General features: G+C 37.6%; 6 protein-coding genes across 17 annotated transcripts; 3 read left to right on the forward strand and 3 right to left on the reverse strand.

Moving 5' to 3' along the window:
- The first annotated feature begins 7047 nt into the window (after window positions 1-7047).
- On the forward strand, window positions 7048-49598 carry LOC107806373 (callose synthase 9). 4 transcript variants are annotated; one of them, XM_075222243.1, is made up of 52 exons: window positions 7048-7221; window positions 7815-8010; window positions 8626-8723; window positions 9130-9293; window positions 11984-12107; window positions 14279-14386; window positions 14460-14585; window positions 16312-16401; window positions 17311-17408; window positions 17587-17704; window positions 18047-18172; window positions 18998-19074; window positions 19148-19223; window positions 19978-20100; window positions 20690-20792; window positions 20885-21008; window positions 21149-21338; window positions 21441-21493; window positions 22475-22535; window positions 22617-22698; window positions 22884-22933; window positions 24263-24349; window positions 24497-24582; window positions 24686-24710; window positions 29038-29132; window positions 29243-29324; window positions 29449-29621; window positions 29738-29858; window positions 30505-30602; window positions 30681-30771; window positions 30881-31041; window positions 31119-31228; window positions 33958-34092; window positions 36479-36547; window positions 36632-36809; window positions 36915-37029; window positions 39387-39506; window positions 41597-41712; window positions 41792-41875; window positions 41952-42064; window positions 44297-44349; window positions 44418-44594; window positions 44758-44805; window positions 45199-45357; window positions 46207-46320; window positions 46400-46488; window positions 46650-46805; window positions 46884-46986; window positions 47763-47882; window positions 48440-48490; window positions 48578-48760; window positions 49108-49598. In XM_075222243.1, the coding sequence occupies exons 2-52, from the start codon at window positions 7818-7820 to the stop codon at window positions 49342-49344; spliced, it is 5733 nt and encodes a 1910-aa protein (XP_075078344.1). In that variant the 5' UTR covers window positions 7048-7221; window positions 7815-7817; the 3' UTR covers window positions 49345-49598. The 4 variants fall into 4 exon arrangements, 3 of the variants coding, with proteins under 3 accessions (XP_075078344.1, XP_075078343.1, XP_075078345.1); XR_012695089.1 differs by having other exon boundaries at window positions 36479-36809; window positions 44758-44908; XM_075222242.1 differs by having other exon boundaries at window positions 36479-36809.
- Window positions 49599-50297: 699 nt separating this feature from the next.
- LOC107788660 (uncharacterized) lies at window positions 50298-52941 on the forward strand. Of its 2 annotated transcripts, none has more exons than XM_016610358.2 (3): window positions 50298-50531; window positions 50633-50748; window positions 51134-52941. In XM_016610358.2, exons 2-3 carry the CDS (start codon window positions 50653-50655, stop codon window positions 52535-52537), a joined length of 1500 nt encoding a protein of 499 aa, XP_016465844.1. In that variant the 5' UTR covers window positions 50298-50531; window positions 50633-50652; the 3' UTR covers window positions 52538-52941. The 2 variants fall into 2 exon arrangements, with proteins under 2 accessions (XP_016465844.1, XP_016465843.1); XM_016610357.2 differs by having other exon boundaries at window positions 50303-50531; window positions 51122-52941.
- Window positions 52942-56255: 3314 nt separating this feature from the next.
- On the forward strand, window positions 56256-56591 carry LOC107788659 (flowering-promoting factor 1-like). The gene has a single exon (XM_016610356.2). It carries the CDS (start codon window positions 56256-56258, stop codon window positions 56589-56591), a length of 336 nt encoding a protein of 111 aa, XP_016465842.1.
- A 28910-nt stretch (window positions 56592-85501) lies between these two features.
- Window positions 85502-89315, reverse strand: LOC107788661 (DEAD-box ATP-dependent RNA helicase 41-like). 8 transcript variants are annotated; one of them, XR_012695093.1, is made up of 3 exons: window positions 89020-89259; window positions 86919-88608; window positions 85502-86834 (listed from the first exon to the last, which is right to left on the reverse strand). XR_012695093.1 is itself a non-coding variant. In XM_075222248.1 (3 exons), exons 2-3 carry the CDS (start codon window positions 89060-89062, stop codon window positions 87068-87070), a joined length of 1584 nt encoding a protein of 527 aa, XP_075078349.1. In that variant the 5' UTR covers window positions 89063-89105; window positions 89223-89315; the 3' UTR covers window positions 85502-87067. The 8 variants fall into 8 exon arrangements, 4 of the variants coding, with proteins under 4 accessions (XP_075078349.1, XP_075078348.1, XP_075078350.1 ...); XR_012695090.1 differs by having other exon boundaries at window positions 85502-86340; window positions 86602-88608; XR_012695092.1 differs by having other exon boundaries at window positions 85502-86450; window positions 86602-88608.
- Window positions 89316-90767: 1452 nt separating this feature from the next.
- On the reverse strand, window positions 90768-95568 carry LOC107788662 (putative plastid-lipid-associated protein 12, chloroplastic). The gene is made up of 11 exons (XM_016610360.2): window positions 95242-95568; window positions 94346-94399; window positions 94035-94109; window positions 93419-93538; window positions 92950-93141; window positions 92705-92788; window positions 92517-92609; window positions 91815-91868; window positions 91641-91720; window positions 91309-91416; window positions 90768-91053 (listed from the first exon to the last, which is right to left on the reverse strand). The coding sequence occupies exons 1-11, from the start codon at window positions 95491-95493 to the stop codon at window positions 90966-90968; spliced, it is 1200 nt and encodes a 399-aa protein (XP_016465846.1). The 5' UTR covers window positions 95494-95568; the 3' UTR covers window positions 90768-90965.
- An 8156-nt stretch (window positions 95569-103724) lies between these two features.
- LOC107821822 (protein NDR1-like) lies at window positions 103725-104753 on the reverse strand. Its single transcript, XM_016648283.2, has one exon. The coding sequence runs from the start codon at window positions 104518-104520 to the stop codon at window positions 103924-103926; it is 597 nt and encodes a 198-aa protein (XP_016503769.1). The 5' UTR covers window positions 104521-104753; the 3' UTR covers window positions 103725-103923.
- Between the last annotated feature and the right edge of the window lie 39426 nt (window positions 104754-144179).

Genomic DNA, 144179 nt, shown 5'->3' on the forward strand with positions numbered 1-144179 from the left:
ACCAAATATACCAACAAGTCCCGAAATATGATACGGACTTACTCGTGGTTTCAAATTACGTCAAACATAATCAAAATCACAATTTACACCTCGATCCGAACTTTTGAGTTTTACACTTTTCAGTTTACAAAGCTCGTGCCGAAATATGTTAAATGAATCCGGAATGACTTCAAATTTGGCACATAAGTCATAAATGATATAACGGGGTTATTTCAATTTTCGAAGTCTCAATCTGAGTCTGATATCCGTAAAGTCAACCCCGTTGTCAAATTTTAGAAACCTTTAGCCTTTATATTTATAGTTTCCATTAAATGGTGATAATTTGAGCTAGGGACCTCCGAATTCTATTTCGGGCATACACCCAAGTCCCAAATCATGATACGGACCTACTAGAACTGTTAAAACTATGATCCAGATTCGTTTACTAAAAGATTTGACCGAAGTCAACTTAATTTCGTTTTTAAGCTCCATTTCATTTTTTAATCCATATTTCACGTAAAAACTTTCCAAAAAATTATACGGACTGCGCACGCAAGTTGAGGAATGCTAAGTAGTGTTTTTCGAGGTCTTAGAATATAAAATTAATTATTAAATTAAAAGATGACCTTTTGGGTCATCACAAGTTCCAAAGTCACAAAAACAAAGACTATAAAAGCTAGCTTGCCAAAGTTATAGTTCTTGCCTCAAATAAAAAAGTCTCAACTAACAAGAAATATAAAGAAAGAACAGATTCATTATTCGGTGTCTTCTTGTTTCGTGTCGGAAACGAAGAAGAGCATCCAATAAAAGAAGATTTGGTTCTTCCTAATAAGAGAAATATTTCTATCATTAGATTAAAACGCAATTTGTGCAAATCGCATGATAGAATTAAAAAGATATCTTAGGTAGCAAAAATGAATATGTTGATCAACTAAATAAAAGGTTGATTGCCAAGTTTTATACTAAAAACAAAATATTTACCAGTTTTTGACTCGTCAGAAAATGATACCAATGATTACTACCAAGAGGAATACTTAAATACTTTAATACCAAATGGTCTTATGCCATACATGTTTGTTGTCAAGTTTATTATTTTCTTACGTATGTTAGTGTCACCGTATATATAATACACTAAGTTAAAATTAATCTTTCATTGTATATAGGTTGATTTTGAAGGAAAATATGACCGTCGTGCTACTGAAAAACTTATATACGTCGAATAGTTTATGCAATAGCACATAGATGGTATATAGAAGTTTTGACAATAATGTCATACATGCAAAAATTATGATATTGGTCAATGTGCTTCTAAGTATATTTTTATCCCTAAATTCAACTTATGTCTTTTGAAACTAAGGAATATCTGATTTAATTTGTATGAAAATAATTTTTAGTATGTTTATGTTTTGCAAATATAATAAATAAAGCACAAGGACAAACACCCTAAATATTGGACTATATTTATCACAATATATTTTCTTGCACGAACAACTATATGTTGTACTTTCAAGAGAGATATCAAGATTGACAACAAGAGTTATGATTAAGGCAGAGAAACCAAAGCATTATGAGAAAATATACACAACAAAATATTGTCCACAAGTAAGTGTTCGTTAAGATACCATCACATTAAATACTTTTAAACTATAATACATAATTATCTAACTAACATGATAAATTTGATCATTTGTGTAAGTTTTGATGATGTCCTTTTATTTTAAATTCATGTATTATGCTAATATAATAATGTTTTTCACAATTTATTGATTGTTATATTATTATACATAAAATTTCTCTCATTAATTAAATTTTATTGTTCTTTTGTATAAATAAATGTTTAAATCATCACATGCCATTATTAACGTGCAACGCACATTCATAGATACTAGCATTTAGCTAATCTCTTCATATGAAAACAAAATGGACATAATGCCCTAACTAAAACGCATAACAACTATCGTCGTTGGAGCTTGAAGATTTTTACACGTGAAACCTCAATATAATAAGCTGGAGTTTAAACCCCAACAATGATTTATGGGATTAAAATCTTTATAAGTTAAAACCTTAACAGTGATTCTTGGGGTGCAATGATTGGTATCAATCAGCTTTCCTCTGGTTCGTTCACCTTCGTTACTACCATGGGTGGCTCCATGGTAAGACCATTAAGGTTTGTGTTTTAGGCTTCAAGAGACAAAGGCCCCCCAAAATTTTTTCTATTAGTTATAATTATTTATATTAGTAAGATTTAAGTTAACAAAATATTAATATTTTGTTTCATTACACTACATTGGTTCTAGTTATCAAATATTTTATTAGTAGATATGAACATTTGAATAATTTAACTCAAATTTTTTGAATATTAGACAATGTTATATTGTGGATGTCACAATCCAAAATCCCACCACAGGCGTCGTGATGACACCTAGTCTCTAAGACTAGATAAACCGATTTCAATTACCTTTTGAAGTCATTTTTTTTAAAACTAACAGAATCAGTGAAAATAATTACAATATACAACCTCTCAAGACTGTTAGTATTGAATCACAAATTCTAACTGAATACATGGAATGATCACGAGTACCGAATATACAATACTGTTTGATTACAAATTAATAATACAATGAAATGAAATGACTCCAAGGGACTACGACGACAAAGCAGCTCTACCTTGAATCCTTACGATCTCGCTTTAACTCTGCTCAAGTCTGATATCTCCAATACCTGGCTCTGCACAAAAATACGCAAAAGTATAGTATGAGTACACCATGGTCGGTAACCTCAGTGGAGTTGAGACGAGGTACAGTCAAGACACTCACTAGTCTAATAACCTATGCAATATAATATACAGAATAATAGGAAATAAATAACAATAAGGGTAGGATAAAACAACCAGTGATATGCACAACAGACAACAAGAATACCATTAATATCACTCAATAATTAATAAATACAATTACACCTAATTAAATCAAGCCCTTCAAATAAATGTCTTTCACATATAATTCCTCTAGATAACTCTCCTTCAAATATAATTTCCTGAAACAATTACTTTTCAAATATAATTCTTTCAATAAATCTTTTCAAATATAATTTTCTCAAATAAATATCTTTCAAATACAATTATTTCATATAATTCTTGTTTGAATAAGAATCCTTCCAAATAAATAATTTGAATATAATTATTTCAATTAAAAAGTCACTATGCGACACCTCGTCTTATAATCATAAAAATGTGGGTCTCAACCTATTTTTATATTTTTCATAAACACGGGTCTCAACCCATTTTTATATTTTCACGGCACTTCGTGTCCATAATTAATCATCATATTTTCCTGGCACCTCATGCCCTTATTTCATATCACAATCTGCACGGACAATTCACGTGCCAATTATCATTAATCACAGCACCTCGTGCCCACATTTCATATCATAGCTGCATAGACGATTCACGTGCCAATATCCCTATTATTTATTCACGGCACCTCGTACCCGCATTTTATTTTATAATATGTTTGTCAATAGCCACATGCTCTCAATTTCAACATAAATCAGATTGTTATCAATTTACCAACAACAATACAAATTGCACAAGGTATAAAACTAAACACAAGAAAATCACAATATCACATAAAAATTACCAACACCACAACCCCACATCATCACATATCGTCCCTAACAATATCCACTCTTATCGCTCCTATTGCCACCATTATCACTCCTATATCCACCCTTATCACTCCGCCCAGACATTATCAATAGCCACCCTTATCGCTCCTATTGCCACCCTTATCACTCCTATAACCACCCTTATCGCTCCGCCCATACAATATTCCAACAAACACAACAACAATGGAATGCCACCCTTATACCCACATAATATCAACGGTGAAATGCCACCCTTATCTTTCCAAAATAATAACTCACACAACACAACAATTTACACGGAAAATTAATACTATAACATAATAAAATCAATTCATATCACAATTTGCCCAATGGCCACAACCAAATTCCAAAAATATAACAAACATCAATAAATTTTACAACAAATAACCGAGGGCTCCACACAATGTATATAACACCCAAAAATAATCAATAGAGATATAAATTACTCAGCATAAAGCAAAGCCTTCATCAATGCAAATTTAGTTATATTAACACTTCTTCTTAAGCTCGCTTAAATTAATTATTTGCATAAGAAAATTCATATTGGAATTAATTTCCAAGAAATATTAAACTAACAATACTCACGAAATTTCATAAATATTTCAAGTAACAATCACATCAAATTATCATATAAAAACCAATTCAACAATAAGGATTTAGGCATGGCAAACGGATGATTTAAAAAATTTCTACAATTTCCCAATTTACTACACAATAATGCCTAAGACTTTAATTTAATGAATTTTGCACGTATAAGCCCGAGTACGTACTCATCACCTCGCGTACACGGCTTTTCACATTTCACCTATGACACATAAGACTCAATGACTAAGGGGTAATTCCCCCACTCGAGGTTAAGCAAAACACTTACCTTTTTGAAGTTAGGCCGATATTCTAAAATAGCCTTCTTGCTTGAATTGACCTCAGAATAGCTCAAATATATCCAAATTAATTGTATAACTTCATTAAAATTCATCAGAAACAATTCTCGATAATAATACGTCGACTTAAAATTTTATTGCAAAAAGTCAACAAAAGTCAACGCGGGGCTTGCCCGTCGGAACCCGACATAATTTTCATTAAATCCGAACACCCATTCCGATACGAGTTCAACCATACCAATCTTATCAAATTCCAATAAGAACTCGACCTCCAAATCTTGAATTTTTATTTTTTGGAAGATTTTGTAAAAATCTTGATTTATTCCATTTAAATCCGAATTAAATAATAAATATAATCATAGATTCATGAAATATAATTACTTTAGGATATAGAACACTTACCCAACCAAGCTTGTGAAGAATCCCTCCAGAATCGCCCAAATTCGAGCTCCAAAAATTCCAAAACTAAATGCCAAAAAATGGCCAAGTTTCATCTTTATGTTTCTGCCCAGTTTCACACCTGCAGAATAATTTTCGCACCTGCGTGCTCGCTTTTGTGAGCGAATGCACGCTTCTGCGAGGTCACTGCCCAGCCACAAAGTTCGCACATGCAAAGCCATTTCCGCTTCTGCGGTGATCGCAGGTGCGCAACCATTTCCGCTTTTGCGTTGCCTCGCCGCTTCTGCGTAGAAAATATCGCACCTGCGATTGCGTAGGTGCGGGAGGCTGTCCGCATCTGCGACCTTCCTCCAGCTCTGCCCAGCTCGCTTTTGCGACGAAATCCTCGCTTCTGCCAGAGCCGAGAATTCCGCAGGTGCGATTCCAACAGCTGCTGCCATTTTCCAGCAGCTTCTTCCAAGTCCGAATTGCTCCGTTAACCTTTCGAAATCCACCCGAGGCTCCCGTGACCTCAACCAATTGTACCAACATGTCCCAAAATACAATACGAACTTAGTCAAGGCATCAAACAACGCCGAAATTACGTATCGCGCATTGAATCGAATTATAAGTTTTTAAAATCTTCCAACTTCTATATTTTTGCGCCGAAGCGTATCAAATCAATCCGGAATGACTTTAAATTTTGCACGCAAGTCATAATTGATGAAATGGAGCTATTCCAATTTCCGGAATCGAAATCCGACTTCCTTATCAAAAATTCATCCTTCGGTAGAATTTTCCAAAATCTTTTATTTTCCAACTTTCGCCAAAATGAGTCGAATTGTCCTACGGACTTCCAAATCCAGATCCGTACATACGCCTAAGTCCGAAATCATACGAAGCTATTGCCATCATCGAAATTCCATTCCGGGGTCGTTTGCTCAAAAGTCAACTCTCCGGTCAACTCTTTATATTTAAGTTTCAAATTAAGGATTGTTCTTTTAATTTAATTCCGAATCTTTAGTAAATCAAACTCGACCACACCCGCGGGTCATAATACCTATTACAAAGCTGCTGGAGACCTTAAGTCACTAAACGAAACGTAAATTCTTAAAACGACAAGTCGCGTCGTTACAGTGGAATACTTAAAAGAAAACTTAAAACCTTGAAAGAAAATTTGTTAAGACCATATAATTTTTTCCCGATTATCTAAATTAATCGTGTCTATTTGTCCAACTGTTATCACATGACTAATACGATTTTCTCACATCTTCTTAAGTTTTGGCTTTAGGCCTTCAATTTAATTGAGCCGTTCATGATTACCACATGTATTTTTTACGGCAAAATTCAACATAGTATGCTGGAGTGAGTGGCACATCTACATGGACCATTATGGGTGCTAAAGCACCCAATGCCTTTAACCAAATTTAGTAAATTTACTATGGCATTTATCAAAAAATCTAAATAAGTATTAAGCGAGCGCTCACAACTAAGTTCCTTTTCCCTCTTCTTTTGGAGTTTTTTCGACGAGCACATAATTTCAAAATCTTGGATCCGCTACTGGTTGAAGTTTATACTTGTAAAAACTTAAATTCCATTACACTATATTGCGGTTTCATATACAGAGAGTTTTGAACTCTAGTAAACATACAAGAAATTTTTGTAGGGGAATTTTCACTCCAATATAATATGCTTGAGTTTTGCTTATAAAAGTTTCAAGTTCCTGAATCGATTGTTCAAGTTATTTCATATTTTAAGTGAGAGTATTTTTGTTCATATTTTATCATCGCATTAAAAAATAATTACTCTACCAAATTCAATCTAAAAGTTAGCTAAACTCTAATATAGTATCGAACTAATTTTTACGGATTTACCATATTTTGGAACAAAGGTGAAAGGTTTATGGCAAAAGAGAAATGGAAAAAGATAGAAAAGCAGATCCTTAATCACGAAGGTCCCGAAAAAAATCCCAAAATTACTAGTACTACGTTATTTCTTCTCCGCGTTATTATACTAATCAAAACTTTCCAATTCAAAATAAGCAAAGATAGGGAGACTCAGTAAAACCTACTGGCTATAGCCGGTAAACCGGTCAACCACCTTTCTTTTTCATCCCCAGGTCAATAACCTTTCCACTCTCCTCCTATATTCCCTGTGATTTCCTCTCTCAAAATTTTCATTTCAAAAAAAAAAAAAAACCCACAGATTTTCTCTCTCGTTACACAAAAGCCCTTTCAATATTCCTCAATTATCTTCTTCAGCTCAAATCTTTTTAGGGTTTTATCTCCGGTGATTTCCCGGCGAGATCTCCTACCAGGTCAGCCTCCATGGATAATTCTGATTTCACATTCGTCAATTTTCCTTAAAACATGAGTTTTTACGTGTTTTTATTTATTTTTTAATTAGTGCACAGTATTTGCAATTTTTTCGAAAAATGTTATATTGCTGTTAGAAAAACTTATACTTCGCCCAGTTAATTTTTTGAATTTAATTGCATTTTAATGAACTATTTAGCTATTTGTGTTCTAGTTCGTTTAGTAAACGAATTACTTCTTCCAGTTTTGGCAATGCCTAAACGTTTTTATATTTGAAATTCTCCAGCTTTTGTTCTTCTGCTTCTGTACAGTCTCTGTGACTGTAATTTTTAGTATATCTCAATTTATTTTCGGTTACCTTTGCTAGTGTTAAATTGATGATTTTTTTTTTTTTTGTGTGTGTGTGTGTGTGTGTTAGATTGCTAATGGATTCAAATTTGAAATTTTAGATGTTGGAGTTTTACTTAATTCCCTTTGCCTTTTGCATTCTGGATTATATGCTAGATATGCTGGAATTTCTTCTTTGTATTTTCTTCTCCGTGATTTCCACTGGTACCAATGGTCTTATTCTTGTATACCTTTTGAGCTTTTGTAGGAGATGTCTCGAGTGGAAGATTTGTGGGAACGGTTGGTGCGAGCAGCACTACGTGGACATAGGGCTGCCGCTGGGAGACCGGCGGGAGGCATTTCTGCGAATGTCCCATCTTCCCTCGCGAATAACAGGGACATAGATGACATTCTAAGAGCTGCGGATGAGATTCAAGACGAGGACCCAAATGTGTCAAGAGTATGTAAGTGATCTCCCCGTGAGCCTTATTGACTTTTAGTGCTTGACATACAAATTATGTAATGAGCTCATTTCTTTAGTTGCTCTGTTGAAGTAAAATAGAAAATATCCACAACTTGGTGATAGATGACTGGTTAATATATAACACCTAAGTTTAGGGGGAAAATATGATCAAGATTCTCTCATTTGCAATGGCATCGAATTATGACAGCTTAAACCTTCTTTCTTTTGTAGTATTTGTAATTTATATAGCTATAGTTTCGGGAGTATCTTTTTAGATTGTCCTAGTTTTACTTCTTTAGATACTTTCTAATTATGTGTTTTCTCGAAAAGCTATATGCAAACTCAGTCTATGTGAGCTTCGCAAAGCATAGGCGGGTCCCAAGCACGGATAAAGGAGGGTTGTAGTTGGTTCGTAACCAACGTAAGAATATGACGAATTCTTTGATTATTAAATATTGAAACATGAATAGGGTGGAACGGATACAAAGAGTTAATATAGTTGACCTCATCTAAATTTGGATTGGGATATAGTTGGTTGATTGATATAGAAAGCTGATATGCAGTCTGTCAATGCTTGGACTAATCAACATGCCTCTCTGTTGGCAATTTTCTGCAGTATGTGAGCATGCCTATTCCTTGGCTCAAAGTTTGGATCCTAATAGTGAGGGGAGGGGTGTCTTGCAGTTCAAGACTGGTTTGATGTCTGTAATCAAGGTATGTCTGTGATTTCTTTCCTTTGTGTACTCATGATATGTATCACTTTGTTAGAGGAAAAGGAAAAATGGATTTTCACGAAGTATTCAAATATTTCTTCTGTTGAATACATAAAATATTTGGTCCTTTTGAGTGCCAGTATCTCTATTTGAAGAGATTCACTGATTTTGGTTACTATCGGGTAACTTTGGAGTTCTGGACAATTCTCTATTGCTTCCATTTTTTTATATTGTACCATGTCTGGTGTCAGGACTTCTAATCTTAGAGATGTGCAGGAACTCCACATAACTGATGCATTATAAATTAGTTCTGACAGTTGAATTTTGCATGTTTTAGGGTGTGTTTACAGTTATTTAGATATTGGTTAAGTTCTGACTTCCTTCCCATCTCCTGCCTAATCGTATAGCAAAAGCTAGCGAAGCGGGAGGGTGGCACCATTGATAGAAGCCAGGATATTACTCTCTTACAAGAATTCTACAAACGGTACAGAGAAAGGCATAATGTGGATAAGTTACGAGAGGAGGAACTGAAATTGAGGGAATCTGGTGTCTTCAGTGGTAATCTGGGAGAGTAAGTGAAGTTACTCGCAGCTTTCTCTTATATAGTTACCCTCTAGAAGACCTCCATGCTTGTATTTTACCCCACTTGCATAGCTGTCAGAATTACATTTTTAAATTTATTGTTTGCTATGATATCTTTCTGCTTAGAATTGCATTTCTTCTTGCCTTGCAAATGAAATTTCTGTTTCCCATAAATACTCTCGATGCTTCTGAATTGAAAAGCAATGGAACATTTTTGAGCTTGCAAGACGTGATAGGTCCCTGTAGTCTGTTCATACTCAACGGAGAATAAAGAAGGCGTAATAGAATATCTCTCTTTTTTTTTTTTAAAAAAAAATTTATGAAGTATCTTTTTAGCTATAAAAAAAGAAGTACAAGGATTTCTCTTTCTCCTGTCTGATCAAGCTGAAAGGATCCCTGTTTCTCCTTCCCCACTATGTTATAATTTCCCTCTTAGGTGGCCCATCATCTAATGCTTATAATGTGCCAATTTTTGTTATGTCAGAGTGAAACTTACTTTTTCTGTTTTTTTGGGCTGAGGGTGGGTGTCTTTTGTTTACCCCTTTTCTAATGCTTAAAAGTTACTAGAACTTTTTGTTATGTCAAAGTCAGAATTTATTTTTCTAGGGTTCTGTATTTTAATCCACCATTAATGCATTTGCAAGTGTGAAGTAGTGTTAACAGCATATAGCATGACCAAATCAATTGTCGGAGCCTTTTTGTGTATATCATTATTGTGTATCTCCCACTTGGTTACTTTGTCAATGACCTGGATTATTAAAAGATAGTACTTGATCTTTACTCCGCCACTATAAAGGGATGGGATCCTCATGCAAGTCTAGAACTACAGGAGATAGTCATAATGCATACATGCTGGAACTGTATACAAGCCTGATTAGTCCAGGTACCATGCCAAAAAGCCTGAATGGTCTACTAGGTAGTATGTTTTTTGAGATACAGATTTTTCTGATCTCCGTTTTATTTTTGAGTCACAATAGGGAGCTACTTGTCTCTGTGATATTTTTGATTGCCGATCTCTTAGTTACTGTTTTTTCTGTGGACTTGCTTGAAAAGTTCTCCGAGAATACGCATCATTCTTATTAGTTCTCTAATCGTAAGCTATTATTCTTCATATTCTCTGAAAAGAAATCTCATAGTGCACACATCCAATCTTTTATCATGTTCCATTTGGGAGAATACTGAGCGTGGATTGTGTTAAGAAAATGAACCTTGAGTTTAACTCAATCTCAAAAGCTAGCTCATGAGGTAAGTACTTCCCCAAATCATAAAAGGAGACAACGATCCATTCCCTCAACTAATGTGAGACACTTAACATACCTTTGCACGTCCATGGCTAAGAATTTAGAGCGTGGATGACATAACATACCTGGCATTGGGTTAACCAAGATTATGGATGGGTTTGGCTACCATGTTAAAAAATATGGATGTTGGAACTACCTCGCCCCGATAAGACCCTATACAAGTGCTAAAGTATAGATGTTCGTGGGCTTTGGCCATTTTGGTGCAACATTCAGGATGTAAATGATGAAGATAGTATGCTAGAGTTTATCAACTCTCTATAGGAATAGAGCATGTTTTTGTATAGATCGGATCCCTTCTTTTTGTTTTTGTATAAAGGGATCCCTGATTTTGCAACTCACAAGCATTGTCTTTGTGCTTGAGTGTTGACATTTATATAATCATTTCTTACCACCAACAACAACAACAACAACATACCCAGTATTATCCCACATTGTGGGATCTGGGGAGGGTAGTGTGTACGCAAACGTTACCCCTACCTTGTGAGGATAGAGATGCTATTTCCCATAGACCCTCGGCTCAGGAAAGCATAAGCACCACATTAATGAAAATATAGACAAGAATGGACAGTACCAAAAAACCATATAAAAGCAGAATAAAAACAACAAAATAGTAAGGTGATCAACAATGAAAGAAAACAACGGTTAGTCATAAAAACCTACTACCAACAGAAAGCGAGAGTGCGTGCCAGTACTAGTGTATGAACACTCTAGACTACCTACTCTACTACCCTAATACTCGACCTCCATACCTTTCTATCAAGGGTCATGTACTCGGTCAGCTGAAGCTGCGTTATGTCTTGCCTAATCACCTCTCCCCACCTCTTATTTGGCCTATCTCTACCTCTCCGTAGGCCCTCCAATGTCAACCTCTCACACCTTCTCACCGGGGCGTCTGTGCTCCTCTTCCTTACATGATCAAACCACCTAAGCCGTGCTTCCCGCATCTTGTCCTCAATAGGGGCCACATCCACCTTGTCGCGAATAACCTCATTTCTGATCCTATTTAACCTGGTGTGCCCGCACATCCCCCAACATACTCATCTCTGCTACCTTCATCTTCTGGACATGAGCGATCTTGAAATCATTTTTTACCAGTTTAAAAAAAAAATGACAAGAAAAAGGACGGATTCAAACTTAGCTTAGGTATGGGGTTGGGGGACTGGAGCCAAGAGTGCAATTTACCTGTGTTTGGATCCAGTTGATAAGTTTTCTTTAGTAGATCTTAAATATATTTTGTCCTTTTTTTACTGCTGGTATACGGGATATTTTCCCATTATTAATAAAATTACTTACCTTATCAAAAATATTAATTTGTCCTTTTGTTGAGATGTTATTTTTGTTGGTTGACATGTTATGTTTCTACTGCCTCTTGAAATAGATTGGAGCGTAAGACTGTCAAAAGGAAAAAGGTTTTAGCGACTCTTAAGGTTTTGGGAAATGTCCTCGAACAGTTGACTAAGGAGGTTTCCCCCGAAGAAGCAGATCGCTTAATACCCAAGGAGGTTTGGTCTCTTTGTACTTGTACTTCTTATTTAAGTGTGCACATGCTTGCCTTTGATGTTCACCTTCTTTTATATCCCTAAATAGCTGGTCAAGTCCTCTTTGTTGGCTTGTTGATTTCTCATTATGATCCTTTTCATTGAAAAGGTCTTCCAACCTTAGAGTTTTGTGTGGGGAACGTTCCTTGAAATAGAAGTCACATTTTGCAGCATGCAATTGCTTAGAATAGCCTTATCAATAAAATACTCTATCGATGGAGGTATTTCTGTTATGTTACCAAGAAACATTTGGATGACGTGACATTGCTGGTGCATCTGTAACTTATGTGTTCTGTTACAAACGGATTAAGGACACTTGGTGATAATCCCACGATTCTCTTTGATAACTACAGTCCACCTTTCTTAATATGTTTTGGTGACAATATTACCCTAGAATTTGTGGCCAAACCTGAAAGATAAGCTGAGTCTTATTGTGAAAGATGGAAGGAAAACATTGTTTTGGGAGGACAATTGGTTGGGAATTGGAAGTCTAAAACAACTATATCCTGACATCTATACTTTGAATCAACAACATGGGGTTACTATGAAGGAACTATGGTCTACACAGGGTTGGAATCTGACCTTCAGAAGCTTCCTACATGATTGGGAGGTGCCTAGAATGATTGAATTTTATAGAACACTAGAACAATGTAGTGGACTATAGGAGGGTGAAGATACTCAGATGGCAAAAACATAGTAATGGGATGTATTCAGTCAGCTCAACATACAAAGATTTGAACCGGGAGGGATCTCAACTCAGTTTATGGCCTTGGAAACACATATGGAAAGTAAAAGTGCCTTATAAAGTGGTATGTTTTACCTGGTTGGCAATTAGGGAGGCTGTCCTCACTCAGGATAATCTAAGGAAGAGGGGTATACCAATTGTTTCAAGATGTTATCTGTGTGGGAATGATGCTGAGACAATCAGCCATCTGTTTCTTCATTGTAGAGTGACTAGCCAGTTATGGGATTTGTTCATTAATCTCAGAGGTGCCAGGGAGAACCTCTGATCTTTTATTATGCTGGAACACAGAGATAGACTTTACCACAGACAAAAATAGATGGAAAATTGTCCCAGCAACTATTTGGTAGACAATTTGGAAAGAGAGGAACCTGAGATGCTTTGAAGATACAACCAACTCTCTACAAAAGATGAACTATATTCTTCTTTTTTGTTTTTGGTGTAAATCAGAATATGTAGAGGATCTTGATTCAATCCTAGATGTTTTGAGTTCCTTGTAAGGAGAACAAGGACTATATTTTTGCTTTTCCATATTGTAATTGCCTATTTTGGCTTCCAACACAAAGTTTGTGCTGATGATTTTTTGAATATACTGGACACTCTACCTTCTCAAAAAAAAAAAAAAAAGAACCAAGAAAGAAAAAGAAAAAGCAGAGGCATCTACTTTAGTATAATCCACAGTTCTCACCTAAACTCAACTACTAATTGCCCCTTTTAAGTAATCAGTAGTACTCACTCCATGCTTTGAGTGGGAAGCACATAACTTTTTTAGTGAAGATTATATATGTTTTTTTGACAAGGCAAATTAATTTATAAACTTGGATTTTCTCATACCATAAGCAGGTTTTCAAGCCTTTTCAGCTACTTGTATATAATCTATTTGTTCCAATGCTTATGAGCTGGACAGGTTCTGCATTCAATTTTTTCCCTTTTTTTTTGGATCTTTTTTTTTTGTTGTTATTCCGTAATTTCAATTTTTTCTGGTTCCTGCTGCATGATAGCGTTCATTTCACTCGTGCAAGGCATTTAATTTTTCTTCCCTATTCATAGTAGCAAGTTGCTAACAGTCCTCATTCTACAAGAGGGTGTAAAATAAAAAATCTCGAGGCTGCTAATTTGGAATTATTGGTCAGTATTATCATTTTTTAAAATTCCCGCCGTGCATGAAAATTATCGTGGTAAAAATTAAAGAGCACATGCTCAAACTTTTTATGAAATTTCTCAGGGCCGTTTCACGAAATGTTTCTACGTGCTAGTGCAGTTCCACATGCATGTGCATTCAAATAGTTTTCTCTTGATCCGGATGCATGTGTAGTCATTCATTCTTTTTATTCTTTTTGTTCCACATGCATCTGAAAGGCTCATTTTGGTGCTGTGTCTTTGTTCTTTGCAGCTTAAACGCATGATGGAAACAGATGCTGCTATGACTGAGGACATTGCTTACAATATTATTCCCCTTGACACCACTTCGACTACAAATGCTATTGTATCTTTCCCTGAGGTTGATCATCCTTCCCCTGTCACTCCTAAAAACTCTTGCATATTTGTTCTGATGGGATTCAGCAAAATGTCAGGTACGTGCAGCAGTATCAGCTCTGAAGTACTTCAGAAGCCTACCAAAATTGCCTGGAAATTTTTCTTTACCACCAACAAGGAGCGTTGATTTGTTTGATTTTCTGCATTACACTTTTGGATTTCAGGTTGGCTTACTGACTGCTTTTTAAACTTCACTTTATTGTCTCGAAGTCTCTTTCTATATGCTCCATAATCCACACTCCTTTCTGATCAACAAGTGAAATTCATACTGCTGGCTCTGGTAATTATTTTTCTTAAGCATATACAATAACAACAACAATGCACTTCAATCATGTCGCTGCAATTAACCTCAGATTAGACCAATATTCTGCAAAATAGAAATAAAAAATAAAAGTTCTAGAGGTTCTATATATTTTCTATTGTTATATACATCTCTGTCAGGAGTAAAAGTCTCCTAGAAAACATAGGAGCCAAAGCAAACATACGAACATGGCTAAAACATAACCCCAACTAATTGGTATTGCCAGCTATGAAGGCATTGCTCTAGTGGTAAGAGCATAGCTTGTGAGATTCGGGTTAGGAGCACGTTACGAGTTCGAACTCTACCTGGTATTTAAGTGTAGAAGGATAGAGAAGCAGACTCATTATCCGCCGAGTTTCGAATCATGATGTCAGTTGCTCCTTTTTTTGTCATATCTTTCTTCATCCGCAAAAAGTTCTTCATAATTTGAAAAATTACTCTTCGTAGAAAATGAACAATTAGATCTGTCAATATCTAGATTGAAGTTGCTTCCATGGGGATGGGAATGGTCAAAGTCAAATTCAAAGGGTAATTCATTAATTCTAGTCTGAGATAAGAAACATATGTAGTGACAATTTTTTATTGAATAGTGATTCTTGTAACTTACAAAATTCATAGGCCTATAGGGGTAGCAATACTGGAAAATTATCCATTTAGTAGAGAGAGTTAATAAAAGATTAGCAAGATGATACAAGAGATGGTAGGATGGCAGGCAAGAGATCACAGGATGGTACAAGAGATGTTTCTCCAAAGGAGGAAGGTGATATTGATTTAAAGGAATATATCTAGCTTCTCATCATATTGAATCACCCATTATGGCATTATCATAGCTTATACAACCTTCATTTCTTAAGGAAATTTTCTTAAAACGCATTGACCCTTTTTGTGCTTTTCGCTTTTTGGAAACATTGCCTTTGTACAGATAGGAGCACCTACATCGCTATAGATCTTTTGGTGCTTCAGGATAGTGTTTTTACAAGATTTTCTAGATTTGTATAGGTCTTATCCACAAGAATCAAAATTTCTTCCTGTAAAAAACTAATCTGAATTTACCTTGTCAAAAAAGAAAAAACTAATACTGAATCTGATAATTTATGGGATTATACTACCGATGAATTAGATATAGGTGTACGGAGTATTTTTTAATGGGAGATTGTCATTTGGATTGAAATGGCTGAACTAACTATATCATTTTAGCGCTTTTTGAAGAAAAAAAAAAGAAACTATAATTTTTGCAAGTTTTTTGCAAGTTTTTGTCTTCTTAATCCTTGCCTCACGTTTCAGTAGTGGTCTTAATTTCTCTCCACTATTTTGTTTGAGAAATAACCATCATATTGGAGAAAAATACTTATTGTTTACGCAACTATAATATCTTTCAGCTCATGATATACGTGCTTGATTTTGTGGTGCATACTTGCTTGCTTCTTATTTCTCTTTGCTTTCTTTCAATTTCACAATGCAGACATGTTAATCTTTGTTTTTCTTTTGTCCCATCTTTTTCTTATATCCTGTAATTTCCTTCCGTTGCTTGTTTCATTTTTATCAGTTCTATTATGGCTTTGGTGATCACATTTCTGTTAATTTGGCAGCAAGACAATGTTTCCAATCAGCGCGAACATATTGTTCTCCTCCTCGCAAATGAGCAGACCCGGCTTAGTATTCCTGAAGAACCTGAACCGGTAGGTTTTATATCATGTTATACCTTTAATAGAAGTTATATTTGGATATGGATGCATCTCATGATTTTGCTTTCTCATGTTGTTAAACCTTATATCAGTAAGAAGTTTAATTCTCTCCCTCTATGGCTGTTTTGAAGAAAGTCATTTGTCTAAATGGAAAGATGTAATGCACTTGTGAAAATCGGAGCTGATATCATATCCTATGTTGGTTATGCTTCTTTTATGTTATTTGAGAAATCTTTGTTGTTGTAGTTGGTCACTGAGTTTTAGCTGTGAGAAATCGTAGTTTTGGTTGTAATTAAAATGGTAAATTTACATAAAGGTGCTGTGTAGGCTGTGATTTGGTGGTGTTTGGCTGTAGTGTAGCTCGAGAACATTTTGTCGTCTACTTTCTGCAAATCATACCTTATTCTTAAAGACAACTTAAAAGTAACAAGGTTCTCATCTGTGTCTCTTGAAAGTTGTTCCCTTGAATGATCCTGATGAGATTTGTCAATTTTGTTGGATTAGTTTGTTTTCATTCAGTTTAGGACTGCTTTTCTGCTCATGTGCTTTTATCTTATTTACAGAACTAGAAAAATAGATACTGTGATACGTGGTAGTTTCACTATCTAATGGTGGCACTCTAATAAACCTCGATATCTGGGATAAATTTCAATATCCAAGATAATATTGGCAATTGATGATCTTATATTATCCTGAACTTTTAAATGCCATGTGTAGAACTCTTGCCAATTGTTTCTTTGTCTTTTAGCAAAGGTTGGGAAGAACTGGAGAAATAAGAATTCTTCTTCTTTATGAGATAATATTTCAGCTGTTTTATTTATTTAGTCGATGTGAGAGGTGACACATTATCGATACTTCATTAATTTATTTCTAAGTCCAGATCTGTGTATCTCTAACTTCCAGATATTGGATGAGGCTGCTGTACAGAAGGTCTTCTTGAAGTCCCTTGATAACTATATCAAGTGGTGCAACTATTTGGACATCCCACCTGTGTGGAGCAAGTAAGGTTTCATGTTCAGCGTGTTTTGAGCGTGCACTGTAAAATTATTTCGTCTTAATAGAACTGTAGTTTTTCTACTTGGAAAAATATTTTCATCTTAGTATAGTCAAAAACTACCATTGACACTGTAACTGGTATTTGTGCTCTGAGTTTCTGATACTTTGCTTCTGCTTTTGCAGTTTGGATGTAGTTAGCAAGGAGAAGAAGTTGTTATTCATTTCTTTGTATTTCTTAATCTGGGGTGAAGCTGCTAACATTCGATTCGTTCCAGAATGCTTGTGCTACATATTTCATCATGTATGTCAATTTGGTGTACTTTTTGTCTCTTGACCATTTTAGAAATCCTCTCAATTTGATGATCTCCATTCTCCTTTATCTTCTTTTTCTGATAATTAAAGTACTCTCTGGTTGACCTGTCAGTATATTCGAAGTTTGCTCTTTAAGTGTAATTTTCCCTTTGTCTCCAGGGTGTTCTCTTTGGTGGGAGGGTATGTGGGATTGTGGGATAAGAGGGTGCACTATAAATTTCTTAAAATGAAAGGGCAAAAGCCAGAAGAGAGAAGCCATAATTATGATTACTTCATCCCAAGTGTTTTGATCTTACTTTTGCTTTGCTTGGAACAATCAATTTCATGACAGATGGGAAGGGAACTGGAGGAGATACTACGACAGCAGGTTGCACAGCCTGCTAAGAGCTGCATGTCTGATAATGGCGTGTCATTTCTTGATCAAGTAATATGTCCTGTTTACGATGTCATTGCGGCGGTATGTTTTTTGTTTTTTCCCCTGTTGTAGCCTACTTTCTGTTTCTAAAGATCATTGACAGAGACACTCATACATGTAACATATGACTGTATATGTATGTGCATACATCCGCATACTCTTACTTGTCGAGCCTGTTTTTGATTTTGATTATTATTATAGTATGTGGTGACATTATCATCAGTGTACATATAAAGGCATCACAGACTCTTTTGGACATTTATTGCTGTTGTGAAATCTCTGTTGACATGCTAATGGTTGACTTATGGTACTGTGTGTTTTGACAGATCCCACTTATCACTTATCTTCATCATCTTTTCCTGATATTCTTGACTGGCTATGCAGTTTTGTCATCCCTACTTATTTTTAACCATCTTTGCGTAGCGGTTAAAACTGCCACCTCCCTTACTATAACAAGCTCTGGCAGACCTTTCCACCTCCACTGGTTTCTTTTTTTCTTCTTCTTAGAAGATGCTGTTGGAACGCATCTATAAATCTTTGGATTTGATCTTTCACCAAGTTCAGTTGCTTCTTACTCTTTCCATCTGTATGTTGAAGAATATAATCAATAAGCATCTTCCAGAATAACAGATCTATAGTGCAGACATGTCATATTTACGAGCTTCAAAATACTGTGGAATTCTTAAGAGACTTAAAAATTTCTCCCTCCTGGACATTAACAACTAGAACCAACTAATATTAACTTTCAAGAATTCACACTCTTAGTCTTTCGAAATTGTGGGCATTGGAGGGTGGAGAAGGGCAGAAATAATGATAAAACAAAATTTTCGTGTATTTTGGGATGCTTATTGATTTGTTAGCTTACAGGAGGCTGGAAACAATGGGAACGGACGAGCACCTCATTCCGCTTGGAGAAACTATGATGATTTTAATGAGTATTTCTGGTAAGCTTTACTCCGAAGGTTGTAGGACTCCCACTTCTGCAATCTTCTCACTGACCCTTCCACTGCTCTGCAGGTCCCGTCATTGCTTTAAGCTTGGCTGGCCATGGCGGAAGAATTCTTCCTTCTTCCTGCATCCAACACCCTCAAAGGTTTGAGATTTTCTCTTGGTATCGTTATGCATGTTACATTGTGATATCCCATTTTATAAAATCTCGCTAGAGGTATATTTGTATCATTTTGCAGGTTATAACATGAAAATGAAGAGCTTCATGTTCACAATTTAGAAGTGTTGTATCCCTTCTGCTACTAAGTAATATAGTTCATATTTCTTGGAAGGAAGAAAGTGGCATTGCTCCATGGAATAATAATTGTATTAAGGATGGTAGTTTCAATTGAAAGCCCTACAATGTGGTGAATTAAATTACCCATTATCAGAGTTCATGCAACCTTCACTTAAAGAATTCTTGAAACACATTGACCCGTTTTTATAAATCAGGATATAATCCTATTTTGAAAAGAGAAATTGCATACATTTGATTCTGTTTCGGTAGCTCTCTTGACTCTTTCTGTAAGGCAGCATTTCTGCTTCCATGTGTAGTATCTTTGACTGCAATCTTCAATTGAGTGAAAATTTGCATCATTTTTCATTATCTTTTTACAGTTACCGGTGCTCAGCATTACTGGATCTTAGATCTAGGTGGCTGTGGATAATTTAGTATCAATCTGGTTACCATGAATTTCTTATAATACACTTACCGGCGGACATAAAGCATGTGTTACTGATTTTCATGTGTATTTCCAATCTCTAGTTTGGAACATTGTTCTCTTGTTTCTTGCTAAGTTCTGCTTTATATTTTTTTAGGTTTCAATTTTTTTGTAACTTTCGTTTCCTATCTGCTACAGAATATTCTTAAATCTGGAGGTGGCAAGCGCAGGGGAAAAACTTCTTTTGTTGAGCACCGGACATTTCTCCATCTTTATCACAGTTTTCATCGTCTTTGGATGTTTCTTTTCATGTTTTTCCAGGTCTGCTAATCGTCACTGATAGCTATGATATTTCCTCTTTTCTTTAATCTGCTGTTTCTTGTTATTTTTCAGGTTACTTTGTCTCATCCCTTTTTGAGGTTTTGTTTGAGGATTAAGAGTGCACTCTATCAACGCACTTACTCTTTTCAAAAGGAAAAAAATGCATTCTGTCAATTCCTTCGTCTGTTTTATATTTTTTTTTGTCATGTTGTGAGCGCTAGAAAGGGAGCCTTGGCGTAACTGATACAGTTGCTGCCATGTGACTAGGAGGTCACGGGTTCGAGCCGTGGAAACAACCTCTTGCAGAAATGTAGGGTAAGGCTGCGTACAATAGACCCTTATGGTCGGGCTTTTCCCTGGACCCCGTGCATAGCCGGAGCTTAGTGCACCGGTCTGCCCTTTTTGTTGTGAGCAGCTATGTACTACTTTGCTGTGTCTATGGGAGCAAGGAATTTAATTTGCTGTACTTGAGCTTGGTTGCTTGATATGGAATTTTTGTTTCTTGGCATTTCTTTGCTTTCAATAAATTATCTTCAGTGCCTATTTTCACCCTACTCATTTATTTGTCGCTCCTTTCCCATATCCTCAGGGAATGACTATCTTTGCCTTTAATAATGAGCGATTCAACTTTAAAACACTAAGGGAAGTTTTGAGTCTAGGACCTACGTATGTCATGATGAAGCTTATCGAGAGTATGTTTCTCTGGCATCTCTTTTCTCCAAAAGCGGTCCTTATTTACCAATATTGAACTCTAACTGTAGCTGAAGTATTTATCTATCTGCAGGTGTTTTGGATGTTATCATGATGTATGGTGCATACTCTACATCAAGACGCGTAGCTGTCAGTCGGATTTTCCTTCGTTTTATTTGGTTCAGCATAGCTTCTGTATTCATATGTTTCCTTTACGTGTATGTAGCTTATTGTTCTTTATGGCTTCACAGAGCTTCTTACTTTAATTCTTCCTTATCCTTTCTTTCTATTCTTCTTCTTGTGACAACCCACCCGTTTTGTATTGCGCAATAACGTTTGGTCATGAATTTTATGACAGGAAAGCTCTTGAAGACAATAGCAACCAAAATTCCAACTCAACTGTCTTCAGAATTTATGTTGTTGTCCTTGCAATCTATGCTGGAGTTCAGTTTTTTGTCAGCTTTCTGCTGCGGTTTCCAGCTTGTCATCGTTTAACAAATCGATGTGATAGTTGGCCCGTGGTTCGTTTCATCAAGTGGATGCACCAGGTTTTATATTTTTATCAGATTTTTTTGAAGGATGATCATTCCTTACTGCCCTTTGTTTGAGATGCTCTAATAATAATTTTGCTATCCTTTTTTTGTCCTAAGGAACACTATTACGTTGGCCGGGGCATGTATGAGGGAACTTTCGACTTCATCAAGTAATCCTTTTATCTTTACTGCCTTATGTATAACTATCTAGTGCCAAAAGTAGAGAGCGAGAGGGAGAGCTTTGCCAAATGGTACTTCAATTTTTTTTGCCGAATTTAATTTTACCTTAATCAAGACAAACTCTATCTTTGTGAGTTGGGGTGGCCATCTGAATGGTACCAGCACTTCTGGAAGTCTACTTTCCTGTAGAGTTGTGAATTACTCCCTCCGGTCCACAATAAGTGACCAATTTACCTTTGCACACCCATTAAGGAAATACGAACTTCTAGAGAATAAAAGATGTATTTACTAAATTAACCTTAATTAATTGTTACCTTGACACATTGGAATATGTAAATAAGGGCAAATTTTGGAAAAATAAAATTAATTCCTTCTTGATTATGTAAATGGACACTTATTTTGGACCAAAATAAAAGGTAAAATGGTCACTTATTATGGACCGGAGGGAGTATATTATTAACTCAATGATCCGTTTTGGCTAAATTGGCCCTTGAAGTTCATGAATTTGACTATGATCCTTTGTTTCTTGGTTACATGAGCTAAATTTGTATGTATTTGACATTACCTTAGTTCTTTTTGTTCTTGTGAATTGGCATGAGAATTAATGCATGACCTTCCTGTCTCTTCACTGTTCCACTCCTATCTCCTAGGAGTGAGTTTTATTTTTGTAATCGGGTTTCAAAGAAAATTTGCTCGTATAATTACATGCCTTTCCAATTTATGCTTTTGTTATGAACATGTGGCCCTCTCTTTTATGCAGTAGACTCCTTTGTGATGTGAATCTTGTTTTTTTTTTCTACTTTTTTTGTGAATGTTGGTTATTAGTTAGGTGTTCTGGTTTAGTGAATTGCTGTGGAACTCGTTTTTCCTGGGTTCTCCTCATTGTTTGGTGGATGATAACTATTTTAGCTGATTTATCTAGTTTATCTGCCTGTGCTGAAATCTCATCTGACAAATTTCATTGAATGTAGGTATATGGTTTTTTGGCTTGTCGTCTTGGGAGGAAAATTTGCTTTTGCCTATTTTCTTCTGGTATGTGTTGGTTTTTCTTTTGACATCGATCTATAGCTTTTAGTGGTGAGGTATTGATTTTGCTTTGATTTCATGTTGCAGATTAGGCCGTTGGTTGAGCCGACGAGATCTATAGTGGATATGGATATTCAGCAGTACTCTTGGCATGATTTTGTTTCTAAAAGTAGGCAACCCTGTTGTTGTTACATGCCTTTATGGTTGAATTGAAATTCTTTCTGGTATTTTTTGTCGATCTCAGTATTTATATATATACTAATAACCTCTGCAGTCTCTGTGGTATGGTCAAGGTTTATTGAGAGTTTAATCAGGGTCTCAACTTCCATTAAGTATTACTTACTGTTTTGGCAGATAACCATAATGCACTGACGGTTGCAAGCTTATGGGCACCGGTTTTTATCGTAAGTTTTAATCTCTTCTGATGTGTAAATGCAGATCAGATATTTTTCATTGTTGGTTTATTAATTCTGATCACTGATTATTTTTCTTAAGTGGTAGATTAGGGATGTCTGCACCAAGCTGTGGAATCCTTATGATCTAAAATGCAGTTACATTAATCACCTATGCTTTGCTTCTTTGGATATTGCTTACTGTGTTGTTTTCATTGAACTTGATTGAAAGACGTTGGCCATATGCTTGTTTGTCTCAGATGATACATTTGAGCCTGTAGGTTTTTAGTTGGACATGTTTTTAACTTTCATTTAAGATGCATCTAGCATACACGTCGGCATTTGTTGGGAGCCTGATTGACTTATTTGTTTATAGGGAAGTAATATCTTCATCTTAAGAGGATGTTAGTGGAAAATCCTATGAGGGCCAATAGCGATGATCTGAGTTGGCTCGTACATTACCTTAAGATTTTTAGATAATGAGATATTCCTCAAGTATGCTGTTATACTTGTCAGAAGGAAAAGTAGTGCTAGTTTACACTGTAGTTTCAGAATTTATTTGGATTCCTCATTGGTAGTATCTTTATTTTGCTATGAGAACTGGTAAGCATGCTAATAATGAGAAATATTTGTCCACCTTGGTGACTGCCATGCCCTTGTTTGGGCATGAGGTGCTACTTTTTAGGCTCGAGTGTCAATCCTCAGGTGCTTTTTCAATAATGGTATGTTATAGGTACTTTTCCAATTGTGTTGTGTTTAGTGGACTTTTTGTGAGGCTAGAATTGCATCCTGCAAATGCTGGGTGAAGTTGAGTGTGGTGTTGGGCTTGAGCGCCAATTTGACGCACTATACTTTCATTGGTTATTGATTAGAATTTGTTTCCTCGGATGAATTCTCTGCTTTTGGATATTTCATTCTAATGGCAGGGCTTCCTAACATCAACTTATCCATGATCCTGTGGGGTGATACTTCTAAATGCTTGTGAGCGGAGGCCACATGCAACTAAATAAGTGACCTGTACTTCCAAAATGTAATTTTCCTCCTCCAGTCGAACTATGTCAAACAAAGTGGGTGCCTGGGCTGGTGCACTCTATGATGTACCCTTTAAGTCACTTTTCGCTTAGTAATTCACTAAGGTGTCTTGCTTTAACAATGTTTGAGCTGGATTATTGAGGCTTTGTGATATAAACAGCTTGTATGTTGGTCATATGACTTCTTTGCACTTACGATTTGGTCACTCCTCTAATTGCCAATTAGCAATCTACCAGATAATGTATTGGTACAAAAGGTGCTTGTGAAGTGTTTTTTGTCAACATCTTATTGTTGTTATTACTAATGCAGGTTTACCTGTTCGATACTCATCTATTTTACACTGTTTTATCGGCTATATGGGGCTTTCTTCTGGGAGCACGAGATCGTCTTGGGGAGGCAAGCTGGTTTTTTATTTTACTTATATATTGTGTCTATAGTTCTCCTTGATAATGAATGTTACCATTCAAATCCTTGGTTTATTGTCTGACAATTTGTGATGTATTCCAGATTGTCAGCCCCTTTCTAACAATTGTTTGATATCAGATACAATCGTTGGATGCTATGCATAAACGTTTCGAGGAATTTCCCGAGGCTTTTATGGACAGTCTTCATGTTCCTCTTCGAAATAGGTGTCTCCATTTATTTTACCCAATTAAACATTTATGAATGACAAAGTCAATTTGATTCGTATATCTTTTTCTCACTGTGTCCAAATGCCCACCTGTTTTGTAGGGCGTCGCTTCTGTCTTCGGGCCTGGTGAGTTTATTCATTTTCTGTTTCTAATTAATCTGTCTACTGATGTCTGATGTTGACACTTGGCTTAATTACTGTCTTATAAGTGAATGACAGCACGAGTGCTGCATTTGAAATAGTTGCAATTAGTATCCTGTTCACTTCGCTAACCATTTTAGTGTACTTTTACTGTATATTTTTATAAGGTATACGCCACTCAATTTCTCCAAGAGGTTTTGGTGAATCATGAATGGTTATTGGGATGTCCATAAACTACCGATTTTCCTGCCATGTGGAGATCTCACCAAATATTTTTTTTGATAAGGTAAATTGTATTAATCAAAAGGGAGAAAAAACTCCCGCATACAAGAAGTATACAAAAAGTAGAGAATTTACATCAGAACATGATTCTCTACAAATGACGCCCAATCTTCTACACAAGTAGGGGCTATATGTGTGCACCAAAAAGCGATCAAAGATAAAAGACTATTCTTAAGATGTGAAAACGGAGACTCAATCCCCTCAAAAACTCTCTTATTTCTCTCTCCCCAGACTAACCACATGAGAGCTAACGGGGCGAACTTTCACGCCTTTTTCTTGCTTCTTCTACGGAAACCGGCCCAGCTATATAGCATTTCCTTTACAGTGTTTGGCATCACCCATTGAACACCAAAAAGATTCAGGATTGCCCTCCATAAACCCCAGGACACAGGGCAATGCAGCATAAGATGATCAACTTCTTCCCCTGAGCTTTTACACATGTAGCACCAACTAACATGTGTAATTCCTCTCTTTCGCAGATTTTCAGATGTCAAGATCACTACCCTCGCTGCTAGCCATGCAAAGAAGCACACTTTCGTGGGCGCCTTAGGAATCCAGATCGATGAGTATGGGAAAATAGTCTCCTATCTCACCAACATACTCTGGTAGAAGGACTTTACGGTGAACAAGCCATCGGCACGCAACTCCCATCTCCAAGAATTATAAGATGGATGGGGCATGTCTTGCCCGTATAGCAGTGCCAACAAATTTTGGAGCTCCGCAATCTCCCAATCTTGTATGTTCCTTCTAAAAGAAAGGTCCCATACTATCCCCTTCATGCTTCTTGCGAATTTGTTGGACCATCAATTCCTTCTGGTTTGAAACTCTGAAGACGTGGGGGAAACAGACCCTCAGAGTAGCCTCTCCACACCACCTGTGATTCCAAAAGCTGATTCTCCTTCCATCTCCCACCTTGTAAGTGATGTTGCCATAGAAAGCTTCCCAGTTCTTCATGATGTTCCTCCACATGCCACACCCGAACGGTGCTGTGATTGCCTTGGTCCTCCAACCCCCTCCCGTGGAATCGTACTTTTCTGCTATGATCTCCCTCCATAGAGCATGCTCTTCTACCCCGAATCTCCACAGCCACTTCCCCAGCAAAGCTCTGTTGAATACCCTGAGATCTTTTACTCCCAAGTCCACCCCACTTCTTTGGGGAAGTGACTGTCTGCCAATTCACTAGATGAAACTTTCTAGTTCCATCTGCCGTATCCTAAAGAAAATTCCTTTGAAGCCGCTCCAGTTTTTTTGTGATGCTCACAGGTGCTTGCAACAGGGATAAGTAATAGGTAGGGATACTCGACAAAGTGCTTTTAATAAGCATTTCCTTACCGCCTTTTGACAAATACCGTTTCTGCCAGCCTGCTAATCGTTTTTCAACCCTTTCAATGACTGGATTCCAAACAGTAGTATTCTTTTGCAAAGCGCCCAATGGTAGACCCAGGTAAGTAGTGGGAAGATAGCCCATCGCATCCGAGAACATGAGACAAAGCATCAATGTTAGCAACCTCACCCACCGGGAAAATCTCACACTTGCCGAGGTTGATTTTGAGTCTTGATACTATCTGAAACCACTGCAGTACCTGCTTCAGGCAGGTCAATTGATCCATATCGGCATCACAGAAAACCAGGGTGTCATCCGCAAAAAGCAAATGAGAGACCCTTCGGGCACTGAGCACCCCGATCGGAGCTGAGAATCCTCTCAAGAAGCCTCCACTCGCTGCACGATCCATCATTTTACTCAGAGCATCCATCACTAAAATGAATAACATGGGGGATAGGGGGTCACCTTGCATGAGCCCCCTGAAGCTGTCAAAGAAACCACACAGGCTACCATTAACCAGGACAGAGAATCTGACTGATGTAATGTAGAACTTGATCCATCCCCTCTATCTTTTCCCAAACCCCATCCGCTTCATAATGAAGTCCAGGAACTCCCAATTGACATAATCGAAAGCCTTCTCAAGGTCCAACTTGCACAGTAAGTCGGGTTCTCTGTTTTTCCTTCTGGAGTCTACAAGTTCATTTGCCACCAGAGCAACATCCAGGATCTGCGTACCTTCCACAAACGCATTCTGGGAGGACGAAACAGACACGTCAAGAACCTTCTTGAGTCTGTTGGAAAGCACTTTAGAAATAATCTTGTAAATGCTCCCCACTAGACTGATAGGCCTATAGTCTCTGATACAAGATGCGCCTTCTTTCTTAGGCACAATGGTAATAAAAAAAGCATTGATGCTTCTCTCGAAAGCACCATTCACGTGGAAGTATTCGATGGCTTCCATCAACTCTCCCTTAATGGTGTCCCAACAGAGCTGGAAGAAGGCCAAGGAGAAACCATCAGGCCCGGGGGCCTTATCACCAGCACAACTCGACACAACATCGTGCACCTCCTCCTCCTCGAAAGCTCTTTCTAGCCACTCATTGTCTCCCTCCCCTACGTGGTTGAACTCTATTCCCCCCAAAGTAGGCCTCCGACTAACTTCCTCTTTGTATAAGTTCTCATAAAACCCCACTATCGCCGTTTTTACCTACTCCTCTCCCTCGATCCTCACCCCATCTACAACTAAGGACTCTATGAAGTTTCTCCTTCGATTTGCAACCGCAACCCTGTGGAAGAACTTGGTATTCGAATCCCCCTCCTTTAACCAGAGCGCCCTTGATTTTTGTCCCCAACTAGTCTCCTGAGCTATTGCTAACTCGACTATTTCACTCTTAATCTCCCCAGTCTCACTTTCTCAAATTCTTCTAGCTCCCTCGCCCCTTCCCCTCTCTCTAATTCCCCCAATTCATGCATAAGCTCCCTCATTTTGACCTCCACCCTCCCGAATACCTCCTTATTCCACCTAATAATATCTCCCTTGAGCAATTTGAGTTTCTTTGACAGACGGAATGAGGGTGACCCTGATACCCCGTAGCTGGTCCACCATTCTTTCACTTTGTCACAAAATCCTGGCACTTTCAACCACATATTCTCGAACCGGAAGGGAGCACGGACCCCCCTCCCTCTGCATCCATCTAGCAAGATAGGCAAGTGATCCGAAGTCAGCCTAGGTAAAGGGATCTGCAACACATTCGGCACCAGCTCATCCCAGGAGGACGATATCAGAAATCTATCGAGTCTAGACCTTGAGTTTGAATCCTCCGCCCTGGCCCAAGTAAACCTTTCCCCTGACAGAGGAAGATCAATGAGAAAGTGATCATTGATGAAGTCAGAAAACTCCTCCATGGCCCCCGAAATCAAATTGCACCCTAATCTCTCCTCCGGGAATCTAATAGTGTTAAAGTCTCCCCCTAGAACCCATGGAATGTCCCATTCCCCCATAATATTGGCCAGTTCCTCCCAGAAAGACACCTTGGACCCTTCCCCTACCGGTCCGTACAACCCCCCAAATCCCCACTCCACCCCACTCACCAAATATTGGACATTTTAATTTGATTTTTACCCCGGCTGTTGCGTCTTCTAATCAATTTCTTACTGCAACTTAACATTTGTCTTTATATCACATTCTGAAGCTCCTTGTTTGCTTTAGGGGTGCATCACGTTACTTCTAAAACACAGTTTTCTGATATATTTGTTATTGTCACCAATAAGGTGTTAGCTCAAAATACATTAAAAAAGTTTCTATTTCTGGATTCTTCTGTCTTATATTTTATGGTTTAACTAAAGATGAAGCACTGATATTATGGTTTCGCATTTTATCTAACTTATGTGGAGCTTGCCTCCAGGGCTGTGGTTAAATGGTAAGGACGTAGCATGTGAAGTGTGGTTAGGCGTACATTACGAGTTTGAACTTTGTCATGACAAAGCTTGGTATGTAAGTGGGAGCATGGTAGAGGGGTGGCACTCCCATACTCCCCGAGTTTTGAGCCTGTGAGCATAATAGGAGTTGGGCCAACTAACTCATAGGGGATTTCTCGGTTATAACAGAAAATGTTTCCTGGTTTTTTGACTGTAACATATTTGTAGTGCTTATTTATTCAAAATCTTACTTTTTGTTTTTTAATATTATATTGTTGTAAAAAGCAGGTTTTGGAGAGAAACAAAGCTGATGCTGCTCGATTTGCACCTTTCTGGAATGAGATCATCAAGAATCTGAGGGAAGAAGATTATATTACTAATTTGTGAGTGTTTGTTTTTTGTTATTTCACTAACCACAGTTTCTATTTGCTACTAGCTAAATTGATATGCTTCGACCTCTCATATTTTTGATGGATTGATTTTCAACCTACAGGGAGATGGAACTGTTTTTGATGCCTAAGAATTCTGGGAGTCTGCCCTTGGTTCAGTGGCCGCTTTTCCTATTAGCTAGCAAGGTAGAGCAGTTACAGTGCTGACAGTTCTTTTTGTTTTCTCTTTTTATACAAAATGTAATTTGTGCCCTCTATGTATTGTCATGTTGAAAAGCCACATATCTTTACATTTATGCTGACTGTGCAGATATTTCTCGCAAAAGATATTGCTGTGGAGAGTAAAGACTCACAAGATGAGTTATGGGATAGGATTTCAAGGGATGATTACATGCAATACGCGGTTGAAGAGTGCTATTACGCCATCAAGTTTGTTCTTACATCCATATTAGATGATGAAGGAAATGATGAAGGAAAGACGTGGTAAGATGTCATAGCCTTCTGTGTCTGTCTGTTTTGAATGAACTCACATCAAGTTTCTGTTATTAGAACTATGCATAGTCAGTTATGTTCTTTGCTTTCTTTCTGTACTATGTTAGGGTTGAAAGAGTATATGAGGACATTCGGGGGAGCGTAGCTAAAAGGAGTATTAATGTGGATGTTGAACTGAATAAGCTGCCACTGGTGATTCAGAAAGTTACTGCACTGATGGGAATACTGGTACATGTTCTTTCAGGCTTGATAACGATTATACTGAAGACACATAGGTTCTCTGCGTCGTTTGGAGCATTTCCTATTTCCTGGTGTCTTTACCATCATTAACACTGACGATAAGATAGTATTGTACTTACCCTAGGAATAAGTTTGAAAATCAGCAATTCGCTTTGGTGCTACCTAAGAAGCGGCGAAACTATCATAACCTTTCTCCACAGATTTAGCAAATCTACGAATCTTCCCTTGCACATGCTCTGTGGCCCTTCGTATCTCTGCTGCTCTCATCAAGTTCTACCTTTCCACACCTTCCCCCCCTTCCCCCACACAACGTCCTCTTTCTTTACTGTAGTAAGATAAGTTTTTTGAGTTTCAACACTCCCATTTTCACATGTTCACAGTATGTCTCGTCATACTTGGTGTCCAGCACAGGCATGGAAACCTTTCAGATATAGGTGATGCATATTTTTTTCCCTTCCGATTCCATGACGGGAGGCTGCATTGGTCAACTCACATTATGTTTCCTCGTTGTCTTTCTTATTTCAATTGAGATTGTTGAGAGGATTTCTCTTTCGTTGTCAGTTTTCAAATGTCTGAATGGGTATTTATCTTTTTCTGCCTTTCTGCTTATGATCTGTTGAATACTTTCACGTAGAAAAAGGAGCATACACCGGAGCTTGAAAGTGGGGCTGTTAAGGCTATTCAAGATCTGTATGATGTTCTGCGACTTGATGTTCTTCGCTTTAATATGAGGTACTTCGGATGACTTATCATTTTTGGGATTATTATACTCTTTGAATGCGGAGCATAATTACTATCATATCGTTTTAGAGAACACATTGAGACATGGAACATTTTATCAAAGGCAAGGAATGAAGGCCGGTTGTTCTCAAAATTAAAGTGGCCGAGAGATCCTGAGTTGGTATGCTTGTATCTGGTTTCCTTTCACATTTTGTTCTTAATTGTTTTCGGCACCTGTTTGCTCCTCGTTTCTTTGAATTTGGTACATAAAATGCATGAAATATTTGCAGAAGGAACTGATTAAAAGACTCCATTCGCTTCTAACTATTAAAGAATCTGCTGCCACCGTACCTAAGAATCTTGAGGCTAGACGCCGGTTAGAGTTTTTCACCAATTCTCTTTTCATGGATATGCCTGTAACAAAACCTGTCCGTGAGATGTTATCCTTCAGGTATGTTCTATCACATTGTTACTGTTCATTTTACCATCTTCATTGACCTATTCTGTAATAATTTTCTTCTCTTGCAGTGTGTTCACACCGTATTATTCGGAAACTGTTCTTTACAGCATGTCAGAGCTCCTAAAGAAAAATGAAGATGGAATTTCTATTCTATTTTACCTTCAGAAAATATATCCAGGTAATCTTTGTTTCTTTGTGCAAAGCGGTAAATAGAAATAGCTGGTATTTTGCATCTATGTTGCGCGGACTCTTCAAAATGCTGCTCAGAGCAAAAAATGTACTCAGTTAAATGAACATATGAGCAAACTGTTATTTTATCTGTCCCATTTTATGTCACACACTTTCCTTTTTAGTCTATCTAAAAAAGATGACACCTTTCTATATTTAAAAACAAATTCACTTTAACTTCTAGTTTTACCCTTAAAAAGACATAATTTTATAGCTACAGAAATGTCTATGACATGTCTTAGACCGCAAGTTTCAAAAGTCTTTCTTATTCTTAAACTCTGTACCTAGATCACGTGATGGTTAGAAAACCAATGCAGAGGTCCGACACCATCATTCGGTGTCCAGTCAGTATATTTCAAAGGTGTTAGCAGGGCACGCATACTAGGACTAGGCGGTCGAAAATTGCCTTGGGAAGTGGGCAGCGCATATTTCGTGGGGCGCGTGCTCCAACCGTTCGGGCATATGGTAAACCAGGTCAAAATTTGCAAGAAGTAGAAGAATCTGAGTACAATTAAGTTATTTCCATGCCACAACCATGCAAATACTCATAGGGAGAAATAAAGCAGAAGTACATGTATTTCGATTAAAATAGAGCTTATGTTTTCATTGCATATTTCACAAAGCAAAGAGAGCGTGTCAACGTGGGAGGTAGGTAGCACAGATTCTTTATCTGCATTTTTAATTTGTTGATTTCATCTAGTCCAATTATAGAAAATTTAGGGACTTCCGTAGTTGCTCTGAGTCTAGGTTTTGAATGAGTGAGCGGAAGTTTGGGAAGAAGATGAACTCTTATTGATATTGATGGGAGTGAGTGTTTGCACTGTCTCTTCACTCAACATGTTACCACTCTTTTTCCTTACTTTTTTCCATTTGCACTTTTGAGGGGGTTCAGTGAAAAGGTTATGAAAGACACATCCAATATAGGCTAAAACACTAATTGGTGCTCATCGTGTATCATCATTGATTTCTGTCTTGTTCATCTTTTTGGTGCTTTCTAGTAGACTAAAGAAGGTACTGGACGATACAATATCTACTTCTAAAAGCGTGTCTCCTGGAGAAACAGATCCTAGATGCTGCTTTGGTGGCAAATGATGTGGTAGATTCAAGGAGGAAAAAAGGAGAGCTCGGGGTTCTTTGCAAGTGAACCTTGAGAAGCGTTATGACAATTGAATTGGGAGTTCTTGGTTTTTTAATGACAAAGATAAAGTTTCTACTATAGGTGAAGGAAGTGAGTCAATTTCTGTTATTCAAAAGTAAGATACTTGGCTCTAGTGAATGGGAGCCATATGTATTGTTTGGTAGCTCGATGAGTTTGAGGCAAGGGGACCGATCTATTTTTGTTGGACGACATGCTTATGTCTTGTGATGCAGATATTTCCTAGTTAATATTCATCAGATAGATCCTTGTGTGTTTTCAAACCATGTCAGAACTAGAAATAAATCTCATTAAATTGTGAGATAATGCCAGTGGATATGGCGGACAGCATTGAAGCATTTTCAACCGCTTATCTCAGCCTGTCTTTAGGGTGCTTTGAATTTGGGCCAAGCTGTCTGGAACAGGCAATCGGAAGTGTTGAGAAAAACTTAGTAGGATGGCGGAAAAAGTTATTTGTCTAAAGGAGGAAAGGATATGCTTATCAAGAGCATACTATCAAGTGTTCCACATATTGCGTTTTTTTGTTACATGCTTCTGGGATTTAGCACATGGGACTATATGGAGCTTCACAGTTGGATCGTTGGAAGCCCGTGATGAGTCGAAATAAAGGGGGAAGACTTGGGGTGAAAGACCTTAAGAGTGTTCACATAAGTAATAGTTATGAAAATTTGGTACTTAGAACAGGTTTTATGGAGTGTGATGATCACATAATATTTAGTTGCAAATACGAGATGGACTAAAAATATTACTATTTTGTAAGCCTTTTACTTTTTGATATACTGCTTGTATACATGTGTTTTTCAAATAAATGAAAATATTATCCTTATGATAAAAGATAGAAAAGAGTTTTCTTAATAACTTTGTGGACATTCAAATAAAGATAAACATATTTCTGAGTGTGAAATATAGACATTTATGATAATTTTACTATTAAAATTCCAAGTTTTGACATTCCGAAGAAGGTTTCTTTAGACAGTAGAAAGAAAAGAGAAGAAAGCTATTTTTACTGTTGTTCTGCATAAAAAGACGAAAGTGGAAATCTGATGCCTTATTAGTGCCCAAGGTTGGTTAATGGTTATCCTGTTTTTGCTGCTTTTGTTGTTAGTGTCTTAATTAAAACTTGTTCAGCAATGTATTATCTCTATTTATTTTTTCTGTAGTTTTGTTTTCTAAATAAGACTTAATCAGTCTTTTGTTATTTTTAAATCTTCCATTTTTTATTTCCCCAACTGTTATAGCTGGGAAATCTTTGAGGTCTTAAAGTTGTAAGCAAACATCTTCAATTAATTTCTACAACTCGATAACTGATTAGGATACATGTATTCAGAATGTTGTCTTCAGAATGCATTGAAGTGTCAAAACAGAGGAACCTTATAAAAAAAGTGTCCAAAACAGAGGAAGTTTTTCTTTATAGCTTGTATTTGTTTGATTAGTCATCTCATTTTCCTGAGAAATTACACTTGAAGGTAAGTCTCCTCTTTGTTGTCGTTTCATTAAGAGGAAAAAGAAATTATTTGATGCAGATGAATGGAAAAACTTTCTTGCTCGAATTGGCCGTGATGAGAATGCCTCAGAGACAGAACTTAATGATAACCCAAATGACATTCTTGAACTTAGGTTTTGGGCATCATACCGTGGGCAAACATTGGCCAGAACTGGTACTTCTTAATTCTCTGTTTTCTTTTTAATTTGCAGTATATGCTGTCTCCTTGGATGTTTAATGCTACACTTCTGACTGCATCATGTACCTCTGAAATTATGTTTAGGGTTACTTACATTAATTGTTTCTTCTCCTGTTTTAGGTTTCGAATAGATCATGTGTGTTATCTTTGTTTCTTTGGACGAAAAATATCTAGGATCAAGCTGGGTGCTTGCTCTGTCTTACTTTTTGTGACATTTCTACTTTGAAACATCAGCTAAAATATTAGTATCCTATATGACTCTCACAGGTTTCAGATTTCAAATTCACGAGACTACTTGTTTTAAACAGAAAGTGTGTTAAAAAAAAATGAATCCTAGAGGGATTAGGTACTAAGTCCGATTATCATGAATATTTTCATCTCTTTTCCCCCTATTTTTAACCAGAAACTCCTGATTTTTCTTCCTTTGTGTAAGGATGCCATCACGAACATCAATATGTGGGCCCAAAAGAAAATTGTTACAGCCATCAGTTTTCTTGGTGGAAAGTTCTACGTAACCACAAGTAGAAATGGATGGAAAGAAAGAAAGAGAAACATGGAATTGGGGATGCCTTTGCCTGTATTCTCTTATTGTGCTATTCTGAGCATAATAAACCCCGACCCCTAAACATTCCTCCTCTATTGTGCTATTCTTAAGCAACATGCGGAGTGTATCTTCTTACAGTTGATTTTATACTGAAAGCTTTTTACTTAAATCTCTTTGCAAAGGCAGGGATGATGGAGTCAAGATCCAAATTTTGTATATTGTACTTGACATTCCAGATGATCGTAACAAATTGTTGAAAAGGATAAACTGAAGGTGTTGACAAAGAGTAAGTATAAGAGTGATCTTGGAGGTGCATGCAAGTGCCCGGACCCTATCGTTATCAAAAGAGAAAGGAAAAAAAGTGATTTTGTTTGAATTTATCTGAAAAAAAAGTGATTTTGTTTGAATTTATCTGGAAAAAAAGTGATTTTGTTTGAGAGATAAATGAATGATTTTTATGATTAGGACCCAGAGAGATCTTAAAAGTATCTGTACAAGGAAAAATACAACAACATTGCCTCGGTCTCGAACAAGTTGGGGTCGGCGATATGAATCCCCATTTCTTTCATTTAGCTCAACTCATATCATCATCATTACCATAATAAAATAAAAGTGCAAGTAAAAAAAGATAAATATATGTAAATGATAGTAGTAGTAGTAGTAGTAGTATGATAAATATAGTATGGATTTTTCTCTTCCATCTAAGTTTGCATTAATTCCAAGGATTTGTAGGTCTACTACTACTAATCTTATAACCAAACCATCTCAAGTGACCTCTCATTTTATCCTCATTGTGTAGTACTTGCACCTTCTGGCGAATATGATCATTTCTAATCTTATGTAATCGTGTGCGACACACATTCATCATAGCATTCGTATTTCTGCAACAATCATCTTGTGGGTATGTTGTATTTTAGCGGCCCAACATTCACTACCATATAATATAACCGGTCTTATAGTTGTTCAATAGAATTTATCTTATAGTTGCATTTTGGCTCATAGTTGCATCTTATAGTTGCATTTTGGCTTCACAATTCCATCTTGTCTCACCTCAATTTCGCTCTTCTCGTGCTGACTAAACTTGCAGTGTATGTACTCGGTCTTACTTCTACTTATCTTAAAACCCTTACTCTTTAAGGTGTTTCTCCACACCTCAAGCTTTCGGTTGACACCCTCGCTAGTTGCGTCAATTAGCACAATATCATCAACGAATAGCATACACCGTGGGCCCTCATCTTGTATTTTGTTGGTTAGCTCATCCATAACTAGGGTAAATAAGTAGGAGCTCACTGCAAAACCCTGGTGTAAACCCACTTTTATTGGAAACTCCTTTTTATCTCCTACTACTGTTTTCACGCTAGTGACAACTCCTTCAGACATGTCCCTTATGACTTTTATATATTTAATATGAATTTCTTTTTCTCCATCACCCACCAAAGGACCTTTCGTTGTGCTTTATCATATGCCTTGTCTAGGTCAGAGAAACGAAAGACTTAAATTTCTGATTATTTATGTGATGGCCAGGCGAAAAAGGGCTATTTTTGAACTAGTCAAAATTTAAAATTTCTGTCTCTTTTGATGGAAAAGTTAATGTATGGCTGTTGAGGCAGACTTTTAGAAGTTGAAGGTCATGATGCTAGGTACTGAAACTTGTGTGTGAAAAGACAGCCCTAAGAATGGTACTTACCAGACGATACCCTGCTTGCTTGCTTGTGCTATGTAGGCTATCCTGCTTTCCTCGCCTGGAGAAAGTTGCTTCCTTGCTTGTTTTTCTGATGAATTTCTTACCTTTAACACAACCCTTCTGGAGTTTTGCAGTTCGTGGAATGATGTACTACAGGAAAGCGCTAATGCTGCAATCATATTTGGAACGGATGATGACTGGAGGTTTGCTTTCTGAGAACCTAAAACAATGTATGATTTTGTTGATTTTCTCTTTCTTCACCAATTCAATCTTCTGTACGTTGTTAGATTCTGAAGCAGGAATCCCACCAAATGGAACAACGGATACTCAAGGATTTCACTTGTCTCCTGAATCAAGAGCACAGGCAGATCTGAAATTTACATATGTTGTCACATGCCAGATATATGGAAAACAGAAAGAAGAGCAAAAACCTGAGGCTGCAGATATTGCATTACTAATGCAAAGGTGAATTAATTTATTCATTTGGATTGTAATGAATGTACAAGATAGATTCTGTCTTAGAATTGACGTCATAACCTCTCCGCTGACTTGGGTTATACTTTCATGTAGAAATGAGGCTCTCCGAGTTGCTTTCATTGATGAGGTTGAAACTCTTAAAGATGGAAAGGTGAATAAAGAATACATCTCAAAGCTTGTAAAGGCTGACATCAACGGCAAAGATAAGGTGTCATTCTTTTTCTACTCTAAAATCTGCTTAAGGCGTCCATGTCATTTCCATTACACTTGTTCTATTTACTCTTTAATTTAAATTCGTTCTATGTGTTTTAGCATTATGGGTAGAGCTTAAATGAAGAAACATGGTCAATGAGAATTTATATAGCGGACCCCCACTTGTTTGGTGGTGGTTGTAGCAGTAGTAGTAGTAGTAGTTATTGTTGTTGTTGTTGTTGTTTTGTTGTTGTTGTTGTTGTTGTTTGTGTTTTAGCATGTAATAGTAGTAGTAGTAGTATTTTTGTTGTTGTTGCTGTTATTGTTATTGTTGTTGTTGTTACTGTTGTTGTTTTAGCATGTAATATGCGTAATAGTACACAAATATGCAACTATCTGTGATTTGAATTTCAGAAAATTAATAAATGGTCACATCAGCTCTTTAGAGAGTGAAGCATAATGTGAACGAAGCTGGGTCTGCTTTTGGTGGTGTTGATTAGTGAGTTCTTTTCGTGTTCAGCTTTTGCTATGTTTGCAATTACCCTAGTTTGTGATAATGCTGTTAAACATCAACATGGGGAAACAACACGAATACTGGTTCTATGTTGTTGCAGCTCAAACCAAAGAATTCCCACTTCTATCGGGAAAAGAAAAGAAAATGGTATTGTAAGTTGGGACCTGGGGTTAATTAGTGCTAGATATCTTTTCTTATTGCAACTTGCATGACCCTAAATGGAGTAAATCCCAGCTTGTCTGTCAAGCTCTTAAAGTATTGTCTTACTAATGAAAAAAAAGTTCTTTAAGTATTGCCCTGTACCTTTTGGACTCAAGTTGTTCCAAATGGTAACAAAAGTAGGAGCTAGTTGGAAGCGATGAGCAAGTAAGTGGGAGCTAATTGGATGTTCATGCTATTAAATGGTAGTTGCCTGTAGACACCACATAAGCTTACCTCTAGAGTCTTTCATCAGCTTCTGGACCTACCACAAGGATATTGCTTCTTTACCGGTGATTTTGGACCCTAAACCAAACAAGTCTGCGTTAGTGGGAGAAGCGACGCAAAATGGATTTGCTGGCATGGTCATTGGCGCTCAAACATAAAAGTAAGTCATAATGTTATATCTTTTGGACCAAGTGGTCTATGATGTTTAGTAATGCAGAATACCTAAAAGCCTCTTAAACTTGTCTCGTATTATTAGTTGCACAGCTAAACTATTTGTAGTCTTAGTTACCCCCTTCGGCTTGGTTATTTCATTGCCTTTACCCCCTAGATGCTGGCATGGCAAAGAGAGTGGATACACTCTTTTTTAGGCAGACGGGAGTGAAGAAAATCGAAAACTCAACTTCCTGTTGGGATACTTTCAACAGTTAATTGCCACATAATCATATACAATGCAATTTTACCGGAAATTTGCATTTTTGTAGTTTCTTCTGTAGATGCAATTGTCTATTTGTTCGAACTGTGTATTTTTTCATTTTCCAGCCAAATTTGTAAAAAACTTGGCTAGAACTCCATCATTTTAGCCAAATAAAATTAGCTTTTAGCAAAAATAATGGCGTACCAGTTGTGTATATTTTTTTTCTTTAGATGCAATGACTATTTATTTCAAATGCATTTTTTTGGGCCAAATCAGTAAAAATAACTTGGCTAGAGCTCCATTTTTCTTAGCCAAATAAAAAAAGTTTTGCCAAAATAATGGAGTTCAGCTAAGCTTTCTACTAATTTGACCCGGAAAAAATGATCTAATAAAATTAATGAATTTAAAAAGGTAAAATATTATATTTTATTTAAAAAGATGCCACGTAGACAACAAAACCCACGTAGCAGGCGCATGTATGTCACTTCCTTGTGCGGAGATCATCCCGGGGGTAAGGGCTATCAAATATCCAAGGTAGGGCGGGTAGTTAGAACTCCTCATAGTTTAGATGTGCAACTTATAATCAGTTCCAAGTTTAGGGGCTAAAAGCTATCAAATATCCAAGTGCAGGGTGTAAGTAGGACTCCTCATAGTTTAGGTGTGCAACTAATAATCCCTGCCAAGGATTTTTTTTTTTTTTTTTTTTTTGTGGGTGGGTGGGAATTCGGTATTCTGCCTTTAGTAAGTATTCCTTTACCAGTTAGGCCCAGGGGCATTGTAAGAATGTGCTACAGCTGTTACCTGTCTCTATTATTTCTGGTAATAACACAACAAAAGTAAGATGAGAGGTGCTATTTTCTGATTGGTGTTATCCTCTTTTTCTGTAGCAATCTTATCCAGAGTAATATAATATACTGAATTTATATTGATAAGATATCATTTTCAGCGATTTAACTTTTTGCCTTGTAGATTCAAAATAGTAATGCTTCTACGTGCTTTTTTCTCTACATGATTGCAGGAAATCTACTCAATTAAACTGCCTGGGAATCCTAAACTTGGTGAAGGAAAACCGGAAAATCAAAATCATGCAATTATCTTTACACGTGGAAATGCAGTGCAAACAATTGACATGAATCAGGTAGCCAAGTATCTAATGTTTTGTTGACTGTGTTAGTCTGTACTCTATCCCTTGTGTATAGAACAGAATGCTAAGTGGATTTCCCCTTTTGAGTTCCTTTAGCGTCCAATAGATAGTAGACAAAATCTTCATCAATAACTAGGTGATACTTTGGGATCAGGTTGAAGAAAAATCTACAATAGTTAGTATACTGGTGAAATAAAGTGTGAAATTCTTTTTTGTTTTTTTAATAACAACTATGCCTCTTTTCCAAGCAATTTGCCAACTCCAGTTTGATAAGGTAAAGTAATTTTATTGATTGTGGGAGTAAAACAGCTCAAGTATACAAGAAGTACTCCAAAAAATAGAGAATCTACACCAACACATGATTCTCCACAAAAGAACCCAATCATCTATACAAGTGGGAACCTCGTGGGTGCACCAAAAAGAAATTAAAAACACGAGGTTATTCCTCAATTGTACAATGCCATTTTCGATCCCTTCCAATGTTCTCCTATTCTTCCATTCCAAATTACCCACATGAGGGCTAGAGGCACAACATCCCATGCCATGGAACCATCAGCAGCGTCCCAAAGGATGTTCCTTTGAAGTCTCTCTTGTTTGTCCGTTACAATCACATGTGCCTGCATTTAGTAAAAATAAAAAAGGGCAGCCCGGTGCACTAAGCTCCCGCTATGCGCGGGGTCCGGGGAAGGGCAGGACCACAAGGGTCTATCTTACACAGCCTTACCCTGCATTTCTGCAAGAGGTTGTTTCCACGGCTCGAACCCGTGACCTCCCGGTCACATGGCAGCAACTTTATCAGTTACGCCAAGGCTCCCCTTCGGTGCCTGCATTTAGTGACATGTAATATAAAGGAAAGCTTGAAAGTGTACTCTTGATGAGTACTTCCTTTCCCCTATTAACAAGTACCTCTTTTGGTAACCTGCTATTCTCTTGTCAACTCTTTCAATCACCGAATTCCACATTGCAAGATCCTTGTTTGAAGCACCCGACGGCAAACCCAAGGTAAGTAGTAGGTAGAACACCTGCCTTAAAGCTTTATATCTGTGAAAGGGTGTCAAAGTTATCCACCTCGCCTACTTGGTATGGTCTCACATTTCCTGAGGCTAATCTTCTAACATGGTACAAATTGGAACCAATTCAGAACCTCTCTCAAGTATGTCAGCTGAGATTTGTGAGTATCATTTGCAAACAATAAATGCGTGACCTTCACATTACTCTGTTGCCCAATCAGTGCCGTGAAACCCATCATGAAACCTCAAGTCACTGCTCTATCCGTCATTTTGCTCAGCTCTTCCATCACCAATATAAATAACATGGAGGATAACGGATCCCCTTGTCTCAATCCCCTTGGGCTGCGGAGGAAACCATAAGGACTTCCATTTACCAAGATAGAGAACCTGACCGTCGTGATACAAAATCTGATCCATATCCTATGCTCCCCCGCAAATCCCATCTTCATCATGATAGAATAAAAAAACCCCAATTCAAGTGTGAAGTTTTTCTAGTAGTTCTACAGAGAATAATCATTTTAGCAGTACTTTGAAGTGGATAGTTTGGCCCTTTGTCATCATCTGGGAACCATCTAATTTTCTAACTTTGTTTTTCTTTTTAATATACATAATTCTTACCTATTTTCAAAGGTAAGGAGAGGTCTAAGCGACAATGATTTCATCCTTGGCAGGATAGACATCATACATGCTGGGCAATCTCTTATGCTTTTACAGATAGATTCTAGAATTCCTGGGTGATTTTGCTACGTGATAGTCTAGGTGAAATGGAGAATTAGCGGGGCTCCCTTTTTTTGAGATACCCAATGGAAGAATTAGTGAGGCTCTCTTTCTTTTGAGATACCCAATCTTAAGTCAAATCATTGCATGAGCCTGGTGAAATAGAAGTAGATTAGGAAAGGGAAGGGCGCATTTCACGAGACTGGTGAAATTGAAGTGGATTTAGGAAGGGGAAGTGCCTGCTGTACTTGTGTATTTCTTTTTCAAAGATAATATCTTTGTCAGCTTCATTGTCATTAGGCTTTCGTTCATACCTTGCTTACCTCGACCCTATCTCTATGTATTTATCAAACATAGGATAACTATTTTGAAGAGGCTCTGAAGGTGAGAAATCTTCTTGAGGAGTTCTTCCTTAATCATGGCATTCATCCCGCTACAATTCTTGGTGTTAGGGAGCATGTGTTTACTGGCAGGTGATTTTGGATCTAATGATATATTTCTTCTGTCATTGTATTTCCTGACAGTCATCTGATATGGTTTTTTGCGTTTCAGTGTTTCTTCGTTGGCATCCTTCATGTCTAACCAAGAAGCAAGCTTTGTGACTATGGGCCAGCGTGTTCTGGCAAATCCTTTGAAGTGAGTGCATGTTCATTACTTTGATATTTATATTGCACCAGGGAGTCAGTTTATGACAGGTTGTAAAATTCCTCAGAGTTCGTATGCACTATGGACATCCAGATGTCTTTGACAGAATTTTCCATATTACTCGAGGTGGTATCAGCAAAGCCTCGCGTGTGATTAATATCAGTGAAGACATCTATGCAGGTAATGGTTTGCTGCCAAGCACTCCACCGGCATGCACGTTGTGCTCTCCATTTTACATTTATTTAGTTGGAAGCTTGCTCATATACGATGATGTCCCCTAGATTAATAATATTACCATAGGTTCATATGATTTCTCTGGCCAGCTAGCATATTTGTTCCCAGCTTGTGTCTTCTCCGATTTTGATTGGAACCTAGTTCTTTTGGTTCATTTCTCTTAAATCTTCAACCAGTTAACCGACATGAAAAAGTTAGTGACCTGATATTCTGCTGCATGTATAATTATTCAGTGTCCTCGTTATGAGTTTTACTGTGTCATGACTAGTGAGTAGTATTTTGTTTGACCAAGCTTTTGTAAAACTAGAAGTGCTTATTTTTTTGAAAAGAAGTATTTAATTTGAATAGTTAAGGTGCTTGACTAAGTTTCCGAAAAGAAATCAGTTCTTTTGAGTAGCGGCAGAAGTTTTTTTTTCTTTTGCTGCGGGGAAGAAACTGAAAAATATAGCTTCTTCTTGAAAGCATAAGCAGAAGCTGGAGAAGTTCTTTTTAGGGAAAAGGGTCAAATTTGTCCCTCTACTATAAGAAAAGGATCAAGTTTATCTATCAGTCTAAAAATACCCTTACCGTTATACAAGTGGCTCAAATATACCCCTCCTCCGTTAGAGGTGTCCAGGGTGGACATCCAATCCCACGTGGCACCGACAACTTGGTGAGGTGAGCACCACGTAGCAGCCACCTCATCACCCAAACCCATTTTACCCTCTCATCTTCATTTCTTCTTCCACATTAGCACCTCCTCCCTCTCCACCACCACCACTCCACCATCAATACGTGATTTTTGAGGAATAAAATTTTTTTATCTTAGAAATCAGCCCAGTAATGAATTTCTTTGCAAAGTTTCATGAGGGTCTGTTTACTCTTCCTCAAGCAAATTACGAAAGATCGAAACTACAATTTTAAGCCTATGGAGAAAGCAAATATTACGTCTTACTTTTTGTGGAGCTTGATGGGTGCGGAAGGAATGAAGCGTACTATGATTAAGCTTCTTTTGGTGCTAAAGAGGGGTTATTGGCCTTATTATCTTAAATAGATGGATCCTGGATTTGATATGGCAGTCATGATCCCCTCATCTTCGGGATTCTTTTTTCTTCTCCCATAGTCTAAGAAGGTCTCATTCAACTGGATTAACGCGTGACCACTTGACGAATTGGTTACGCCGAATCCTGATAATCACCTTGTATGTGGTACTTTTGAATCTTGAAGCAAATAATTCTTTACTGTAGTAATGCTGCAGAAATTACTCTGGCCAAGGAGAAGTAGTAGAGGGAGGGGGTAAAATGGGTTGGGGTGATGAGGTGGTATGCCACGTGGTGTCTGCATCACCAAGGTGTCCGTGCCACGTGGCATTGAGTTTCCACCTTGGACGGTTTTAACGGAGGAGGGATATATATATTTGAGCCACTTGTGTATTGTTAGGGGTATTTTTAGACCAATAGTATAATAGAGGGTAAATTTGATCATTTTTATAGTAGAGGGGCAATTTTGACCCTTTTCCATGTAATTCTTCCAAGGCGAAAATATGCTTACCAAAAATTTATACCCCCTCCGGTCCACAATAAGTGACCAATTTGACTTGGGCACACCCATTAAGGAAATACAAAATTCTAGATAAAAATAGTTAGTGTGACCAAACTACCCTTAATTAAATGACACTTATTTTGGACCAAAATAAAAAAGGCAAATTGGTTATTTATCGTGGACCGGAGGGAGTATTTATCAAACTTTCTCATAGTGCAGACAAAGAATTATGCATTGTTGACAATACATCTTTTGCCAAAGACTGATAAACCTGCTCTCTCTCTCTCTCTCTCTCTCTCTCTCTCTCTCTCTGGTGATTTTTTCTTTACATTGTAAAAATGAACTTAAGAATCTCTCATAATAAATATTTAAAATCATTAATATATTTAAATTATGATAATTGTAAAGTGTATCTTTACATGTATTTTATATAATTTGGCGCTCAAAAGCACTATTTTGAAAGATTGGCCAAACACAAGCCGTTTTATACTATTAACAAAAGCAATTCTCAAATGATATGGGTAAGCATAAATTGCAATCCGAAAGTGTTTTTTTTCTTTCAAAAACTCCATTTGAAAAAAAGTACTCGGAATAAGTAGATTTTGGAACCTTGGGCAAGCATGCTCGTAGTACTCAATTTTTCAAGTATAAATGCAGGGTTTGGTTCAACTCTACGGCAGGGAAATATTACTCACCATGAATATATTCAGGTAAATTTGCCAGCCATTCTGTGTTTGAATGTATATATGATGGCAGTGCCTAAACTAAAATCATACAGGTCGGCAAGGGACGAGATGTCGGACTCAACCAGATTGCATTATTTGAAGGCAAAGTTGCTGGTGGTAATGGTGAACAAGTTCTCAGTAGAGATGTTTACAGGCTCGGCCAGCTCTTTGATTTCTTTAGAATGTTATCGTTCTACTTTACAACTGTCGGATACTACTTCTGCACAATGGTATAATTTCGCATTCTAAATGCCATCCCTTGTGTTAGTTGTGATCTCCTTAGGCTTTAGTGCTTTAGCTATAATATGGGTTGTGCTTTGTATGCTTATTGCAGCTTTCAACTGCCAGGTATATGGTGATGTTTCTGACTGATCCTTTTAAACTTTTGTGCAGTTGACAGTGCTTAGTGTTTATGCTTTTCTCTATGGCAAGGCATATCTGGTAAATACTCAGACAATTTTTTGCTTTTGGGTACTTTGGGTATTGCTTATAACTCCAGATGCTTACCCTATTACAGATAGGGTATACAGTTTGACCTTTCAAAGTAAGTTAGGATTGCTCATTTAGTTGACCTATTTCTTTGCACTAGTGTTATTCTCATGGTGCAGTTAGCATTTTGATAATTCTATGAGCCGATAATTCTATGAGCAAGCAAACTTCTGCTTCCAAATTGTGGATTCTGTGGAAAGATTCTGCACGGGACTCAAAATTCAATTTCCATTCACCTTTTTGATTTGTCAATGTTATTCTTTGCGTGCTGTTTGTCAGACTATTCAAGAACTATATGTAATATTCATGGCCTGCCTCTTTTTGAATATCTGCAATTTTTTTCAGGCGTTATCTGGTGTTGGTGCCACTATTGAGGATAGAGCTAATATATCAGACAATGATGCACTCAGTGCTGCTCTCAATGCACAATTTCTTTTTCAGATTGGTGTCTTTACAGCGGTTCCTATGATTCTGGGTTTCATTCTGGAACAAGGTTTCCTAAGGGTATGTTTCTTAGGGTCCTTCTCATAGTTTGATCTGTTATGCTAAAGAAGTTCTATTCTTTTACCAAACATGATTGACTAATAATTGAGCAATTACTTGAATTGCTTACAAAATCTTAATTGAGCGACCAATGAGTATGTTTTTCTTATCCTTGAGGAATGATGCTTATATTTTCGCCTTTTGAGCTTCTTCTCAATCTTTTGGAAATAATTTCTCTGTTTTCTGCATCTACTTTACCTTCCTAGCTTTAGATTTGTAGTATCTTTCTTGTTAGCAATCCTCACAAAAGATATACCGTTTGGACAACTTTTGAAAAAAAAATATTTTGAAAAAGAAGTTTGTGCGAAAAAAGAATGCGTTTTGTTAGCTGTATTACTTTTGAAGATCTGTAATTGTTCTGTGAGTGGAAAATACTTGTTCTTTGAAGAAACACTGTCAAACCATTTCTTCAAATAACTGTTTTTTTTTTTCCAAACAAACTTCTTGAAGATCTAAACAGACAATGTCTCATGCTCTATGTTGCGCGGACTCTCCAAAATGCTGCCGCACTCGTGCCATATCCTTAAAAAATACACTATTTTTGGAGGATCCGACACGCAGCCAACTACATTGTCGAAGAGTCCGAGCAACATAGCTCATGCTAAAACTTTTTGCAATAGCTCCAAAAAAAATCCTGGAGAACGCCACTGATCTCTATGGAAAACTCATCAAATGCTTTGCTACTTTTTTTTGGGGTGGTCTTTCACATTCAAATCTAGTGCTTTTTTTTCATGGAGCATAACCTTCTTGTTTGGCCTCTAACTGCCTGTCTATTCTCTGCTTTGACTGACATCATTCTTGTCGCTGCAGGCTGTTGTTAGTTTTGTCACTATGCAGTTTCAGCTTTGCACTGTCTTCTTCACATTCTCCCTGGGCACTAGGACACATTACTTCGGTCGGACTATCCTCCATGGTGGTGCAAAAGTTGGTCCATCTCCTCCTCGTTACTCAAATATTCTTATATCTTGGCATAGAACTAATCAGAAAATCTTTTTCTTAACAGTATCATGCAACCGGTAGGGGGTTTGTCGTTAAACACATCAAGTTTACTGAGAATTACAGGCTTTACTCCCGCAGTCATTTCGTAAAGGGGTCTCTCTCTCTCTCTCTCTGTGTGTGTGTGTGTGTGTGTGTGTGTGTCAGTTTGAGTGCATGCACACACATGTGCGCATATCTATGTTGTCATTTTGTCATAGCTCTTTTCTGTTCTTGTGGGAATATCAAATAGTTTACCAATCTTTGACCTTCTTCAGCATGGAAATTGTGCTTCTGTTGGTGGTTTATGCTGCTTATGGCTACAATGATGGTGCTTTATCCTACATACTTCTCACTGTTAGCAGTTGGTTCTTAGCTGTTTCTTGGCTTTTTGCTCCATATTTGTTTAATCCAGCGGGATTTGAATGGCAGAAGTAAGTAATGCTTTATTATGTTTGGACGTTCATATATTTTTTCTTGTTTCTTGTCATCATTCTTGTGTTCCTCTATAGGACAGTGGAGGACTTCCGTGACTGGACCAACTGGCTCCTTTATAGAGGTGGAATTGGTGTTAAAGGGGAAGAAAGTTGGGAAGCCTGGTGGGATGAGGAACTGGTATGAGCTCTACTTTGATAAGAATGTGGTTATTGACCTTCACTATTGATCTCCATAGTTTACTAATGAGAAATAAAATAGGGGTAATCAATTCTCTGAGCCTGAGAAATTGTGTGGTTTTGTGCTAAACTACTGACATAGATGCTTTAAAATGGGTCGTCACCACATATGTCAAGTTCCTCTTGGTGTTGAATTCAACTGATGAGTCGATTTCGCTGTCATAACATCTTTTCTAGTTCATCCCAAAAGTTACAAAAATGCAAGTGCTTTCTACACTTTGTATTGGTTTATTATGAATTGGTGAAAGTGTAAGGGTACACAACTGATTATAAGAAGTTCAAAGGGGTGGAGTTTTGTCGTTACTCTTCTTTTTCATTTTCTATTTTTTGCTTTTATTACTTACCGAAAAACTTACTTACAGTGGATTAATTTACCCCCTCTTTGTGATCATATTTATGTGTGCCTTTCTTGCTTTTGGCCCTGCATATGGAATATCAGAATTAGATGTTGGGATGCTTATAATGTATAAGCGTATTGTATATCTACTCGAGACTTGTGAGCTAAGCTACACTTTTCTGAATTAGTTACTATAAGCAGGTTTTATATATTTTTTATGTGAATTCTCCTTTATTATTTCTTCGATATGAGATGAGTGCATTAACTATGCTTCTTTCCTTAACTATTGATGTGTAGCTGCTTTAGAGTGTATTGACAATTCCTGATTTCACTCATACTCTTCTAAAAGAATTTGACGTCACCTTTGTGTTGTTTGACAGGCTCATATTCGAACCTTTGGAGGGAGGGTGATGGAGACCATTCTTAGCTTACGATTTTTTATATTCCAATATGGCATTGTCTACAAGTTAGATGTTCAGGGAACAAATACATCTTTAACGGTACTATTGTTACTCTTTATCTAACTTTTCTCCTTTCTTTGCTACACATTTCCTGTTAATATTGTTCCATATCTGTCTTAATTTGGTCTTAAAGACTCGATAGTGATGTTGTCTTTTGGGGGCATACGTGCCTAGTTTTCATCATATTGTAAAACGTTCAGTATGCACATGTAGAATTTGCATCTACCACGTGTTTGAAGAACTCAAGTCAGTTAACCGAAGTTTGTATGCATGAACTTTGATGTTGTGAGGAAACAATTTTTCCTACCACTCAATTGGTGATGAGAGAACAAAGTTCATTGTTAGGTCTTACAATCTTAAGCACAAGATACGTATCTGATGAAGTATATAGATTCAACTGTGAACCACATACAGTTCATTAGAGGTCGTAGTAGTGAGGTATGCTGAGCTGGAGAAAACTTGGTTCTTGACGTTACCCTCTGCCACGTTTGCTCTCGGTGTTCTGTTTCATGTACAATCAATTTTGATATGACAAGTATTAACTATCTATTGAGTGATGGCTGACTGCTGGTCCTTGTGTCTTTATTGTTTCTCAGGTGTATGGTTTTTCATGGATTGCATTTGCTGTCATCTTAGTCCTCTTCAAGGTTTGAACCAAGTTTTTAATCTGTTTTAGTTTCTAAAATTGAGTTTGAGGATATTCAAATGAAATCTACTATTTTGGGATGCCACAGGTGTTCACTTTCAGCCAGAAAATTTCAGTTAATTTTCAGTTGCTGCTGCGTTTCGTCCAAGGCTTATCGTTTTTGCTTGCCGTTGCTGGTTTAGCAGCCGCGATTGTAGTTACTGATCTTACTGTCACGGATGTTTTCGCATGCATCTTAGCATTCATACCCACTGGCTGGGGAATTCTCTCGGTAGGTCTTCTTTTGCTCCACTATATTGATGACAGTTTGTGTGCATGTTAGAAAAAGAGGGAAACTCACTGATATTAGAATTTCATCTCTTACTGTCAAGTAAGCAAATAAATTTCTAAATCTAAAGCCACATCAGTAGTAACTTGCCCTTGGTTTCAGTTTGCATCATTTATACAATTAGGATAAAGTCAAGTTTCGTTGCCAAGTGGTAAACAATATACATTGATGTTCACTGAAACAGGACATTATACCTTGTATACAAATCATGTTTTTGATTGTGCACATCTTTCTTTATCCCTTTTGGACTGTATTAATTTCTGGCAAATGCATGTTTCATCATTCGACAGATTGCTACAGCATGGAAGCCTCTAATCAAGAAAATGGGGATGTGGAAGTCTTTCCGTTCAGTTGCTCGTTTGTACGATGCTGGTATGGGGATGCTCATCTTCATCCCAATTGCACTGTTTTCTTGGTTCCCCTTCATTTCAACATTTCAAACCCGGCTTATGTTCAACCAAGCGTTCAGTCGAGGGCTGGAGATATCTCTCATCCTTGCTGGAAACAATCCGAACACTGGTTTATAATATCTCATATTCCTCTGATCTTGTACAGAGGAGTAGTTCATATTGTTGTATCACTTTTAGGAGTTTTTGTTAGAGTAAGTTATTATTGAGCTGCGTCTTTTGTTCATTTACATACGTTGTAAATTTATTGTGTATAGTTTTCAGATATGTTTAGCTATACCAGATGAATGATATACATTAGATAATGGTCTAGGATTTTGTCATTGACTATTTTTGGCATACCATTATAAAATGAGTAGCAGAACTTTTTTCCACGGGGATTATTGCAGCGGAATTTTTCTGCCAAATGTGTTCGATCTTTTATCTATCAAATGGATTGGATAAAAAGAAAAAAATAGGAATTAAAATCTTTTTTTACAGTTATCTGTTTTTCATCGAAATAATATGAAATTGGATTTGTTTGGGATTAGTATTAGCATGATATTTGTCTGAATAGAGCAGAATGGAAATAATTTTAGTGCAAATTACTGCGAACAAGACGTAAAGAATAAAGATTAAGTGAAGAGTTCTTTAGTGGAGTACTATTTATCATTCGTACAAACAACGGTGGAAGGTAATAAAGCAGAATTGAAAAATAAAATTAAACAAAATAACAAAACTAAATCTTTCAGTTAAGCTTATTATATTGTCATCATACCAAACAAAAAATAAAATTAAATATAACTTAAAATACTCATAAATAATTTTTGCAGCTCCCAAAATAACAATAATTTTAGGACAGAGAGAGTTTATTGTACTAAACTTCATTGAAGTCATTTGTCATATTTATATCTAGTTGGAGTTCCTTGTAATAAAAGAACCTGCACAATGGCAATTCTGTAATTGCTTAAGCAAACAAGGTCTCTTTTCTTAAAACCACGTGTCATTCATCCAGCTAGTCCTCCATCACCAAAAATCTTAACCATCGATTTTCTTCCTCACTCCTTATATATAGCCTCCGTCATTATATTTTCTGTTTTCCTCCTCACCACATCATCTAAACGCGATATAAATAATCTCTATAATTGAAGAATCCGAAAGAATAAATCTCAACAAAATTAATCCTCAAATTTTCTAGAAATATTCTAAATTTGTTCGGTGAAATCAATAATTCAGAAAAAATTCTATAGATCTATCTAAATTTCTCTGAATTACTTCGACTTTCTTTTTTCGTTTTTTTGGGGGTTTTTAATCAATAATTTTGAAGGGTAAGGATTTGGATTAATTTGTCGTTGATTTAGCGCTTTTTATACATTTAGAGTATTTTGAGGTTCTAATTTTGATCTTCAATTTGATTTTTTTGGGTTAGGGTTTTGATCTTTGTTGCTTATGAACGAAAAAGGATCGATGATGAATCAACAAGTGATGATGAGTATGAATCAACCTCAGATCATGAATCCTCATCTTCAACTACAACAACAGATGGTAATCATTAATCAAATTGATTAATTAAAATTTGCTTCATTATTATGTGAATACGACGTCGTTTAAGTGAATTTGCTATATGCATTGGTAGTGTAATGAATTTTGTGCCATCAGTATAACTTACCATTTATTTATGGTTACCAATCAGTGCTATTAGATAGAGTTTACTTGCAATTACCTAATTGTGTAAATATTTTATACACCGTCAATGCATACAATTTAAATTATTTTTGTACACCATTAGTGCTACTTACCATTTATTAAAGATTAACCAATCAGATCTATTAGATAGAGTTATCTGCAATTACCTGATTGTGTAATTATTTTATTACATCGTCGGTGCACAGCTTAAACTCAATCTGAAAAACCTCAGTTTCATTCACAGATGCAACAGCCGCAACCATCAATGATGACTCGGAGCCATGGGATGTGGCCGCCGACAATGACAATTGATCAGATGAAGTTTCAAAACCCTAATGTTATGAAGGGTCATGGATTTGTTGCCGGAGGAACGCAGTCGAAAAACTTAGGACCTAGGAACAATTGGAAGGGTAAAAAGGGAAATAAGAATGATAAGAGGATGGTGGATATTGGGAGGAGAAAAGAAAAGGCCATAATGGCTACTGGGTATATAAGTGGTGATGGAAATGTTGGAGGATTTGGTGGTGGATATAAGCCACCAACACTTAATGAATTGCAATATCAGAATAGATTAAAGGCCAAGAGATTTTTCCCTAAGAAGAAATTTTATCATAACAATAACAATAATAATAATAATAATAATAATATGGGTGCCCCTTTTGCTCCCAGGAACACGACGTCGTTTATTATTCGGGCAAAGAAGAGTGGTGGTATTGCCTCATTGGTGTCACCCTGTCCCGTGACTCCGGCAGTATTGCCAACTCCAAATTTCTCTCCGTCGAGGGAGGTATTGGTGGATATGGCGAAGGAGGAGTGGGGGGTTGATGGGTATGGATCGATGAAGGGTTTGATTAGATTGAGATCACCGGGACATGAGATGGAGTTACACGAGGAAGAAGAGGAAGATGAGGAAGGAGGATCAAGCGAGAGTGATGTGGAAGAACACGTGGAGGTAGAAAGGCGATTGGATCATGACTTGAGCCGGTTTGAGATGATTTACCCGAATTCTGGTGGTTTGGAGTATAACAATGTTTTGGAGAACCGTGTGGACGATCAGGATTCACATATTGCTCAGTTGGAGGAAGAGAATTTGATATTGAAGGAGAGGCTGTTCTTGATGGAGAGAGAGTTTGGTGATTTGAAGAGGAGGTTGCAAAGTCTTGAGAGGCAGGGCTGTGGATTTGACGAGATTAATGAGGAGGTAGTGGAGAATGAGTCTGAGGAGAGTGAAAGCCATGGAGAGTCCCATTCTGCAGAAGAACATAATGTGGAATTCCTTGAACAGAACATGGAAGGAGGAGACCGGGATGTGAAAGCGGAGGAAGACAAGGCAAATGATGGGGATAATGAATCTGCACAGGAGGAGAAAGTGGAGGGACATGAAGAATTTAATCTTACTCTGCATGATGAACCTCCTAAAAACGAAATCATTGCACATGCTGGTATTAAGTGTGAAAGAAACGAGGATGCGAATGTGAGGGATGAGAACAAGGTTGAGGTTACTCAAAGAAATGAAGATGGTAAAAACAACATTGAGTCATCAGATAATGCAGGCGTTGGAGATGAAACTATGGAGGAGGCTTCTCTACCTGATGCTGAAGCTGTTGTGCAGACAAATACAGAAGATGAAGAACCAGGAAATGAATGATCAGAGAAGAGTATTTACTATGGTGACTTGTCTAAGTTTTACCTCAGTAATGTTAGTCTCTTTTCTGCGAAGTTCTTTCTTGCAATTTGGCTGACATTTCATCTGGAGTTAAAGAGTAGATAAACTTTAGCCTTCCTTTTGGCAACATCTAGAGAAATAATGTTCTGTATGCTGTGATTGCAGACCTTCTACAAGTGCATAGGGTGTAGCATTATTGCGTACTGTGTCATTTTCTGGTCTTTTTTTTCTTTTTCTAAAATTATGTTTTTTGGAGCTGTTTGTAGGAAGTAAATTGGTTTTAAGTCTTCCTCAGTACATCATATCAGACTGTAATAATCGTTGAAGTAACTTTGGAGTTTTTCATATAAACTGTTTCATATGCTGTTAATCATTCTGCATATCTTTAACCTGGGCGTCTGGCAAAGATGTGTCTCTTCTTTAATTTCAACTGTGCAACTTATGAATTTTTAAAGTGCGAGTTGCAGTGCTTGTGTATCAGTTTAAGTTTTGCAGGTCTGTGCTTCTTTGCTCGAGGAAGTCAACCTTTACTTGCCTCCAGGCCCTTGAGATGGTTGGCAGCTTCTCTCACAGGCGAATAGATTGTCTTTGCTGACCTGTCTTAAACTTCTCTGAGTAGTTCCGATAAAAAAATACTTCTTTTTTTGTAGTGTAATTACTGTTAATAGTTACACTAGAAATATTTGCTGTTTTCTAGCTCTCTAACTGACTACCACGAAGTTCTGGAATCAATGATTAAAGATTGAGCAAGATCAATCTACAGAATCCGTGGATAGTTACTAGTGTTCTACGCAACTATATCTGGCAACTTGCTTCAGATGAGAATTTGAACGTCCCTTCTACCAGAAACTAAAGTAATTAGCTTCCTCGAGTTACTTTGATGGTTAGAGTAGGTGACAAAAATCAATGTACTTCAGCAGCTCTGAGTTGGCTACACTGAAGTCCTGATGAAAAATATGTGATCATCAAGATATCCATATCAAAAGTTGGAGAGTAAGTCGAATCTATTTTAGTTTTAAGTTAATAGTTGGAGAGTAAGTCGTATCTATTTTAGTTTTAAGTTAATAAGTTTTTTACTACAATGATAAGTCTGTAATTAGCATGTTTAGGCGTCTTTAATTCTGTGGTGATATATACGTTTGTTTGCAGTATTTCTTTAGCATTCTTGCCTTATCCCTTGCGAGTTCATTTGCTTTCCTGTCTCAGGGGCATATGCTTCTGACCCAAGGATGGCCTCTTTGATGTGGATGAACAAGTGCACAATTTGGTTAGTTCTTGGATTCTCTGAAGAGATAAAAGATTGTTGTTGTGTCCAATGTTCTTATCCTCAATCCTCTCTGCTCATGAAATGTAACTTTTAAGCCAATAGCTGTGTAGAAACTTGAAACCCTATATTAATCTAGTGCACTGTCTGATATCTCACGGTCCGGTATAATTGATAATCTATTTGAGTTTTTGTTGATGTTAGAGGAAATGCATTGCCAGTGTAGCTGATTCTTGATGAAGTTTTGAGCAATTTCTGTGTTGTAAGATATTTTCTCAATCTTTACTGCAGTGCTGATATATTGTATTTGACTTTTTTTCTTTTTCTAAAATTGATACATGTATTTTTGGGGAGAATCAGTTGCAACTAGGAAAAAAAATCAGAAATAGCCAGATTTACAACTGGTAATTGCAAAATAGTCACAGTTTTAAAGTAATTGAAATTTAGCCACTTTTTCATGCAAAGATATAATCTGAACAAAAACACCCTTAAAAATTCGAAAAGATTCCAGCATAATATTTTGGAGTTCGAATTTATTACATATGAGATTTCAGTATAATATATTGGAATTTTATAATATGCTGGAGTTCCAACATAATATGCGTGAAGTTTAAATGTAGGAGCTCCATATCCAGCATACTATGTTGGAATTTTTCATGCTGGAGTTCCAACATAATATGCTGGAAGTTTATACGCAGGAGCAGATGCAGATCCAGGATTTGAAGATCGCGGGTGCACTTTTATATTCTACCAAAATTTGCTTTGTATATAGGGTGTTGTTACTAATATATCACTATTTTTAAAGACGCGCATATATATATATATATATATATATATATATATATATATATATATATATATATATATATATATATATATATATATATATATATGGGTGCTAGAAAAATCAAACGAGTTATGTTATGTTTGAATTGTTTATTAGCTCCATGATCTAATATATTATGTTAGAATTTTTCGTATTTCAATAAAATAATAGCTATTTTTCAATTACAATCCGAAAGTTGACTAAGCCGTGCTATTTTTACCTGCTGCTATTGCTTGAGGAATCTCGTTATTCGGGTCTAACTTTAATATTTGTTAAGCTGCCTTGTGGCAAAGCAATCTTGGATTTAATATTTCGATGTGTTTGAATAAGGCAGCCCCAAAAAAGCAAAAAAGAAAAGAAAAAGAGGAAAGTATTAGGGTCTTAGATTTGAGGGGGAAAAAAAGAAGAAAATGAGGCAAGTTCAGTGCCACTTGTATCTATTGTGTTTTTTCAAATTCACATTGCCATGTGGAGGAATACTTGCACTACTTAATGTGATTAACTTTCTTAAGCAAAAGGGTGGTGAATAGAATTTAGTATTCTACTTTGTGGGGAATATTTTATTAGTTAAATGTGCATAAGGTAATATGAATTTGAGTAAGTTAAAGTGATTAGCCTTATTAGAGAAAAGGTGTTGGGATCAGATCATTTTCTCATATAAATAATACCCAAAGTGATCGCGTTAAGCACGTTGTTGACCGTATAGCGTAATTTTGCTAATAACAGCTTTCACCCGAGTTGCCCATTTGGTTTGGAAGGCGATTTGCCTTGATGTCTTTTGGGTTGAGTCTGTTACACAAAACTTGTCTAGTGCGGTTTACATCCCCTGTGTGGTTTGCAGACTATTATACATGGAAGGTTTATTCAGTGTGCACAAAGTGCTCACCCGAAAGGCAGAAATTGTGACAGAGATTATAACGGCCGCGGGTTTCCCCCTCTTACAAAAAAAAAAAAAAAAAAAGCTTTCCCCAAACATACAAAAATGGTACTTATAATTTTATGGCTTAAAAAAAAAATTAATATCCTAATGATTCGTTATCTCTTCACGATTTTCCCCAATATTTAAATCTCTACTCCAAATACATGGAGTATAAAACAAACTTATCATCACCTACCTTTAAATAGTACTCCCACTTTTCTCCCAATATTTAAATATCTACTCCAAATACATGGAGTATAAAACAAATTTATCATCACCTGCCTTTAAATAGTACTCCCACTTTTCTAATTTTTGTGGCATCAATTTTTAGAATCAAACTTTTTAATTTCTACCTGTAAATTTATAGATTGAAAGTTTTTAAAGATTTTTTTTTACATATTTATAAATTTCATAAGACGTACTATAATTCACAATAATTAACAATTTAAAATATTTAAAAAGCAGATAAAAATATTACAGTCAACGAAAAACACATTTTGACTTCGAAATCGGAACTATGCCCCATAAACTACGACAGAAGGAGTATTAATAAGCCTTGTCTTAAACATGTGTATTTATATATTAACAAGATTATTATCACCTATACCCTATATAAATACCTTTTATTAATCTCTTCACCACCCCAAAACTCAACTTTTCACATACATATATCTGAATCTTTTTTGAAAAAATGTCAGGAGTTTGGTTATCCAAGATTACTGAGGTTATTCGCTTGGTTGAAAACCCAAGTGAAGAAGAGCAATCAAATGGGAGAAAAAGAAAGGTTTTGATACATTTACCAACACAGGAAATTGTCTCATCTTACAAATCTCTTGAGAAAATTCTCACTGATTTGGGATGGGAAAAGTATATTGATGAATGTGATACTGACTCCTATCAATTCCACAAGAAAACTCCCGCTGACTTATCAATCTCTCTTCCTAAGGACTTTGCCAAGTTTAACACAGTTCAAATGTACGACATTGTCTTTAAAACCCGTCATATCTTTCATGTTCGCTATATGTAAACATCATAGAACAACAACAATAACTTTGCCTTTGTTGGTGCAATCTGAGGCGGATACAAGATTTAAGTTTCATCGGTTCAACTTTTAAGGTTATTATTATTGAACCCATTATATTTTTAAAGTTGTGAGTTTATGACTATAGTTTATTACAATCTTAGTAAATTTTTTATAATTTATGTTCTGCGTCAAAAATATTTCCTGTACTAATACATTGCATTTGCCTCTAGCTGCGATATGTAATAAATTCCAATGTGGATGCCTTGTGTTTTTGAGTTCATTTTGTCCAGCAGCCACTCTGTATAGTTATGTGTCCATTATAATGAATAAAAGTTACTTTGTGTCTGTTCCTTTTTCAATTCATTCTGTAATGGTTTATCCCAATTAAAGTCATTTCAATTACTTTACATAGTACTTACTGTATTGAAGTCATTACATTTACTTTACTAGCTGTATTAAGCAGTGCTGGTGCTAAGGTTGGCAAGTGGGTCGGTCCGGGCCGGTGAGCTGAGTGGGCTAAGAGGGCTAAGTGGACCGGTAGGACCGCTAGAGGTGGGTTTGGACCGGTCTCGTGGGTCGGTTCTTGCCTAGGAACCGTTAGGACCGGGCCCGTTTGACCTACCAAGGGACCAGGACCGCCAAACGGGTCCAACAGATATTTTTTTTTTTTTTAAAAACTAACCGTTTGGCTATTTAAAAAAAGAGCTGTGGGGCTTTAAAAAATAGCAGTTGGCTATTTAAAAAATAGGCATTTAATCCCCCAACTTAGTTTTAACCCCTAAAATAGTATTCTTTCATTTTCTTACAAAATCAATGTCAATCTATCACAATCTCTCTAATTTTCTTCTATACTTGCTACTATTTGTTACTTTATTCCAAAAAATAATAAAAAAATATCGAGGTTGTTACAATTTGTAAACAATTTGTGAAGTTGGTGAATTGAAATCTTCAAGTCTTTAACGATAATCAATTTTCAACAAATTGTTCGTCAATTTGGTAAACTCGTTCCAACTCTTAAGTCTTAATATTATAGTTTTGTTTGTTTTATTTATTTACTATTACTTAATTAATTAAGATGTCTTCCTTAAGAAATATTTTTGGTAAAAATAAGAATAAGGTAAAATTCAAGACTAGCGAATCTAGTGGTACTGTTGTTCCTCCTCCCCTTCCCGCGGCTCCCCGAACCAAACCCATGTCACGACCCCAAATTCCCTCCGTAAGATGTCGTGATGGCACCTAATTTCTAAGATTAGGTAAGCCTATCAATGCGGAATAATAATAAATATATGAAATAAATAAACTACAATTCAAACAATTTCAACTCTCAAAACCCGGTAGAAATAAGTCACAAGCTTCTAAGAATTTATTCTCAATGTCTCTATATATCAAGGTCTAAAGAAAAATAAGGAAGCAACATAAAAATGATAGAAGGGGACTCTGGAGTCTGCGTACGCTGACAGATATACCTCAAAGTCTCCGTGCGCAGGTAACTCACTGACGTCTAGGCTGACAAGATGTACCTGGATCTGCATAAAAAGATGTGCAGAAGTGTAGTATGAGTACACCACATCGGTACCCAGTAAGTGCCAAGCCTAACCTCGGTAGAGTAGTGACGAGGTCAGGTGAGGCTCTACTGGAATATAATAATGACATGGTAAAATGTTTAACAATATAGTAAAATAAAATGACATTGGAAATGAATCAAGTAGTGAGTCACCATTTAATTAAGCAAAATAATGGCAAATAATATCTCGTGAAAACAAAACAGAATTTCCTTTCAACTTTAAGAAAATCACAACAAATAATTAAGGCAACTGCGGTCATAAATCAATATCAACAAGGGCACTCTCGAGGTACCGCCTTGTAGTCCCAAATCATAAACAAATTCACAATATCTCATTTCCTTATCTCACCGCGAGAGCCTTCACAATTTATTTGAAAGAAAATATTTTTCTCGAAATAGCATCCCGTGTTTTAGCCATCCTTATCACACCGCATGACTTCTAGTAGTTCCCCCTACTAGCCGCGCGTATCAAGCCACCCTTATCTCACCGCATGCGTTTCAATACCCAAACCTCATACCACCGCATGCGTATCAATATCACAATATATCACAATTTGCACCTCAAGTACTCAAATAATGTAACTTGCCAAAATAATTCAACAACAGTATTTTTATACAATAAAGAGCTCACGGCTCATGCCAAAATAAATCATCAATAATATTTTTCCACAATAAAGAGCTCACGGCTCCATCACAATGAGTATAAAAATCTTACAAAATATTCAAGAATAAAAAATTCAAGAAAATAATATTTCAAAATCTTTAATACGTTGCTTCAATATCAAATTTAAAATGTCAAATACTTCATATTAATAATATTTAATTTAAAGAAAATTACCCTTCAAGTAATGCACAGAATAAAAGAAACCAAGTTTCAACTAAATAGGTATAACAGTTAGCAGGAAAAAGGTCAAATAAATTTAAGGTATATATCTCAAATCAATGATGAAGAATATAACAAGATAAAATAATTTAAGAAATGCGCAACAATGATCTACACAATTTAAAAATATAATCTTTCATATTTAGCCCGTGTACACACTCGTCACCTCGTGTACACGACTTTTAACACATTTTAATAATCACATTAATATCAATTTTAGGGGAAATTTCCCCCACACAAGGTTAGACAAGCTACTTACCTCGACTTGCTCCAATTTAACCAAGTAGTATGCTTTTTGCTCGATTTTTCGATTCCAATCGACTCGTATCTAGTCATAATTAATTCGATACAGTCAACAAAAATTATAGAATCAATTCCATAAGAAAATACTATATTTTTCAATAAAATCCGAAATTAACTCAAAAATGGCCCGTGGGGCCCACGTCTTGGAATCCGGAGAAAGTTATGAAATATGAACGCTCATTCAACTATGAGTCCAACCATACTATTTTTACAAAAATCCGACATCAACTTGACCTTCAAATCTCAAATTCTCATTTTGAAATCCCTAGACTCAAACCCTCTAATTTCACCTCAAAAACATGTAATCTATTCGAAATATTCAATGATAATCCAATATAATTGACTAACAATGATCACATGTGACTTTTCTCAAGTTTTTCCGTGAATTCTCTCTGAAAAGTCGCCCAAAACCGTGTTGAAAATGTCCAAATGACAAAAATAACGGAACCCCTCTGTTTTTGTAATCTGGTCAGTGCTTTCGCTCCTGCGGACAAAATTCTCGCACCTGCGGTCCCGCATCTGCGGTGAAATACCGCATTTGCGGAAATTGCTCAGCCCAGCTGCCTTCGCTTCTGCGAGCTTTGGACCGCATCTGCGCCTTCGCAGGTGCGGAAAATTCCATCGCACCTGCGGACCTGCCCGCACCTGCGCCCTTCCTCTCGCTTCTGCGCAACATGAGCCGCATCTGCGGCTCCAACTGGGCAGCCCTTCGTCCGCTTCTGCGAGCCACAACTCGCTTGTGCGAGTCCGCACTTGCAGTCAGTCCCTCCGTAGGTGCGATGATACGAGAAGCTGCAAATTTTAGAATTTGCCTAAGTCCAAAAATTGATCCGATTTCGATCCGGATCGCACTCGGGGTAATCGGAACCTCCTCCGAAAATACCAATAAGTCCTAAATCATCATACAAACTTAGCCGAGTCTTCAAATCACATCCAACAATACTAAAAACACGAATCACACATAGATTCAAGCCTAATAAATCTTAAGAATTTTCAACTTCTATATTCGATGTCGAAACCTATTAAATCAAGTCCGATTGACCTCAAATTTTGTACACAAGTCATAAATGACATAACGGAGCTGTTAAAATTTTCAGAACTGGATTCCAACCCCGATATCAAAAAGTCAACTCCCCGGTCAAACTTCCAAACTTAAATTCCTATTTTAGCCATTTCAAGCCTAATTTCACTACGGACTTCGAAATAAAATTCCGATCACGCTCCTAAGTTCAAAATCACCATACAGAGCTGTTAGAATTATGAAAATTCTATTCCGGGGTCGTTTGCGCATAATTCAACATCTGGTCACTATTTGAATTTAAACTTTTAATTTTTCTTCAGAATTCCATATCTCGGGCTAGGGACCTCGGAATTTGATTCCGGGCATACGCCCAAGTCCCAAATCACGATACGGACCTACTGAAACTTCTAAAATAAACGTTCGTCCTCGAACGGAGTTAGAAAAAGTACCTGAGCTGGTGAATAAGTGTGGATAACAGCTGCGTAAATCATTCTCGACCTCCCAAGTCGCCTCCTCGACTGGATGACTCCTCCACTGAACCTTTACGGAAGCAATGTTCTTTGACCTCAGCTTTCGAACCTGCCTATCTAAAATAGCCATTGGTTCCTCAACATAAGATAGATCCTTGTCCAACTGAACCGAACTGAAGTCTAACACATGAGACGGATCGCCGTGATATTTCCGAAGCATAGAAACATGGAATACCGGATGAACCGCAGAAAGACTAGGTGGTAGTGCAAGTTTGTAAGCCACCTCTCCAACTCTCTCAAGAATCTCAGAAGGCCCAATATACCTAGGGCTCAACTTGCCCTTCTTCTTGAACCTCATCTCACCCTTCATAGGCGAAACCCGAAGCAATACCCGCTCACCAACAATGAATGCAACATCACGAATCTTCCGACCCGCATAACTCTTCTGTCTAAATTGGGTTGTACGAAGTCGATCCTGAATCAACTTAACCTTTTTCAAGGCATCTTGAACCAAGTCTGTACCCAATAGTCTAGCCTCGCCCGGTTCGAACCAACCCACTGGAGACCGGCACCGCCTACCATATAAGGCCTCATACGGAGCTATCTGAATGCTTAACTGGTAACTGTTGTTGTAAGCAAACTCCGCAAGTGGTATGAACTGATCCCAAACACCCCCAAAATCTATCACACACGCACGAAGCATATCCTCTAGTATCTGAATAGTGCATTCGGACTGCCCGTCCGTCTGAGGGTGAAATGCTGTACACAACTCTACTCGAGTACCCAACTCACGTTGTACTGCCCTCCAAAACCGTGAGGTAAACTGTGTACCCCGGTCAGAGATGATAGATACCGGTATACCATGAAGTCTGATAATCTCGCGAATATATACCTGAGCCAGCTGCTCTGAAGAGTAAGTAGTAATCACAGGAATGAAATGAGCTGATTTGGTCAGCCTATCCACAATCACCCAAACTGCATCAAACTTCCGCTGAGTCCGTGGGAGCCCAAAAATGAAATTCATAGTGATCCGCTCCCATTTCCATTATGGAATCTCTAACTTCTGAAGTAATCCACCCGGTCGCTGATGCTCATATTTCACCTGTTGACAATTTAGACACCGAGATACATACTCCACTATGTCTTTCTTCATACGCCTCCAACAATAGTGCTGTCTCAAGTCCTGATACATCTTTGTAGCACCCGGATGTATGGAGTACCGTGAACTGTGAGCCTCCTGGAGAATCAACTCACGTAAGCCATCTACATTGGGTACACATAGCCTGCCCTGCATCCGTAGTACACCGTCATCTCCAATAGTGACTTCCTTGGCATCACTGTGCGGAACTGTATCCTTAAGGACAAGCAAATAAGGGTCATCATACTGACGCTCCCTGATACGATCATAAAGAGAAGATTGATAAACCACATAAGCCAAAACTCGGCTCGGCTCGAAAACATCCAACCTGACAAACTGGTTTGTTAAGTCCTGAACATCCAAGGCTAAAAGCCTCTCTGCTACCAGTAAATATGCTAAGCTGCCCAAACTCTCCGCCTTACGACTCAAGGCATCGGCCACTACATTGGCCTTCCCAGGATGATAGAGAATGGTGATATCATAATCCTTAAGCAATTCCAACCATCTCCGCTGTCGCAAATTAAGATCCTTCTGTTTAAACAGATGCTGTAGACTCCTGTGATCGGTGTAGACCTCACAATGGATACTGTACAAATAATGTCGCCAAATTTTTAAGGCATGAACAATAGCTGCTAACTCCAGGGCATGTACAAGATAATTCTTCTCATGCACCTTTAACTGTTTGGACGCGTAGGCAATCACCCTACCATCTTGCATTAACACTACGCCGAGACCAATATGCGACGCATCACAATACACAGTATAAGACCCTGTACCTGTAGGTAATACTAATATTGGGGCTGTAGTCAAAGATGTCTTGAGCTTTTGAAAGCTCTCCTCACATTCCTCGGTCCACCTGAACGGAGCACCCTTCTGGGTCAATTTGGTCATAGATGCAGCAATAGAAGAGAAACCCTTTACAAATCGGCGATAATACCCTGCCAAACCAAGAAAACTCCGGATTTCCGTAACTGAGAATGGTCTGGACCAATTCTGCACTGCTTCAATCTTCTTGGGATCTATCTTGATCCCCTCACATGAAACTATATGACCCAAAAATCCCACCGAATCAAGCCAGTATTCACACTTTGAGAATTTTACATATAACTTCTTTTCTCTCAAAATCTGAAGCACAGTCCTCATGTGTTGTTCATGATATTCCCGACTCCGGGAATACAGCAGAATGTCATCAATAAACACAATGATGAAAGAATCAAGATAGGGCTGAAATACACTATTCATTAAGTGCATAAATGCTGCTGGGGCATTGGTCAGCCCAAAAGACATCACAAGGAAATCGTAATGACCATACCGAGTCTTGAAAGCAGTCTTCGGGATATCTGGCTCCCGAATATTCAATTGATTATAGCCTAAACGTAAGTCGATCTTAGAGAATACTCTGGCACCCTGAAGCTGATCAAATAGGTCATCAATACGTGGCAATGGATACATGTTCTTCACGGTAACCTTGTTCAGCTGGCGGTAATCAATACACATCCGCATAGAACCATCCTTCTTCTTCATAAATAAGACAGGAGCACCCCAAGGCGATATACTAGGCCGAATGAAACCCTTATAAAGCAATTCCTGTAACTGTTCTTTTAATTCTTTCAACTTTGTTGGGGCCATACGGTATGGTAAAATAGAAATGGGCTGAGTGCCCGGTAACAAATCAATGCCAAAATCAATATCCCTGTCGGGTGGCATACCCGGAAGATCTACTGGAAATACATCGGAAAAATCCCTTACTATAGGAACTGACTCCACAGTAGGAGTATCAATACTAACATCACTTACATAGGCCAGATACGCATCACACCCCTTCTCAACCATTCGTTGAGCTTTAAGAAATGAAACAACCTTACTAGGAACATGATCTGAGGTACCTCTCCATTCTAGCCGTGATAGACCTGGCATAGCCAACGTCATCGTCTTGGCGTAACAATCAAGAATAATGTGATAGGGCGACAACCAGTCCATGCCCAAAATAATATCAAAATCCACCATACTGAGCAATAATAAATCAGCTCTGGTCTCAAAACCACTGATAACAATTAAACACAACCGATACACACGATCCACAATAATATATTCACCCACGAGTGTAGATATATAAATAGAAGAACTCAAGAAATCACGTGATACGCCCAAATACGGGGCAAAATAAGATGACACATATGAGTAAGTGGAGCCTGGATCAAATAAGACTGATGTATCTCTATGATAGATCGGAATAATACCTGTGATAACAGAATCAGATGCAACGGCATCTGTCCTAGCAGGAAGGGCAAAATATCTGGCCTGGCCTCCCCCTCTAGGGCGACCTTTACCTACCCGACCTCCACCTCTAGCTGGCTGTGCAGGTGGAGTGGCAACTGGTGCAGTAATCATGGCCTGAGAAGCTTGAGGACCCTATGGAATAGGTAGGGCCTGAGAAATCCGTGGGGGTGCACCCTTCCTAAGTCTGGGGTAATCCCTCATGATATGACGAGTGTCACCACACTCAAAACAAGCCCTCGGAGTACGTGGCTGCTGGGATTGGCTTGGGCCTGATCGACTAGACTACCCGCTGAAAGCACCCCATTCCGGAGGTACAGAAGACACTGGCGGTGCATAATATGGAACCTGAGGTCTGGGAGTAGCCGGAATACCACTGGAAGCTAGAAGTGCTGAATGAATAGGACGGCTCACATAACCTCTACCATGACGGGCTGCAACTGGGGCACGAGAATTATTATATGTGCCAGAATCTCGGGGTCTCTTAGCTTCTCTCTCTTCCCTCTCCCGAGTCTGTATACCTTCCAATATCCTAGCAATTGACACCACCTGTTGGTATGTGATATCTATCTCTAGCTCTCGCGCTATACTGTATCTGATACTAGGGGGAGACCCTTAATAAATCTGCGAACCCGCTTTCGAACAGTAGCAACTAAGGCTGGTGCATGCCTAGCCAAATCACTTAATCGGACCGCATATTCTGACACGGTCATAGAACCCTAGCGTAGCTGCTCAAACTCCGCGCGCCATGCATCTTTAAGACTTTGAGGAAATACTCCCTTAAGAACATATCTGAAAATTGAGTCCAAGTACGTGAAGCTGCCTCAACCGGACTATCCAACTCATATGCCCGCCACCACTGGTAGGCTGCTCCTCTAAACTGGAATGCCGTGAAAGAAACCCCACTGGAATCCACAATACCCATAGTACGAAGGATACAGTGACATTCCTCCAGAAAACCCTGACCATCCTCTGAAGCTAAACCGTTAAAAGTGGGAGGGTGGTACTTCTTATACCTCTCGAGCCTGAGCTGCTCCCCCTCTGATACTGTTGTCCTAATCTCAGGCTGAACTGAGACAACTGGTTGCACTGGTATAACCTCTGGGGCATGGTCAACTTGGGCCCGTGGCTCTGGAGTACGGGCGGCGGGAGTTTGCGCTCCTCCCCCAGCTTGAGATGTGGCAGGTGCAAGTGGAATTAATCCTGCCTGAGCTAAAGTGCCAAACATGCTCAAAAACTGGGTAAGAGTCTCCTGAAGTGCAGGAGTAGTAACAAGCGTCTCAGGTGCCTGCTCTCCAACTGGAGCTACTGGTGGCTCTGGTGCAGCAGCTCGTCCAGGTGCTCTGGCTGCACCACGTGGTCTTCCTCGGCCTCTGACTCGGCCTCTGCCCCGTCCCCGGCCTCTTGCGGCTCCAACAGGGGGCGTGGGTGTCTGATCATCAGATCCAGTTATGCGTGTCCGCATCATCTGTGAGAGAATAGAAAGATAATTGTTTAGAACTTTGAAATCAACAAAGGCGCACGATAAGGAATCAAAGAAGTAAATATTTCCTAATAGTTCCATAGCCTCTCGAAGATAAGTACAGACGTCTCCGTAGCGATCCGCAAGACTCTACTAAACCTGCTTGTGACTCATAACACCTATGAACCTAGTTCTCTGATATCAACTTGTCACGACCCCAAATTCCCTCTGTAGGATGTCGTGATGGCACCTAGTTTCTAAGAGTAGGTAAGCCTATCAATGCGGAATAATAATAAATATATGAAATAAATAAACTACTATTCAAATAATTTCAACTCCCAAAACCCGGTAGAAATAAGTCACAAGCTTCTAAGAATTTATTCTCAATGTCTCTATATATCAAGGTCTAAAGAAAAATAAGGAAGCAACATAAAAATGATAGAAGGGGACTCCGGAGTCTGCGGATGCTGACAGATATACCTCGAAGTCTCCGTGCGCAGGTAACTCACTGACGTCTAGGCTGGTAAGATGTACCTGGATCTGCACAAAACGATGTGCAGAAGCGTAGTATGAGTACACCACATTGGTACCCAGTAAGTGGCAAGCCTAACCTCGGTAGAGTAGTGACGAGGTCAGGTGAGGCCCTACTGGAATATAATAATGGCATGGTAAAATGTTTAACAATATAGTAAAATAAAATGACATTAGAAATGAATCAAGTAGTGAGTCACCATTTAATTAAGCAAAATAATGGCAAATAATATCTCGTGAAAACAAAACAGAATTTCAAATAATATCTCGTGAAAAAAAAAACCGAATTTCCTTTCAACTTTAAGAAAATCACAACAAATAATCAAGGCAACTGCGGCCATAAATCAATATCAACAAGGACACTCTCGAGGTACCGCCTCGTAGTTCCAAATCATAAACAAATTCACAATATCTCATTTCCTTATCTCACCGCGGGAGCCTTCACAATTTATTTGAAAGAAAATATTTTTCCAAAATAGCATCCCGCGTTTTAGCCATCCTTATCACACCGCATGACTTCTAGTAGTTTCCCCTACTAGCCACGCGTATCAAGCCACCCTTATCTCACCGCATGCATTTCAATACCCAGACCTTATACCACCGCATGCGTATCAATATCACAATATATCACAATATGCACCTCAAATGCTCAAATAATGTTACTTGCCAAAATAATTCAACAACAATAATTTTCCACAATAAAGAACTCACAGCTCATGCCAAAATAAATCATTAAGAATATTTTTCCACAATAAAGAGCTCACGGCTCCATCACAATGAGTACAAAAATCATACAAAATATTCAAGAATAAATAATTCAGGAAAATAATATTTTAAAATCTTTAATATGTTGCTTCAATATCAAATTTAAAATGCCAAATACTTCATATTAATAATGTTTAATTTAAAGAAAATCACCTTTCAAGTAATGCACATAATAAAAGAAACCAAGTTTTAACTAAACAGGTATAACAATTAGCAGAAAAATATCAAACAAATTTCAGGTATATATCTCAGATCAATGATGAAGAATATAACAAGATAAAATAATTTAATAAATGCGCAACAATAATCTACACAATTTAAAAATATAATCTTTCATATTTAGCCCGTGTACATACTCGTCACCTCATGTACACGACTTTTAACACATTTTAATAATCACATTAATATCAATTCTAGGGGAAATTTTCCCCACACAAGGTTAGACAAGTCATTTACCTCGACTTGCTCCAATTTAACCAAGTAGTATGCTTTTTCCTCGATTTTTCGATTCCGATCGACTCGTATCTAGTCATAATTAATTCGATATAGTCAACAAAAATTATAGAATCAATTCCATAAGAAAATACTATATTTTTCAATAAAATCCGAAATTAACTCAAAAATGGCCCGTGGGGCCCACGTCTCAGAATCTGGCAAAAGTTACGAAATATGAACGCCCATTAAACTACGAGTCCAACCATACCATTTTTACAAAAATCCGACATAAACTTGACCTTCAAATCTCAAATTCTCATTTTGAAATCCCTAGACCCAAATCCTCTAATTTCACCTCAAAAACATGTAATCTATTCGAAATATTCAATGATAATCCAATATAATTGACTAACAATGATCACATGTGACTTTCCTCAAGTTTTCCCGTGAATTCTCTCTGAAAAATCGCCCAAAACCGTGTTGAAAATGTCCAAATGACAAAAATATTGGAACCCCTCTGTTTTTGTAATCTGGTCAGTGCTTTCGCACCTGCGGACAAAATTCTTGCACTTGCGGTCCTGCATCTGCGGAAATTGCTCAGCCCAGCTGCCTTCGCTTCTGCGAGCTTTGGACCGCATCTGCGCCTTCGCAGGTGCGTAAAATTCCATCGCACATGCGGACCTGCCCGCACCTGCGCCCTTTCTCTCGCTTCTGCACAACATGAGCCGCATTTGCGGCTCCAACTGGGCAGCCCTTCGTCTGCTTCTGCGAGCCACAACTCGCTTGTGCGAGTCCGCACCTGCGGTCAGTCCCTCTGCAGGTGCGATGACACTAGAAGCTGCAAATTTCAGAATTTGCTAAGTCCAATAATTGATCCGATTTCGATCCGGATCGCACTCGGGGTACTCGGGACCCCATCCGAAAATACCAACAAGTCCTAAATCATCATACAAACTTAGCCGAGTCTTCAAATCACATCCAACAACACTAAAAACATGAATCACACATAGATTCAAGCCTAATAAATCTTAAAAATTTCCAACTTCTTTACATTCGATGTCGAAACCTATCAAATCAAGTCCGATTGACCTTAAATTTTGTACAAAATTCATAAATGATATAACGGAGCTGTGAAAATTTTCAAAATTGTATTCCGACCCCGTTATCAGAAAGTCAACTCCCCGGTCAAACTTCCTAACATAAATTCCTATTTTAGCCATTTCAAGCCTAATTTCACTACGTACTTCCAAATAAAATTTTGATCATGCTCCTAAGTCCAAAATCACCATACGGAGCTGTTGGAATCATCAAAATTCTATTCCGGGGTCGTTTGCACATAATTCGACATCCGGTCACTATTTGAATTTAAACTTTTAATTTTTCTTCAAAATTCCATATCTCGGGCTAGGGACCTCGGAATTTGATTGCGGGCATACGCCCAAGTCCCAAATCACGATACGGACCTACCAAACTGTCAAAACATTGATCCGAGTCCGTTTGCTAAAAATGTTGATCAAGGTCAACTCAGTTGAGTTTTAAAGCTCTAATTCACATTTTAATTTATTCTTCTCATAAAAACTTTCCGAAAAATTTTACAGACTGCGTACACAAGTCGAGTAATGATAAATAGTGCTTTTCGAGGTCTTAGAACACAAAATTAATTATTACATTTAAATATAATATTTTGGGTCATCACAACCCCATACCCGTTCTACACTTGCTATTCTTGATACTAGTTTATTACAATTACCGAGACTGAATTTTGCTATAATATTACACCCGGTGAACATTTAGACAATGAATTAATAAATGCTCTCTATTCTAATAATTATAATACTATTGATGAAAACGATGATGAGGAAATTGATCTTGATGAAACTCAACCAGATGATGATGTACCCAGCTCCTGATGTTAACCCAATTAGTGATAACGATGCTAATCCAAATGACAACCTACCAAACGTCAGGAAACATCTCATGTTTGGTCATTTTTTACTTAACTAGTTCCACAAAATAAGGATAAGTGTAAAACTTGTGGTATGGAGTTAGCTTTTAAATATTTTGGATCGCGAAGCGGGACGGGATCTTTGGCTAGACACATAAAAAAACACCCTAAAGATAACGTCAGATATCAACGTCTGAAAGCTTTGGCCGAGGGGAAAAGTATACCTAGTCCTAGTCGGGCTGACCATAGTACTGGTTCAAATAAATTTCAACTGAGAATTAACACTGTTGCCGGTGGTATTTTATATTATGATCCAAAAATAGATCGGGAAGAATTGGCAAAAATAATAACTGTTATGTGCTTACCTTATAGTTTTTCTTCTGACCCTGTATTTGTGCATTATATTAAAAAATAATTTAATCCTACTTATAAAGATTTTTCTCGTACAACCATAAAGAGCGATATTTATAAATATAAGTATGAATATGAAAAATATTTGCGTTATTTATTTACTCATATAAATTGTCATGTTGCTATTACAACTAATATCGGTAGAAGTAACAACGATTGTGATTACCTTACTGTTACATGTCATTGTTAAATCCTTGTATGAAATTAGGAGGTCCTCAATTTTGGTATGAAACTATTTATAGTGGTTTAGCACTTGAAGATGATGAGTTGCCTAAACTTCCGGAAGCAATAGCCTCAGTTAGAATAAATGCTCAAATCATTTATAATGCTTATCAAGTTGTATTAAATCATGCTAGACCAAATGTTCCAACTCCTTCTTCTTCTGATTCTCAATCATCTAAATGAACTGCAGGAGTAAGAGCACTTAGTGCTTGGGCGTGATTTAGGGGTTCTTTTGGTTTTAGTAGTAATAATTTTTTCACAACTAAATGAGCTTGAAGTTTATTTGTCGCGGCAAATTGAGGAAGAGAATCCCGACGGCTCCTTTAATATTTTGCAATAGTGGAAGGACAAAGAAAAACACTTTCCGGTTCGTTCAAGGATGGCCCGAGACATTTTAACCATTCAAGCTTCAACAGTGGCATCGGAGAGCGCTTTCAGTCAAACAAGACTTCAAATCGGTGATTATAGAGCATCTATGAGGGAGAGCTTGGAAAAATTAATACTTTTCAGAGATTGAATCCATTCAGAAAGAAGAAATTTTGGACTTGCTGAATCACAACCAGAGGAAGACGAAGCTTACGAAGAAATACTAGCTGAACTTGCTGAGGATGCTGCTTCGCCGATAATGGAAGTGGCGATGACCAGGCTACTTTTCCACCACCAACAACGGAAATTCCTCCGAACCTTGAAGGATTTATGAAGTTTGTAAGAGATAGCGTGTAACTTGTATGAACAAAAATTAGTATGTATTATGTAACTTGTATTTTGGCACATCTTGATTAGTTTCTTTTTCTTCTCAATGGTGGTATTAGCAACTTGTTGTACTCATTTCATAGAGGGGAGGAAGACTAAGAAAGATATTTTCATATTTTTTATTGCTGTAATAAAATTACAAGGCATTGTATTTGAAAATCTTATTACAATATTTTTGTCTTTAAATTTGAATTAAAAATTATGTCACAATTCTTTAATAAATTTACAAGGCATTGCCTTAGATATTTTTTTAATATCTTTTTGTCTCTAATTTCTATTTATTTTTTTTAAAAAAATCACAACTTAACCGTTGGGCCCACTTAGTCCACTTAGCACGAGTTCGTGGGCTCGGTCCCGGGCCGGTTCCTATAAAAAGACCGTTTAGTTCAAGACTGCTAAGCCCGTTTATTGAAGGACCGGGACCGGCCCACTTGCCACCCCTAGTTAGTGCCCTTACCAATTATGAACGATCGTAGAGAATTTTTCATCTATATAATTTGGCGCCCATAGTGGGGCCCTAGCAATGTATTCTCCCTCCTCTAGCCTCATTTTCTCAGTTTGTAATTGAAGTCGGGGGGCTAAATAGATAAATTCTCTTCCCACGTAGTGCTAAGAAACAACATCGACTCTATAAAGTAGATCTTTCTTTCTCCATTCATTCGTGAATAAATGCACTGACTCTTCCCACATGTATTTTTCTATTATTTTTTATACACGTTGGCTTTTTGGCGTTTTAGGGCAATAAAAAAGAAATTCAAGATGATTTTCAATTTTTCATATGCTACCACGTCATCAGGCGGCGTGAGCTATAACACACGAAAATCAGGGAATCATGCTAAATTTCAGTTATATGGCCCTAAAATGTCAAAAAGCGAGTACCAGTCATGGCGAGGAGATGACCATTGTTCCTTAGGTCATTTTTGATAGGCCAGCAAAATTTTAGGCGATCAGGGTCCGAGCGCCCGGGCCTATGCACGAGGCGTGGATAACACACAAAAATATGGGAATCATGCAAAATTCCAGTTTTATTGCACTAAAACGCCTAAAAATAAGTAACGGTCATGTCGAGGCGGTGATTGTTGTTTCTTAGGTCATTTTTGATAGGCTAGCAAAATTTTAGGTAATGCGGATCCGTGCGCCCGGGCCCATGCAGGAGGCGCGAGCTATAGCACATGAAAGTCTACGAATCGTACGAAATTCCAGTTTTATTGCCCTAAAACATAAAAACGAGTAACGGTCATGGTGAGGGGTGACTATTGTTCCTTAGGTCATTTTGGATGGGATGACAAAATTTTAGACAATCTGGGTCCAGTCACTTGGGCCCATGTAGGAGTCTGGGCTATAGCACACCAAAATATGGGAATCAGGAGAAATTCCAGGTTTATGGCACTAAAATGCTAAAAAGGGAGTAACGTTCATGGCAAGGTGGAAACCATTGTTCCTTAGGTCATTTTTAATGGGCCGAAAAGTTTTTAGACGATCGGGGTCTAGGCACTAGAGCCCATGTCGGAGGTGTGGGCTATAGCGCACAAAAAATTGAGAATTGGGTGGCGTTCTAGTTTTATGGACCTAAAACGCCAAAAATGAGTAACGGCCATGCTGAGGCCGTAACTATTGTTCCTTAGGTCATTTTTTATTGGCCGGTAAAATATTAGGCGATTCGGATCTGGGCGCCCGACCAATACAGGAGGCACGAGCTATAACACACGATCAACCATCAATCGCTCCTTATGATTCTAGGGGTTTAGGATAGGAAGAGGGCTAAGCTCAACTCAAAGGAAAAATCTGGGAATCAGCTAGAATTCTTGTTTTATGGCCCTAAAACGCCCAAAATGAGCAACGGTCATGGTGAGGTGGTGACTATTATTTTTTAATTTGTTTTTGATGGGTCAGTATATTTTTAGGCGATCCGGGTCCCGACACCCGAGCCCATGCAGGAAGTGTGGACTATAACACACGAATATTTGGGAATCAAGTGAAATTCCAATTTCATGACCCTAAAACCCCAAAAATGAGTAACGGTCATGGCGGGGTGGTGACTATTATTCCTTAGGTAATTTTTATGGTCCGGTAAAATTTAAGGCGATCTGGGTCTGGGCGCCGTGACCCATCACGAAAATCTGAGAATCGGGCGAAATTCTAATTTTATTGCCCTAAAACACCCAGAAATGAGTAACGGTCACGGCGAGGCAGTGACTATTGTTGCTTAGGTCATTTCTGATGTACGGAGGTAATTTTAGGCAATCCGTGTCCGGTCGCCCGGGCTCATGCAGGAGGCATGGGCTATAAGCACACGAAAATTTGAGAATCGGGCGAAATTCCAGTTTTAAAGGCCTAAAACTCCAAAAAATGAGTAACGGTCATGGCGAGACGGTGACTATTGTTCCATAGGTCATTTTTGATGGGCCGGCAAAATTTTAGGCGATCGGTTAACATACAAAAAATTTAGGAATCGAGCGGAATTCCAGTTTTATGGCCTTAAAAAGCGAGAAAATGAGTAACGGTCATAGCGGAGTGATGACTATTGTTCCTTAGATAGTTTTTGATATGCCAGCAAAATTTTAAGCGATTCGGGTCCGATCGTCTGGGCCCATGCAGGAGGCGTGGGCTATAACACATAAAAATCTGGGAATCAGGTGTAATTCGAATTATTTGCCCCTAAAACGTCAAAAAATGAGTAACGGGGCGAGGTAGTGACTATTATTTCTTAGGTCATTTTCGATGGGCTAGAAAAATTTAGGCTATCCGGGTCTGGTCGCCCAGTACCATGCAGAAGGCATGGCTATATCACATGAAAATTTGGGAATCGGATGAAACTCTAGTTTTATGACCCTAAAATGCCAGAAAACAAATAACTGTTCCGGCGAGGCGGTGACTATTATTTCTTAGGTTATTTTTGATAGGCCGACAAAATTTTAGGCGATCCGAGTTCGGTCGCCTGGGCCCATGTAGGAGGTGTGGACAATATCACACGAAAATCTGGGAATCGGGGCGGAATTCCAGTTTTATGGTCCTAAAACGCCATAAAACGAGTAACGGTCATGGCGAGGCGGTGACTATTGTTCCTTAGGTATTTTTTGATGGGCCAGCATAATTTTAAGCGATCCAAATCCGAGCGCCCGTGCCTATATAGGAGGCGTGGGCTATAACACACGAAAATTTGGGAATCGGGCGAAATTCTAATTTTATGGTCCTAAAACGTCAAAAACTGAGTAACGGTCATGGCGATGTGGTAACAATTATTTTTAGGTCATTTTTGATTGGCGACAAAATTTTAGACTATCCGGGTCTAGTCACCCGGGCCCATGCAGGAGGCATGGGCTGTAGCACATGAAAATCTAAGAATCGGACAAAATTCTAGTTTTATGGCCCTAAAATGGCAAAAAACGAGTAACGATCCCTGTGAGGTGGTGACAATTATTTCTTAGGCCATTTTTGATAGGCTGGCAAAATTTTAGGCGGTCCGGGTATGGTCGCCCGGGCCCATGCAGGATGCGTGGGCTATAGCACACAAAAAATCTGGGAATCGAGTGAAATTCAAATTTTATTGCCTTAAAACGCCAAAAACGGAGTATCGGTCATGGCTAGGCGGTGACTATTGTTCCTTAGGTCATTTTTTATGGTCCGACAATATTTTAGGCGATCCAAGTATGGTCGTCCGGGCCCATGCAGGAGGCATGGGCGCACATGAAAATGTGGGAATCAGGTGAATTTTTGATGGGCCGATAATATTTTAGGTCATTTTTTATGGACCGGCAAAATTTTAGGCTATTTGGGTCCGATCGCCTAGGTCCATGTAGGAGGCTTGGGCCATAGCGCAAGCAAATTTGGGAATCAGGCGAAATTTCTATTTTATGGCCCTAAAATGCCGGAAAACAAGTAACAGTCCTAGCGAGGTGGTGACTATTGTTTCTTAAATTATTTTAAATGGGCCGGCAAAATTTTAGGCGACCCGAGTCTGGTTGCCCGAGCCCTTGCAGGAAGTGTGAGTAACGATCATGGCGAGGTGGTGACTATTGTTCCTTAGGTCATTTTCGATGGGCCTATAAAATCTTAGGCGATCCGGGCTCGGGCGCCCTGCCCCATGAAGGAGGCATGGGCACACTAAAATCTGAGAATCAGGCAAAATTATAGTTTATGACCCTAAAACGCCAAAAAATGAGTAACGGTCATGGCAAGATGTTGACTATTGTTCTTTAGGTCATTTTTATGGGCTGGCAAAATTTAAGGCAATCCGGGATTGGGGGCCCTATCCCATATATGAGGTGTGGGCTATTGCACACAAAAATCTAGAAATCGGGCAGAATTCCAGTTTTATGGCCCTAACATGCCTAAAAATGAGTAATGGTCATGACGAGGTGGTGACTATTATTTTTTAGGTCATTCTTTATGGGTCGACAAAATTTTACGCGTTCCGGGTCCGGGCGCCCGACCCCATGCAAGAGGCGTGCGCTATGCACATAAAAATATGGGAATCACGCGGAATTCTAATTTTGTGGCCCTAAAGCCCCAAAAAAATGAGTAACAGTCATGGCGAGACAGTGACTATTATTCCTTAGGTCGTATTGATGGTCCAATAAAATTTTAGGCGATCCGGGTCCGGTTGCCCGGATCCATTCAGGAGGCTATAGCACACGAAAATCTGGGAATCGGGCGGAATTCCAGTTTTATGGCCCTAAAATGTCAAAAATCGAGTAACGATCATGGAAATGTGATGACTATTATTTCTTAGGTCATTTTTGATAGGACGGTAGAATTTTAGGCTATCCAGGTCTTGGCGCCCAGTCCCATATAGGAGGCATGGGCTTTAGCACAAGAAAATCTTAGAATCGGGCGGAATTCCAATTTTATGGCCTTAAAGCGACAAAAAACGAGTAAGGTCATGGCGAGGCGGTGACGACTGTTCCTTGGATTATTTTTGATGGACAGATAAAATTTTAGGTGATCCGGGTCCGGTCACCTGGGCCCATACCGGAGGCGTGGGTTATAGCATATAAAAATCTGAGAATGGGGCGGAATTCCATTTTATGGCATTTAAACGCCAAAAAATGAGTAACGGTCATGGCAAGGTGGTTACAATTGTTCCTTAAGGTGGTTTTTGAAGGAACAATAAAATTTTAGACGATACAAGTTGGGGCGCCTGGGCCCATACAGGAGGTGTTGGTTATAACACACGAAAATCTAGAAAGCCGGCGGAATTTTAATTTTATGGCCGTAAAATTCCAAAACACGAGTAACAATCCTAGCGAGGCGGTGACTATTTTTTCTTAGGTAGTTTTTGATGGGTCAGCAAAATTTTAGGCGATCCGAGTCCGAGCGCACGGGCCCATGTATGAGGTGTGAGCTATACACACGAAAATTTGGGAGTGAGGCAAAATTTCTGTTTTATGGCTCTAAAGTGCCAAAAATGAGTAACGGTCATGTCAATGCTGTGACTATTGTTCCTTAGATCATTTTCTATGGGTCGACAAAATTTTAGGCGATCCAGGTCCCGGCGCCCGGGCCTATGCTGGAGGTGTGGGCTATAGCGCATGAAAATCTGGAAATCGGGAAGAAATTCAATTTTTCGGCCCTAAAACGCTAAAAAACGAGTAAGGGTCATGGCGAGACAGTGACTATTGTTCCTTATTTCATTTTTGATAGGAAAAATTTTAGGCTATCCGGGTCTGGTCGCCCGGGCCCATACAGGAGGCGTGGGCAAATAACATAAGAAAATCTAGGAATCGGGCGGAATTCCAGTTTTATGGCCTAAAATGCCAAAACGTGAAAAAGAGTAACTGTAACGGCGAGGGGGTGACTATTGGTCTTTATGTCATTTTTGATGGGCTGACAAAATTTTAGGATATTCGAATCCGGACGCTCGGGCCCATGCATAAGGCATAGCACACGCAAATCTAGGAATCAGACGTAATTCTAGTTTATAACATTAAATTGCCAAAAAATGAGTAATGGTCATGACGAGGCGGTGACAATTGTTCCTTATGATATTTTTTATGTGTCGGAAAAATTTTAGGCGTTCCGGGTCTGGTCGCCTGGGCCCATACAGTATTCATGGGTTATGCAAACGAAAATTTAGAAATTGGGCAGAATTTCAGTTTTATGGCCCAATTGTTACTCTTTGCCAAAAAATGAGTAACGGTAATGGCGAGGCGGTGCCTATTGTTCCTTAGGTCATTTCTGATGCTCCTCCAAAATTTTAGGCGTTTCGGGTCCGGTCGCCCGGGCCCATGCAGGATTCGTGGGCCATAGCACATGAAAATCTAGTAATCGGACGGAATTTCAGTTTTATGGCCCTGTGTTGCCAAAAAATGAGTAACAGTAATGGCGAGGTGGTTACTATTGTTGCTTAGGTTATTTTTTATGGGCCGACAAAATTTTAGAATATCCGGGTCCGGATTCCCGGGCCCATGCATGAGGCATGGGCTATAGCACACGAAAATCTGAGAATCGTGCGGAATTTAAGTTTTATGACCCTAAAACGACAAAAAATGAGTAACGGTCATGGCAAGGCGGTGACTAATGTTCCTTAGGTCATTTTTTATAGGCGTGGGCTATGGCACATGAAAATCTGGAAATTGGCAGAATTCCAGTCTTATGGCCCAAAAACGCCAAAAAATGAGTAATGGTCATGGCGAGGCGTGGACAGCATACGAAAATATGGGAATTGGGCGAAATTTCAGTTTTATGGCCATAAAATGCCAAAACACGAGTAGCGGTCTTGGCGAGGTGGTGACTACTGTTTCTTAGATCATTTTTATGGGTCGGTAAAATTTTAGGTGATTCGGGTCCGGACGCCCGAGCCCATGTAGGAGGCGTGGGCTAACACACAAAAATCTGAGAATCGGGCGGAATTCTATTTTTACTGCCCTAACACGTTAAAAAATGAGTAACGGTCATGGAGAGGGGATGACAATTATTCCTTAGGTTATTTTTGATAGGCCGGCAAAATTTTAGGCGATCTGGGTCCGGTCGCCCGGGTTCATGTAGGAGGCGTGGGAGTACACGAAAATCTAGAAATCGGACAAAATTCCAGTTTCATGGCCCTAAAACGCCAAAAAATAAGTAATAGTCATGGAGATACAGTGACTATTGTTCATTTGGTCGTTATTAATAGGCTGACAAAATTTTAAGCGATCCGGGTCGGGCACCCAGGCCAATGTATGAGTTGTGAGCTATAGCACATGAAAATTTAGAATCGGGTGGAATTCTAATTTTATGGTCCTAAAATGCCAAAAAACGAGTAATAGTCATGGCGAGTCGGTGACTATTGTTAATTAGGTCATTTTTTATGGGCCGTCAAAATTTTAAGTGATCCAAGACCGAGCACCCAGGCCCGTGCAGGAGGCGTGGGCTATAGCATACCAAACTTTGGGACTTAGGCGGAATTCAATTTTTATGGCCCTAAAATGCCAAAAAAGGAGTAACGGTCGTAGCGAAACGGTGACTATTGTTCCTCAAGTCATTTTTGACAGGCCGACAAAATTTTAGGCGATCCGAGTCCGGGTGCTCGGGCTCATGTAGGAGGCGTGGGTTATAGCACTCGAAAATCCGGAAATCGGGTGGAATTCCAGTTTAATATCCCTAGAACGCCTAAAAATGAGTAACGGTCATGGCGAGATGGTAACTATTATTCCTTAGATCATTTTTTATGGGCCAAAATATTTTTAGGCGATCCGGGTACAGGCGCCTGGACCTACACAGGAGGCGTGGACTATAACATACAATAATTTAAAAATCGGGTGGAATTCTATTTTTATGACCTTATAATGCCAAAAAAGAGCAACGGTCATGGAAAAACAGTGAATATTGTTCCTCAAGTCATTTTTCATGGCCCAGCAAAATTTTAAGCATTCCGGGTCCGGCCGTCCGGGACCAAAAATCTTAGAATCAGGCGAAATTTTAGTGTTGTGGCCCTAAGTTTCTAAAAATGAGTAACGGTAATGGCGAATCGGTGATTATTGTTCCTTAGATCGTTTTTGATGGGCCGGCAAAATTTTAGGAGATTCGGGTCCGGTCTCCTGCGACTATGTAGGAGGTGTGGGCTATAATACACTAAAATCTGGGAATCGTACGGAATTTCAGTTTTATGGCTATAAAACGCCAAAAAAATGAGTAACGGTCATGACGAGGTGGTGACTATTGTTCCTTGGGTCGTTTTTTATGGGTCGGCAAAATTTTAAGCGATACGGGTTAGGCGCCCAGGACCATGCAGGAGGCATGGGCTATAATACTCGAAAATCTGGAAATTGGGCAGAATTCTAGTATTACGGCCCTAAAACATCAAAAAATGAGTCACGATCATGGCGAGGCGGTTACTATTATTCCTTAGGTTGCTTTTGATGGGCAGGCAATATTTTTGGTGATCCGGGTCCGGGAGCTCGGACCATGCAAGTAGCGTGGGCTCTAGCAAACGAAAATCTAAAATGGGGCAAAATACCAATTATATGGCCCTAAAACACCAAAGAAAGAGTAACGGTCATGGAAATATGGTGACTATTGTTCCTTAGGTTGTTTTTCATGGGCCAGCAAAATTTTAGGTTGTCCGGGTGCCCAGGCCAGTGGGCAATAGCACACGAATATCTGGCAATCAGGCAGAATTCTATTTTTATGGCCCTAAAACGCCAAAACATGAGTAACAGTCATGACGAGGCGGTGACATTGTTTCATTGGTCATTTTTGATGGGCCAACTAAATTTTAGGTGATCCGGGTCTGGCTGCCTTGGCCCATGCAGGAGGCGTAGGCTCTAGCACACGAAAATCTAGGAATCATGCAAAATTCTAGTTTTATTGCCCTAAAACGAGTAACATGGCTAGGCGGCAACCCTTGTTCCTTAGGTTATTTTTTATGGGCCAGCAAAATTTTAGGCGGCCCGAGTTCGGCCGCCCTAGGTCACCTAGGCCCATGCAAGAGGCGTGGGCTAGAGCACGCAAAATTCTAAATCTCGCAGAATTCTAGTTTTATGGCCCTAAAACTCCAAAAAATAAGTAACGGCCATGGCTAGGCGGTGACTATTATTCCTTAGGTCGTATTTGATGGCCTGACAAAATTTTAGGCGATGGCGCCGGGGCCCATGCAGAAGGCATGGGCTATTGCATACAAATATTTAAAAATCGAGCTGAATGCCAGTTATATAACCCTAAAACGCCAAAAAATGAGTAACGGTCATGGAGAGGCGGTGACTATTGTTCCTTAGGTCAGTTTTGATGGGCCGATAAAATTTTAGGTGATACGGGTTCGAGCTCCGAGCCCTTGCAGGTGACGGAGCTATAACACATGAAAATTCGGAAATCGGGCGGAATTTCAATTTTATGGCCTTATAATGCCAAAAATCGAGTAGCGGTCATGGAGAGGCAGTGACTATTGTTCCTTAGGTTGTTTCTTATGCGCCAGAAAATTTTTAGGTGATCCGGGTCCGGTCACACGGGTCCATGCATGAGGCATGGGAGCACACGAAAATCTCAAAATCAGGCGGAATTCCAATTTTATGGCCCTAAAACACTTAAAAGCGAGGAACGGTCATGGCGAGGCGATGACTATTGTTCCTTAGGTATTTTTTGATGGCCTGAAAATTTTCTAGCGATTTGGGTCCTTTCGCCCGGACCCATGTCAGGAGGCTAGCACATGAAAATCTGAGAATCGGACGACATTCTTGTTTTATGGCCCTAAAACTCCAAAAAATGAGTAACGGTCATCGCGAAGCAGTGACTATTGTTTCTTAGGTCATTTTTGATGCGCTAGTAAATTTTTATGCGATCCGGGTCTAGGCGCCCTAGGCCATGCAGGAGACGTGGGCTATAGCACACGAAAATCTGGAAATCGGGCGAAATTCTAATTTTATGGCCCTAAAATGCCAAAATATTAAGGAACGGTAATGGCGAGGCGGTGACTATTTTTCCTCAGGTCATTTTTTATGGGTCGGCAAAATTATAGGCTACCCACATCCCGGCGCCCGAGGCCCATGCAGGAGGCGTGGGTTATAGCACAGGAAAATCTGGGAATCAGACAGAATTCTAGTTTAATGGCCCCAAAACGCCAAAGAAGAGTAACGGTCATGGAGAGGCGATGTATATTGTATCTTAGGTCATTTTTTATGGGCCGACAAAATTTTAGGCGACCTAGGGTCCGGTCGCCTAGGCCCATGCAAATGGTGTGGGCTATAGCACACGAAAATCTAGGAATCAGACAGAATTCTAATTTTATGGCCCTATAATGCCAAAGAATGAGGAACAATTATGGCAAGGCAATGACTATTTTTTCTTAGGTCTTTTTTGATGGGCCAAAAAAGTCTTAGGCGATTCACGTCTAGTCGCCGCAGGCCCATACAGGAGGCGTGGGCAATAGAACAAGAAAATCTAGGAATCAAGCGAAATTCTAGTTTTATGGCCCTAAAACGCCAAAAAATGAGTAATAGTCATGGCGAGACAGTGACCTTTTTTCCTTAGGTCATTTTTGATGGGCCGACAAAATTTTAGGCGATCCAGGTCCGGTCGCCTGGGCCCATGCATGAGGCGTGGGCTATAGCATACGAAAATCTAGGAATTTAACGAAATTCCAGATTTATGGCCCTAAAATACCCAAAAAAAATAACGATCATGGCGAGGAGGTAACTATTATTCCTTAGGTCATTTTTGATCAGCTCGCAAAAATTTAGGTGATACGGGTGTGAACACCTAATTTTTGACTATATTTGAATTTTTATCCCCTTCTACTATGTAAATATTTTCAGAAATTGAATATATATTTTTAGCTTTGTTACATTATTTTTATATATAGGGTAAAAATTAATAATAATTTAATAGGTCAATTATTACTAATAGTATTATTTTTATTTTTATTTTAAAATAGAATAAATTAAAAAAATCGAATTTTTTTTTAAAATATTTTTTTTATTTATTTTTTCATATGGGATTAAAAAAATAGGAAAAGTAGAAATATAGAATTAAAAAAATATAAAAGTAAAAGTAGGTGGAAATTTTTTAATAAAAAAAGAAAAAGAAAGTGAAAAATTAAAAAAAATAAAAGTAAAAGAAAGTGGAAATTTTAAAAATAAAAAGTAAAAGAAAGTTGGAATTAAAAAATAAAAGTAAAGGTAGCTGAAAATTTAAAAAAATAAAATAAAAGTAAGTGAAAATTAAATAAAAAAAAGTAAAAAAAGTGAGAATTTAAATATAATAAAAGTAAAAAATGGAAAATTAAAAAATAAAAGTAAAGGAAAGTGGGGAATTTTTTTTATTTTTTTTTAAAAAAAAAAGAAAAATGGGAAGTGAGAATTCTTTTTAATTAAAAAATAAAGAAAAATAAAAATAAAGAAAATGAAATCTGAAAAAATTTGAATTTATTTCTATAAATAGGAGAGAAAGGAAAAAAGAAAAGTGAGAAGGAGAAAAAAATAGAGAGGAGGGAATTGAGAGAAATATATTTTTTTGTTTCTCCTACGCTAAGGAAATTTTTATTCGTGTCATTCTTTCTTCCTCTTTCTTTCGAAAATCCAGCCTAAATTTCCAATTGAAAACCAACACCTAACACCTCATCTTCTTCCATGAACCATCAGCTGAAACTTACCCAAACACTAAAACAAAAGAGTTCAGTCGAGGTTCGAAGTTTCGTCGAGGTTCTTGGTACCGTTTTCGGTTGTGGTTAATTCGTACAAAAGTCCAGCAGAGCTTTGTTCCTGTTGTACCGAAGAATATTTAGCTATTGAAAGGTCCATTTCTTGTTCTCCAGTTTTCGGATTCCAATTCATATTATATTTGCTATAAGTTTGAATATATTTTTTCCCCTGTTTTGCTTAAGGATTGATTCACGATTGGTGTACTATTTCACATATTATTTTTGACGGATATTTTAGCCTAGTTGCTTACTGTTTTTAGTTTTAGTTAACTAGCATGCCTTGAATTCCTTGGTTAATTCTTTTGGTGTTAAGACGTGAGTTTTGCTTTACTTGTGTCGTTATTTTGGAATGATTGTTAGTGCAAAGAATATGGGCTCAAAGCTTAATTGGTAAATGAATTATTTTCTAATTGGGCCATACACTAATATCTTGAAAGATGAGTTGGATATTCACATGAAATGATTGGGCTTTAGGAATAACTTTTTACTGATAAGAACGATTGGATTAATTAATGTATTACTATCAGTTGGGACATATTTCTATAGATTATAAGATGAATTGAAAGAGCCTTTTGGTCATCAAGTCCTAAATGATCCATTAGCAATTAAGACATATCATCCACAAATAAATTTCATAATCTATGGCTTTCACAATAATATCAAATTAGTTTAGGAAGATAGAGTCATAAATATTTATAGCATGTTTTAGGCGTGATTAATAAATCATCGTGACTATGGGTATGGTTCCCGTGGCATAGTCATGATACATAAATCTCAACTCAAGTGTGCATTTCACGTGACTTGACTTCAATTTAAAATAATAATAATAATTAAAATAAACATGTTGTGAATCACGAGTACGTTTCATGTGGCGTGATTTACAATATGTACCATAACAACGAGTGTGCGACATCATGACTTGTTCAAATAAATTTCATAAATACTAAAAGGGATAAAAATAATTAAAACGGTTAAAAAGTAAAAAATGCAGAATAGGTTGTAGACATGTAATAAATCAGATAATTAAGTCAGGTATTAATTGTTAAGCGACCGTGCTAAAATCACGGAACTCGGGAGTGCCTCACACCTTCTCCCAGGTTAATAGAATTCCTTGCCCGGTCTTCTGTGTTCGCAGACCAGAAATAGAGTCAAATTTTTCCGATTTGGGATTTAAAATAAACCGGTGACTTGGGACATCATAAATTATTCCAAGTGGCGACTCTGAATCAAATAAATAATCCCATTTCGAATAATGTCACTTTAATTGAAAAAACTTCTCATTCCCTACCCCTCGAAAAAAAGGAGGTGTGACAACGGGTCCGGGCATCGGGCCCATGAAGGAGCTGTTATCTATAGCATACGAAAATTTAGGAATCGGGCGGAATTTCAGTTTTATGGCCCTAAAATGCCAAAAAACGAGTAACGTTCACGGCGATGCAGTTACTACTGTTCCTTAGGTTATTTTTATGGTCGATAAAATTTTAGGCGATCCGGGTCTGAGCGCCCGGGCCCATGCAAGAGGCATGGGCTATTGCTCACGAAAATTCGGGAATAGGGCAGAATTCAAATTCTATGGCCTTAAATGCCAAAAAACGAGTAGCGGTCATAGAGAGGCATTGACTATTGTTCCTTATATCATTTTTGATGGGCCGCAAAAATTTTAGGCGATCCGGGTTCGATCGCACGGGACCATGCAGGAGGCAAGGGCTATAGCACACAAAAATCTGGGACTCGGGTGGAATTCCAGTTTAATTTCCCTAAGACGCCAAAAAAAAGAGTAACGGTCATGGCGAGGCGTTGACTATAGTAACTTAGGTCGTTTTGATGAGCCGGCAAAATTTTAGGTTATAGCACACGAAAAGATGAGAATCGGGCGGAATTTCAGTTTTATGGCACTAAAACGCCAAAAAATGAGTAACGCACATGGCAAGGTGGCGACTATTGTTCTTTAAGCCGTTTTTGATGGGTTGGCAAAATTTTAGGTGATCCGGGTCTGAACGCCCTAACCCATGCAGGAGGCGTGAGTTATAGCACACGAAAATCTAGGAATCGGGTAGGAGGCGATGACTATTATTCCTAATATGATTTTTGACGGGCCGGCAAAATTTTAGGCGATTCGGGTCCGGTCGCCCGGATCCATGCCGATGGCGTGGGCTATAGCACATGAAATTCTGGGAATCAGGCAGAGTTCTAGTTTTATGGCCCCAAAAATGAGTAATTGTCATGGCGAGGACTATTGTTCTTTAGGTGGTTTTTTATGGGCCGAAAATTTTTAGGCGATTCAGATCCGGTCGCCTGGACCCATGCTGATGGCGTGGGCTATAACACACGAAAATTTAGGAATCAGGCGGAATTCCAATTTTATGGCCCTAAAATGCCAAAAAACGAGAAACGGTCATGACGAGACAATTACTATTGTTCCTTAGGTAATTTTTGATGGGATCCCAAAATTTTAGGCGATTCGGGTCTGGTCATGAACAACAGTCATTGATTTATCATGATTGTTCCTCGTTTTTTGGCGTTTCAAGGCCATAAAATAGAAATTCATGTAGTGCCTTATCTTTAAGTTGTTGCACACTACATTTTACAATTAGACCTTTCTATAATAACGTTATCGTAAGGATACTTTTTGGTCATTATACTGAATGGTGTTATACTCTTATAATAGCATTTGATCTTTAAATCTTGTTTGGATGTTATAGACAGTTAGGCAAAAAGTCATTTGTTAATAAAAGAAAATAAATTGTTTAAATTAAAAATCTCAAAAAATGTTCACGTTTCATTCATTAATTTTTTTAAAAACAAAATCTAATATTTTGTTAATACTGGTTGTATTTGTATTTAAAGAAATACACTCCCTAAAGCACATATATACGTATTTTAAAACTAATTGAAAATTAAAATTTGTAATTTTAATGAAATAGACTTCTATAGTGAAATATATTAATAGAGGATGATTGTTATAGAGATGACCGACTATATTGATTTTACGTTTTCTGGGCAAGTAAACTCAATTTTCTTATTCTTTTTTTTACTTTTGGTAAGATTGTTTTACTCTCTTCGTGAGTCTACCCGGCGCAAATTTAAATTACTCCCGTCAATAGGCTTTGGATACAAGATGGTTAAATAAAAAAGAACTTGGTTTTCTTATAATGTCTCTGCAGGGAAGGCACTCTAGATAAACCCCTCTAAGGGTAGAGGGAAATTGGTAATTAGGTTAATGTTTTTTTACATATTTGCATGTCACTGGTCGACATATAGATCTTCAGGCAAATAAACAAACAAAGATGCCAATCGTTTTCATGCTTGGAAAAGACATTCAATTCGATCAGAGCAAGCATAAAAGAACACAGTCTGACCATTTAATTAACTCTAACAGATCCTTCAAGAGAAAATTATTCAATAAATTCTTTCACATCTAGGTTGTACGAGATTTACGATTTAACTAAACCTCTTCTAGCTCATGTATAAATCTCTCCAACTTGCGGCTTAATGGGCTTGATATCTCGCAAAACATTAGAGGTCTAACACATGATCCCTAATGTTTTGCAAGATATCAAGCCCATTAAGCCACATGTTAAAGAAATTTATACAGGAGCTTTAAGAGGTTTAGTTAAATAAAATGCAGTAGATGTGATAGAATTTGTCGAAGCCTTCCTTCATTTTCTCTGGAACGATCTTTCAATGTTATTAAATGGTGAGGAATGTTCTTTGATGCTTCCTATTGTAAGGGATCAAATCGCAAGCAACTTCAAGCATCATAGCAAATGGTGACTTTGCTCATGTATCCGCCTGCGGATCTATATGTTGACCGGGAAAATTGAGTGATATGAATATAGTAAACAGTTCTCAACTACTAAGAGTTGTCTCAAACTAAAGAGTTCTCTACTAGTAACAGTCACCTCCAAATCTCCTCCTTTTCTCGCTGCTTCCTCCTCCTGGTTGACAAGTAGATGGTTGCCTGCCAACATTTACAATATGCTGTTTAACTCACATTATTAAACACCGCTTGCAGTCTTGCTTAGCAGAATTCTTCTAATTCTTGAAAACACAGGCAAAGGCGTCTGTGCTCTGTAAGGCAAACTGTCAAGTCATGCATAGAATGCTATATACTCATTAAGGAAATCAATGACGATAATATTTGGTGAACAATATATACCTCACCAAAACTGTCATGTACACTTAAGACTTTCAGTGAGCAGTTACTAAGGTGAAAGCTTACCAGTCCAACCGCAGATATAACCAAGCATCGCCAAAACATTATATCCTCTTGACTTTTAAGGCCGAAGAGATCAACCAAAGAATGAGTAGGAACTGCAGCATTCCCTCAACATCGCATTCAGCTACATTTAAGTTCTTAAGCTTTGAGGAGTGCGCCCTACATGTCCATCGCTAAATAATTGAAGTTCCAGGGCTGGTTTTCAGTTCACCAGGTCTTTTCAAATGAGAAGCATCCTTTCAGCACGAGAAGAATCATAAGATGCAATGCGTGCACACTACACAATATACACATGTATAAATACTCACGGGCCTACATACCATGTCTTCGACAATTTGACAAGCAGGTCTAAGAAGCAGTTGGGGTAATGGCAGATCATTTGCAGTAGAGGAGAGTTCGAGAGGATAAGCATCTTAATTCTTAGTATGGGGAGCTTCATGTAGAGGAAGAGGAAGGGAGACCAACATCGTCAGAAACCATGTTTTCGTTTTTTCTGACCTCTGCCAGCAGAGAAAGAGCCAACAGAATGCCGTGAATTAGCAAGCTCACGTGGAATAGCAGCACCAGATGTTTTAAGAGTTTCAACCAACTCGGGGAACAATTTCTTATTCTCTTCATTCACAAAGACAATTGCTGTACCTTCCTCTCCCATTCTAGATGCCCTTCCAACCTGGTGCACATACTCCTTGATGGAATTTGGCATATCAAACACAACAACCTGTTTCACAGTCAACAGATCGATTCCTCGACCCAACACCCCTGTGGCCACAATAACAGGAACTTCTCCAACTAGAAATGACCTTACAATTTCTCTCCTATCCTTCATTGATTTCTCACCATGAATTGGCAATGCTTTTAGCCCTGTACTAACTGTTATTGCTTCAGAAAGGAGATCTGCTCCAAGTCTAGAACCTACAAATACAATAACTGGTGGCTTGTAATGCTGCTTGCTCATCAAAATATCGAAAAGCTTTTGCTTCTTCCGCTTCGAGTCTACCCAAATCGCTAACTGCTTGACAGCCTGATTAGGTTTATTTGGCTTCCCAACAGAGATGACAGTGACCTTTTTCACCATTGAGCTTGCCATCCGCTCTACTTCTTTAGGAATTGTTGCAGAATACATTAAAACTTGAGGTTGAGACAGAGCCGTAAAAATCTGCATCACCTGCTCACGGAAACCTCTTTGGAGCATGCAATCTACTTCATCAAGAACAAGAATTGAAATAGTATCCAGTTCAATCTCGTGCTTCGTTAAAAGGTCAATGAGCCTTCCAGGAGTTCCCACAATTAAAGACACTCCCTGCTGGATGCGGTGGAGCTGTCCCGCCATGGCATCACCACCTACCACCAATGCAGTTTTGAAGGGCAAACCCTTCCCTAGCACCTTGGCTTGATCCTCTACCTGTATGCAGAGTTCTCTAGTAGGTGTGAGAACCATAGCTAATGGTTTCTGCTGGTTTTGGAAATGCTCTTCATTAACTTTTGCACATCGAGAAACTATAGGAATTAGAAACGAGCCAGTTTTACCAGAACCAGTCTCCGCTGAAACAAGCAAGCTTTTCCCTGCTAAAGCAGCAGGAATTGCTTGCATTTGGACAGGAGTTGGCATTTCATAACCAGCAACTTCAATATTCTCGAGAAGCTTCTGAGGTAGCTTGCAGGAAGCAAATGACAAGACGGGAGGTGGTGTAGTGTCTCCCTTCACAACAATATCAAGTTTCCTTCTCAAAAGTTCAGTCTGGTCAGTTGTTAGTGGTTTCACTTCAGATTTATCATTATCCCTAACATAATAGCACTCATCAGTTGCTGGTAACTTCACAGGACATGGACGAGCAGTTGGTTGCCGCGATATTGCAAGCCGCGACAATAATATACCTTTGCATTCCAAGCTGCAAATATCATCATCAGTCTCATCGCAAATGTACTCACCATAGCGGCCACATATAACACATCGAGGCTCGCCCGCTAACGCTTCCCTTTGGTCCCAACACCTCTCCTTTACATCATCCTCTGAAACAGACATCAAAGCAGCAGTCCCATAAGCACTTAAACCATTCTTTTGCTAACATCATCATACGAATAAAAGGGTAAAACAATTACCAACAAATAACCAAAAGAGAAAAAGGAAAAAGAAGCTGTATAGTATTCTTTTCAGCTTATTTTGCAGCTTTCTCTTGAAATCTCAAACCTTTACAGCATTTCCTTACATTCTTTCTGTTAGACTAATGTTAGCCATAGTACTTTCACACAAAGCTTCAACTCAAGATCTTTAACAGTAAATTGCTTCCAATAAGTAAGCCTATCAACACATAGTCAAGGAGCAGAATCCCCTAATTGGTAATTGCTACGCTAATTCAGCAACTAAAGCTGATGAACAAATTTTTTAAGAAAAAAACGATTTCGGGTTTGTTAGGAAATTACCTGCGGCATTACTATCATTTTCTGCAGCTACCGAGCTTTCCATGGCTCAAATACTCCAAGTACGAAGATCCTCAATAAATCTGAGTCTTGTAAAATTAGAAAATACTATTAACCAACTCGAAGAAAAAAAAATTCCAAATCATGCAGATTGAAAAATTGGGAAAATTGGAAGAAACTAAAAAATCTACAGACCAAGAACGTACTTCTCTTCTGGATTGCTAATAACGATTCTTTTTTCCTTTTTTTCAGCTTCTGGGGCAATCGGGAACTATATATGTTTTCCGGGTTGTCGGATCTTAGATTGGGCCTTTCGGGTTGGAAGTGGAGCTAAGTTTGGGAATTATCGCTATAACCCCTTTGTTTTAGATAAAACACAAAAGAATCCTAACATAGGAGGTTAACATTTTAGCAAAATTAACCTAAATAGTCGTTCTCCCAACTGTTTAAACTAAAAATAATCAACAAATATATAATATAAATATAATTTATGTATAATATATGTAAAATTAATGTATAATATAAATATAGTTTATGTATAATATATGTATAATTGAATATATTCAGTGCATAACCTATATATACCAATTAGAAAAAGTAAAAAACAAATTTATATCGCTATTTGTGTAAAGATCCCAACATTTAATAGGTTAATATCATTATTTATATATTTATTAGTTTGTCCACATGTGCACCACATTTGTTATTTGCCTAGTTATGGGAGAACAAAAAACTAATTTAGACATGATGTTTATACAAAAGCAATATACACACGACATGTGTTTCATATATAAACTTTTATCAATTAACCGGATGTGCTTAGTTTTTTCAAGGAAAAGAAATGAGGAATATTATAGATACAAGTATACAACATTAGGTCAAGATGGTGTTTGGATTGGCTTTTGAAAAGTAGTTTTTAAGCTAAAAGCCAAAAGCCATAAGTTGGTTAATATCCAACTTTTGGCTTTTGGCTTATTTTTGTACTTTTTATGCTTAAAAGTAAGTGATTTTAAGTATTTTTTATCATTGTCAAACACCACACAAACTAGAAAAGTGCTTAAAAGCGAATAAGCACTTAAAATACGCCAATCCAAATACTCACTAAGAGTATGTTTGGATTGGCTTTTAAAAAGTAGTTTTTAAGCTAAAAGCCAAAAGTCATAAGTTGGTAATACCCAACTTTTGGCTTTTGGCTTATTTTTGTACTTTTCATGCCTAAAAGTAATTATTTTTAAGCACTTTTTATCATTGTCAAACACCACACAAACTAAAAAAGTGCTTAAAAGTCAATAAGCAATTAAAATAAACCAATCCAAACATCCTCTGAGTCAGAGACTATTTTCTGTACCATCCAATTGAGGTTCGAATGGCAAAAGGTAAAGGATGAATAAAAGAGTTTATATTAATGACATAAGTGGTGATCTCTCGTCTGTGCTGATAGAGAAGAAGCTTCCCGACTATCTTTCAAAATAAATGAGCAATCACTCAGCAATAAATACAAACTAAAAGGGGTCAAACACTGCATTTTGGAATGTATTTCTGATGATTAAGAGCACAACAAGACCATCTGCCAATGACGAAGTTCGTGATGGGCTAAAACGGCCAAAAAATACTCCTAACATGGTATGATATTGTCCGCTTTTGGCCAAACTCGAACGGTTTTTCCCAAAAGGGCTCACACCATTAAAAGATCCCTACATTATAGGTAGACTCCCAATCTTTTCAGCTACCAATGTGAAACTTTGTTCGCATACTCATTAAATCTAACGGTATACTAAATTTAATAAGAGGATGTCACCCTATAAACATCTGCTACTAGAGATCCTTTGGCATATAGCAGTTTTGATTGTATGAACAATTTGAATATAAGTTACAGTTTGACAAGATTTGATTATGATTTAAAGTTTTAACATAACAAATTGGCGTTAATCTGCGTATACAACTCTTGATCACTTCTTTTTGGATCCATCTACGCGTACATGGACGAAGAGAATCTTGTTGTAGCCCCGTGAAATTCTGATCTTGTCATCGGTATATCTGCAGTATACAAATGGAAATAACAGGATTTATTAAGCATAACGATCGATGACAAACAATAACAACAACAACAACAAACCCAGTGAGTTTCCATAAGTGGCGTCTGGGGAGGGTAGTATGTACGCAAACCTTACTCCTACCCTGGGAAGGCAGAGAGACTGTTTTCGATAGACCCTCGGCTAAACTAACGATCGATGACAAAGTTCAGGTAAAATAGTTAGAAAGCCAATGTTATCTCTGCAATAGATATCTTACAGTATTTCTATGGTGAACTTGCTTTCCATTTCAACTGGAATTCCATATATTCCGGCCACGAATGCTCCATCATCCATTATGACATCGTACGTGTTACTACCGGATTTCCTGAATTAGAAGATAAGCTATTAAGCTTAATGACATTAGAACCTAGCAGTTTTAACTTCATAATGTCGTATGCCAGAAACAGAAGTATTGGCGCGTGGCATCAGAACCTAGCAGTTGATTCTTAATGAAAATCTTAATATCCTCAGATTCTATAGCTAGCATTGCTTCATTAATTTGATTGGAGACGACAACCATTTGCGAGTGGCATTTACCAGGGAACTTACTCATATTTTCCAGTCATGGAGAACCTAATCCCGAAGAATATCTCAACCAGGAACTTCAACTGTCCATTTGGTTTGACAATCTAAAAATAAGAACATCATAAATTCAGTATAAAACAGAATTAGTAACGATACTAAAGCAGCAGACATAAGAGAAGAATGAAGAGTCTTATGCACCTGCATGCCCATGAGACCATTGCCAGCATTTTCAACCCAACTATCTGTCTCAACCTGACAAGGAATGAACGCAATAATTATATGGCTGAATTAGCTTTCACGAACAACTCAGGCGCTAATGAGTGAAAGCTTAATTCACAAGAAGAGCTTTACTTAGCATATTTAAAAGCATATGTAATGCCCTACTTTAAAAGCCTCAAGCCGCTGACAATAAAACAATGGGGTAGAACTTATCTTTTCTTCATTTGTGATAGGCTTTAACTTAGCCCTGCAGCAGCTCAACCTACTTATGTTCTTCTAAGAGGTAAAGATCTTGTCTTAGAATAGTGTTAACGTAAAATTCTTAACATAATATCGATCATCTTTGTCAGGTTCAGAAGTCCATTTTGCTTAGTTGCACAGCCACCTACATCATTTCCTTGTCTTTCTCAAAATTTTGGGTTTTGTCACGTTCAGAATAGCTATTGAGGAGGAAAATCTCACTATCTATCTCATTCTTTCAACTGTTCGTGTCGGCACTCATTTGTTGCGCTCTATTAGACTGTATCTAATCAGATACTACAGTTTCCATGTGCTATAAATTGCATTGTTTAACCTAGTGAACATCAGTCTTATTCATAAGCAAGTTTAGAATGGTGTGCTTTTCCATTTGTCAAACTTTTAGAATTCGAAAGGAGAAGAAAAGTTTGAGTGGACAGATACCTGTGAACTCCATACCATTTGCCACTCTCCCACAAGGAGTTCCAATTCAGGATTTGCTACATTTTGGTTCAAGGAAATAAATTCCTCAATCGCCTGTTAATTTCACAGCACGAAAATTATTAGCAAATTGCATTACAGGATCGTCGACTATCTATAGCATGATCTTCACCGAAAAGTAACATTTGTACCTTTTCAACACTTGTACCCGTTGAAATTGATGAAAGCAATTTTTGTCTTGGTTCAGCTTCCTTTTGCAGCACAAATGTTGTTCCCTGCACTATAGCAGTATAGCTTGTGGACCTTAAACGCTTAACTGATTACCCGTTAAAAAGGAGCTGTGAGATATAGCTTACTGGCTAATATGCATCACGTATATCATATAACAGTGAGGAATAGCAAAGACGATCATGAGCTAATTATTATGCTCTCCTACCTTGTTTCCTCTTGAAATACGGAGATTTCCAGATGGGGATAAATACGTTGTGTCTAACCAGCCCTTAGCTTCATCTCCCAGAAGTCGAAAAGGTACAGGGTATGGAACCTTGACGGGTAGAAATTTGAATGAAAAGGCTGCTCTATCAAATTGGAAAAGGATTCGTTTTCCATCTTTGATTGTTGCAAGTGCCTGAAGAAAAAACAAGATATATATATTCAGTAAGATATCAATATCAAAGAACCACATTACTTTCTACTTGGATGTTTTCTTCTTTTTAATCTTTGCAGCGTCTCCTCCGCTAACAACCCCCCCCCCCCAAACAAGGCGGCGCGCTTCACCCACCAAAATAAAAATATTACAGTTTGAGCAGAAATGGAATAAATTTGATAGGACAGGCATTGAGTTTTTCTGTAAACTTTAGAACAAAGTCATAGTTATTCAAGAAAATAGGATAAAAGATTCATACCTCTACTTTCAGCTCACCTATTGCTTCAGAAAACTTTACGATGTTGGATACACGTGGATCATTCGTTCTAAGGAACACTTCTTGAAATACACTGAATGAATCTACCCCAACAAAAGTTCTCTGCAAAGTGGTGTTCAAGATTAGGCTCGGATAGGAAAAATGACTATTTAAAAACCTCATTATCGCTATAAAATCTGTTCTTTTTTATCATTTGTCCTGAAGAATACATAGAAAATTTTTGCTGGCTTTATAATGCAAGCTCAAGGTTAACTAATTAAAACTCTTTCATATTTTTTCATACAAAAAGAACAAATTAGCTCAAATGCTTATATTCCATTGTAGCGCTCAATTCAGCCCCATTAGATACGATTAATAATCTAGGTTTCCTGTCATAGTGAACTTTGTAACGTCGCTTTACTTTAATATGTTGTTGGGTTCATGATTTATGAATGGTTAGGTCCAGAATCCATATCACGATATACAGCTATTTAGCATCTCAGTGAAATCAATGTTCACCACTATTTCTTCTTTTGAACTTTCTAGCCTGAAATTTGTCATCAACGACATAAATGTAGACAGTCAATGGTATAGCAAACCAAAAGGTACAGCACTTAACCTGAATAGGAGACGCTGATCCTGGCCTAGTCGTGAACATCAGCTGCCACCGACCCTCAATCAAACTCGAGCTTGTCTATATATGTTAACAAATTTCAACATCACAAGGAAAGTTTAGCGGCAAACTTTCAAGTCAAAATTTCTTTTCCTTAGTCACACATTGCACAACTGGAAATTGCAGAAGAACTTTTCCTTCACATACAGCTAAGATTATTGTATAGAAACTAATAAAAGGGTACAAGGGTATAAGAATTAACAAGTCTAATGAGTTCTCAAACTCATGAAAGCAAAAGCACCGAAAATAATACTCACTGGTTCAGAAACACCATCCGATCCTTCAAGAACTTTAACAGCGCGTTCAACCTCCTGCATAGTCATAAAAATTACTTCAAATTATTAATCTCACCTGACAATCGTGTGTATTTTTATTTCTTGCATTATATCACTATATTATCCTATGGCTGCACCAAATAACCCCTAAAAGATTAAGATTAAAAAGAAATCATAACTCATTTATATGGGTAAGTTTGCTTCTATTTAACTCCATTTCATAATCCATGTACTCCCCTCTATTCCATTTTATATGACATTCTGTAATTTTTGGTAAATTCCAAAAACTTTAACACGTTTCTATATTTGAAAACTCTTCAACTTTAAATTTCTCATTTTGTCCTTGATGACATGGTCTTGTAGCCATAGAGATGTCATAAAAGACCATAAATTCTAAAGGTTATTTATATGTGCCAAACATCTTTCTTTCTTTGTTGAACTTTGCCCCTAATCAAATTACGCCATATAAATGAAAAAATGGAGTATTATATGATATCCATATTATAATCTATCATTATACTATCTTATCACACCCTGGGATGCGGCCCTTTCCCAAGTCCTGCGTGAATGCGGGATGATTCGTGCACCGGACTGCCCATTGTATTATCTTATCACCTTAATAAACTACATTAATAATAATAACTACGCCTTAGTCCCAAACAAGTTGAGGTCGGCTACATGAATCCTCACTTCTCCATTTAAGCTCAACTCATGTTGTTATCATACAAAATAAAATAAAAGTGGATCAAAAAAGTTCAAACAAACTCATAATTCACGTATATCAATAAACGCTTCAAAATCTATACTAAATAGAGCAGAGTTAGAAGTAAAATTCAGAAGAAAAAAAATAAAGAATTGGGAAAAATATGTGAACTGACTTGAAGTTGTTGAGGAGAAGCAGAGCGACCACGACCTTGAATACCAATAAGAGCTTCAATTAGAGCATTTTCTTCATTACTAAATGAAGAAACTTTGGCTTCTTTTTGGTCTACAACAGAGCATAGCAGAATTCTCTTCTTGTTTTGCTTTTTCTGACCAAGAAATTGCTTGCAATAATTGTTTCTACTTAAATTTATGGAAATTTGAGGCCTAAATCGAAGACCCAAATTACCAATTTCCATTCTTGCCATTGTTTGAGAATTTTGGAGGGAGGTGTTTGTGTGAGTGACAATAAACCGTTAAGGACAGCCTCAACGAACTTTTTCAAGATTTTTCATATTTGATTTGCTATTATTGGGATTTTCTTGTCGACGTGGAGAATTCTTGGCTACACACGTGGCATATGTAGGCCATGGCAATATCTAGAGAAATAGTTCCTTTATTTGTATTTTTCAAAAACTATGTTTTTGTTATAAAATAAAAGCAACTTAGTAAAACATGAACAAGACATGTTGTTATGAAATAAAAGCAAGTTAGTAAAACATGAACAAGGAATGGAGATAGAGAGAAGGAAGAGATTTTCTTCTTCAATTGTGTGTATTTTCTTATCTATTACAAGGCCTTTATATAGGCATGAAAAGTGAAGAAAAATATGTCATTGAATATGTCATTAAGTATAGAAATATGTCATTGAATATGTCATTAAACATTTGAGAAAATCATGGAGGAAGAGTAGACATCCACCAAAATTTAATTTTTTTTTATAACACTCCCCCTTGGATGTCCATAGATAATGTGCCTCGTTAAAACCTTATTAGGAAAAAACCCTATGGGAAAAATATCCTAGTGAAGGAAAAAGAGTACACATGTTTAGAAATTCGCCTTTTGGTTGCCTCGTTAAAAATCTTGCAAGGAAAACCCAGTGGGACAAAATCTTGTAAGGAAAAAAGAGTACAACGCGTATTAACTCCCCCTGATGAGAGTATCAATTCACATCCTTGAGCCTTCGCATCCCAATTTTGTACACTAATTTCTTGAAGGTTGACGTCGGTAGAGATTTGGTGAACAGATTAGCCATATTATCACTTGAACAGATCTGTTGCACATTGGTATCACCATTCTTTTGAAGATCATGTGTGAAAAATAACTTTGGTGAAATTTGCTTTGTCCTATCCCCTTTATAAATTCTCCCTTCAATTGGGCTATGCATGCTGAATTGTCTTCATACAAAATTGTGGGTAGTTTGTTACACTTCAAATCACATTTGTCTCGAATAAGGTGTATTATAGACCTCAACCATATACATTCTCGACTTGCTTCATGAATAGCAATTATCTCAGCATGAAGTAGCCACGATTGATTTCTTAGTCGATCGCCAAGATATGGCAGTGCCTCCATATGTAAACACATAGCCTATTTGAGATCGAGCCTTATGTGGGTCATATAAATACCCAGCATCGGCATAACCAACAAGATCGGGACTACAATCATTGCCATAAAATAATCTCATATCGGTAGTCCCTTTTAGATACCGCAATATGTGTTTGATTCCATTCCAATGTCTCCTTGTAGGAGCAGAGCTATATCTTGTTAAGACATTAACTGAAAAAGTTATGTCAGACCTTGTAATGTTAGAAAGATATATTAGTGCACCAATTGCACTAAGATATGGTAATTCGGGGCCAATAAGCTCTTCATTATTTTCATGAGGTCGGAATGGATGTGCTTTATCCATATATAATCGCTTTAAAATCATTTTAGTGTATGCTGATTGATGGACAAAAATTTCATCTTTCATATACTCAATTTGTAGACCAAGACAACATTCTGTCTTTCCAAGATCTTTCATTTCAAATTCTTTCTTTAAATAGTCAACCGCTTTAGGAAGCTCTACTGCTTTAGGAAGCTCCCTAGGAGTTCCAATGATATTTAAATCATCAACATACACGGTGATTATAACAAATTTAGATCCAGATCTTTTTATAAAGATACAAGGACAAATTGAATCCTTCTTGTACCCTTCTTTCAACAGGTACTCACTCAGGCGACTATATCACATGCGCCCTGATTGTTTCAATCCGTATAAGGATTTTTGAAGCTTTATTTAATAAATTTTTTGGAAACCTTAATATGCTTCAGAACAATTTAAATCCTTCAATGATTTCTATTATACACATATCATATTTTTCTTGTATTGCCGGATTAAAACCTGAAATGGCGACATCCACCACAGGAGAACATGTCTCTATATAATCAATGCCAGGATATTTACAAATTTTCTTGTGACACAAGTCGTCTTTATGTTTATCGGCTTGACCTTTTTTTCGCACAAGAACGCATTTATACCTCCATTGGATTTATACTTTCAGGTGTTGGGACTATCCGTCCAACTTCATATTTTTCAGGTGAAATCAATTTTCATTGCGTATTTTTCATTTGGCTAATCATTTATCTGTCCAAATTTCATGATAGATTTGAGCTCAAGATCCTCGTCAATATTAATAATATTGAGCGCTACATTATATTAACAATATCGTCGACGATTATTTTATATCGGTTCTACTATTACCCAATAAAGACATAACTTATTGAGATCTCTTTATCTTATTATTTTTAGGTTCCTGAGCCTTTCCCATAAGGTCTTATGAAGTGTTATGTCGTGGTGCTCTTCTAGAGCCCTTGCCTCCTTATTATGACCATCTTGAACATTTGCTCCTCTCCTTTTTTTAAGGAGTTTTATCTTTGGAACCGATTAGTCTATTATGCTTCATGCATGCCATAGACTCTATTCATTATGAACTTTATTTTATTTAGAGCATTAGCAGTTGAATATGATATTTAACTTTGGGTCAGCAAATACGTCTGGCAATATTTTGCAAATGAATTATCCCTTGAACTTCAAGTTCACATTTTCTCATACGAGGATCTAGATGTACTCATAATAATTTATTACATGCATTACTTTTTCAGCTGCCCATTTTCTCCCCCTATTGTTGGGATTACCGACACATATCCCCAGCCTTATTTGGGGATCCATCTTTGTACATTGTGGTAGAACAATTAAATCATATAACACATTCATATTTCTAGATGAAAATTATTTGGTTCCTGACCCTGAACCGATTGTGATAGGGAGAACTTATCTTAATTTGGCTAGATGCGTACAAGTGCTGTTGTATATTAAATAATACATCACATACCAAATTTTATTTTGGCAATTTTGTTCTCATAACTAATGGTTTAGCTATAATTGGAGGCATACAATTTCTGCTAAACCAACTTGGATTTAAACCAGTATTATCAAGATAAAATAATTATAATTTATATTTTGGAACTGTGCTCTAATAATTTGAGCAATCAATCTTGCAAAAGCCAAACTGCAAGTTGATAACAAATGCACATGTGACCAAAGAATAGATGCATCTATTAAAATCATATAATAGTAAACGGTCGACATGGCAGGTGATTGAGCCCATATATTTATCACCTTTTATTAGTTCCAGAAATCAAAGGATTCAATCCCAACTTTAACTGATATATCATGAGAATAAGCAGCACAAGAGAATTCTTGAAAAATCTTATATTTCTTCAATATATGTCAATGTAATTCTCAATTAATTTTTCGCATTATAATTGAACCGAGATGGTCAACCGGTCATGCCAACTAATATTTATTTTAGTAAACCTCTAGTTTACTTGTGACATATGATTCCATCATCATGCTTATATTTGTGTAGTACAAATAGAAAGAAAATCGGGTAATCTTTCATATTTATCCGTTATGATTATAGAAATATAAAAATATTCAATATTCCTTTCATTTATAGTCTCAATATGCCAACCACTTTGACTTATACATTTGAAACTCAAAAAGTTTCTTTTGAGACTTTACAATATCAATGTCGTGAATACTTTTATTCATCCGGGTAGTAACAAATTAATTTTTTCGAAGCTCTTAACAATTTTTGTACTACAAGATCTTTTGTCACATCATTCATATAGTAAATATCTCCTTCATGGAGAAAATTATATCATAATAAATTGTCATTGTCAAAATCATCATAAGCAAAGTCATTTTTTGCTTTAATTTTGCCTTTAATAACCTTCTATAAGGCACAACAAAATATATATTTTTTTGGCGTATCACATGTACGCGACCAATGACATATTCATGTAACCACACAATAATATTTATTCTCTTTATTTCACTCAAACCTCCCTCAGAGGTGAGTTGTGTGGTATTCATCCAATCATGCATTGCATGTCTTTATTCATTACTTTTATCACATATTACAACATTCACCTTTAGGAATGAGTCTGCATTCTCAATGCTTATCACAAGTCACATTCTCTTCTGCGTGCTTTATTATTTTGCATACCAATTTGATGGTAAACATTGCCTTCACATTTTGAAGAACTATTATTATTATTGTGAAGGCAATGTTTACCTCTTGAGTTAAACTATTCATAATGTCATTTGAATATAATTCTCAATAATAGACTTTCATTTACTCAAATCAGCTAAGTAATTAGTGTCAAACAGATATATGAAAATACAAAATAATATTGAAAATTCACATGTGGTCTTTGCTACAATAAGCTTAATTCAAGATGAAAGTGATATGACTAGAACATTAAAGATAAATAATGTATCAAATAGAATAATATAGTACTACTAATTACCATGCACTTTTATGGAAACTAAGTATTATGCTCTCTAGAAAAACAAAGAGATATAGCAGAACCTTTAATTGAAAAAATTATTGACAATATTTTTAACATTAATGAAAAAATCAATACTGGAATGACTCTACCATCTTGTTGCCTCCCACATCAGTTATAAAATAGGAGCAGTTATGTATTTTAAGTCACAAGAAAGTAAACCCTTTTTTTTATTTATTTAATGGAGTGTACTAAGAATATCGTGTACAAATAATAAAAAATTGGGTTGCAGAGATACAAACTCACTCAATTTTTCAATATACGAGAATTAAAAGTTTTGATCGGCCAATGCTAATTCAAAATATTTTTCCATTTGGATCGTATATTTATTTATCAATAACGTATGCTAGTTATGCTATTAAGATTACCCGAGAGAAATTTACCTCACATTACCTTTTCAAAAGTCAGAATGGCGCATGATGGTCAAACATATATTTTATAAGAAAATATTCAGTTAAGGGAAACTTTACATAAGGTTCTTGCTTTTTTTTAACTTAGGAACCAAAGTTCCTCAAATGACTTTGCAAAAGCTGTAGTAGCTCCCCAATTTCTTGTACTTCTTTTGGTCTTTGGTTTAGTACGTAACTCTTGACTGCATCATTATATACTTCTGATTCTTATAATAAGATCTATATAACCAGGATACGAGATGAAAGAGATCAGATCAAACTTACAACAAATATTAAAAACTCGTTCATTGAAATGGATATTGATAATGCAACAAAATAAAATAAGTAAAATATGGAGTAGTAATTAGTTTACATTTAAGTATTTTCCTTTATAAAGTAAAACACTTAAGAATATGAATGGATTTTTAAGAAGAAAATACTTAGGATTGGAAACTTTCATAGCAAATAAAGAACGTATGAGAAAAACGAATAAGAAAATGAATTAATTAAAAAGGATTAGAAAACGTATCTTAGCATTAGCATTATATGCCTTATCACAGTGTACTGGTCTCCTCAACCTTATTGTTACTTCAGTTATGTTTGATACCATTCTTTGAAATTGCTAAATGAGAAAGAAAAGCTTATCTCTTCAAAATGAATATTAGGCATGGCAGGAACATGCCTTTTATGATGTAGGACAATTTTGTAGATGTAAGTAACTCAATTGATTAGGGCATCGTGCGAATAACGTGTTATAAAATAAAAGCAACTTAGTAAAACATGAACAAGACATGTTGTTATGAAATAAAAGCAAGTTAGTAAAACATGAACAAGGAATGGAGATAGAGAGAAGGAAGAGATTTTCTTCTTCAATTGTGTGTATTTTCTTATCTATTACAAGGCCTTTATATAGGCATAAAAAGTGAAGAAAAATATGTCATTGAATATGTCATTAAGCATAGAAATATGTCATTGAATATGTCTTTAAGCATTTGAGAAAATCATGGAGGAAGAGTAGACATCCACCAAAATTTGATTTTTCTTATAACAGTTTTAGCCATAAAAATTGAATTATAAACCTTTAGAATACAAAAAAGGAGTTCCTAGAATCTCTTCTTGCTCTTTTAAAAAAGAACTAGAAAGGGAAGTCCGGTGCACGAAATATTTCGCGTTCACATAGGGTTCGAGAAAGGACAGTACCCAAAAATAACTTTACGTTATTCCAAGACTCACATTCAAAGATCTATTAAAAGGGATCGGATATATATTAGCGAAGCTAAAAGATTAAATACATATATGAATTATTTTTTTGAAGAGGTTAAAACTTTTTCCAAAAATTTGAGCGTCCGAATCAATTGTCCCTATATTTCTCTTACCTATTAATTTAAGGAGAGTGGTGGATAGCAATTTCTCTTACCTTTTAATTTACTCAAATTGACAACAAGAGCAATTAATAACTAACTAACAAACAAACAAACAAATAAATAAATAAATAAGTAAATGACAACGTGCACCCAGAAAGCAAAAGTTGTCGTATTAATTGTATTTAATAGGATACTTCAATGAATTTTTTAAAACGACTACGTTAGGTAGACCTCAATGAATTTTATTATCGACCTAAATTAATTTTTAAAAGTGACTACGTTTCTATCTAATGAACGAAGATCTATCTGTATTTAGAGGGTTGACTAACTATACGCACATCTGTATGGACTGTTGGCTATGTAGTCATTTGAAAAACATAAAGCTAACAGAGTTCATTGAACTTGCCAACAATTTATAACTTGTCTTAATTACTCACGTTCATAATTAGATATTTATATATATTTAATATATTTTTTAATATAAATACAAGATCTAAGCAAAAGTTATTAGGTTCTGCTCCTTAATATTTCACTTTTTCTCTTTTTTTTTTATTCAAAGATGTTTTGGTTATTTGAGTAGGAATAGATTCGCAGATAATTGAGGAGATATAAAAGAATGGAATATTCCGATGATATTGAAACTTGCACCAGAGAGTGGTAAACAACACCAAAATTGCTTTAGTCTTAGCTAGCGATTGGCCATAAATTCTCAAATTTATTCTGAAAAATTTAATTTGGGTGAAATTTGGTTTAAAGATGAAAATGTGTTTGGACATATGTTTTGGGTGAAGTTTGGTGTTGAAAAACATGAAACATGACTTAAACCCACAAGTTCTAAAAACTATCACAAATACTCAAAAGTACGATTATCAATAACATTCATTATATTATCGCAAACCATAATCCTAAACATAAATAAATTTGATACAAAATTATCATTTTTATAATGAACTACATGATACACTATCAGATGACCGAGAAGACGAAGCAGCATCGTTACAAAATAATAAATAGTGGACTATTTTATAAAATACAAAAGTTTGGGACAATTTTTAAAAAATATAATAGTGATATTTTAGCCCAAAACCAGCTATTGAGCTGGTTTTGGGATTTGGCATTTGGGACTTGGGATTTGGCCAAAATGTATGCGAAATCTATGGCCAAACATGTGTTTGCCAAATAAAACTCAAGTTTATTTTGACAAAATCTATGGCCGAACGGGTCCTTACTTTCTTGTGATGTTCCCTTTTTCCTATTTATCTCTTTTAAAAGCTTGGGTTGCTTCACATTCTTTCAAACTATTATGTGTACTGGTTTTTCGACTTTCGGTAAAAAAAAAAAAAGTGTAAAAGACCTCTTAAGTAATCAGTTGTAATGTTCTAATTGATTACTCTCTCGGTGCACAATAAGTGACCAATTTATCTTTTTATTTTGATCTAAAATAAGTATCCATTTACATAATGAAAAAGGAATTAATTTTATTTTTCCAAAATTTATCCTTATTTACATATTTTAATTAAGGATAATTTAATGAATACATTTTTTTTTAGGAGTTCGTATTTCCTGAACGAGTGTGCCAAAGATAAAATAATCCTTTATTATGGATCGAATGGAGTAAAATACAATGGAGTAAGATTGGTAGTATTATTTCATCTTCCATTCAATGGCTTCACGCAACTTGAATCCAAATTGATTGGATTGGTCAACCTTTTAATAGATCTTACACGGCTTGAATCCGAACTAGAGTATGTTGGATGTGCGAACAAAATATTATATTTATAGCTGAAAAGATTGAAAAGCTACATAAAAGATGTGGATTCTCTTGACGATGTGAGGCCTTTTGAGGATAATCATGCGATCTTAGCCCAAAACCAATAATATCACACCATATTAAAAGTATAATTAGACTCAACAATATGCTTTAGTTAGTGGACTATTAAACCAAAAGAACCAAAGAAAGAAAAAAGAAAAAGAAACCATCCAATAATAATTGTTGACAGATAGGAAAATATGAACATTAACCATTGGTATTTCCAGGAAAAAAAATCCTTTACAACCGGGAAAGAAAGAATGACAAAAAGTACTCCAACATCCAAATAGCCAAAAACCTACTTCTCCTACATGAAAAATTCAAGAAATTTGTTGAAAACAAACAGAAAATTCAACACTAAATCAGCAAAAAACAAGTCTTTTATAACAGGGGAAATCAAAGTAAAAATGACAATACAAATAATGTAACTCCAAAAACCCCAAAACCATAACTCAGTTGTTGTGCACCAGATCTACCTTTATCATCAACTTCAACCTTATTTTCCACAAAATAATTATGTCTCTTAGTATACCAAAATGTAATCTTGTACCTTATTCTGCTACTCACATCAACTCGAAAAATCGCCTTAGATCCATTTGTAACAGCTTTAAGTGCAGCATCCCATGGCATATTATGAGTTTCAATCATCCCACTTTTAAAAAGTTCTTTATCTTTCCCTTGTTTAAATCCTTCAACTGTAAAATTACCAATAGGGTAACTTGTGTTTGTACCATAGTAAAACTTAAGTGTAATATCATTGTAACGAACAGCTTTGTCCTTCATTTCATTCTTCAGATTGAGTTGAAATGACAGATTGTTGTTGCGTCTACTGGCGTTGTTGTTGGAGTTGACTGATTTGTCAAGACCTGGCACGTAAAAATCATTGATGGAACATTTAGGTTTCGTGGTACGAAAACTTAACCAAAGAACCAGAGCTACAACGCCTAAACTCCCTATTAATTTCACACAAGTCCAAGCACGTGAGTCTGACATATTTAAACTCAAAGGCAAATTCAAGATTTAAACTGATCGCACGATTTTCCTTCTGGCCAATTGGAGGCGGTGGTGGAGAACTGCTGCTGTTGTTTCTCAAGAATTAAAAAAATTGGAAAAATTTAGATGAAGAAGAGAATGGAGGAGGAGGGGAACAATTGTTTTTGAGGTTTGTGTATTTTTGGGGTTTAGTAGATGGTTTTTTAAAGACAAAGGTTCTCAACAAGTCATGGGGTTTTCTGCTTATTTAAAGAAGACTTGGGTCAATGACTAGCTCTTAGAATTTGGACCTTATATTGTTAGATATTTTCTCCCTTGCCCTTAACGAGTTAGATAGTGCTTGCAGTGAAATTTCGTGGAACAATTCAACAATGAAGTAGTTTCCATATCTAAAAATGAAAAAGACAATCCAATAGTAGGTCTTCATTATAAAACTACAAACATACATTAAAGATTTAAATTGTTACGTATATGATTTGGAAGTAACCGCAGAAATGTTTAATTTTTCGGCAAAGGGTAATATATCTCTATACTTTCGAAAATGGTCTAAGAATACTCATCGTTATACTATTGGGTTATATATACCCTTCCCGTCATACTTTGGAACAAATATACCCTTATTTTGGATGGAGTGCCACGTGACAGCACTATAAGAAAACGACCCATTTTTTTTTTTTACCTGATCCGTTTTAAAAAACCCACCACCCGACCCGTTTTAAAATTCAGTTTTTTCAGTTTTTTTAAAGCATATATTTTGTAAAAACTGGAAAAAAAAATTGTAAAAACTAGAAAAAAAATGAATTTGGAAAATATATATTTTTAAGTCTTTTCAGTTTTTTTAAAGTATTTTTTTTGTAAAAACTGGAAAAAATAATAATAAAAACTGGAAAAAAAAGACTCTCCTAAAGCAGTGGACTACATATGCATTAGTTTTTAAAAATTGAAAATATTTTGCATGGTTTTTTTCAGTTTTTACAAAAAGAATACTCTAAAAAACTGAAAAAACTAAAAAATATATATTTTGAATTTTTTTTTTTCAGTTTTACAAAAAAAAAAATTAAAAAAATGCTTTAAAAACTGAAAAATATAGATTTTGTAAAAACTGGAAAAAAAAATTGCAAAATATATAATTTTTAGTTTTTTAAAGTATATTTTTTGTAAAAACTGGAAAAAAAAAATGTTTTGCAAAATATTTTTATTTTTTAAAACTAATGCATATATAGTCCACTGTTTTAGGAGAGTCTTTTTTTTTTATTTTTTACAAAAAAATATTTTTTTCAGTTTTTACAAAAAAAATACTTTAAAAAAACTGAAAAGGCTTAAAAATATATATTTCGAAAATTTCTTTTTTTTTTCCAGTTTTTACAAAAAAAAAATCAGTTTTTATAAAATATATGCTTTAACAAAACTGAAATACCGAATTTTAAAACTGGTCGGGTGGTGAGTTTTTTAAAACGGATCGGGTAAAAAAATGGGTCATTTTCATCTGGTGCTGCCACGTGGCACTCTATCCAAAATAAGGGTATATTTGTTCCAAAGTATGACGGAAAGTGTATATATAGCCCAATAGTATAACGAGGGGTATTCTTAGACCATTTTCGAAAATACAGAGGTATATTTGGCCCTTTGCCGTTAATTTTTTTGTACACACAAGACAATTAAATTTTCTGTATCAAAGGTTTAAAAACAACTAATTAAAGAAGAAAAAAATAAGAGATCTAGAATATAAAGGCAAAATAAGAAGCTAAACTTGATCTCTTTTTTTTTTCGTTTCTCACCCGGTGTCCGGTACCCACATTGGGGTTCGATTAAATCCGGATTCGCGCCGAAAAGTCCCACATTAGGGGGGTAAAGCGCTCCCTAACAAATGCGACTTTATACCTAAGGACCCGAACCCGAGACATTTGGTTAAGGATAAAGAAGTATTTATTACTCCACCGTAACCTCATTGGTAAGTTAAACTTGATCTATTTAAGGTTCTTAGTGTATTTAGAATTTAAGCATTCAAAATTTAAAATTTACACCAATAGTTTTTGAAAATTTGACGTGTATATTTATGGTGAATCCCCCGCTAGCCATTGGGGACCAAGTGGTAAAGCCATTATTCGCAAGGGAATATGTCACTCAAACCTTTCGCCTGCCAACAGACGATGAAAGCGATGAGTTCCGTCCCTTTTATTCAAGATCTTTTTATTTGTACAGATTTAGAACCTGTTTGGACATAAGAAATTTTTTAAGTTTTTTTTGAAATTTTTTTATTTTTTTTTAAATTAACGTTTGATTATAAATTTTTTAATTTTTACTTGAAAATACATTTTGAATTTTTCGAAAATTTAAAAAATTTCCAAAAAATATTTTTCAAAATTTTCACTCAAATCACTCACAAAATTTCAAAAACAACCAAAAATTATATTCATGTCCAAACATAACTATAATTTTCAAATATCATTTTCGCTTGAATTTTTCTTTTATAATTGTTATGTCGAAACGCCCACGCCCACTTAGAATCTCAAGAACATGAACAGAAATATAGAAGCAAGCGTACCATAAGGCTCTCGAGTACCTAAACAAAAATGCCGAAGTGAGCATTCCATAAGGCTCTCAGCATAAGTGAAAATTAGTAGATTGTAACTTATTTTCAAAACAACTATAGGTCCTCTCTTTGCCTAGAAATTCGTGTTGTGAGGAAAGAGATAGGAATAACAACTCATTGAATTGTTCCACGAAAAGGAAAATACAAGACTACTTGTCCCCATCATGTCTTTTAACAATAAAGACTTTTTTTAGAATCCTGGTCTTTAAAATATTAAATATGGTAAACCCAAGAGTGCACTTCCCAATAACAACAATACTTTAATAACAGACCCCATGTATTCCTAGTAATATATACATAAATTTTATTCCATCCTTGTGGAGATGAAAATGATATTTCTGATAGACCATCCGTTCAAGAAAAATATTTTTCAACATGTCTGAACAAAACAGTAGTAAAGAAGTCATATTGAAAATAATGAATACAGAAACAGTAACAACAACGAAATATCAAAGCAATAAGAAAACTAAAGCAAGAGTGCACTTCACTGGGTACGGGTGAAATCGAGGATAATGCACACCCCGATTTTCCGGTGGGTCAAACGAAGTAAGAGTATGAATATAAGAGATCCAAATCGAAGCTAGGAACTCTTTGTATCGAGGCCCGAACGGAATGCTCGCCATTGGACCTGATAAAACGACGCACCCCGGACTCGGGACGAGTTATGAGAATCCGGGAAGCACAATGAACGGTTGTAGGCAATAGATAAAGGGTCGTGATATCCAGAACCAACCGGATATCACGGCGCGAATCTCGCTCGATGGCGGTTACGGATTAGTAATTAACGAGAGAGGAGGATTTTTACCTTTTTATACTAGGGATGAAATTCTCCTACTATATAAGGGGGAGTTTTATCTTTGATAGCACACATTGTAACACACGAACCAAGGGAATAAAAATTTATTTTTCTCCTTTCTAGCTATTGCAAAGTTTTTACTTTATTATTGTTCTTCATTCATAATTGGTTTCGAACCAAGGGTCCGATCGAGGGCAAAATTATCGTTCAACCTAAGTTCGAGCCCGGATGTAACATTACAATTGGTTTGATTATTAATTTTATCTTTGACTCGTTTATCTAATATTCTTGATTATTTGTGTTGAATCAATCCATATATCCTTAAAACCGCGTACAAATTTAATTGTTATCTGTTTTTAGAGAAAACAGTCTGGCGCCCACCGTGGGGCTAAAGATAATAGTGGTAATTTGATACAAATCTCTATAACATACTCTATTTTATGCTTGTTCTTTAAACTCTAATTTCAGGTAAGTTTAAAAAATGTCAAATTCTCAGTCTGCCCACTTGAACGTTGATGCTGAATCTGGCCATCATAGCGAAAACAACAATCTAGTGCCTAGCAATGAGGTACCTCTTTTTGATCCCAACAGAGTCCCAGTTGCCGATCCGGTCGATGCTAACTCACATGTGGCCATCGATGTCAACCTGTCAACCGACCCCGAAAATAACGTTCGCGGAGGACCCCGACCAACGGCTCGAGAAGCGCCCGAAGGCAATGAGGTTAGCCTACGGTTAATCTTCAAAATGTTGCAGGCTCAACAGGCGGCGATAGCGCACCTGCAGAATCAAAGCCACGCCCCTAGAAGAGTTAAGCTCGAACCATCCTAGGAGAACATCCAAAGGAATGAGTAGATCGCCGAGAGACCGGGTGAAGCTGAGCCCGGGGTCAGTCCCGAAGTAATGAAATTGCTTGAAGCATTAACAAAGCGGATGGAATCTGGTGAAAAGAAAATTGAGGCCAATGACAAGAAGGTGGAAACATATAATTCCAGGGTCGATCAAATTCCGGGAGCACCCCCGATATGGAAGGGACCGGATTCCAAGAAGTTTATCTATAAGCCTTTTCCTCTGAGCGCGGCACCTAAGCTGATCCCTAAGAGGTTTCATGTGCCCGACATCCCAAAATACAACGGAACCACGGACCCGAACGTGCATGTGACCTCCTATATATGCGCAATCAAAGGGAACGACTTGGAAGATGATGAAATCGAGTCGGTGTTACTAACGAAGTTCGAGGAAACTTTGTCTAAGTGGGCAATGATATGGTATCAAAACTTACCCCCAAATTCCATTGACTTATTTGCTATGCTCGCAGATGCTTTCATAAAGGCCCATGACGGGGCCATCAAGGTCGATACCAGAAAGTCAGACCTTTTCAAGGTTAAACAAAGAGACAATGAGATGCTCAGGGAGTTCGTATCCAGGTTCCAGATGGAACGAATGGACTGCCTTCGGCCGTAAATGATTGGACCGTTCAAGCATTTACTCAAGTACTTAACCCCCAAAGCTCCTTGGCTTCACAGTAGGTAAAACAAAAAATGGTAGAGTACCCGGCGGTAACTTGGGCTGACGTCCACAATAGGTACTAGTCGAAGATTAGAGTCGAGGACGATCAACTCGGAGCCCTTTCTGGATTTGTTTAACCCATCAGGGATGATGATAAGTTTAAGAAAGTCGTCGATCATGAGCCAAGATGATCCGGGATCAGTACCAACCATACAACACGGACCGAATGGGAAATAGGTTCGGTCGTCAGCCCACAAGGAACAAAAAAAGAGGCGATCGAGGGCCTAGTAGCCGAGGTCTAATGAGCAAAAATGGTTTCGATAGGCCACTCGGGGGTAGAGAAGCACTAAGATTGTCAGAATACAACTTCAACGTTGATGCAGCCAGTATCGTATCAGCCATCGGGCGCATCAAGGAAACCAAGTGGCCCCGACCATTACAGTCCGACCATACCCAAATAGATACTAACTTGATGTGTAAGTATCATGACACTCATGGCCACAAGACCGAGGATTGCCGATAATTGAGAGAAGAAGTTGCTCGATTGTTCAATAACGGGCACCTCCGAGAATTTCTGAGTGATCGGGCCAAAACCCACTTCAGAAACAGGGACGCCAACAAACAGGCTGGACAAGATGAGCCTCAGCACGTCATCAATATGATCATTAGAGGGGTCGATATCGCTCAGGGACCAATGATAAAGCGCACTAAAGTATCTATCACAAGGGGAAAATGCACCAGAGATTATGTCCCGGAGTGAACCATTTCGTTTAGCGACGAGGATGTCAAGGGCATCATGCAACCTCACAATGATGCGCTAGTAATATCCGTACTTATCAATAAATCTTGAGTTAAATGTGTGTTGATTGATCCAGGCAGTCTCGGCCAACATCATCATATCGAGGGTCGTAGAGCAGTTGGGGTTGCAGGACCAAATAGTGCCAGCATTTCGGGTGTTGAACGGATTCGACATGGCATGTGAAACCACTAAAGGTGAGATAACCCTGGCAGTGTACACCACTGGGACGATCCAAGAGACAAAGTTCTACATGATCGAAGGGGATATGAGGTACAACGCCCTATTCGAAAGGCCATGGGTTCATAACATAAGGGCGGTACCCTCGACCTTACACCAAGAACTGAAGTTCCCTATGCCATGAGGAGTCAAGATGGTCTACAAAGAGCAATTAGCCTCAAAGGAAATGTTCGCATTCGACGAGGTAATCCCGGTGTCCGTAGTTTTGATATCAAAGAACACGGAGCCAACCAGAAAGGAAGAAATTAAATAGCAATCATTGATTCCGGTATCGACCAAACCGGATGAGAGAGGAGTAGACGAGGAGGAGGATTACGAAGTTTCGAGTTCGTTCACAGCTCTTGATGATACCGACGCCACCAAATCGATGGTCGAGAAGTTGGAGCAAGTCATATTGATCGAACACCTACTGGGTCGAAAGGTATACCTGGGCATGGGGTTAAATCCCGAGCTCATGAAAAAACTCATTAATTTTCTCAAAGCTAACATAAATTGTTTCTCTTGGTCCCATCTTGACATGACATGGATCCCCCCAGAAGTAACCACTCATAAGCTGAGTTTGGACCCGAAGTTCCATCCAGTTAAGCAAAAAAGGAGACCACAGTCCGAGGTCAAGCATGCATTCATCAAGGACGAGGTATCCAAACTCCTTAAAATAGGTTCCATTCAGGAAGTTAAATACCCAGACTAGTTAGCTAACGTAGTGGTAGTTCCTAAAAAGGGAATAAGCTAAGAATGTGTATAGATTACAAAGATCTAAACAAGGCATGCCCTAAGAATTCTTTTACTTTGCCTAACATCGATCGTATGATTGACGCGACGGTCGGGCATGAGATACTCAGCTTTCTCTATGCCTATTCCGGGTACAACCAAATTTGGATGGATTCGAACAGTCAAGAAAAGGTATTTTTATCACTAAATTTGGCACCTAATGTTATAATGTAATTCCGTTCGGATTAAAGAACGTCGGTGCCACTTATCATCGCCTAGTAAATCGGATGTTCGAAGAACAAATAGAAAAATCAATTGAAGTTTATATTGACGGCATGTTAGTCAAGTCCCTGCGAGCAGAGGACCATTTGAAACATTTACAAGAAACCTTCGACATACTAAAGAAATACAATATGAAGCTGAACCTAGAGAAGTGCGTATTCGGGGTTGGATCGGGAAAGTTCTTCGGGTTCATGGTATCCAATCGAGGGATCGAGGTTGTTCAAAAGTTGACCGGGTGTATAGCCTCCCTAGGTCGGTTCATATCGAGGTCCTCGGATAAAAGCCATTGATTCTTATCACTGTTAAAGAGGAAGAATAACTTTTCATCGATCCCAAAATGCCAACAAACTTTGGAAGAACTCAAATGGTACCTATAGATTCTGCCTCTGCTCCCCTCTCCGAAGGTGGACTAACAGTTGTACCTTTACTTGGCAATTTTTGAGGTGGCGGTAAGTGGAGTCTTAGTTCGGGAGGAAGAAGGTGCGCAGTTTCCTATTTACTATGTCAGTAGAACTCTAGGCGAGGCCGAAACAAGGTATCATCACCTGGAAAAATTGTCCCTCGCTTTGCTAAGCGCCTCTAGAAATCTAAAGCCATACTTTCAATGCCACCCCATATGTGTCGTAAGTTCTTACCCGCTGAGGAACATCATGCACAAACCCGAGCTCTCGGGCCGGTTGGCCAAATGGGCAGTCAAAAATTAGCAGGTACGATATCGAATAGCGACCCCGAACCGCCATGAAATCTCAAATTTTGGCAGACTTCGTGGCCGACTTTACGCCTGCATTAATACCCGAAGTCGAGAGGGAATTACTATTGACCTTGGGGACCACCTCAAAAATTTGGACCCTTTTTACGGATGGTGCCTCGAACACGAAGGGGTCTAGGCTCGGAATTGTACTAAAACCACCCACGGGAAATATAATTAGGCAATCTATTAGAATTGTGAAATTGACTAACAATGAGGCCGAGTATGAGGCCATGATTGCAGGTCTAGAATTTGCCAAAAGCCTTGGGGGAAAGGTGATCAAAGCCAAATCCGACTCCTCCTCGTGGTAAATCAAGTTAACGGAATGTTTGAAGTGAAAGAAGAATGGATGCAAAGGTACTCGACAAATTGCAGGTAACGCCGTATCAATTTAGGTAATGGACCCTGCAGCACGTACCCCGAGATCATAACAGCGAGGCGAATGCTCTGGCTAACTTAGGGTCGTCAGTCGATGATGATGAATTCAGTTCGGGAATGGTAGTGCAGCTCATGAAATCGATGATAGAAGAAGGCCATCCGAAGTAAACTCAAAAAGTCTAACTTAGGATTGGAGGAAAAAGTACATAGACTATTTGAAGACCGGTAAATTACCCTCGGATCCTAAAGAATCGAGAGACCTGTGTACCAAGGCTGCCAGATTTAGTTTGGTCGAAGGGGCATTATTTAGGAGAACCTTCGACGGCCCGCTAGCCAGGTTCTTGGAACCAGGGAAAACCGAATATGCCCTGAGAGAAGTTCACGAGGGTACTTGTGGAAACCATTCAGGGGCAGAATCTTTGGTTCAGAAACTGATTAGGCTGGTTATTATTGGACCGAGATGGAGACAGATGCGAAGGACTTCATACGAAAATTCGACGACTACAAGAGACACGCCCCGAGCATCCATCAATCTGGAGAAATGCTCTTTTCGATTTTGTCCCCATAGCCATTTATGAAGTGGGGAATTCACATTGTCGGTCCCCTACCGTAGGAACCCGGTAAAGCTCAATTTAATATATTCATGAACAATTATTTTTTCAAATGGGTCGAGGCTCAAGCATTCGAAAAGGTCCGAGAGAAAGAAGTCATTGACTTCATATGGGACTATATAATATGTCGATTTGCTATACCGGCCGAGGTCATTTGCGATAGTGGAAAATAATTCATCGGCAGTAAGGTAAGTAAATTTTTCGAAGATCGCAAGATCAAGAAGATACTATAAACACCTTATCACCCTAGTGGGAACGGACATGTAGAACCAACAAACAAGACCATACTTGAAAACCTAAAAAAGAGGTTGACCGGTGCGAAAGGGAAATGGAAGGAGATCCTGCCCTAAGTCCTGTGGGCGTACCGTATGACTTACAAATCCAGTATCAAGGCCACCCCATTTTTATTGGTCTACGGAGCCGAAGCCTTAATACTAGTCGAGGTGGAAGAACCAAGCCTCAGGTTCCAATATGTGACATAAAAGTTAAACGACGAGGACATAATCACGAGCCTGGAACTATTGGATGAAAAGAGGGAGGCCGTCCTGGTCTGGTCGGGCGCCTTAAAACAGCGAATAGAAAGGTATTACAATTGAAAAGCCAGCCTCCGACACTTTCAAGTCGGGGACTTGGTGTTGAGGAAAGTACCATTGCACACCAGGTACCTGAACGAGGGGAAACTGGGATCGAACTGGGAAGGACCATATCGAGTTGTCGGAATAACCGACAAAGGCTCATAGAAACTTGAAGCCGTAAACGGCGTACAACTACCGAACAACTGGAACGTGGCACACTTAAAGCAGTACTACTGCTAAGGCACAAACTCAATTACTCTGTAATCATGTTATAAACCGGACTAAGATTTGTAGGTAAACGACCAAGGATAGATGTGAATATTATTTCTAAAAGCACGCGTTGCACTCTTTTTTTTTCTTGAACCGATTTTGTCCCAAAATGGGTTTTTCAGCACGGTTTTAACAAGGCAACAGTAAAATGTTCTAACTTAGATTCGAAAATCGGTTTCAAACCGGAGTCAATGATCGTTCACTTTGTATCAGTAGTATCCGAGCCCTCTGATCTCGTCCAATGTCACTCCTCTATTTGAGGATATGAAAATAGTCGATGCAATAATAATACCCAATAAGGAGTCGGGGTTGATTTTTCACAGGGAGCTATGAATGGGTCTTAGGGATATATATTACAGTGTATGAACTTGAATTATCTCAAATTGCACTTCCACAAACTTGGGTTGTTTCTAGGTCTAATTTAAACTAAGATTACAAAGTAAGAATTTAAACTAGGAAATTATTTTTGGTTGTTTTTCAAATGATATAAAAGGCCTAGGGCTATGACCTTCACCTAGGTGTTCGCTTAATATTTACAACCATTAATTCTTCAAATTAAATCAAGAACTAGGCTAAATAGTCAACACCCAACCATAAATAAACAATAAATCAATGTAAGGCCCCGTACAAATTTTAACCAAAAACTCGGGGTTTCGTGGTGCCAAGATAGATTCCTGCGGTTCGGACTTTTTGGATTGAACAGTACCCTATGGACTTAGAGGAAAATATTTTGCAGAAGAACGCATTTCTGCGGCCCATTATGCGGCCGCATAATCACTCTGCAGACCGCATAATGGCCGCAGAGTGAAGCAAAAAGTTTTGCCAATTTGAGGTCAGCTTTGCGGTCGATTATGCGACCACATAATCGATATGCGGACCGCATATTGGTCGCATAATTCTTCTTGGGTTTCTGCGGAGGGAGTTCTGCGGTGCATTTTGCAATCGCAGAATAAGCATGCGGACCGCATACTGGTCGCATACCTGAACCGAAAGTTTAGGCCCCCGAGGGCCATTTCTGCGGTCACTTTGCGGACCGCATAACCATTATGCGGTCGCATATGCTACCGCAGACCTGTGTCGATGCACCATTTTTCTTAATTTAAAACCCGACCCCCATTTCGTTAAAACACCCATTTAGTCTATTTTGAGCTTATTTTCTGATATTTCTAGAGTGAGAGAGAGAGGGTTCAACAGGGAGGGACTAAGTTTTCATCAAATTGATCTTCAATCATCACTTAAAGCTTTGGAAATATTCAAGTAGAGCACCAAATTCTTCATCCAAAAAGGTAAGACTTCATCACCCCAGCTCTTAATTTCAGACATAGCTATAATGAGGTACTAGTGTGATACTTCATGGGTATGAGGGTGGTTGAACTTGCATGCATGTGTGATAAAGAGTGTGGGGAAGAAAAGTGAGCTAGAACCATGAACGTTTTCCTAATTATGGGTTCAATTTATATATTGCTAAAATAGATTAAGGTTGCTAAGGGTTTCGGATAATTGTAGAGTCTAAAGAAGTGCAATTGAGGTATGTATGGATAACTCTCTTCTTCTTAGAATCAAACTACTGGTATCCGAATAATTGGTGTAAGTTCCGACTTGATTATACTAGAATTATTTGCCTTAGTGTGTTGGATTGAAAGATTCATGTTCCCTAATTGTTTTAGATGTCTACCATGTCATCATGCTATTTGAGAACGTAATTATGATTTTTCAAGCTCCCTCCCTTATATGTGCAATGCCTTATGTAATGGTACTTATCGACATGAATTATGATGTTATTTGAACGAATAAAAAGGGAAAGACTTGAATTGTAAAATGTTCCTAAGTGCCAACAACTACTTAATAAATGAGGTTGTTTGTGCCATGTAACGAAATATGGGAAAGAAATGTGAATTGAGTGAATATTTGAAAGAGGTTATGTCTCAAGTGAGATGGCTTAGCCGATCGGGCCAAGATCAGACGCCATATTATACACATGGTGGCATTTGTGTTAGAATTATTGATTTATATTGTGGATATGGATATGTCTCACTTGAGATGGATTAGCCGGTCGGGCCGAGACCGGACTCCATGTAAAAATACGGTGGCATTGTGAGTTGTGGCTTTGGCACTAAAGATTATTAACCTAAAAAGATGGGAAGATTGAATCGGAAACTATGTGACCCTTACGTGGGATTTCTGTATATTTCTGTGAAGCACTTATTGATTATTATGACTGCCTTCTCTTTGTTTCACTGTTCATTCTACTAAGATTGGTGTTTGCCTTACATATTAGTACTATTCGACAGTACTAACATTCCTTTTACTGGGGGCGCTACATCTTTGAATGGATGTAGGTGGTTCTATCGCAGATAGCGCTGATCGCAGATAGTGGTGCTCTCCCTCACACTCATCACAACAGTCTTGGTGAGTCCCATTTCCTCCTGGGGTCATGTAGTTCTTCTTTTGTATAAGTTTTCATATTTTGAGGTATAGCCGGGGCCTTGTTGCCGGCATTGTCATGTTGCTCTTTTGTACCCTTAGAGGCTCCGTAGACGTTTATGTGGGTCATGTATATATGTTGGGGTGGTCGTTGGATCGAGTTGTATTTTGGAAACTCAACTATGGCATAATGTATATAATGAAAATTGACTAGCAGCGTTTATGCATGTATATCTGATCTTTCCCCTATTTAGCAGATGGTAACGCGTCCTCTTTTCGGATCATGAATGAGTCGGGTAGGGATGGTCTAATAGGCTTGCACGATCGGATTGACTCGGTTGAGCGCCGGTCGTATTCCCCAAGGTTGGGACGTGACAATCAAACACCCAATAAGTTCACACACTAGGGTTGGGTCACAACCCTAGTGAGAATCTAGCTACTCATGCTTAAATTGGAAGAGAAAGAAGAAGAAGTGATAATTAAACCCATATTGATACTTAAAATGATGAAATCAATGTTCAAAAAGCTCAAAATGGCAAAAACTACTAAAAGGAGTAAAAGGGAACGTCTGTAGCTGCTGATGTCAAAACGTAACCTAAAAAAGTGAATCTCTTCTATTTATACAGTGTTGGAATTTTCGGACAAAAATGCTATTTCGGAGGTTCTGCGGCCGCACAATTTCATGTGCGGTCCACACTTTACTTCAGCTTGACAGGATTGGACTCTTGCACCCATACAATTCTGAACCGTGGCCGCATCTCTCTCTTTCTGCGGTCCGCACATTTTTAGTGCGGCCACATGTAGCTCTTCTACGGACCGCACAAATGCAATTGCAGCCGCATAGCTGATCTTCTGCGGCCACACAATAATTGTGTGGTCCGCACTTTCGTTGAACTTGATATGCATGTTCTCTGAACTTTCAGTCTTGCCTTGCTTCTGCGGCCACACATCTCATGTGCGGACCGCACTTCTCAGAGCTCTATGATAAAGAGCTCTATGATAAATTCTTCTGCACAGTCTTCGGTTGCAGACCGCACTTTAGAGCTTTTGTGCCTGCTTTTGTCCTTGGTTAAGTTTACTCTTTCTTGAGTTGGATTTCATCTTTTAGGCTCATTTTTCACCATTCCTGCAATTAAGCATATTTCATCAGTTTGTGGGAACACAATTAAATATTTTTGGACTAAAACGAAGGCAAAAAGGTGACAATAAGTAGTCAAAATCCCCACTCAACACCCCCCCCCCCAAGCAAATAAGGTAATTTTCATCTTCACAAGTTAAGAGCTATTCCAGCTAATCAAAAAAGTACATCAATCAGACATCAATTAGGACCAACAATTTCCTACACACTTATGAATTATTAACAAGGCAATGGGTTGAACTTTTAAGCACAAATAGTTCTAATGTGACACTTGAGTATCAAGAGTTGACTTAATTCATCAAGGAAGCTCGCTCTTTCATGTAGGTCATTATGGACCCCAAACTCCTACTTTTCTACTCTTCGTTTGCTTATCTCACTTAACAATGTAGTACTCAATTCAAAGATTTGTGAATGGTTAGCTCATCTCTCTCAAAAGAATGTCACAAGTACAACTTTAAGTACCATAGGCTTGCCCCTCATGTAAATCACCACTAATGTAAGCTCACACAGCTTGAAATCACGTAGGGCTTTTTCGAAATACAATGAAGGCTTTTGGACTAAGGTTAGATATGCTATGATAGAACGGGTTCATCTTTCCTTAGCACTCCATTTTCTCTTATCGGCTCATGCTTTGCGAACCTTTTGAGGCATTTTCTTTTTCCATAGGGGTATTGGAGAGACTTAGCTTCACTCTTTCTTGGTTATGATATTCATTTTCTCCTTCTTTGTTTTCTCCATGCCTTGCATCATTACTATCCTTTGAAATCCCTTCAACTCTTCAACTTATTCACTTTCTTTTTGTATTTTTCTTTTTGTTCTTATTTCTTTTTCTTGCCTTTTATCTCTTCATTTCTTTTCTCTTTTTTGTGCGTTGATACCTTTTTCAAACTCCTCGTCTCTCCCCCAAACTTATATTTTTAGTCAATTATTTCACAAGAGTGTTAAAGAAAGCTTGGGTGTCAAGAGAGGGTCACGACAGAACTGGTAAAGGCTTGTAACATGGTGATCAAATAAGAAGGGTTTTAGGCTCAAATGGGTTGATTAGGGATAACAACATTGGTGGGCCATGGAAAATTTCAAGCGGATCAAGGAGATCCTACAATCACTTCTCAAGCCAAGAGAAACTTAAAATTTTGCCTAAAAACACATTCGGGGCAAGTTCTAGACCATTGGCATGAGTACTTGGACTTGCAACAAAAACATCTCACCTCTCACGCAGCTGGATTATTAAAAAGGATAGAGTCGAGGTCCCATAATGACAATAATCAAGATTTGAAAATCACTATGGCTCGACTAAACCACTCGATGATTGCATAAGTCAACACAAGAGTCACAAGGTCACTAACTAGATCTATTTCTTTCCAAAAAAAACTTGTTTCTAACCATAAACACGTAGTTAAGTGTGTTGGTACCAAGAGAAGCATATTTGACTCTTCGAGCTTGACTCAATTAGGTATTTTTATTCCTTATTACTACTATTTTTACCTAAACACCAAAACGGACTCAATCCCTTAAGAAGGTTATCACGCCATACATCGTTGGGAAGAGTCACCCAATTCACACAAAAACTACCTTTGGAAAGAACCGTGACATTAAGAAAATCAAAGGCTTATTGTCCACTCAAACATAAAAAGAAACTACTAGATTAAACAAAAGGCTACTGAATTAAACATTGACTAATAAGAAAATAATATAAAGAAGCTACAAAGCAAGCTACTGCAAGCATAATGAATATACATAATGACGGAGGAAAAGAGAAAATATATACATCAATAGAGAGAGAAAGGGGATAATATATACATGATAAAAAGAAGAAGGAAAATGTTATCAGTTATTACAAACCAAACGTCAAATCATCCAAATATCCAATAAACTCCACCCCCCCCCCCAAATAAAAGTAAGCATTGTCCCCAATGCTTAACAAAATAAGAATAAAGAAAGGTAAGAGTGAAGATGACTCCCTATATGGTTGTGCCCATAGCAGCGTCACCGCCCTAAGTCTCCTCTAACTGGATCTCATCATCCTCGGCACTGGAAGTAACTGGGTTGGTGAACATCCGGCGCACCACCTCCGTAGTATCGGCAGCCATGTCTGGCTCCTCATACTGGCCAGCTGGTGCCACTAGAACAGATGGTGCTGCTGGAGCTGCTAATGCTGGTGGGTCTGACCCTATGAGAAAATCGAATGGAAGCTCCCCAGCTGCTGCTATCTTGGTCACCTCGCTCCTCAACCTGTCAACTGATTTCTTGGATGCCTGTGATTTCCTCATTTTCTTTACCTGCTTCCACGGCTCCTCAATCATTGATCCATGTGCTACCAAGGTGTTCATGATGGTGGTTTGGTTTTCCAAGATCTTCTTCAATGTGTCTTCCACTGTTGGAGGAATCTGGGGTGGTAGGGTGGATGACTGTGCTACAACAGCACTGGATAAGTCAAACAGCTTTAAAGTAGCTGTATGCATCTAGTTTTTGAGACTCGCCAGTGCCTGGGAGACTCGCAGCGCAGATAGTGGATGAGTGGGCATAGGCACCGGCCTTAAAGTTGAGGTGGAGGGAAATGTTGTCGAAGGCCCTGAAGAAAGAGGTGGTGGCATGGCAGTTGTACTGGTGGAAGGCACTACTGAAGAGGAAGGCATGTATGTTGGCTCTGCCGCTATCACCGAAGGCTCATCAGACTGGCCCGTGGTAGTAGTTGGCTGAACCTTTAATATTTGGGTTCCTCGGGTATTTCAGAGAGTACCAAGTGAAATGCTTCTTTGCCCGAACCTTTGTGTCAAAATTCCTCAACTCCCCCCCCCCCCCCCCACATCTGTAAGGTACTCCATGATAGTGTTGGGATACAGGTAGAAGCTGTCACTTTGCCTGCCAACCAAAGACATGTTAGCCGACATCACAACACCCACATTGATTGGGTATCCGGCCATGATAAAGGCGACTAGCACTGCCCGCAGGATTGGGAGATTTGTTTCATTTTGGCACGGGTCTGTTCTGCTACACACAAATGTCTGCCATCCTTTTGCCTCAAAATTTAGGGTGTTCCACTGAATAGGAACCCATGCTGTGATCCATGGTGGTGGTGGTCCCGGAGCTGCCAGAATCTTAACTGGCCATGGGCGAGTTGCATCGCCCACAGCCAGCTTTTCCAAGTATTGCACCGACTCAACATCCTCCAACCCTAAGTATGTGTTCAAGGTGCTCTGGTGAAACCTCACTTTCAGATTCCTCACTTTCATCACTTTCGTCCCCTTCTTTATGTGCGCCACATTGGCGTAAAATTTCCCGACCAAGTACTCTTTGGCATCTACCATACTTTGAGTGAACCATGGCCTCCCCTTCCGCTCCCGGGATTGTCTCAACACTGCCGGTTGTATTTATCAAGATCTTTCAACAAGAACTGATGCTCAAGAGTGAGCGATCTCGACGGACACCACTCTCGGAAACTATTGAATGCAGTTAGACTAACAAACCTATCTTCCCAAATTTTTTTCTTCTTCGTCCTTTCAAGGCCGGCAACTCTGGTATCACCCCATCGACCCTCATCCGGGATCTCATCCACATCTACTGTAGTAGATGGTGCATCGGGGGCATGTGTAGATGAAGTCTCTGAAGCCTGATTGTTACCTTCCGACCCCTCAGAATTGCTCTCAGAAGAGGTAGGCTCGTTTCTTAGTTGGTATCTGTCTAGAAGTGGTTGTGGTTGTGGTTGTGATTGCACAGCAGGCCGCTCTTGCACTGAGTTGCCCTCCAATGCTTCCCTAAATGGGGGATATGAACTTGATTCGGAGGGCTCGGGCTATCTTCGTCGGTTTGTTGTGGCTTTCTTACTGATTACTCTTTGGAGGGCAATGTGTAAATTGCTTTTGCCTCTACCTCTGGAAGGTTCACCACTCCTATTTGGTGTATTACCATGACCACGTGATCTAACCATTTTCTACAACAAACAACATCAGGAGTCAGTTCTAATGCAATTGCAGAAAAATAGAAAGTCACAAAACAAACATGTTGCAGGGTGGGGAAGTGCGGCCGCAGATTGGGTTGTACGTGCCGCACAATTTGAAAGTGTGGTTACAGAGATAAAACTGCGGTCCGCATAATTTTTATGCGATCGCACATCTAAAATGCGGACTGCACATTTTTTAGTGCGGCCGCACAGTGAATACCTTAAAATGGCAGCTCTCTGAAGACAGAGAATGCCTCGATCTGCGGCCGCACACACGTTTTTGTGGCTGCGATTGATTTTTTGCGAATCGCACAATTTCAAGTACGGTGCGCATTTTTGCCTAACCAAATGCCCTAAGCACGTAATTCTTTGGACCACACAATTCCTTGTGCGGCCGCACATTTCAAAATTAAATCGGGCACAGTCCTATAGGGTTTCAATGTTTTACACAAATTGGGCATGGTAGTAGTAATTAAACATGATAAACCAAATACTCATTCCCCAAATAGCAACCAGGAGCTTACCTAACACAAATTACACCCCTCGTATATATGAAATTGACAAATGGTCTAAAATAACTTATAAATTATAAACTAACTAAGAAACTTGAAGAATTCTAGAAATGATTTGAACATACCAGTGAAGAAATGGTATTAAGGAATGATCAAAGATGTTTAATTAATTGGCAGATAATTGACTCAGTAGTGTGCAAGATTTTAGCCTTTATTTTAATTTCTCAGAGAGTGTAAAGTCTCAACAGTAGCCTTAGGGCTACTATTTATACTATACGGGTTTGGGTATGGGTTCAAGAGATGAGTGCGGCCGTAGAATTCCTTCAGTGATCCGCACTCTGTTACATATTGTTCAACTTCCATCTGTTGATCTGCGGTCCACAGAATTATGTGTGCGACCGCAAGTTTTGGTGCGGACCGCAGATTTCCTTGTGCGGCCGTACTTTGACCATTTCTTTGACAGACAAACTTTAGAGAGTTTGCAATTTTCCATCTCAGTTTGTGCGGTCCGCACAAGAATTGTGTAGCCGCAGTTGACTTCTGCTATAGCATTCAAAATTGTGTGGTCCGCACAATACATGTGCGGTCCGCACTTTTTCCATATTTAGCCAATTTTTCTGAGCACAGTTCCTGCAACACACTTCAAAACCAGTTAGCACAAAATAAGACCTATCTTAAATAAAAAGAAATATGGGTTGCCTCCCAAGAAACGCCTGATTTAACGTCACTGCACGACACAGATTATCATCACTTCAAACGAATCATTATCACCACGTGACCATCATCATCTTTGCCAAAATAATGCTTCACCCGGTGTCCATTGACTCGGAATACCTCATCACTTTTATTCTTCAAGTCCAATGCACCAAAAGGTGTCACACCTACAATTTCAAGGGACCACTCCATTTGGATTTCAGCTTTCTGGGAAACATCTTCAATCGTGAGTTGAACAACAAAACAAGATCGCCCACCTTGAACTCCCCATTTCGGATGTATTTGTCATGAAGGCACTTCATTGTTTCTTTGTACAAGGACGAACGTGCATATGCATGGTACCATAATTCATCTAATTCATTCAAATATTAAACCTGCAAGTTAGCAGTTGCATCCCAATCAAGATTTAACTTCTTTAAAGCCCACATGGCCTTGTGCTCGAGTTCCACCGGAAGATGACAAGATTTGCCAAACACCAATAGGTATGGAGACATCTTGATAGGAGTTTTGAAAGCAGTCTGATAAGCCCATAGTGCATCATCAAGCTTCTTTGACCAATCCGTCCAGTTAGCATTCACTGTTTTGGACAAAATACTCTTTATCTCCTGGTTGGAGACTTTCACTTGACCGCTTGCTTGAGGGTGATAGGGAGTCGTAACTTTATGAGTGACACCATACTTTATAAGCAAGGTGTCAAAAGCTTTGTTGCAAAAATACGACCCCCCATCGCTTATGATAGCCCGTAGAGTACCAAATCTTGTGAAGATATTCTTCTTCAAAAATTTCACCACACTTCTTACTTCATTATTGGGTAGAGCAACGGCCTCAACCCATTTAGACACATAATCAACCGCGACCAAGATGTAGGTATTTCCACAAGAACTCACAAAAGGTCCCATAAAGTCAATACCTCACACATCGAAATATCAATCTCCAAAATGGTGATGAGCGGCATTTCATTTTTCTTTGAGATTCCATCGGCCCTTTGACATTCATCACAATGCTTGACTAGATCACTTGTATTATTGTAAAGAGTGGGCCAATAGAAACTGCAACTTAGCACTTTGGCTACCGTTCTTGCTCCACCATGGTGACCCCCATATGGCGAAGAATGACAAGCCCCAAGAATTTTAACTTGTTCCTCCTCCGGTACGCATCTTCTAATCACTCCATCCGTACAAATTCGGAAAAGATACGGTTCATCCCAATAATAGTCTTGACAATCCCGTTTGAGCTTCTTCCTTTGGTTTGAAGAGAACTCATCCGGGATGATACCACTCACAAGAAAATTTGCTAGATCCGCGAATCATGGTATATTTTTCATTGAAATGGCTAAGATTTGCTCATCGGGGAAGGAGTCATTGATTTTAAGGCCATCATGCGGCCTCCCTTCCTCCTCCAAACGAGACAAGTGGTCCGACACTTGATTTTCACTTCCTTTTCGGTCTTGGATGTCTATGTCAAACTCTTGCAACAAAAGCACCCATCTCATCAACCGGGCTTTGGAATCTTTCTTGCTCATAAGGTAACGAAGTGTCGCATGATCCGTGGGGACAATCACTTTTGCACCCTTCAAGTACAGGCGGAACTTCTCAATAGCAAACACAATGACAAGGAGCTCTTTTTTGGTCACAGTGTAATTGACTTGTGCATCATTCATTGTCTTACTTGCATAGTAGACCGGATGAAAGATCTTGTTGATACATTGCCCCAAAACTGCTCCAACCGCAACATTACTAGCATCACACATGAGCTCAAAAGTAATGCTCTAATTCGGGGCGGTGATAATGGGAGTAGTTCTCAACTTGAACTTGAGTAATTCAAATGCTCTCATGCAATCATCATTGAAGTGAAATTTAGCATCTGTCTCCATAATCTTGCACAAAGGGTTCACCACCTTGGAAAAATCCTTTATGAAATGCCGGTAGAACCCAGCGTGACCCAAGAAATTTCTCACGCCCTTCACGGATGTTGGAGGTGGAAGCTTAGAAATCACCTCTATTTTCTCCTTGTCGACCTCTATTCCCTTATTTGAAATTTTGTAGCCAAGGATAATACCCTCATTGACCATGAAATGGCATTTCTCCTAATTCAACACCAAGTTCGTTTCTTCACACCTTGCCAACCTTATCCAAATTTTCCAAGCAATTATCAAAGGAATCCCCGACTACCAAAAAGTCATCCATGAAGACTTCAAGGTAGTCCTCTACCATATCCGTAAAGATCGCTATTATACACCGTTGAAAAGTTATCGGTGCATTGCATAAGCCAAATGGTATCTGCTTGAAAGTGAAAGTGCCATAGGGACAAGTGAAGGTTGTTTTCTATTGATCTTCCGGGGTAATAAGGATTTGATTGTAGCCCGAATATCCATCTAGAAAGCAATAGAACGCCTGGACGGCCAACGTATCAAGCATTTGGTCAAGAAAGGGTAGTGGGAAATGGTATTTCCTTGTGACTTTATTTAGCTTCCGATAGTCCATACACACTTTCCACCCAGTTACCGTTCTTGTTGGAATCAACTCATTTTTATCATTGGTGACCATAGTTATGCCCCCTTCTTCAGAACACATTGCACCGGAGAAGTCCACGAATTGTTAGAAATGGGGTAGATAACCCCGGCATCTAACCACTTTATGATCTCCTTTTTGACCACGTCTTGCATGGCTTTGTTGAGTCTCCTTTGATGTTTAATGGAGGGTTTGGCATCCTCCTCCAAGTTAATCTTGTGCATGCAAAATGCCGGTCTTATTCCCCGAATATCCTCCAAAGTCTACCCAATAACCTTCTTCCTCTTGTGGAGCACCGCCAATGTAGTGTAACAACCCAACCGGTAATTTTGACTTTTAGAACCCCGTTCCCTTAAATAAAACTCCCCGTATGTACTTTTATAAATTTATGACTTGCGGGGATTTTTGGTTCGGGATTTGGAAGTATTCGGATTGAAATCGGAACACTTGGTTCTTTAAGTTGGCCTTAAAATGCTAAGTTTGACTTCGGTCAACATTTTGAGAAAACGACCCCGGAATAGAATTTTGATGATTCCAACAGCTCCGTATGATGATTTTGGACTTAGGAACGTGTCTGGAATTTTATTTGAAAGTCCGTAGTTAAATTAGGCTTGAAATGGCTAAAATAGGAATTTAAGTTTGAAAGTTTGACCGGGGAGTTGACTTTTTGATATCAGGGTCGGAATCCAGTTCTGAAAATTTTCATAGCTCCGTTATGTCATTTATGACTTGCATGCAAAATTTGAGATCAATCGGACTTGATTTGATAGGTTCCGGCATCGTTTGTAGAAATTAAAAGTTTCAAAATTTATTAGGCTTGAATCTATGTGTGATTCATATTTTTAGTGTTGTTGGATGTGATTTGAAGATTCAACTAAGTTCGTATAATATATTAGGACGTTTTGGTATATTTGGTTGAAGTTCTGGTTTCTGCAGCTTTTGGTTTCCTTCTACGCAATCGCATGAGAAGGTATGCGATCGCGTAGGGTTAATTGGGCAGCTGAAATTTTGTGCTATACGATCGTGTGGGCGAGTCCGCGATCGTGTGGGTTGGGAGAGTCTGCGCATCGCGATCGCGTAGCTTTGATATTTTGTGACTCGCAAACGCGTGAAGAAGGTCGCGTTCGCGTAGAGTAATGGAGCAGGAGCTGGGCCACACACTTGATGCTTCACGGTCGCGTGAGAAGGTTTGCGATCACGTATCTTTGCCAAGTCAGTGCTTCGCGATCGCGTGGGACTTTCCGCGATCGCGTAGGGTTATTTTCTGGGCAGATAGTTTAAGTTCTGAAAATTTTAATGATTTAGAGCTCGGATTGAGGCGGTTTTTGGGAGATTGTGAGAGAAAACATCGGGGTAAGTGTTCTTAATTCAATCTTGGTTAGATTACCTGAATCCATCATTGTTTTTAACATTTAATTAGTGATTTAAGTTGGAAAAATTTAAAAACCCTCTTGGATAGATTTGAGGATTTGAGGGTCGAATTATTTCGGAATTTAGTCATTTTGGTATGGTTAGACTCGTAGTTGAACGGGCATTCATATTTCGTAACTTTTGCCGGATTCCGAGACGTTGGCCCCACAGGCAATTTTTGAGTTAATTTCGAATTTTATTAAAAAAATATAGTATTTTATTATGGAATTGATTCTATAATTTTTGTTGACTGTATCGAATTAATTATGAGTAGATACGAGTCGATCAGAGTCAGAAAATTAAGGAAAATGCATACTACGTGATTAAATTGGATCAAGTCGAGGTAAGTGACTTGTCTAACCTTGTGTGGGAGAAATTTTCCCTAGGATTGGTATTTAAGTGATAAATTAAAATGTGTTACTAGTCGTGTACACGAGGTGAAGAGTATATACAGGGGCTAGATGTGAAAGATTATATCTTTAAATTGTGTAGATCGTTGTTGCATATTAATTAAATAATTTTACCTTGTTATATTCTTCATCATTGATTTAAATGTTTATACTTTAAATTTGCTTGACCTTTCCCTGCTAATTGTTTTACATGTTTAGTTGAAACTTGGTTTCTTTTATTCTGTGCATTATTTGAAGGGTAATTTTCTTTAAATTAAATATTATTAATATGAATTATTTGACATTTTAAATTTGGTATTGAATCAAAGTAATGGCAGTTTAATGGTCAAGCGGGTCATTTTATGGCACAGGGCATGAGCCATGAGCTCTTTATTGTGGAAAAATATTATTGTTGAATTATTTTGGCATGAGCTGTGAGCTCTTTATTATTGAAAAATATTGTTGTTGATTTATTTGGCAAATTGAAATATTTGGGCACTTGAGGTACAAATTGTGATATATTGTGATATTGATATGCATGCGGTAGTATAAGGTTTGGGTGTTGAAACACATGCGGTGAGAAAAGGGTGGCTTGATACACGTGGCTAGTAGGGAAAACTACTAGAAGTCATGCGGTGTGATAAGGATGGCTAAAACGCGGGATTCTATTTCAGGAAAAATATTTTCTTTAAAATAAATTGTGAAGGCTCCCGCGGTGATACAAGAAAATGAGATATTGTGAATTTATTTATGATTTGGGACTACGAGGCGGTACCTCGGGAGTGCCCTTGTTGATATTGATTTATGGCCACAGTTGCCTTTGATTATTATTGTGATTTTCTTAAAGTTGAAAAGAATTCTGTTTTGTTTTCACGAGGTATTAATTGCCATTATTTGGTGTAATTAAATGGTGACATTCTATTTGACTCATTTTCATTGTCATTTTATCTTATTATATTGATAAACATTTTACCATGCCATTATTTATTTTCCAGTAGGGCCTAACCTGACCTCGTCACTACTCTACCGAGGTTAGGCTTGGAACTTACTGGGTACCGCTGTGATGTACTCATACTACACTTCTGCACATCCTTTTGTGCAGATCCAGGTACATCTTACCAGCCCAGATATCAGTGAGTTACCTGTGTATGGAGACTTCGAGGTATATTTGCCAGCGTCCGCAGACTCCAGAGTCCCCTTCTATCATGATCACGTTGCTTCTTTATTTTCTTTAAACCTTGATATATAGAGACATCGAGAATAAATTCTTTGAAGCTTGTGACTTATTTCTACTGGGTTTTGGGAGTTGTAATTAAGTGAATTGTAGATTTATTTATTTCATATTTCGATTATTATTCTGCATTGATAGGCTTACCTAGTCTCAGAGACTAGGTGCCATCACGACATCCTACGGAGGGAATTTGGGGTCATGACAAATTGGTATCAGAGCTCTAGATTCATAGGTGTTATGAGTCACAAGCAGGTTTAATAGAGTCTTGTTGATCGGCACGGAGACGTCTGTACTTATCTTTAGGAGGCTATGGAACTGTTAGGAAAATATTCACTTCTTTGATTCCTTATCGTGCGCAATTGTTGACTTCAAAGTTCTAAACCATTATCTTTCTATTCTCTCACAGATGGTGAGAACACGCACAACTAGATCCGATGATCAGACACCCGCGCCCCATGTTGGAGCCACAAGAGGCCGGGGTCGGGGCAGAGGCCGAGGAAGACCACGTGGTGCAGCTAGAGCACCTGCACGAGCTGCTGCGCCAGAGCCACCAGTAGCTCCAGTTGGAGAGCAGGCACCTGAGACGCCTGTTACTATTCCTGCACTTCAGGAGGCTCTTGCCCAGGTTTTGAGCATTTTTGGCAATCTAGCTCAGGCAGGGTTAATTCCACTTGCCCCTGCCATATCTCAGGCCAGGGGAGGAGTACAGACTCCCGCCGCTCGTACTCCAGAGCCACGGGCCCAAGTTAACCATGCCCCAGAGGTTATACCAGTGCAGCCAGTTGTCCCAGTTCGGCCTGAGATTAGGACAACAGTTTCAGAGGGGGAGCAGCTCAGGCTCGAGAGGTACAAGAAGTTCAGTGGTTTAGCTTCAGAGGATGCTCAGGGTTTTCTGGAGGAATGTCACTGTATCATTCGTACTATGAGTATTGTGGATTCCATTTGGGTTTCTTTCATGGCATTCCAGTTTAGAGGAGCATCCTACTAGTGGTGGCGGGCATATGAGTTGGACAGTTCGGCTGAGGCGGCCTCACTCACTTGGACTCAATTTTCAGATATGTTCTTAAGGGAATATGTTCCTCAGAGTCTTAGAGGTGCATGGCGTGCAGAGTTTGAGCAGCTGCGCCGGGGTTCTATGACCGTGTCAGAATATGCGATCCGATTCAGTGATTTGGCTACGCATGCACCAGCCTTAGTTGCTATTGTTTGAGAGCGGGTTCGTAGATTTATTGAGGGTCTCCACCCTAGTATCAGATTCAGTATGGCCCAAGAGCTAGAGATGGACATCACATACCAACATGTGGTGTTAATTGCTAGGAGATTGGAAGGTATGCGGACTCGGGAGAGGGAAGAGAGGGATGTAAGAGACCCCGAGATTCTGGCACATATAATAATTCTCGTGCCTTAGTTGCAGCCCGTCATGGTAGAGGTTACGTGAGCTGCCCTATTCATTCAACACTTTCAGCTTCCAGTGGTATTCCAGCTACTCCCAGACCTCAGGTTCCATATTATACACCGCCAGTGTCTACTGTACCTTCTATACGGGGTGCTTTCAGTGGGAAGTCTAGTCGATCAGGCCCGAGCCAGTCCCAAGAGCCATGTCCTCCGAGGGCTTATTTTGAGTGTGGTGACACTCGTTATATAGTAAGGGATTGCCCCAGATTTAGGAGGGGTGCACCTCCATATATTTCTCAGTCCCCACCAATTCCACAGGGCCCTCAAGCTTCTCAGGCCATGATTACTGCACCAGTTGCCACTCCACCTGCACAACTAGCTAGAGGTGGAGGTCGGACAGATAGAGGTCGCCCTAGAGGGGGAGGCCAGGCCAGATATTATTCCCTTCCTGCTAGGACATAGGCCGTTGCATCTGATTCTATTATCATAGATATTATTCCGGTTTGTCATAGAAATGCATCAATCTTATTTGATCCAGGCTCCACTTATTCTTATGTGTCATCTTATTTTGCCCCGTATTTGGGCGTATCACGTGATTCCTTGAGAGTTCTTCTGTTTATGTATCTACACCCGTGAGTGAATCTATTATTGTGGACCGTATGTATCAGTCGTGTTTAATTGTTATCAGTGGTTTTGAGACCAGAGCTGATTTATTATTGCTTAGTATGATGGATTTCGATATTATTTTGGGCATGGACTGGTTGTCGCTCTATCACGCTATTCGTGATTGTTATGCCAAGACGGTGACGTTGGCTATGCCAGGTCTACCGCGGCTAGAGTGGAGAGGTACCTCGGATCATGTTCCTAGCAGGGTTATTTCATTTCTTAAAGCTCAACGAATGGTTGAGAAGGGGTGATATGCGTATATGGCCTATGTGAGAGATGTTAGTGTCGATACTCCTACCATGGAGTTAGTTCCTATAGTAAGGAATTTTTTTGATGTATTCCCAGCGGATCTCCCGGGTATGCCACCCGACAGGGATATTAATTTTGGCATTGATTTGTTATCGGGCACTCAGCCCATTTCTATTCCACCATATCGTATAGCCCCAGCAGAGTTGAAAGAATTAAAAGAACAATTACAGGAATTGCTTGATAAGGGCTTCATTCGGCCCAGTGTATCACCTTGGGGTGCTCCTATCTTATTTGTAAAGAAGAAGGATGGTTCTATGCAGATGTGTATTGATTACAATCAGTTGAATAAGGCTACATTGAAGAACATGTATCCATTGCCACGTATTGATGACCTATTTGATCAGCTTCAGGGTGCCAGAGTATTTTCTAAGACCGACTTACGTTCAGGCTATCATCAGTTGATGATTTGGGAGCCAGATATCTCGAAGACTGCTTTTAGGACTCGATACGGTCATTACGAGTTCCTTGTGATGTCTTTTGGGCTGACCAATGCCCCAGCAATATTTATGCACTTAATAAATAGTATATTTCAGCCCTATCTTAATTCTTTCGTCACTGTGCGTATTGACGACATTCTAGTGTATTCCTGGAGTCGGGAAAATTATGAACAACACTTGAGGACTGTGCTTCAGACTTTGAGAGAAAAGAAGTTATATGCAAAATTTTCAAAGTGTGAATTCTGGCTTGATTCAGACCGTCCTCAGCTACGGAAATCCGGAGTTTCCTTGGTTTGGCAGGGTATTATCGCCGATTTGTAGAGGGTTTCACTTCTATTGTTGTATCTATGATAAAATTGACCCAGAAGGGTGCTCCGTTCAGGTGGACCGAGGAATATGAGGAGAGCTTCCAAAAGCTCAAGACAACTTTAACTACAACCCCAGTGTTGGTATTACCTACAGGTTCAGGGTCTTATACTGTGTATTGTAATGTGTCACGTATTGGTCTCGGCGCAGTGTTGATGCAAGACGGTAGGGTGATTGCCTACACATCCAGACATTTAAAGGTACATGAGAAGAATTATCTGGTCCATGACCTTGAGTTAGCAGCTATTGTTCATGCCTTGAATATTTGGCGGCATTATTTGTACGGTGTCCATTGTGAGGTCTACACTGATCACTAGAGTCTACAGTATCTGTTTAAACAGAAGGATCTTAATTTGCGGCAGTGGAGATGGTTGGAGTTGCTTAAGGATTATGATATCACCATTCTCTATCATCCCGGGAAGTCCAATGTAGTGGCCGATGCCTTGAGTCGTAAGGCGGAGAGTTTGGGCAGCTTAGCATATTTACCGGTAGCAGAGAGGCCTTTAGCCTTGGATGTTCAGGCCTTGGCCAATCATTTTGTCAGGTTGGATATTTTCGAGCCGAACCGAGTTTTGGCTTGTGTGGTTTCTCAGTCTTCTCTTTATGATCGTATCAGAGAGCGTCAGTACGATGACTTCCATCTGCTTGTCCTTAAGGATACAGTTCAGCACGGTTATGCCAAGGAAGACGATGTATTAAAGATGCAGGGCAAGCTATGTGTGCCTAATGTAGATGGGTTGCATGAGTTGATTCTCTAGAAGGCTCACAGTTCGCGGTACTCCATTCATCCGGGTGCTGCAAAGATGTATCAGGACTTGAGAAAGCACTATTGGTGGAGGCGGATGAAGAAAGACATAGTGGAGTTTGTAGCTCGGTGTCTAAATTATCAACAAGTAAAATATGAGCATCAACGACCGGGTAAGTTAGAGATTCTAGAATGGAAATGGGAGATGATCACTATGAATTTCGTTGTTGGACTTCCACGGACTCAGCGGAAGTTTGATGCAGTTTGGGTGATTGTGGATAGGCTGACCAAGTCAGCTCATTTCGTTCTTGGGATGACTACCAACTCTTCCGAGCAGTTGGCTCGAATCTATATTCGCGAGATTGTCAGACTTCACGGCGTACCGATATCTATCATCTCTGACTAGGGTACGCAGTTTACATCACAGTTCTAGAGGGTCGTACAACGTGAGTGGGGTACTCGGGTAGAGTTGAGTACAATATTTCACCCTCAGACGGACGGGCAGTCCGAACGCACTATTCAGATACTGGAGGATATACTTCGTGCGTGTGTGATATATTTTGGGGGTGCTTGGGACTAGTTCTTACCACTTGCGGAGTTTTCTTACAACAACAGTTACCGGTCGAGCATTCAGATGGCTCCGTATAAAGCCTTATATGGTAGGCGGTGCCGGTCTCCAGTGGGTTGGTTCGAACCGGGCGAGGCTAGGCTATTGGGTATAGACTTGGTTCAAGATGCCTTGGAAAAGGTTAAATTGATTCAGGATCGACTTCGTACAGCCCAATCTAGACAGAAGAGTTATGCGGATTGGAAGGTTCGTGATGTTAGATTCATGGTTGGTGAGCGGGTCTTGCTCCGGGTTTCGCCTATGAAGGGTGTAATGAGGTTCGGGAAGAAGGGAAAGTTGAGCCCTAGGTATATTGGGCCTTTTGAGATTCTTGAAAGAGTTGGAGAGGTGGCTTATAGACTTGCACTACCACCTAGTCTCTCTGCAGTTCATCCGGTATTCCATGTTTCTATGCTCCGGAAGTATCACAGCGATCCGTCTTATGTGTTAGACTTTAGTTCATTTCAGTTGGACAAAGATCTATCTTATGTTGAGGAACCGATGGCTATTTTAGATAGGCAGGTTCGAAAGTTGAGGTCAAAGAACATTGCTTCCGTGAAGGTTCAGTGGAGGGGTCATCCGATCGAGGAGGCGACTTGGGAGATTGAGCATGATATGCGCAACTGTTATCCTCATCGTTTCACCACTCCAGGTATAATTCTAAACCTATTCGAGGACGAACGTTTGTTTAAGATGTGGAGAATGTAATGACCCAACCGGTCATTTTGACTTTTAGAACCCCGTTCCCCTAAATAAAACTCCCCATATGTGCTTTTATAAATTTATGACTTGCGGGGATGGTTGGTTCGGGACTTGCGGGGTTGAAATCGAAACACTTGGTTCTTTAAGTTGGCCTTAAAATCTTAAGTTTGACTTCGGTCAATATTTTGAGAAAACGACCCCGGAATAGAATTTTAATGATTCCAGCAGCTCCGTATGATGATTTTGATCTTAGGAACGTGTCCGAAATTTTATTTGGAAGTTCGTAGTTAAATTAGGCTTGAAATGGCTAAAATAAAAATTTAAGTTTGGAAGTTTGACCGGGGAGTTGACTTTTTGATATCGGGGTCAGAATCTAGTTCTGAAAATTTTCATAGCTCCGTTATGCCATTTATGACTTGCATGCAAAATTTAAGGTCAATCGGACTTGATTTGATAAGTTCCGGCGTCGTTTGAAGAGATTGAAAGTTTCAAAGTTCATTAGGCTTGAATCTATGTGTGATTCGTGTTTTTAATGTTGTTGGATGTGGTTTGAGGACTCGACTAAGTTCGTATGATATATTAGGACTCGACTAAGTTCGTATGTAAGTTAAAAGCATGAGGGTAAGAATTTCAGGAAAGAACCTCACCATGAGAATGAGCCTCCCATCTGCCCTTCAAATGCTTGCGTCATGCGCGCTCGAAGTAGGCATCTGCTTACAAACCCCCTCGATCCACTCCTTGAATCGGGGGATTGCATCTGGAACTTGGGCAAAGGCTGCACGACCACAAACACAAGCAATGAAAAAAAGAAATAAAAGGGAAGAAATACCCAAGAAAGACAATACTTACGGGACATGTTCCACTCCTTGGGGAATGACAGAAACTCGGGGGGAATCAGGTCTTCGATTTTAACCTGAACGAACCGCCCCTGCCAACCTCAGTCTCGGTCCTCGTCAATGCTGGAGAAAAGAGCCTTGCTTGCTCGGTGAACGAGCTTGATTAGTCCCTCTCAGAAGATTCGGGGACTTTACAGGTGGTTGAAGGTAAACCGAGCAGACCCGGTGTTGTTTACGAAGTGGCGTAAGAGGATCACAATTATCCAGAAGGATGGGTGGATTTTCCCAAGGCACACCTCGTACCTCTTGCAGAAAGCAAGAACTACGGGATCCACATGGGCGAGCGTGATGGGGTAAGTGTAAACACTCAAATACCCCTTCACGTGAGTAGTTATATCGTCGTTAGGCCCTGGGACTACCGCATCCTTACTCTCCCACTTACAGTCCGCTCAGACTACGGGTAGGGTTCTTCGGTGACAGAGCATATGTATCTCGATGCTCCATCACCCCGGACTTGTTGGCTAGAGACCTTCTCGACTTTGAAATCATCCCTGATAGAGCAGCCCCTAGGTATGAAGCTTTTCATGGGGGGCTTTGGATCCACCTCGGCATCTGCGGCCGGGTGGGAAGATGAAGGGGCAGCCTACTTAGGCACTAACTTGGAAGTTTTAGCCATCGCGATATGGGAAATATGAAGATTTGAAGGGAAGTATAAAGATTCGAAGGAAAAGTGTGAAGGTTTGAAGAAAAGAGTATGAAGGTTTGAAGGTGTGCTGAAGATATGAAGATCCGGGTTAGAAATCTAAGAACAAATATGAAGATTTGACAATAAGAGATGAAGATATGAATATTTGAAAGAGTTGAAAGCCGCTAGAAAATTCGAAGGTAAAAGCTAGGATCGGAACGTTAAAGAAGTATAAAAGGTCGAAGCTTTTATAGGGGAAAATGCAATCAATACGCGACGTTTCGCATTCGAAGACAACCAGCCAATGACCGACACATGTCCGAAGTCAAAACGATGCGACTGATGGGACGTTTTGGCTTATCCGTTACCTCGGCTATAACGTACGAAGGAAGGAACCAGGGTTCATCTATCGTTTCCTATCATTTCGGCAAACCTACTCTCTGGGAAACGAGGGGACTATCTATGTACGGGTAAAATCGGGGCTAACCGCGAATCGTCCTGTACATCTTCGTGCTCCCTAGGTGCAGAAAAAAGGTGAGCACGCATACCCCAATTTCACGGTGGATCAAACGAAGTAAGAGTATGAATATATGAAATCAAAATCGAAGGTGGGAACTCTTTGTACTGAGGCCCGAACAGAGTGCTCGCCATTGGACATGATAAAACAATGCACCCTAGACTCGGGACGAGTTCTGAGAATTCGGAAAGCGCAATGAACGATTGTAGGCGATAGATAGAGGGTCGTGATACCAGGAACCAACCGGATATCACGGCGCGGATTTCGCTCGATGACGGTTACAGATCAATAATTAACGAGAGATGAGGATTTTTCCTTTTTTAGACTTACACTAGGGGTGAAACTCTCCTACTATATAAAAGAAAAGTTTTTTCTTTGATAACACATATTGCAACACGCGAACCAAGACAATAAAAGTTTATATTTCTGCTTTCTAGCTATTGCAAAGTTCTTACTTTATTGTTGTTCTTCATTCATAATTGGCCAAGGAACCCTCCGGGGGCAAAACAGATGTGCAACCTAAGTTCGAGCCCGGTTGTAATATTACAATTGATTTGATTACTCATTTTATCTTTGACTCGTTTATCTAATATTCTTGATTATTTGTGTTGTATCAATTCACACATTCTTAAAACCGCATACAAATTTAATTGTTATTCTTTTTAAGGGTAAATATTCTCAAGAATTAATATTGTTAACCCACCTCCTCTCTAGTTTCATTTTCATCTCTTCTTCATCTTTTTCTCTATTTTGGATTTAATTTGCGACAGACTTGGCCGTGGCTAATATTTGCAATGAGTTAAGATTTTGTCTCAGAAAATTATTTTAGGGAAAATTTCGCGACGAATTCTGATCCTTCGCTGGCGCTAAATCGATCATTTGCAAATCCTGTTTTTTTTTTTCAGTGACCACTTTTCCCAATATGTCAAAATATCCCAACCTGTTGACTAAGATTACATCATTTCCTCCAAAAATTCGCCTCAAATTATCACGAGTTCTATGGAGATTCACAAGAGAATGTAATTTTTATATACAATATACATTACCTAAAAGATAATTGAAGATAATCGTTTATAAAAAAGTAAAATTAATTACTTAAAAATAAAGGCATATTACGTAACATGTTACAATACAATGTTAAGAGAAAACATTTCTCATTATATATAAATTAAATAATTCTCCAAAAAATGATTTTCTTTTTCTGGGATATGTTCCTACTTACATCAGCTTGTTGAGTTCGTGTGGTAAGTGAGCTGCATGGAGCCCATGTATAATTTAAGAAATTGGGCTGAAGCCTGTGAGAAAAACCCAAAAAAGGGGAAAACTACGCTATATAGCTACTCTCCAAAATAATAATGGAGAAGTATATAATTTTTGTATATATATTTTATATATACTAGTATCTATGAACGTGCGTTGCACGTTGATAATGGCACATGATGATTTAAATATTTATTTATCTGAAAAAATAATAAAATTTAATTAATGAGAGAAATTTTATGTATAATAATACAACAATCATCTAAATGCCGAAAAATATTATTACATTAGCATAATACATGAATTTAAAATAAAAGGACATCTTCAAAACTTAAACAAATGATCAATTTTGTTATGTTAGTTTGATAATTATGTATTATAATTTAAAAGTATTTAATGTGGTGGTATCTTAACAAACACTTCTTTGTGGACAATCTTTTTTTGTGTATGTTTTCTTCTAATGCTTTGGTTGCTCTGCCTTAACCAGAACTCTTGTTGTCAATCTTGATATCTCTCTTGAAAATACAACATACAGTTGTTCGTGTAAGAAAATATATTGCGGTAAATATAGTCCAATATTTAGGATGTTTGTCCTTGTGCTTTATTTATTATATTTGCAAAACATAAACATACTAAAAATTATTTTCACACAAATTTAAAAGGGTATTCCTTAAAAGCACATTGGCCAGTATCATAATTTTTGCATGTATGACGTTATTGTCAAAACTTCTATATACCATATGTGTGCTATTACATAAGCTATTTGGCGTATCTAAGCTTTTCAGTAGTATGACGGGCATATTTTTCTTCAAAATCAACCTATATACAATGAAAAATCAATTTTAACTTAGTCTATTATATAAATGGTGACACTAACATACGTAAGAAATAATAAACTTGACAACAAACATGTATGGTAGAAGGCCATAAGTATTTAAGTATTCTTCTTGGTAGTAATTATTGATATCATTTTTCGCTGAGTCAAAAACAGAAAAATATTTTATTTTTACTATAAAATTTTGCAATCAACCTTTTATTTAGTTGATCAATACATTCATTTCTGCTAGCTAAGATATCTTTTTAATTCTATCATGCGGTTTGCATAAATTGCGTTTTAATCTAATGACAGAAATATTTCTCTTATTAAATGCACTACTATTACCATTGGGATTGATAATCAAGTGTTCAAGAAGAACCAAATCATCTTTTGTTGGATGCTCTTTTTCGTTTCTGATACGAAGCAAGAAGACACTTAATACTGGATCTGTTCTTACTTTATATTTCTTGTCAGTTGAAACTTTTTCTTTTGAGGCTAGAAGTATAACTTTGGCAAACTGGCTTTTACAGTATTTGCTTTTATCGATTTTGAAACTACTGGTAGTACTAGACATAAATCACATCGCAAAGCGTTAATTTTCCACCAAACGGTTCATTAATATCCAATATATCTCTAGAACTCCGGGCAATTATTTCGATCGTTTGACACTTAGCCATAAGTGCTTCATCCCATATTATCAATTTTGCTTTCCTTATAAATTTAGCACCATTGCTCTGGTTTGATACATTTATGATGGTTATTTAAATTGTTTGAAGAGGTATATCAAATCTAAAGTGGGTGGCCTCACAATAAATCGTTGTTGGTACACAACTTGCTATTATTGCTAACAATTCCATGCCTCTTAATATGATATTTGCAAGTAATGCATGACATATAAATATTATTTCGATTCTGCCGGAGGCATCTACAAAGAATAATACCGTTACAGCAAGGTTGACTCTTTATAATATAGTCTTGAAAGTTTGTTCTTGTTTATGATTTAGCTTTGATTATGCTTCCTCAAACACTTGTATAGCATTTTGATTCTTAATAATATACTAACATTTTTACTTTGTGTTCTAACGCTCTTTTTATGAAATAAATTTATGTACCCTGAGATTTTTTTTAACTTAAATAAGAATTTTACTCATGTGATGAATTTAAAAATTAATTTAATGGGATTCTCTTGCTAAATAATTAATTAAAAGGTTTAATTATTTGATTTTATAATAAAAAATAATTTATTCTTTGTTGATTCAGATCTTAATATTAGTTCATCTCTTGTTTTGAATATTTAATCTTAATTATAATTTTATCCACCATAAATTTTATTTTCAAAGAGTAAAAGTTTGATATGATATTTCACTTTTAAATCTTTATGTTTATAGAATCATTAGTGGTATTAACTCTTACCGATCATATTTTTTCTATCTTTCTCACACATTTATATTCTTAAATATTTTTTTAGTTGTTGTTTAATAATTGGATATTTTTCAATATTACATTGATTAAAAAAAATATATTATTTGAGTAGAAAAATAGTTCATATATAATATAAAAATATATTATCGTGGGGGTATTTTTTTCTTAATTTTAACTCTTTATGCAGTTCATTTAATATTATTTTTATTTTTTCTTGATATTGAACATTATGGAATGATAATGTATTGCCAATACGGAGGATTCTTATGAAATTTATTTTATTAAACCTTCCTGCATATTTTTAATAAGAATTTAAAAGAAATTTTTTTATTAATTTTAAAATTTTAAATATTAAAAATTAGCGTAGAACGTATTGTAGTCCAAAAAAATATATTATTGTAGTTATGTCCTCTTCCTATGAGTTCTTCCGTTTAAAAATTTAGGACTATTTTGGTATATTAATATTGTATTTATACTTTTATAATAATACATACTCTCTTTTTTTCTAAATAAATTTGGACAATATAATACATTCTCAAATTAAATTAAAAATAGGACATTATAATACATTTTTAAATTAAATTAGTAATAAGAATTTTTAAGAAGTATATCCTGAAATTAATAGAATTATACGACTAAAGATATTTACTTGTTCAATTTTAAATGAATTAGACAGCCCGAAAGTAATTATACTATTGTGATTCCTAAAGGTAATGATGTAGGATTCACAACGTATAGTATTATGTCATAAAATTAATAGGATTAAAAGGCTAGTATCTATAATTCCGGTTATATCCTTTTATTATGAGTTATTATGCTTAATATTATAAAGTTAATTTTGTAAACCGACATTGTATTCATGCTTAAAATTAATATGATTAAAAGGCTAGTATCTACAATTCCGGTTATGTCCTTTTATTATGAGTTATTATGCTTAATATTATAAGGTTAATTTTATAAATCGATATTATATTCATACTTTTATAATATATCTTTTTGTATATTGGGCTAGTGGTTTATTATCGGCCGAATGGCCTAATGTGTTAAAAGCCCATGAAAATTGCGTTCCCCTTTAACCCAATTTGAACTATCTCCAGTTTGAGCTTAGACTAAAGTCAAAATAGCACGGATTAACCATTTTTGGACCGGTAAACGAAAAATAGTCGGTATTTGTGAAGTCATCGAAAATAGCCAGTACTTGTGAAATTATCGAAAAATAGCCATTTTTTACTGAAACACGGAAAGTCCCAACATAATATGCAGGATTATGGAGCTCCTGCGTATAAACTTCCAGCATATTATGTTGAAACTCAAGGACACGGAAAGTTTCAGCATAATATGCGGGATTATGGAGCGCCTGCATATAAACTTCCAGCATATTGTGATTGAACTCCAACACATAATAAAATTCCAGCATATCATACTGGAAGCTCATATGTAAAAAATTCGAACTCTATTATATTATGCTGGAATATTTTCGAATTTTTAGTAGTATTTTTATTCAGATTTTATCTTTACATAAAAAATGGATAAATTTTAATTATTTTTAAAATTATAGCTATTTTTCAATTGCCTGTTATAAATCTGACTATTTTTGAATTTCTCCCTATACTAAACTAGTTGATTTTGCAGTGGCCCGTTATTTTTTTTTTTAATGTTAATGGTTCATAAAAGCCTTGGCAAGTATGTCCATGAATCTAGAGCTGTTTTGATAGCCTTGGAGGGACTATTTAATTGGACTAGCCTTCGGGTACGCGCTTTGCGTATATACTCTATATTAATGAATATATAATTTTAACATAACTATTATTAAATTAGTGTGTTCGAGTTATTGATCAAAAATTAAAAAAAAAAGGATATAAGGTCCTAAAAATAATGAATATTGATCCAATTTAGCTAGTCCAATAAATAAAAAAATCCGCCTCACAAAAGTTCTTATATGACTTATTGTGATTTCTGAGAGTTTATGTGAAAACTTTTTTATGAAAATTATTATTATTTTTGTTATTTAATATTGAAAACAAGTAACAAATTAAATTAATACTATAATATATAATTAATTTTGCTTTATTTTCTTATTTCTTTCGCAGCCAATACTCTTCATGCGAAAATATATTTATGAACCTAACGAGTTTTATCAACTTGAAAAATAATTTTACTCACATGATGATCTCGAAAAAGAACTGAGTTGAATTCTTTTTTTAATTATTTAATTAAAATAATTAATTATTTATTCTCAATATTAATAATAATTTATTTACTTTTGTGATGAGGATATAGAAAATACAGATATTTTTGGGATCCTTCCTACTCGAACAACATTTTCTTTCATCGATTTTTGTATAATATTTAAAAATTACAATAAACAATTTAAAAAATATATTTAATTAATAACAAACCTCTCTCTTTTAATATATAGTAAAAATATATAGAAGCTTTCCCTTGGCATTATACCTGCCCTATAACAACAATGACGTCAAACATATTTCATATGGAAATCGCCGTGAGCAAGTATAAGGAAAAGAGGATGTATTACTCTTACTTCTTCCAAATAATATTTATTTTAAAGTCTTAAAATTAGGATTCATACCTATTTTAAACAAGGAAGTATTTAATATACAAAATATAGTTAATTTTGAAGTCCTAAATTTTAGGCAAATAACTTATATTACTATTTTATCCAATATATAATATTTTTTTAAAGGGTAAAAAAGGCGAACGATATTTCGCTAATGGCCTTCGTGCTTTTAATATAGTACTAGTCTTATGGTACGCGCTTTGCGCGTGTATCTAAACCAGTGAATATAGGATCTTTTAGAAAGATAGATATTAGTGCGTAATTAAAAAACTGTTGCAACATCCTTAATTTTTAGTTCAACGGTATTAGTGCTTAATTACGTGAGAGCATAATTATTATCTTTATTATCTTCCCTTAGAGACTACAATAGTTGAAACAATTAACTAGAAACCTTAGCATCATCTAAAACATTAATGGTACTCCACCAAAATGTCGACTTTATATTTTATTTTTCGATAAAAAGAAAATTTCACATTACTGTTCGAACCGGTACTTAGACATTATTATCAATTATTAACGCTCAAAAATATAATAATAATTTTCGATTGCTAAAAATTAACATAATTATCAATCCCCGATAAGTGATTAATGGGCAAACCTTCCAGAGGAATAGAGTAGTTGGCCAAAAGTCAAATCTTAACACCTTAGACATATTTAATAAAATTCTTATATTTTCTTTTTGAAGATTATTTTTTTAACCTTTTCAGATGCAAAATTGCTAATTATTTTTTTATTATCAGTTTTATAGAGCAATTATTTTTTTCAATTGATAATGTAACCAATCATATTTAATCTTTATTGAAACTTTGTTAATCTTAAATAAGATTTTTTTTAATTATAATTTTGATCACGGCCTTCCAAAGCAACAATCTTGTGCTAAATACGTATATTCTAACTTTGAGCTTTATCACGAGCTAATTTACTTGAATCGAGTCTACAGTAGCCTGAAAAGAAAACATTATACAAAATTAAAGTTGTAAACAAAGGTGGTTCAAATTAGAGTAAAATAAGTATAAAGTAATTGCAAATTTAATTTATCTACCACTTCTATTCATAATTACCTCAAGCACATCTATTAAAAAACAACATAAAATATATAACTAATGATTGTTTGTTAGTTGGCAGTAAATGATCGAAAACAATTCTTATAATTAATCATAACTATTAGTAGTAATTATTTTATATCAATAGATATAAACATATTATACCTCGCCGGGTAGGGGTAAGGTTTGCGTACACACTACCCTCCACAGACCTCATTTGTGAGATTATACTGTATATGTTATTGTTGTTGTAATAGATATAACATATGTTATAATTTATAAACATAAGAAAAGGAGTAAATTTTGGGCCTCGTATTTTTTGGGGCCTAAAGCTTTTGCTTTAATCGCCTGGGACGAGCCGACACTGAAATCTTCAAGGCCAAAAGTCAGAAGTCTTGCCTATGACAAGAAAAATTTGTTAAACTTGAAGTTTTGTCTATGGGACAAGCGGTATCAAAAGTTCAAGACCACCCAGTTCCTTTGTATACTTCACCCATTTTAACATGAATGTATAAGGCAGGCCCACAACATATTTACATAATTGGGCTAACAAGCATCCAATATCAAGCCCAGAATGCTAAGCCTGTTAAGCAGCAGCCTGAATTTCTATATCATTTGAGGGGAACAATGTATTTTCTGGATCCTTACACAAATAGCTGGTTGGATTCACTGTTTACTTTTTCAAACTGGTATAATAAATTATACAATGATTATATATTATATTTTCTGGCTATTTTTAGTTTAAATGATTGGGTCATCAACTATTTAGGTTAATTCTCAAACTTTTATTGGTATAAACTAAAGAGAGGAAAGAAAAGTTTAATAGTTTAACTAAAGAATACGATGGAAAAGTTTAAATAAATAACATGCTAAATAGGTTGAATTACATAGAAAATAATTGAGGAATATTGTGTAATTAAGGGAAGCAGCTTGCAAATAACACTACGGTTTTGTTAAAGTAGGGATCAAGGTACTAAACATTATTGAATTTCGAATTGGGATAAAGATGGTTGGACATATTGATGAAGCGTCAAATTGGATAAAGATAATGCAAAAAGAAATATTTTTACACAAACAAATCAATTATAAGGAGGTAATCGGTACATTTTTGTAGTCCACATTAACTGGTAAATTGTCATAATTATGGCAACCATAAAATATCATGACACGCAAAATTACACTTACCGGATATAAATTCGATAGGATAGAGTTTAAGTTTAATGCAGTGACGGTGCAAAAGAAAAAAATTTATACCATCCGATCACTCCGATCACTTATAAGTTAATTATATTATTGGTAAATTTCTATTATAAATAACTATTACTATGTTAAAAATGGAAACTATACCTTGATAATTATCGGAATCAAGCTAAGGCATTATAAAAAAATATTTATACAATTATAAGGTATATTATAGGTAATTTTTACGATAAACATGCATTAACTATTACTATGTTAAAATGGAAACTATATCGTGCGACATATAAAACTACACAGTG

This window comes from Nicotiana tabacum, chromosome 9, assembly GCF_000715075.1.
Source record: "Nicotiana tabacum cultivar K326 chromosome 9, ASM71507v2, whole genome shotgun sequence".
In the NCBI taxonomy this organism is placed as follows: domain Eukaryota; kingdom Viridiplantae; phylum Streptophyta; class Magnoliopsida; order Solanales; family Solanaceae; genus Nicotiana; species Nicotiana tabacum.

Coding starts and splice junctions, on each gene's coding strand:
- LOC107806373 (XM_075222242.1), top strand. CDS start 7,818: ATGTCTCGAGTGGAAGATTTGTGGGAACGGTTGGTGCGAGCAGCACTA. Junction 18,173..18,997: donor TTTACGATGTCATTGCGGCG/GTATGTTTTTTG, acceptor GTTAGCTTACAG/GAGGCTGGAAACAATGGGAA. Junction 31,229..33,957: donor CCTTCAGAAAATATATCCAG/GTAATCTTTGTT, acceptor TATTTGATGCAG/ATGAATGGAAAAACTTTCTT.
- LOC107788660 (XM_016610357.2), top strand. CDS start 50,653: ATGAACGAAAAAGGATCGATGATGAATCAACAAGTGATGATGAGTATG. Junction 50,749..51,121: donor TTCAACTACAACAACAGATG/GTAATCATTAAT, acceptor GAAAAACCTCAG/TTTCATTCACAGATGCAACA.
- LOC107788659 (XM_016610356.2), top strand. CDS start 56,256: ATGTCAGGAGTTTGGTTATCCAAGATTACTGAGGTTATTCGCTTGGTT.
- LOC107788661 (XM_075222248.1), bottom strand. CDS start 89,062: ATGGAAAGCTCGGTAGCTGCAGAAAATGATAGTAATGCCGCAG. Junction 88,609..89,019: donor AAATGATAGTAATGCCGCAG/GTAATTTCCTAA, acceptor TGTCTGTTTCAG/AGGATGATGTAAAGGAGAGG.
- LOC107788662 (XM_016610360.2), bottom strand. CDS start 95,493: ATGGCAAGAATGGAAATTGGTAATTTGGGTCTTCGATTTAGGCCTCAA. Junction 93,142..93,418: donor TAGGTGAGCTGAAAGTAGAG/GTATGAATCTTT, acceptor TTTTTTCTTCAG/GCACTTGCAACAATCAAAGA. Junction 91,869..92,516: donor AAATGGTATGGAGTTCACAG/GTATCTGTCCAC, acceptor ATTCCTTGTCAG/GTTGAGACAGATAGTTGGGT.
- LOC107821822 (XM_016648283.2), bottom strand. CDS start 104,520: ATGTCAGACTCACGTGCTTGGACTTGTGTGAAATTAATAGGGAGTTTA.